The 144179-nt window shown below is 38.3% G+C and overlaps 13 protein-coding genes across 19 annotated transcripts in view; 6 read left to right on the forward strand and 7 right to left on the reverse strand.

The window, feature by feature from the left end:
- The first annotated feature begins 4327 nt into the window (after nucleotides 1–4327).
- Nucleotides 4328–9411, forward strand: LOC128781006 (olfactory receptor 5B3). Of its 4 annotated transcripts, none has more exons than XM_053925021.1 (3): nucleotides 4328–4582; nucleotides 5061–5472; nucleotides 8106–9411. In XM_053925021.1, the coding sequence occupies exons 2-3, from the start codon at nucleotides 5392–5394 to the stop codon at nucleotides 9078–9080; spliced, it is 1056 nt and encodes a 351-aa protein (XP_053780996.1). In that variant the 5' UTR covers nucleotides 4328–4582; nucleotides 5061–5391; the 3' UTR covers nucleotides 9081–9411. The 4 variants fall into 4 exon arrangements, with proteins under 4 accessions (XP_053780996.1, XP_053780997.1, XP_053780995.1 ...); XM_053925022.2 differs by lacking the exon at nucleotides 4328–4582 and having other exon boundaries at nucleotides 4914–5190; nucleotides 5290–5472; XM_053925020.2 differs by lacking the exon at nucleotides 4328–4582 and having other exon boundaries at nucleotides 4914–5472.
- A 5759-nt stretch (nucleotides 9412–15170) lies between these two features.
- Nucleotides 15171–20084, reverse strand: LOC128781009 (olfactory receptor 5B2). The gene is made up of 2 exons (XM_053925027.2): nucleotides 19551–20084; nucleotides 15171–17303 (listed from the first exon to the last, which is right to left on the reverse strand). The coding sequence occupies exon 2, from the start codon at nucleotides 17274–17276 to the stop codon at nucleotides 16326–16328; it is 951 nt and encodes a 316-aa protein (XP_053781002.1). The 5' UTR covers nucleotides 17277–17303; nucleotides 19551–20084; the 3' UTR covers nucleotides 15171–16325.
- Nucleotides 20085–29365: 9281 nt separating this feature from the next.
- On the forward strand, nucleotides 29366–34761 carry LOC128781008 (olfactory receptor 5B3-like). 2 transcript variants are annotated; one of them, XM_053925025.1, is made up of 3 exons: nucleotides 29366–29851; nucleotides 29951–30133; nucleotides 32749–34761. In XM_053925025.1, exons 2-3 carry the CDS (start codon nucleotides 30053–30055, stop codon nucleotides 33721–33723), a joined length of 1056 nt encoding a protein of 351 aa, XP_053781000.1. In that variant the 5' UTR covers nucleotides 29366–29851; nucleotides 29951–30052; the 3' UTR covers nucleotides 33724–34761. The 2 variants fall into 2 exon arrangements, with proteins under 2 accessions (XP_053781000.1, XP_053781001.1); XM_053925026.1 differs by lacking the exon at nucleotides 29951–30133.
- Nucleotides 34762–40495: 5734 nt separating this feature from the next.
- Nucleotides 40496–44483, reverse strand: LOC128781010 (olfactory receptor 5B2-like). Its single transcript, XM_053925028.1, has 2 exons — nucleotides 43896–44483; nucleotides 40496–41665 (listed from the first exon to the last, which is right to left on the reverse strand). Exon 2 carries the CDS (start codon nucleotides 41636–41638, stop codon nucleotides 40688–40690), a length of 951 nt encoding a protein of 316 aa, XP_053781003.1. The 5' UTR covers nucleotides 41639–41665; nucleotides 43896–44483; the 3' UTR covers nucleotides 40496–40687.
- Nucleotides 44484–55210: 10727 nt separating this feature from the next.
- Nucleotides 55211–65340, reverse strand: LOC128781012 (olfactory receptor 5B3). 3 transcript variants are annotated; one of them, XM_053925030.2, is made up of 3 exons: nucleotides 65286–65340; nucleotides 59890–59955; nucleotides 55211–56333 (listed from the first exon to the last, which is right to left on the reverse strand). In XM_053925030.2, exon 3 carries the CDS (start codon nucleotides 56309–56311, stop codon nucleotides 55373–55375), a length of 939 nt encoding a protein of 312 aa, XP_053781005.1. In that variant the 5' UTR covers nucleotides 56312–56333; nucleotides 59890–59955; nucleotides 65286–65340; the 3' UTR covers nucleotides 55211–55372. The 3 variants fall into 3 exon arrangements, with proteins under 3 accessions (XP_053781005.1, XP_053781006.1, XP_053781007.1); XM_053925031.1 differs by lacking the exon at nucleotides 65286–65340 and adding an exon at nucleotides 62468–62559; XM_053925032.1 differs by lacking the exon at nucleotides 59890–59955 and having other exon boundaries at nucleotides 65286–65322.
- Nucleotides 63502–65351, reverse strand: LOC128781011 (olfactory receptor 5B2-like). Its single transcript, XM_053925029.1, has 2 exons — nucleotides 65286–65351; nucleotides 63502–64565 (listed from the first exon to the last, which is right to left on the reverse strand). Exon 2 carries the CDS (start codon nucleotides 64535–64537, stop codon nucleotides 63593–63595), a length of 945 nt encoding a protein of 314 aa, XP_053781004.1. The 5' UTR covers nucleotides 64538–64565; nucleotides 65286–65351; the 3' UTR covers nucleotides 63502–63592.
- A 7958-nt stretch (nucleotides 65352–73309) lies between these two features.
- Nucleotides 73310–77909, forward strand: LOC128781007 (olfactory receptor 5B3). Its single transcript, XM_053925024.1, has 2 exons — nucleotides 73310–74061; nucleotides 76675–77909. The coding sequence occupies exons 1-2, from the start codon at nucleotides 73981–73983 to the stop codon at nucleotides 77647–77649; spliced, it is 1056 nt and encodes a 351-aa protein (XP_053780999.1). The 5' UTR covers nucleotides 73310–73980; the 3' UTR covers nucleotides 77650–77909.
- Nucleotides 77910–84151: 6242 nt separating this feature from the next.
- Nucleotides 84152–88357, reverse strand: LOC128780960 (olfactory receptor 5B2-like). The gene is made up of 2 exons (XM_053924736.2): nucleotides 87837–88357; nucleotides 84152–85611 (listed from the first exon to the last, which is right to left on the reverse strand). Exon 2 carries the CDS (start codon nucleotides 85582–85584, stop codon nucleotides 84634–84636), a length of 951 nt encoding a protein of 316 aa, XP_053780711.1. The 5' UTR covers nucleotides 85585–85611; nucleotides 87837–88357; the 3' UTR covers nucleotides 84152–84633.
- Nucleotides 88358–103129: 14772 nt separating this feature from the next.
- LOC128780987 (olfactory receptor 5B3) lies at nucleotides 103130–108044 on the reverse strand. Its single transcript, XM_053924936.1, has 2 exons — nucleotides 107701–108044; nucleotides 103130–104090 (listed from the first exon to the last, which is right to left on the reverse strand). Exon 2 carries the CDS (start codon nucleotides 104066–104068, stop codon nucleotides 103130–103132), a length of 939 nt encoding a protein of 312 aa, XP_053780911.1. The 5' UTR covers nucleotides 104069–104090; nucleotides 107701–108044.
- A 3165-nt stretch (nucleotides 108045–111209) lies between these two features.
- On the reverse strand, nucleotides 111210–112179 carry LOC128780994 (olfactory receptor 5B2-like). The gene has a single exon (XM_053924995.2). It carries the CDS (start codon nucleotides 112152–112154, stop codon nucleotides 111210–111212), a length of 945 nt encoding a protein of 314 aa, XP_053780970.1. The 5' UTR covers nucleotides 112155–112179.
- Nucleotides 112180–125045: 12866 nt separating this feature from the next.
- Nucleotides 125046–126016, forward strand: LOC128780997 (olfactory receptor 5B3). The gene has a single exon (XM_053924999.1). The coding sequence runs from the start codon at nucleotides 125049–125051 to the stop codon at nucleotides 125994–125996; it is 948 nt and encodes a 315-aa protein (XP_053780974.1). The 5' UTR covers nucleotides 125046–125048; the 3' UTR covers nucleotides 125997–126016.
- Nucleotides 126017–131249: 5233 nt separating this feature from the next.
- Nucleotides 131250–135437, forward strand: LOC112320287 (olfactory receptor 5B12). Its single transcript, XM_024577747.3, has 2 exons — nucleotides 131250–131454; nucleotides 134109–135437. The coding sequence occupies exon 2, from the start codon at nucleotides 134141–134143 to the stop codon at nucleotides 135083–135085; it is 945 nt and encodes a 314-aa protein (XP_024433515.2). The 5' UTR covers nucleotides 131250–131454; nucleotides 134109–134140; the 3' UTR covers nucleotides 135086–135437.
- Nucleotides 135438–141633: 6196 nt separating this feature from the next.
- The window catches only part of OR10W1 (olfactory receptor family 10 subfamily W member 1), a 7890-nt gene continuing 5344 nt past the window's right edge, over nucleotides 141634–144179 (forward strand). Inside the window, exon 1 of the mRNA XM_024577752.3 lies at nucleotides 141634–141716. The gene's annotated coding sequence lies outside the window, so the exon portion shown is untranslated. The remainder of the gene's footprint in view (nucleotides 141717–144179) is intronic.

Genomic DNA, 144179 nt, shown 5'->3' on the forward strand with positions numbered 1-144179 from the left:
AAGAACATAAGCACCCCTATCTTCATTGCAGCATTATTTACAGTCCCCAAGACATGGAAGCAGCCCACGTTTCCATCAATAGATGAGTGGATAAAACAACTATGGAACATTGTCACAATGGAATGCTACTTGGCTGTAAAAAAGAAGGAAATTTTACCCTTTGCAACAGCATGGATAGACCCAGAGAACATTATGCTGAGTGAAATAAGCCAGTGAGAGAAAGACAAATACCATATGATTTCACTTATATGTGGAATCTAATGAACAAACTGAACTAACAAGCAAAATAATGGCAGACTCATAGACAGAGAGCAGGATGACAGCTATTGGGCAGGGAGGTAAGGGGGTGGAGGGATAATGCAAAAAGAAAAAAGGAGTCATGGCCATGGGCTACAGTGTGTTGATTGCAGAGGAGAGGGGATGAAAGGGGGTTTAAATGGTAATGGAAAAACACAATAAAAAGAATAAAAAAGAAAAGAAGCATGAATCCAGATTTTTATACCCAGATAAACGACCATTTGAGTGTGATGGCAAAATCAAATATTATCAGACATATAAAAGCCAAAAGTGAGAGAACCAAGATGGCGGCGTAGGTAGACACACTGCGCCTCCTCGCACAACCAGAACTGACAGAGAATCGAACAGCAAGGGGGACCAACACCAAGAAAATAGAAAATAACCATTCATCCAGACTGGTAGGAGGGGCGGAGACGGGCACCGGGGTGGAGAGGACTCGCGTGGCTGTGGCAGGACTGAGACTGGCGGAGTGTGGGACAAATGGCGCAGACAGTCCGAGCACTAACAGACCCTGCGGCCCCACATCTGCGCAGATAAACCCAGAGGGCCGGACTCAGAGTGGCGGAGAGTGGGGCAGGCAGAGCAGCGGGTAGCACCCCGCGGCACCAAATTTGCCCACAGATAAACCTGACGAACGGCGGGGAGCAGACCGCGTAACCCAGGGCTCCAGCTCCAGGAAATAAAGCCTGAAACCTCTGATTGAAAGTGCCCCTGGGGGTTGGGGCGGCAGCAGGAGAGACTCCCAGCCTCACAGAAGAGGTTGTTGGAGAGACCCACAGGGGCCTAGAGTGTGCACAGGCCCACTTACTCGGGAACCAGCACCAGAGTGGCCCAGTTTGATTGTGGGTAGCAGAGTGAAGGATTGAAATCCGGAGGAGAGTGAGGCGGGCGCCATTGCTCCCACTCGGCCCCTCCCCCTCATACAGCATCACAGCTCAGCGACCAGCGTTACCCCGCCCTGGTGAACACCTAAGGCTCCGCCCCTTAAAGTAACAGACGCGCCAAGACAAAAAAAAAAAAAAAAAAATGGCCCAAATGACAGAACACTTCAAAGCTCCAGAAAAAATACAACTAAGCGACGAAGAGATAGCCAACCTATCGGATGCACAGTTCAAAGCACTGGTTATCAATATGCTCACAGACTTGGTTGAATCTATTAGAAAAACAGATGAAAAAATGAAGCCTATGCTAGGAGAAACAAAGGAAAATGCACAGGGAACCAATAGTGATGAGAAAGAAACTGGGACTCAAATCAATGGTGTGGACCAGAAGGAAGAAACAAACATCCAAACAGAAAAGAATGAAGAAACAAGAACTTGGAAAAATGAGGAGAGGCTTAGGAACCTTCCGGACGCCTTGAAACGTTCCCACATCCGAATTATAGGGGTGCCAGAAGGAGAAGAGGAAGAACAAAAAATTGAAAACTTATTTGAACAAATAATGAAGGAGAACTTCCCTAATCTGGCAAAGGAAATAGACTTCCGGGAAGTCCAGGAAGCTCAGAGAGTCCCAAAGAAGCTGGACCCAAGGAGGAACACACCAAGGCACATCATAATTACATTACCCAAGATTAAATGCAAGGACCTACATCCAAGATTACTGTATCCAGCAAAGCTATCACTTAGAATGGAAGGGAAGATAAAGTGCTTCTCAGATAAGGTCAAGTTAAAGAAGCTCATCATCACCAAGCCCTTATTATATGAAATGTTAAAGGGAGTTACCTAAGAAAAAGAAGATCAAAAATTGGAACAGTAAAAATGACAGCAAACTCACAGTTATTAACGGCCACACATAAAACAAAAACGAGAGCAAACTAGGCAAACAACTAGAACATGAGGGTTGTCATTAAGGGAGTGGGAGGGGGAGAGAGGGGGAAAGAGGGAGAGAGGTGGGAGAGGGAGAGAATAAATAGCATAGATGATAGGTGGAAAATAGACAGGGGGAGGGTAAAAATAGTGTAGGAAATGTAGAAGCCACAGAACTTATAAGTATGACCTATGGACATGAACTATAGGGGGGGAATGTGGGAGGGAGGGGGATGGGCAGGATGGAGTGGAGTGGGGGGGGAAATGGGACAACTGTAATAGCATAATCAATAAATATATTAAAAAAAAAAAAAGCCAAAAGTTATTATTCTATCCACAGGTTCAGGAGTATAATGAAAGTGTTTCTGCAATCGGGAAAAGATAGAGTTCATCAGATTGGGGAATTTGGGAGAAGATACACTGCATATTCTGGGGTTTTTTTGTCTTGCTTATCTGCAGCAGGATGCCTTCTTATCTTCCATCTGCTGTCTTTATATAGTATGTATGATGAAAGAGTATCTGTCTGTCTAAGGAGAGACCTATCTAACTTTAGGTTTGCCAATAGCAGACCCTGAGTCATGGATTTCATTTCAAGTAGTATATTTGGGAATTAATAGCAGAAAGGACTAATAGAGTAGTAAAAAAGTGAGTCAGGGATGAAAGGAAGTCAGTTCAGGGTTTCATTAGTGAGTATGTTGTATATGTAGACAACTGAGCTTAATTATACCAAGAATCACGCGAGCACTGTATAAACATACCTGAGAGTTCTACTAGCTGACAGTTGAGGAATCTGGTGTATATATTACTCTACTGCTATCTGTCATTTACCGATGATGGCCACCTGAGAAAGTGTATGGTCTGTCCATTGATTAAAAATATTCTTGCAAAAAATAAATGCTCATTCCAGGAGTTGCAACTCTTTTTTTTCATAAGTATTTGCCTACCCAGGGACAATGATTGACATAGATTTATAAACAGGGCACCAACAGCCTATGTTACAGGGCAGTAATTCATGAGAGAAAGAAGCCCACCTGTCTAATATCTGAGTCAAACTTTTTAGTTAATGTGACGGTATTAAAGATAATTTAATCTCCATCCTTCTAACTCCTATGTCATATCTGTGTATTCACTGCAAAACAGAAAGGAAAATAAAGGTATCATTTATGAATCTCCAAACGGTTCTAGTCATCTATTATTTGGCTAGACCAACTAAAAGCATAAAGAGAAAAAAGGAAATGTTTTATCTATGAAAACAAAATGAATTTTAGTGATATTTTTCATATATTAACAATTACCATAAGTTAAATGAATTAGATATGGCATTTATCTATGTTAAGAGGGGAGATCCCAAAACACCAATTATCTTCTGGAGGGTGTGAACCTTGTCATACAGGTTTCCCCCACTAGGTGAGAGTTCCAGGAACCTATCTGTATCAGTGTACCAGCTGGCACTGTTGTGAGAGGCTATGTTCAGCTTCAGTGAAATTTTTTGACTCTTTCAATGCATTTGCCTATTTTATGATGAGTGATTTATGAGTGCACCTGCCCACACCACACTGAGTATTCAGCAGTTTTTGACAAGAAACAGCATCACCCCCAGGGACCCACAATCCCTATTCACCCAATCTCACCCCAAGCAACACTTTTTTGTTTCCCTGGATGAAAAAAGTTCACAAAGGGAAATGTTTTGGTAGAGGTGAAACAAAAAATGGCAGAAGCACTGAAAGGCATCCAAGTTAATGAGTTCAAAAACTGTTTTGAGCAGTGGAAAAAATGTCTCGATGCAACACAAAAATGTGTATTGCATCAAATGATAAGTGCTTTGAAGGTCAGTGAGCTTTGAACACATAAGAATAAATAAACAATTTTTTAATAAATAAATTCCAGGTTTTTGGATCCCCTGTTGAACACCTTAAGAAAAACGGGGTGGGTGAGGGGAATGACATGAACTGCTGAAAATACATCTTTGTGCTCTTCAACATACCAAACTCAACATACCAAACTATGTCCCTGTATGCAGTTGATTGCCTCTTCCTTAGGTAAGTAAGACCTGATGGCTCTCCCAGGGGACTTGTTCCCCCAGGAGCAGCATGCCTGCACAATTTTCTGCTGGTTCCCCCTCTGAAATCTCAATATGACTCCACATGAGATTATTTAAGAGAGACTGGATTCTGAGAAGAGCCAGATTAGTCACCACGTATTCAAGAGAATGCCACTCACTGAACTTTCTTCCAACTATTTGCATTACTTCTTTAAAGACAGTAAATGAAAATGCCTTACGATAAAAATTATATTTATTCATTCTGAAAGAATAACCCCTTACTAAGATCTTTTATAGACCCATCTTCATTTGTTATTCATAGACACAATACTGGAAAATATATGGGAGAGAGAATTTTATTATGTCTATATTACACATAAGAAGACTTAGCTCAACAGAAAGTAAATAACTTGTTCAAGTATGCAGAAAAAAATCCATGGTAGATGAAAGACTTTTTTTTTTAATTTTTATTGTTATTCAATTACAGTTGTATGCCTTTTCTCCCCATCCCTCCACCCCACCCCAGCCGAACCCACCTCCCTCCCCCACCTCCACCCTCCCCCTTGGTTTTGTCCATGTGTCCTTTATAGTAGTTCCTGTAATCCCCTCTTCCCACTGTCCCCGCGCCACCCCCCCCCCCCCGTCCTGGCTATTGTTAGATTGTTCTTAACTTCAATGTCTCTGGTTATATTTTGTTTGCTTTTTTCTTCTATTGATTATGTTCCAGTTAAAGGTGAGATCATACGGTATTTGTCCCTCACCGCCTGGCTTATTTCACTTAGCATAATGCTCTCCAGTTTCATCTATGCTGTTGCAAAGGGTATAAGCTCCTTCTTTCTCTCTGGGTAGATGAAAGACTTAAAACAAGGATCCTAGCTCCATGTTCATGATCTTTTCACCATCTCTTCATGCTTCAGGGATGTTGGAAACTTAGGATTGGTACGTGAGAGACAGTTTCTCAAAGTTATTTGTACATGCTTCCAGGTTTGAATTTCTAATTTCAGACTCACATTTCAAGATTGCCTTTTTCTTCTCTCAAGGAACATGGTAAGCTGCTATATTCAATATGTAGCATTCAAATGCAAATACACTTTATTCAGTAGATATACAGTAACATCTATGAAATGTCATGTTGCTTTCCTTCAGAGGAGAGCAGAAACCTAGGATAGATAATACTCTGATTGAGTAGAGTGTCAATGCATCCAGGTCACCATATATGGGCCTGTCAGTGAAGGACAGGTAATTTGTATGATGAAACAACTTGCCCTTAAACTCCAGAAGGGTCATCATGAAAATACCAAGATCTTCTTTTTTGCATGTTTATTGAAGGTAATAATTTTATTTTTTATACATTTTTAAATTAAATGCATTGGGCTTAAACTGGTTAATAAAATGATATGGGTTTCAAGTGTACAATTATAGGATACCTGATCTGTATATTGCATTGTGTGTTCACCACCCAAAGTCCAATCTTCCATCATGATACAATGGACCCTCTTTTCCCTTCACTACCTCCCCCACCCCACTTCTCCTCTGTTTACCATCATACTGTTGTCTGTGTCTATGAGTTTCTGTTTACATTTTCTATTCATTTGTTGTTTTCAGTTTTATATCCCACATAGTCTTACTCCATTTTCAATATCATTTCCCATAGTAGGCCCTTTTCATTACTTGCACTTTAGAAACTCTAAAAGTGGGGTGGTAAGAGGCACAAGTCATGGAATCCGTTGGAGAAGGGTTTGAATCTTGAATAAGGTCCAGTAGGTGGAATTTCAGTAAGGCACATAATCTCTCAAATCCTCCATTTTCTTAACTGTAAATAAGCTTTATGCAAATGTATGTTGGTATGTACACTCTTTCTTTCTTTCTACTTTTCTATCTGTGTAATCTATTATCTGTCTCTTCATGTATCATTCATTCATCCATCCATCCTCCGTTTTTCTGTCTCTGCCCATATGAACATCTGTCCATCTTGTCTGATTTCTGCCTTTCAATCCAGGACATAAACTAGTACCTAAGCACTGTGATGCTGCTACTAACACCTGGGTATCTGATTTGGGAATAGATTGACTCCAGTTATGTGTCCTTGGACAAGTTAATACTTCTTTCTGCTCTTCTGTTGATTAATATACACAATTAGGAAGTTGACCTTGTGATCTGTGCAGATGCCTCAGCTTCCACAATCTCTAACTCTATAGATAATTTACTTATTATGTATTCTTTTTATTTCCATTGTGGCAGTCTGAATAATTGTGCTTTAGTGTGCTCACATTCTAATCCCTGGACTTGTGATTATGTTCTCTATGTGGTAAAAGGTACTGCATGAATGTAGTTAAATTGAAGATTTTGTACTAGATTATCCATGTGGGTCTGATAAGAACATACCAGTCATAATAACATCTGGCAAATGCTAAACAAAAACCTACAGCTTATACTACTATTTCAGTGATATGCTTACAAACACCAATACTGCAAATTTCAGACAAGTAAAATAATGTGTGGAGGGGCCAAGAGGAGGATGGTAGAAAACAGTAGTTTATCAGAAAATGGACATCCTTCCAAAGATTTCTATTATATTTATAAAGATTTAAAACATTGTGCTTACTCTGAATAATCTGCAGGACTAGAGTCATCCCCGCAGACAAAAATTCTCAACCCTCAGTCTTTGTGACCTCATTAAGTGTTGACAGTAACAACAGTAAAAATGAGTCTGAGATACAATAAGAGTCTTTCAACACAAGAAAACTGTGGATCAAATGGAAAAAATGAAGCAAAAAATGGTCTTGAAAATCCCCGGGTTTTCACAACAAATGCTTGACAAAGTCACTGATATGGGAGAGGTAGGATAGAGTGAGACATACTGGAAGAAACAAAAAAAACTAACTAGTTCTAGTGTGTAAAAAAAATGCAAATTAAAGACCAAAGATACCAGATTTCAAAACCCATCCACACCTTGCCCCTCCCATGTTGCTACTTAATCTTTCCTAAACCAACAGACACCATTTTTCCATTCTAAAGATGGCACAGATAAGGAATGCATCGAACACTCCCATTGTGTGAACTGTTTGCCATGATTATTTCATGTAATTCTCACAATAATTTAGACACAGGTTCTGATATCACCGTCATTTTGCTGATGCATAAAATGAGGCTCAAGAAAATTCATTTGGGACCAATGTCTCCCAGATAAATGGTAGGGCTTACAGGTGAAAGTATATGCACATCACCCCAGAGCCCAATATTTTATACCCAGTTCTATACCTTCTCTTTAGAGTTGCTTTTGTTGGTTGTATTTCTCTCTCATACTGCATTTATCTCACTGCATCTTTATATACATACATTCGTGAATTAGTCTACTGTGCAACCCCAAATACCAAACATGGTGAATGGATTCAATGATTACAAATATAAATTAAATAAACTTTAAATCAATTCAAATTTACTAATGGCATTTAGTTTGGGAACCATTCTGATTGAGTCTAAAACATGCTATGTCTGTTAACAATCACACATACCTGAATGAACTACTCAATATTTTGGTTGCCAATTACCTCATATGTAAAAGGGTATAAAAACTAATTAATTTAATTGGCATAATGAGAGTATCAAATGAATACATATGAGGACTATAGAAGTGTAAGCTATTAGTAGACTCAAAGACTCTAGTTTGGTCAATAAATCCTTTTCAGGCATGTGACCTTGAATAGTTCCTTACTTTTTCTTTTGACTGTGTTTACTCATATATAAAATTAAGAAGTTAGGAAAATGATATGTGAAGAATCTTCCTGTACAAAAGCCTATTCCTGTATAGATAAGTTATCTACTAGATTGCACTGGCCTTCTCATGCTCTACAAATGGAGGATATTGAGAAACATATTATTGTTATAATAAAATAATGCTATGAATTATTTCTATGCAACTCTTCTTTGTTCATCCCTCTGTTCTCTTCTTTTTCCTACAGATATGTTGTGATTCTCAAATCACATCCATGGAGAACAATACAGAAGTGACTGAATTCATCCTGTTAGGACTAACCAATTCCCCAGAACCACAGGTCCCTCTCTTTGTCATGTTCACCCTCATTTACCACGTCACTCTGATTGGGAACCTGGGGATGATTGTGTTGACACTGCTAGACTCTTGTCTCCACACTCCCATGTACTTTTTCCTCAGTAACCTGTCTCTGGCGGACTTGTGTTACTCCTCGGCTGTCACTCCCAAAGTCATGGCTGGGTTACTCATAGGCAATAAGGTCATCTCCTACAATGCATGCGCTGCTCAGATATTCTTTTTTGGAGCCTTTGCCACTGTGGAAAATTACCTCTTGGCCTCCATGGCCTATGACCGCTGTGCAGCAGTGTGCAAACCCCTGCATTACACCACCACCATGACGACAAGTGTGTGTGCACGTCTGGTCATAGGCTCCTATGTCTGTGGGTTCCTGAATGCATCAATCTACATTGGGAACACCTTCAGCCTCTCTTTCTGTGAGTCCAATGTGGTCCATCACTTTTTCTGTGATGTTCCCGCTGTCATGGCTCTGACTTGTTCTGATAAGCATATCAGTGAACTGATTCTTATTTTTATTTCAAGCTTTAATATCTTTCTTGCACTTTTTGTTATCTTGATTTCCTACCTGTTCATATTTATTACCATTTCCAAGATGCACTCAAGACAGGGATACCAGAAGGCTTTATCTACCTGTACTTCTCACCTTGTTACAGTTTCCATGTTTTATGGGACTATCATTATTATGTACTTACAGCCAAGCTCCAGACATTCCATGGACACAGACAAAATTGCATCCGTGTTCTATACCATGGTCATCCCCATGCTGAACCCCCTGGTCTACAGCCTGAGGAACAAAGAGGTCAAGAGTGCATTCAAGAAGGTTGTTGAGAAGGCAAAATTGTCTCTGTTTTGTTGTAATGCATAGAATATGCAAAAAATTCTTTCATTCCTCTTAGATCTGCTCCATGAAATACCTCAACTCTTAGTGAACATTGAGATATTACAAGAAAGTTTTGTCTAATGTTATTTATTTCTTTTGTCGAGGAATAGTTCCAATTATCTAAAATGGAGGGAAATATAATAATTGATTTAAATGATGTTTAATTAATGAAGCATATGTTTTTTTTGGCACATTTTATCCAGAGCTAAATAATTATAACAGCTTAATAAATTAATGTTTCATTCATTACTGAGTGATTTGGGGGAGAAAAAGCATATGCATGTGAAAGTTTCCAAAGGAGAATAGCCATGTTAGAATAAAAGACATATGCTTTGCTTCCTTTGTGCTTCTATTGATTATGTTTCAGAGACATTGAAGTTAAGAACAATCTAACAATGGTCAGGGGGGAGTGGGGAGGGGACAGTGAGGAGAGGGGATTACAGGAACTACTATAAAGGACACATGGACAAAATCAAGGGGGAGGGGGGAGGGGGGTTCAGCTGGGGTGGGGTAGAGGGATGGGGAGAAAAGGCACACAACTGTAATTGAATAACAATTAAAATTAAAATTAAAAAAAAGAATAAAAGAGATATGGTTAAGTCATTTTTACCTTAGTCTTTGAGTACCAATTGTTCACATTTTGTGTTAAAAATTGTACTGAAGAGAATAATAATTATTTTTGAAGTGGTTAATGCCACTCACTCATTTATACTTTTGTTAAGCTAGATCATATCTCATCACTTTCCTACCATTCATTCCACCTCACTCACACTGGTTTCTGGGTTTTTTTAATTGTTGTTCTATTATAGTTGTCTCATTTTCCCCCCCATTGCTCTCCCATCCCCCATCCTGGCCCTTGTCTCAGCTTCTTTGTATTTTCTGTTTCCTCTACATAAACTATTCCCACACTCATTTCCAATTTCTGCTTACATGTTACCTACTCTGGGAGGTCGTAGAGGACTGCCATGGACTACTTTATAAAGTAGTCACTCCCATCCATAGTCATCATCAACGCTAAACTTTTGAATTCATTTATTCACCTGTTCACCTATTTCCCTCACCTTAAATGGAATGTCCTTTGAGCATTAGTTTAATCTGGTTCTTTCACTAGAAATCAAGCTTTGAGGTTTGATCTAAAAACAATTTTAATGTGCATTGAACAATTCCAGGAATTACAAACTGTATGGGTAGAAGTAAGCTCCCGAAACTCTACACACTTCAAGGGGAGAATGCTGACCAAGAAAAAGACCCCAACTTTTTACAGAAATTTAGTAGTCTCAGTAAACTTTCCATCCTAACATGAAACCATTCTTCCTCTTTTGAAATTCATCAAACTCTTTGCCTGCACACTTGCAGTCACCCAGCAATCAACAAAGGTAACTAAAGACCAGTTAAAACATCTCCCCCACTTCCAAACAAAATCTTAATAAAACATTTGCTAATCATACAATGACTTAGTGTTTGTTCATGGTACTCAGTAAACTTAATCTCTTTTGAACAACTTGAACTCCACTGAAATGAAAGGTACTGAAGATGGTTGGTTTCCTTTGTTGCAAGTGTATGAGCTTTGTTAATTTTGTGTGGGACAGTTTTGTGTTGGGTATGATTCAGAAGTGATATGAAGAATAATGAATAAGAAAAAAGCATTCAAGTGGTTGGAATAAAGCCCCAAGGAAAACAGTGGAAAATTGAGTTATGTCCAGAGGAAGAAAATTATGTCTCATAAAGAAATGTCTTGAGAACTCTGGCCAAGATGGAGGCACAAGTAAACAAATACCTCTCACCTCCTTGAAATACTATAGAAAAAATTACAACTAGAATACAAAAGAAATACCACCAAAAATAGTCAGAAAAATCAAGCTGTATGGAAGTCCACCAAACCAAGGATTTATAGAAGCCACATTCACCCAGATGGGTAAGAGGGGTAGAGACTTGGAGATGTGCAGAGACGTGCAGAGATGCAGAATGGGTATAATCCCAAATCCACATGGAGTGGGTATAAATTGGGAGGGGTACCTGGGGAGTGAGAAACCCCAGCCACGACCAGACACAAAGCCCAGGGTTCCAGAGCTAGGAACATGAGTCCCCATCAGTTCTGGCTGTAAAAAGCAGTGGGAGTTAGGGCAGTGGAAGAAACTGCAGGATTCTTAGGAGACTCCTCTTAAAGAGCATGCAACAGACTTAAGACATTCACTCCCTCTGGGATTCAGCACCAGGGCAACAGCTGGAGGGGCACAAGTGGCATATGGGAAGAAATTGCAGTGCCTGTCACTCTCATTCTTTGTCATCAGCTGGACATAGAGGATTTGAACAAGAATGGCCAAAATCACTAAATAGAAAAAATTTACATTACTGAATGACTGTATTATCACCCATAAAACAACTAATTGAACAACCTGTATGACCTTGGCAGTGAAATATTAGAGTTTGCTTGCATGGCACCTAGTATTATTGACAGTAACTAACATAGAAAGTTGCCCATAAGTCAGTCTATGTGCTGTTAGGAGTAAGTCAGTAGTGAGAGGCTATATATTGAGGAAAACTGACAGACCATTCTAACACAGTTTAACATCAGAATTGTTCATTTGGGAATCCTCACCCAATCTCAAAATCATAACTGAAATGGCTAGCACAAATAAAATTAGTATAGGTTTTGCACACAAAAAACATATCGACTTGAATTCCATTCCAATCAACCTTTTACAGGGCAAGTTAATTAATTAAATGTTCTGAGCTTTCAACTGGGGAGAATAATACTTATCTCACAAAATTATGTACTTATTAAACCAAAACATAGCACAGTGTCTTAAACAGAATAGATGTTCAAAACTTTAGTTTCCTTTACTTTCCATTTCATTCTCTACCTGCCTTTTATTTGTGCCTCTATGTTGTCACTTTTTTCTATATGACTCTTGAAAACTTATTAATTATATTGGTTTATATTTATAGTTACTCTACTACTGAATATAGTACTTTGAGATGAGTGATGTCATCTCATTTAGATGTGTATTCTCAGAATTTAGTCAAATGTTGATTCATAGAAAAACTCGAAATTTTTAGATATGACACTAAAAGCAATCAAAGAAAGAATAAAGAAATAGTATGGGTGTAGAATCAAGGGTGGGAAGTGAGGATGGCTGGGGTGGGGGGGTGTGGGTAGAAAATGGAGACAACTGTAGCTGAACAACAATAAAAAACAATACATTTTATTAAATTGAAAAAAATGTATTTTACCAAAATATAAAATCTTATCCATCAAAGGACATTATTAAGAATGTGAAAAGACCACCCACAGAATAAGAAAAACGTTCATTGTTCACATATCTGGTAAGACACTAGTATCCAGAATCTATAAAGAATCTATGACTTGATATTAAAAAGATAAATAGCCCATCTTAAATATGGTAGGTAAGAATTAAAACGGGTGCCGCCACAATAGAAAACTGGCTGTTCTCAAAAAGTTAAACACAGAATCATCATGCGACCCAGCAATTTCACTTCTAGGTATATGCCCAAAAGAATTGAAAACATATGTTTATCCAAAAAGTTGTGTATGAATATTCATAGCGGCATTATTGGAAATTACCAAAAAGTTAAAATACCCCATTATTCATAAACTGTTGAATCAAAGATGGTATATCCATACAATAGAATATTAGTCAGCCATAAAAAGGAGCAAAGCACTGAAACATGTTGTGACATTGAACCCCTAGACCTGTGATTCCTCTGTGCCTGTTACGGTGTTCCACGCAGACATCTATGGTTAAGATTCTTGACACTTTATTTCACAGTCTTGGTTTGGGTTCTCCTGATATAAACAAACAATTTTTCCTTACAGAGAGATTTTAGTTTTTATTTTTATTTTGTATGAAACGTACTGGGGTGACATTGGATAATATATCATATAGGTTTCAAGGGTACATTTCTATGGTACATAATCTGTATATTGTATCGTGTGCCCACCACTCAAAGTGAAATCATCTTCCATCACCACAGATTTGGATCCCCCTCCCTTTTACTACTCCCCATACCCCTTCCCTCTGGTAACCATAATACTGCTGGTGGTGTCAGAGTTTCAGTTTTATGTCCCATATATGAGTGAAATCCCACAGTTCCTAGCTTTTTCTGACTGATTTATCTCACTTAGCACAGTACTCTCAAGGACCATCCACAATGCTGGAAAAGGCACTATTTCGTCTTTTCTGTGGGTGAGCTGTATTCCATGGTGTACACGTACCACATCTTCCCTACCCACTCACCTATGGAAGGGCTGTCGGTTGTTTGTATGTCTTGGTCACCATAATAGTACTGCGATGAGCATACAGGTGCCCATATCTTTGCAAAAAAATGTTTTCAATTTGGGGGGGTAAATACTCAGATGAGGGTTTGCTGGGTCCTGCAGTAACTCTATTGTTAAATATTTGAGGACCCTCCATACTGTTCTCCATAGTGGCTGTACCAGTTTGTGTCCCCACCAGCAGTGAATGAGGGTTCCCTCTTCTTCATAACTTCTCTAACACTAGTTATTACTTGTCTTGTCGATAACAGCTATTCCAAAAGGTTGAGGTGGTATCTCATTGTGGTTTTGGTTTACATTTCCCTAACAGCAAAATATTTTGATAGTTTATTTTTTATTGTATTTTTCATGATCACTTATTCCCCTTCTACCCTCTTCTACCTCCACCAACCCCCTCCCCAACCCTGCAGTCACCACACTGTTCTCTGAGTCCATGCTAATGGTGAAGTTTTGATTAACCTACATAGATCTGCCATGGGAGGTGGTACGTAGTCTCTTCCACATTGAGAGTGCACTGGATTTTGGCGACTTGCATCTAAAGTGCAGAGTGTGTAGGGAAAAAAGGTAGCATTACATTGAAGAACCTGGGAAAAGTTTAAGTGATCATCTTATTTAACCAATCAAAGTAAAATTCCCAGTGACCAGTCATGTTGGTGACATGTATCCCCTGATAGGACATGATGAGAAGGTCACTTATTATTCTTTCTCAAAACCTAGAACCTCTGCATAATGATGACAAAGAAAATCAGACAAATACAAATTGAACAGCCTTCTTCAAAATACCTTTGAAGGTAATGAAAACCACGGAAAGACTAAGAAACCATCACAGATTAGAGAAGACTAAGGAGACATGACAAATATGTACAGTCTTGCATCCTGGATTGGATTGTGGAGGAGCAAAATGATCTTAATTGGAAAATAATAATCTGAATAAGTTCTTGAAGTTTTACATAATAATAATGTGTCAGTGTTGGTTTCTTGGTTTTGACAAATGTCATATGATAAAGTGAGATATTAGCCAAAGAGGAAACTGGGTGAGAGATACATGGGACTTGTCTGTTTAGAATCATTGGCATTACGTGAATAATCACTATTCATGAAGGTATTTTGCAAAGTGAACCAGGTGGGAAACTTACCATAGTCTCATTTTTAAAAATTGAATTGTATGCCCGAAACCTGTAGAATTTTATTAACCAGTGTCATAGTTTCATTTTGGTTTTTTTAAAATGCTTTATTAAATAAAATGTATTTTATGGGTTGTTTTCCCTGTAATGAGGAATACTAGTGAAAAAGAATTATGACAGTTTGATATAATCCATTTGATTGTGTGGTTTCCAAAAAACTAATGTGTCTAAAAGTGGGAAATACAAATAGTGAGGAAGAATATAGGAAAACAAACACCTTAACATGTCTCATAAAATGCTCTAAAATTCTTTTTTAAAGAATTCTGTAATGGATAGTGAACTACTGTAACTATAGGTGGTTACAATATGTTAACTGCTGACTCAAATTGCAATTCATCCATTCATTCATTTAACAAATATGTATTCTGAAATTAGCATAAACCAGGCCATAATTTATGTATTGGAAATGAAATTGTTAGTTAAGATGACAAAGTGACTCCTCTTGTGTAGTGTATGCTACCACTAGGGAGATAAATTAATAATGATAATAGTTTAATAGTTGAGTACTGATTAAAATTATGAAGACTAAAGCCAGGAGTGCAAGGAAGGAACAATGCCCATTGTGGGGTGGGTTCAGTATGATGTGGTAGCATTTAAGCCAAGACCCGCAGAAAGTGAGGGAGACTCTGAGCATGGGTAGCAGCAAGTACAAAGACCCTGGGGCAGGAGAATGCTCACACTTGTCCAAGAAAAGCAAAGAACTCAGTGTGAATGAAGTGGAGTGACTGAGTAGGAGAGGGGTTGGACATGGCAGAGCTCATCTAATACTGAAGCATCCATGAATGAGTAGCTTAGCCTTTTCACAATATTTGCAATGAGAAAAATGGAGAGCATTATTATGAATCAGTATTTTATTATTACTAAATGCTTGTGTAAAGCATTTCAGTAGTAGTTCAAAAGCATTTTGTATAGTAGTTCATTATCCAGTATAGTAAATTGATTTGTGTAAAAAAGTAATGTCTTGAGCAACATGACATATCTGTAATTATTATTACGTGTTTAGAAAATGTAAGATGAGGTAGTCATATGCAGAAAAATTGAAAAATTGCCTTCCTATGGTTCAGTCACATTTTTGTACTCTGGCCTTTCTGCTTTCGAAATTAATCCTGTGAGCAAACTGTTTCTACCAGTAGATTTACTGAAGACAGAAATATTAATTTTTCCTAATATTACACATATATAGCTTTGAATAAAATGTGCCAACAACAAGCATTCATCTTTATTTAAATATCCATGTCACATTTTTCTTCATTTTAAATTCCTCAAATAGTTTTGAACCACAGAAATATATAATGTTGGACATAAATGTATATTCTGATCCATAAAGTATTTTAACTTTCAAATTCAAAACTTGCCATGTTCCATCCCACTGCTTGAACACATATCCTGCTTTGGCATGTTTGTGCACATGTGGGATTCTGGCATGTGCTTCTCTTCATGGGTTTGTCTATACCATGTTGTCCATATATGTACTTGCCTTGTCACATGGTACAGAAAATATGAAATGAGAATAAATCAAATATGAATAATAACATTTATTACAAGCAACAAGCCCCAAATTCCTAAAGTGTGCTTCGGTCATCCTAATTCAGATATTACATATTTGGACATGATACATATTTTTCTGGATGATAAGCTTTTGAAGAAAAAATGGTATTATCTCAGTAATTTAGGGGCATTATGGGCCTTACAATGAGAATCATTGCATGGTGAACACCTGACAGAAATGAAACTGTGTTACTGTGTATCTTACACATTTACAAGGTGAAGCCAAGGTGAGGTTGCCTTCTCAGCAACTTTCTTAAAGGCATTTTTGACCTCCTTGTTTCTCAGGCTGTAGACCAGGGGGTTCAGCATGGGAATGACCATCGTATAGAACACGGACGCAATTTTGTCTGTGTCCATGGAATGGCTGGAGCTGGGCTGTAAGTACATGAAGATGATAGTTCCATAGAAGATGGAGACTGCAGTGAGGTGAGAAGCACAGGTGGACAGAGCCTTCTGATATCCCTCAGCTGAGTGCATCTTCAGGATGGTGACAAATATGAACAGGTAGGAAATCAAGATAACCAGGAGAGCAAAAACAATGTTGAAGCTTGCCACAATGACAAGAATCAGCTCACTAATCTGTCTGTCTGAGCAAGAGAGAGTCATGACTGCTAGAACATCACAGAAAAAGTGATGGACCACATTGGACTTACAGAAAGAGAGGCTGAATGTTTCCCTAATGTGGAGAGAGGCAATCAGAAAGCCATAGACGTAGGAGCCTATGACCAGACGTGCACACACACCTGTTGTCATGGTGGTGGTGTAATGCAGGGGTTTGCACACTGCTGCATAGCGGTCATAGGCCATGGAGGCCAAGAGGTAATTTTCCACAGTGGCCAAGGATGCAAAAAAGAACATCTGAGCAGCACAGGCATTGTAGGAGATGACCTTGTCTCCTAGAAGCAACCCAGCCATAACCTTGGGAGTGACAGCTGAAGAGTAACAAAAGTCAACCAAAGACAGGTTACTGAGGAAAAAGTACATGGGAGTGTGGAGACGAGAGTCCATGAGAATCAAGATGACCATCCCCAGATTCCCAACAACACTGATGAGGTAGATGAGGGTAAAGATCATGAAGAGAGGGACCTGCAGCTCTGGGGCACTGCTTAGTCCTAGCAGGATGAACTCAGCCACTTCTGTGTTGTTCTCCATGGATGGTGTTTGGGATCACAAGATACCCTATAGCAATGTGCAACAAAGGAACACGCTGATTAACAAAACAGAAATTGAATAGAAATTGGAAGTGAGAGATAAAAAGGTAATAGACAGATGTACATTTTTATTATGGTGATAATTTTTACTTCACTATTATTCAGATCAAAAGTATGGGTTTGAAAACAAAATTTAATGCATACATTACCTATACAGTTACTTTTTGTAGAAGCTCTAGGATTTTTATGAATCATCTCCTATCTTCTAAACTTTGTAAGCTTGTAAACTGATTTGTGTAGAAAAGTAATGTCATGAGCAGGATGACACGTCTGGAATGAATACATCTGTCATTTCGATCCTGAGCCTTAGTCAGTGCTTCTTCTACTCCTGTGTTGCTTCAGTGCCAGGGAATGCTCTAGACATTTTATGTCTGTACTCATTTATTTTTCTCAATAACTCTCTAAGATCGACTAGTTGTTACCTTATTTTATTTTATTTTATTTTATTTGAAGAGACACAGATTGAATCATATCTAAGTTTAAAAATTATTACTGCCAAAGCCAAGTACTGTACATAGGCAGAGAGGTCCTTTAGTCCACTGGTCTTAATATAAATCAATTGAATTGAATACAACTTGCAATTACTCTTTGTCTCCATGGGTCCAAACTCAGAGTTTGGGCTTACACAGTTAAATAACTGAGAGCGATGTGCCAGTTGGTGTGCTGGGTAACTGGAGATTTGGGATGTGTACAACCAGCAGAAGTAATTCTGAGGAAAAGACACATAGCATTGGGTGTAGAGCTTGGGCTCTGGGAAGAGGTGCATGTCAGCCCTACCATTTGTCACCCAATAGATTTTGGCTCCAACCTAAGTACCAAACATGATTTTCTCCCTATACAACATGATGGTTGTAATGAGATGAATCTTACAAAATTATTGTGAGAATTAAATAAAATAATGGGCTAAATGCAATGGGCAAACTGTTGGGTGTGTAGCATCCTGATAAGTATTGTCAGGATGGGATTAAAGCCTCTGTGTTTGAGAAGGATGGGCGATACAATTCAGGGATTTAGGTATGGATGAGATTTGAAATTCTGTAGCCTCTTTCTCTGATTTCCGCTCCCCACACTTGGTTCACTGAGATATTTTGTGTCCTCCAGTATTTCTCTGTCTGTCCATCCTCTGCACCATTCCAGATGAGCCACTCCTCTGCTTCATTTCTTTCCATTGCTTTCATCTCACAGTTGAATTGCAGAGATGGAGGGTTGAAAGTTCCTATTTGTTGGCGGCCTTTTGCCTCCAGGTTTGCTTTGGTTGTGAGATTCATGCTTAAATTTTTTATGTAAATATGTTCTTGAGTGAAAACAGTGTTCTCAATCTTTTTCATCTGAATTTGAGGTCTTCAGAAGGACACCCATCGTGCACTAGTCATTATTCTCCACCATTGTCCTAACTTTCAGATCTTCACTGTCCAAGCCCAGCCCCTAAAGTCATGAGGTTTGTAAACCTCTGACAGCCACAACCTCTTCTAGAATATATTTTGTTCTGCAGACAATAATAAAAACTGTGGGTATATATAATTATATTTAGGTATGTGTACATACATGTGTTTAAATAAATATAACTTTTCATTTAATCCTCACAATCATGTTGTAAGTTAGGTGATATTATAATTCTCTCTTGACCACTAAGACGACTGAGGACTTGAAAAGCTATGTAAAGCTCTATAATTGCACAGCTAATATGAAGAAAGATCAAGATTCATGATTTAAATTCATCTGCGACCAAATCAAAAGCCTATACTCTTAGCCACCTCACAGTTTGCTCACGGGATTATTTTCAAACACATTTGTACATGTGTTTGTAATATTGTAACAAGGATGAGATTATGGGGAGATTACAATGGATCTTGCTGATTCAATTACAAAACTTCCGTGGTTCAAAGGAAGGGTTTCCACTCTCTTGTGCTCTTATTAAACCTCCAGTGAAAATACAACAGATAGTAAATAAGGTGAATTAAGACTCAATAAGAGTGTTACTTTTTTTGGTTAATCTTTTTTTAGGAAAGCAACATCATGATGTTCCATAAGTATCACTACACTTCTTACTGAAGTTTTGACATTTAAACCCCTGTCTCAACTCAGCATTTTAGAAGAAAAACATTCAAAACATCTGGTTATGTGCTGAAATAACTCATAGTAGGTACAGCTGCCCCGTGGGTGTTGCATAAGTTACAGTTCTCACTAAAAATGTGTATGAAATGTAGACGCTTACCTTGCTCCTGCAATGGAAGGGACAGTCCATCCTGAATAGTGTTTCTGAAACCTGAAATCTCAACATGGAACTATATATATAAATATATATATAATTTATATATATACACATACACACACACACACACACACACACACACACGGTGATGTTCTCTATCAGGCACTGGTGGAAAGATTCCAAGATCTCTACAACATGTAAAGATGGAAGAAAACCCTAACATGAAGTCAGAAAACTGAGTACAAGTCTTTAATCCACCATTAATTCTTACTTTGGAAGAGTCTCTTCTCTTCTCCTTAATTCTAAAATAGAGAATAACATTACCCCTCTCATATAGTTTACAGAATTGTTGGTGAATAGCAAATTAAGAAAGCTCTTTAAAACAAAGGGGGGCTATCATTTTAAAAATCAATCAATACAATATTCATCTTGAGGTGTTTCCCTGGCTACCATTGCAAGGTTATAGCAAATGCTCAGATCAGGGGTAGAGGAGAGGCCTGCATGCACTAATAATGATTTGCATTCAGATAAGTAAAGAATGGCCATGGTGCCTTAGCACACAGTCTGGTCCCTTTAAAATGATTTCATGATGAGTCATATTGGAATTTCAGAGGCTAACTCATGGGAATCAGAAGGAGCCATAGAGACCTGTGGTTCTTTGGGGATTTCTCCCATGAAGACTTCTATAAAACTCTCATCCCAAATTTTAAAAAGGAAGCAATTAAATTTCCTGTAGGAACTGAGCTGGGTATGATGAGAGTGCACATGTTTTCATAGACTTGTCACTGATCATCGTTTTCTATTTTCTGGTTAGAGTATAATTTACAAACCACAATAATATCTATAGCTTTTAGTGTATATTACACTTCAAGTTTGGTCAAATGTATATGGTCATGTACTCATTAACAAAATCATCATATAGAAGAGTTCCATTATCAAACAAACACTCTGAGCTTCCCTTGGTGATCAACTCCTTCCCCCACACACAGCTCTGGTGACTAACTTTTGTGCCCAAATGATTTTGCCTGTGCAAGAATGTCCTATAAATAACACCCTAGTCTGCATAGCTCTTCTGCCTGGTCTCTTTCACTTAGCATGGTGTTTGAGTGTTGAGCAGGGAATCCCTTGTTCAATTATATCTGTTCAAATTCTCGAAACTTCAAAGAGAGAGGCCAAGGAGACCTCTCACACCACCATTCCTCTCATGTGACCTCCCAGATTTTTCCTTTTTAAAAGGATACAAGCCACCATTCCAAGATTAGCCTGCTCCATTATGACTTACTCTTACCTAATTAAATCAGCAAAAAGCTTATTTCCAAAGAAGGTTACATTCTGCAGTACTGAGAGTCGGGACTCCAACAGATGAATTTTTTAGGAACATAATCCAACCTGTAATATATAAGTAGTTAAATCCCTTTTATTATTGCTGAATAGTATTCCATTATATAAACATCACAGATTTTTTCTACACTTCTCAGTTGTAGGGCATTTGGGTTGATTCCAATATCTGGATATTTTGAATAAACTTTCTAAAAATCAGTGCAATGTTGTTTTTGCATTTCACTTAGATAATTTCTATAAGTTGGATTGCTTGATCAGATGGTAAGTATATGTTTAATTGAATGGAATTCAGTGTTTCTTATCAATCTTCCATCTGGTTTTTCATGATTAAATGTGGGATATTGAAATCTTCCACTATTATTGTGTTACCACTTCTCACTTCAATTGTATTAACTGTTAACTTCATATGTTGGGAATATTTGAGGCATCTGTATTTATACTCATTATATCGTGGTAGAGAATTTACCCTTTTATCATTGTATAAGTGTTTCTTTGTCTCTTCTTATGGTTTTTGAGTGAAAGTCTATTTTGCCTTCTGTAAATATGACCACTCTTGTCCTTTCCAGTGTGGAATTGCTGGACAGGAAGGTGAGGCAGTGGCCACTGGGTCCCAAAGTTCTCAGCTTGCTGGACCTTGGGCAAAGATCTAACAGTATGAATGGGAACTGGATGGGGATTGGCGGCCCCTATCCACTCAGTTTTGCCTAATGGGAATAGAGTTTGTATAACGTGACCCTGAGTAAGATGAGATGTCAGTGTCCTGCCCCTCGTAGGGTGGAACTGTAGCTCTACACTGATACCCAGATTAGAGAGTAGCCCTGCTTCTTGGATGCACTTCTCTGAAGTAGAACTTCTACCACACAGCTGGGGTAGAGGAGGAAAGGGGCAGGTCACAGCTTGAAATCCACTGACTCATTCTTAGCAAGTTGCATAGCTTTCCTGGGAGATTTCTTCTCCATTTGCTATTTGTTCTTGGGGCCATTTCAAGGAACTTTAAATTCTTGGGTTATAAATATATATATTTTTTACCAATGTTGTTGTTTCACTGGAAAGGAGGCCCATTGAGCTCTTTATAGTGGTATGTAGAAGGCCTACCACTAAAATTATCTTTAATAAATTAGCTCAAGTTTTTATTGTTGACACATTTACAGATGTCCCCATTTCTCTCCTTTGCCCATCTCCACCCAGCCTCCAACCCCTCTTTCTTCTACTGATCACCACACCATTGTCTGTCTTGTAGGTTACACATATGAGGCCTGTCTGGAACACGTCCAGCCATTGTTAGTATAGTGAGAATGGTTTGCACAACATCGATGTAACTGGCAGCCAAGGAGAGTGGGCTAGAATGTGCATGCATGAACAATGATGACTTTGCTGTGCTAGTCAGTGGAGGCAGTAGATGCCTTTGAGTAAGGATGTGTACTCTGTGGCCATCACGTTCAAAATGACTGAGCCAGCAGAGCAACAAACCTGCATCAAATGTTGCATTAAGTGTGAACATTCCTTTGTGACAACTATTCAGATGACTCAGAAGGCTGTTGCTATGAGCAACTGGTGACTGGCAGCTTCATCATGACAATGTACCTGCTCATGCATCACATCTCATGCACTTTTTTGGTGAAACATGAAATCACCCAGGTAACTCAGCCCCTCTACAGCCCAGATTGTCAACCTGTGACTCCTGGCTGTTCCCAAAACTGTAATCACCTTTGAAAGGGAAGAGATATTAGATTGTTGGTGAGATGCAGGATAATAAGATGGGGCAGCTGCTGGCAATTTGGAGAAATTGTGAGGTTCCATGGTGTCTACTTTGAAGCAGACTGAGGAATATTGTCCTATGTACAATATTTCTTGCATTTTATATCTTTTCCAATAATGTCTCATTTTTCACATAAGATGATGGGCTACTTTCTGGAAGACCTCATCATATATGTTCTTTGGCTCATCCCTTCACCTTCTTTCATCCAGTTCACTGTGCCCCTCTCCTCTCTTCTGACAGTTGTTAGTCTATTCCATGTATCCATGCCCCTGTTTCTACTTTGTAAATCAGTTTATTGGATTCCACATGTAAGTGAGATCATATGGTATCCATCTTTCTCTGACTGGCTTATTTCAATTAGCATAATACTCTCCAGGTCCACTCATGCTGCCACAAAAGGTACGATTTCCTTCTTTTTACATCTCTGATTTTCTGAATTCACACGATAAAACGCCCTCACCATCTACCCCATAGATTTCTATTCTATCCTAATCTGATAATGAATATTAAGCTTCTTTGAAAAGCAAAAAATACTAATATTTTAAAATCAGGAATTCTGAGCTCCCGATGTCTACCTCATCTCTTCTTGGTTTTGCTGCAGAATTTCTATCTGGTTACTTCTCATCATTTTTGTCTCTATTAATATTCTCTATTTTTTGATACCAAATTTTCCTGATCTCCTTTACTTCTTTGTCCAAGATTTTGTTTAGTTCTTGGAGTATATTTAAGACACTTGTCTTAAAAGTGATGAAAATTGTAGCTTACTGAAGAATGAAATTTTAGATAAATGAGTGTAAAGATATACCATATTCAGGGATTGGAGACTTAACGTTGGCTACTCAATAGACTCCATGTGATCACAACTGAAACCCATGTAGGGCTTTTTTGAGTATAAATATTGACATGCTGATTATAAATGTATATGTAATTCCAAAATTAATAAGCAAAATAGTTATGAAGAATAAAGTCAAAGTATGAGTATTAAAGTAATTTCATCTCACAACTTTCTATAACATATGGTAATGAAGACAGTGTAGCATTATGGAAAAGAGTGACCCACAAATAAATGGAACAGGCTACAGCTTCCAGAAATGCTTCACAGATATATAATCAACTAATTTTTATAAAAGATCCAAAGGCAAGTATATGAAGAAAATTTTTTTTCAAAACATTGTGCTCCAACAGCTGTTAGTTCAACACAAAAGGAGAATTGAATGTTAAATGTAAAGTGAAACCATATGTTCCACCAGAAACCTCTACACAAATGTTTTGAAAAGTGTTATTGAGATTAAGAATGGACAAACAGAAGCAACTGGTTGCACTTGCAAACTGTAGAATGATGTTAAATTGGAACTGTTCAGTCATAAAATAGAAGAATATTGATTCGTGCATGAATATGGACGAACCTAAATTGGAGCTTAACATGTAAGAAGCAAGCCCTAGAGGCTCCTTGTTGTGTGATTCCGTTTATATAACGGGGATGGAAAAAAGCTCAATGATTTCTAAAGGTTGGGAGAGTGGAGAATGGTTGTCTATAAGACGGATAAAAAGGACATTTTAGAATAATTAAATTAATCTCCATGTAATGGCCAGTGAACACATGACTCTGCATTTGTTAAAACCCATACAACTATACACAGCAAAGCATGAAATTTAATATATACAAATTAGAAGGAATCAGCCAGGAGTAGAGGAGAATGCCAGGAGTGAACACAGAGGAATTTAAAAATCTGATAGTGCTACCAAGGTATGAGTGCACCTCCCTGAAGGGAAAGAGGGGAAAAAATGAACTGACCTAACTAATGTTGGAAAACAATAGGTTTACCAAGTTAAAAGTAAAAAAAGCCATAAAAAATACTATGCTGTAGTAAAAGTTGATTCTCATGGGGGAATAGATTAAGAACAAACTGAACTAAGAAGCAAAAAAGAGACAGGCTCATCGATGGAAAGCAGAGGAGAGAAGTTGGGGGGATGTTAGGGGGTGGAGGGATAGAGGAAAATTTAGGAAAAAGGACTCATGGACAGGGACAGCAGTGTGGTGATTGCTGGGGCAGGGGCAGGGGTATAAGGGGACTACATGGTAATGGAAAAAATGTAATCAAGTTTAAATAAAAAACAATTATGGAACTGATTTACCCGCAAACCAGTCACACCAATAAATTAATGAAGGGGATTCATTGAGAACCTAGTCTCTCACTGTCAGAGAAGGAAGTTACAGATAAGAAAAGGGACAAGTTGGGGTAAATAGAGTAAAGCAGCAATTGTCAACCTTTTCTATCTCATGTCACACATAACTAATTGCTAAGATTTTGTGGCATACCAAAAAATATATTTTTTGCTAATGTGATTGAAAAACAGGTATAATTTTGATGCATTCATACCAGATAGCTATTGCGTTGGCTGCTGTCATTTTTTTATTTGACAATCTAAGGGACAGAGGTTTGTGCCTCGGACTAAATGGTCAGGTATTACTTGTTTGAAAAATTCTGTAGCACACTGTTTGAAAATTGTGGATGAGAGTCTGAAACATCAATATACAGCGGTGTTTAGCTTAGTATAGTTAGGATGGATAGGTAGAGTTAACTCCACATTATGAATGTATGCAAAGTACATACACATATAACACCCACTTCTGTGCACAAGAGCACCCAGAAGTAAAACTCCAGTATCAACAAGCTTGATTGGGATTCAAATATTGGCTTTTAAACGCCACTCTTCAACAAGAGAAAGGAGATTCTTCACAGAAATGTTACAGTAGAAAGAGCCTCCAGAGAGGAAACAAAAGCAGGGAGGAGGAGGGATCCCTGTCCCACCCACTGACTCAGCAGTCCTTGAAATTCTATGTATCTTTTCCATTGTCTGGAAAAGAAAGTCTTAGAGACTGTGCTTTCATCCCTAGGCCTGTTTGGCCCAAAAGGGCAAATAGTGCCTAAAGGAAGAAGCCCATTCACTCTTTGGGATAATCAAGCTCCAGTCTGGGAAAGCTACCACCACCTTTACCTGTCAATCAATATGTCATCCCCCGCACCACTCTGCCTGCCAACTATATAAATCTCCAGAACAAAGGACATGGGACCTTGCCACCCCAGCCTCATCTTTGGCCGCCCCTACCTTTGCTGCATTTACCTGGTTTTACCCCGAACCTATGCCTTTCAGTCCCTCAGCCCCCACTTTAGCTAAGCCCATTCTCTTCCCTGAGAATGGATCACCAATAAATCCTGCTTGCACGCTAATAGACTCACTGATGTTTAATTCTTATTACATTGGCAGGAAGAACCAAGTGTCTGAGAGCTTCTCCCGTAACAAAAATAGTCAATTTTGTGATATGGGTAGGGAAAATACAAGGCAAGCCTGTATGCAGCACTGTGCAGTAACAGAAAGTGAGGGAGCGCTAAAAAAACAAGGAAGGAATGAAGTTCTGTGAATGGGGCACAAACAGAAAGAGCTACAAGTGGTGAAAGCAGAACAATCTGAGCCAAAACGAAACCTAGTGTTGGTTAGTTTCCATATTAAAAAATGAATACAAGAGAACACTAGGAAATGACTCAGCAAATACATAATTGAGGAAAAGAGATAAATTTTGCTGATGGGATGGGATGAAACAACATTTCCCTGTAGTCCCTGAAAACTGTAATCCCGGTCACATCATGAGGCTATGTGAGAAAATCACAACTGAAGAGCATTCTGTGAAATACCCGACTAGTACTCCCAACACCGCCATGGTCAACAAAAATAGGGAAAGATGGAGAGCTTGTCACAGGCCAGGAGACATTAAGAAAACACAGTAACTAAATGCAAGCAGAGGAGAGGATATGAGTGGGAAACTAATGAAATCTGAATAAAATCTGAGGTTTAGAAAATCATACTGTGTCAATCTTGGTTTCTTGGCTGTACAATATATCTGTGGGGAATATTAAGCAAGAATTGTATTCATTTTTATGGATGCTATAACAAATTACTGCAAACTTTACTTATTCACAGTCTGGAATCCATAAATTCAAAATTGTTTTCCCGGGACAAATATCAATTTGTTGCAAGAGCCATGCGTCTTCCGGTGGCTGCTGGCATTCCAGTGTTGGTGGTCACACCACCACCTTTGTCTCTACTTGAAGGTCACACAGCACACTCCTCTGTTAGCGTTAGCTGTGGTCACATCTCCCTGACTTCCTCTTAGGTTTAGTGGCAGTGCCTTTAAGGTCCACACAGATAATCCCAGATGAAATCCTTACTTTAACCACATCTACCCAGTCCTTCAGGTCCTAGAAGGTAACTGTGGAAGGTTCCAGGAGTGAGGATGACCCTTTTGCAGGCTGTTATTCAGACTGCCACAGGGTTGCACTGAATCTGCACTGTTTTTAAGATTTTTCTGTAATGCTAAAATATCCTACAATTAAACGATCATTTAAAATCATAATTAAAAATGGTTCTAAGAGGGGAAATATCACCATAAAGATAGAAGTGAATATTTGTGTTATGCTCCTCAGCCCCCAAAACACCAGCATGAGAATATTAGCTTATCCAAGCAAAATCTTGCAAATAGTGAGCTATTGAAGCCTCTTATTCTATTGAGACAACAAATTCGACAAAGGCACATGTTTGTGTGCATAGGTTTTCTACAGTACAGAGCTCCCTGAAAATCCGCATTAAAAGCATAAAGTTTAATCCCTGTGGTAGCATATTGAATGTGCTGTATTTTTATTATTAATAGCTACTGTCATGTTTTTATTCTATATAGATATTAAGAATCATTTTAGTTAATTACATTTCATATGTACAAAGTGTTTTCAAATATAATCAGACACTGAACCTTTAAATAATCTCATATTCGATGTCTTTTTTGGATTTTCTTGATGTTTTAGTGGCCACTTAATGAGAGATCAATTCTAAATAAACTGTACAATTGTTACAGATGATTCATTTGGAATTTGGGGGAAGAAACACTGCATATTTTTTCTTTTTTTTTGTCTTGCTTATCTGCAGCAGGACGCCTTCTTTTCTTCCATCTGCTGTCTTTATATAGTATGTATGATGAGAGAGCATCTGTCTGTCTAAGGAGAGACCTATCTAACTTTAGGTTTCCCAATAGCAGACCCTGAGTCATGGATTTCATTTCAAGTAGTTTATTTGGGAATTAATAGCAGAAAGCACGAACAGAGTAGTAAACAAGTGAGTCAGGGATGACAGGAAGTCAGTTCAGGGTTTCATTAGTGAGTATGTTGTATATGTAGACAACTGAGCTTAATTATACCAAGAATCACGCGAGCACTGTATAAACATACCTGAGACTTCTACTAGCTGACAGTTGAGGAATCTGGTGTATATATTACTCTACTGCTATCTGTCATTTACTGATGACTGCCACCTGAGAAAGTGTATGGTCTGTCCATTGATTAAAAATATTCTTGCAAAAAATAAATGCTCATTCCAAGAGTTGCAACTCTATTTTTTCATAAGTATTTGCCTACCCAGAGACAATGATTGACACAGGTTTATAAATAGGGCACCAACAGCCTATGTTACAGGGCAGTAATTCATGAGAGAAAAAAGCCCATCTGTCTAATATCTGAGTCAAACTTTTTAGTTAACTTGTCAGTATTTAAGCTAATTTAATCTCCACCCTTCTAACTCCTATGTCATATCTGTGTATTCACTGCAAATGCAGAAAGGAAAATAAAGATATCATTTCTAAATATCCAAACAGTTCTAGTCATCTAGTATTTGGCTAGACCAACTAAAAGCATAAAGAGAAAAAAGGAAATGTTTTGTCTATGAAAACAAAATAAATTTTAGTAATATTTTTCATATATTAATAATTACCATAAGTTAAATAAATTAGATATGCCATTCATCTATGTTAAGAGGGGAGACCCCAAACACCAGAATTATCTTCTGGAGGGTGGGAACGTTGTAGTACAGGTTTCCCCCACTAGGTGAGAGTTCCAAGAACCTATCTGTATCAGTGTACCAGCTGGCATTGTTGTGAGAGGCTATGTTCAGCTTCAGTGAAATTTTTTGACTCTTTCAATGCATTTGCCCATTTTATGATGAGTGACTTAGAGCACACCTGCCCCCACCACGGTGAGTATTCAGCAGTTTTTGACGCAAAACAGCATCACCCCCAGGGCCCCGCCATCCCTATTCACCCAATCTCACCCCAATCAACACTTTTTTGTTTCCCTGGATGAAAAAACTTTGCAAAGGGAAATGTTTTGGAAGAGGTGAAACAAAAAATGGCAGAAGCATGAAAAGGCATCCAAATTAATGAGTTCAAAAACTGTTTTGAGCAGTTGAAAAAATGTCTCAATGTAACACAAAAAATGTGTATTGCATTAAATGGTGAGTACTTTGAAGGTCGCTGAAGTTTGAACATGTAAGATAAATACACAATTTTTTAAATAAATAAATTCCAGGTTTTTGGGTCCCCTGTTGATCACCTTAGTAAAAATGGGGTGGGTGAGGGGAATGACATGAATTGCTGAAAATACATCTTTGTGCTCTTCAGCATACCAAACTCAACATACCAAACTATGTCCCTGTGTGCAGTTTGATTGCCTCTTCCTTAAATAAGACCTGATGGCTCTCCCAGGGGACTTGTTCCCCCAGGAGCAGCATGCCTGCACAACTTTCTGCTGGTTCCCCCTCTGAAATCTCAATATGACTCCACATGAGATTATTTAAGGGAGACTGGACTCTGAGCAGAGCCAGATTAGTCACCACGTATTCAAGAGAATGCCACTCCCTGGACTTTCTTCCAACTATTTGCATTACTTCTTTAAAGACAGTAAATGAAAATGCCTTATGATAAAAATTATTATTTATTCATTCTGAAAGAATATTCCCTTACTAAGATCTTTTATAGACCCATCTTCATTTGCTATTCACAGATGCAATACTGGAAATTATATGGGAGAGAGAATTTTATTATGTCTATATTACACATAAGAAGACTTAGCTCAGCGGAAAGTAAATAACTTGTTCAAGTATGCAGAAAAAATCCATGGTAGATGAAAGGCTTAAAACAAGGCTTCCTAGCTCCATGTTCATGATCTTTTCACCATCTCTTCATGCTTCAGGGAGGTTGGAAACTTTGGATTGGTACATGAGAGACAGTTTCTCCAAAGTTATTTGTACATGCTTCCAAGGATGAATTTCTAAATTTAGACTCACATTTCAAGATTGCCTTTTTCTTCTCTCAAGGAACATGGTAAGCTGCTATATTCAATATGTAGCATTCAAATGCAAATACACTTTATTCAGTGGATATACAGTAATATTTATGAAATGTCATGTTGCTTTCCTTCAGAGGAGAGCAGAAACCTAGGATAGGTAATACTCTGATTGAGTAGAGTGTCAATGCATCCAGGTCACCATATATGGGCCTGTCAGTGAAGGACAGGTAATTTGTATGATGAAACAACTTGCCTTTAAACTCCAGAAGGGTCATCTTGAAAATACCAAGATCTTCTTTTTTGCATTTTTATTGAAGGTAATAATTTTATTTTTTATACATTTTTAAATTAAATGCATTGGGCTTAAACTGGTTAATAAAATGATATGGGTTTCAAGTGTACAATTATATGATACCTCATCTGTATATTGCATTGTGTGTTCACCACCCAAAGTTCAATCTTCCATCGTGATACAATGGACCCTCTTTTCCCTTCACTACCTCCCCCACCCCACTTCTCCTCTGTTTACCATCATACTGTTGTCTGTGTCTGAGTTTCTGTTTACATGTTCTATTCATTTGCTGTTTTCGGTTTTATATCCCACATAGTCTTACTCCATTTTCACAATAATTTCCCCATAGTAGGCCCTTTTCATTACTTGCACTTTAGAAAATCTAAAAGTGGGGTGGTAAGAGGCACAAGTCATGGAATCCGTTGGAGAAGGGTTTGAATCTTGAGTAAGGACGCAGTAGGTGGAATTTCAGTAAGGCACATAATCTCTCAAATCCTCCATTTTCTCAACTGTAAATAAGCTTTATACAAACGTATGTGGATATGTACACTCTTTCTTTCTTTCTACTTTTCTATCTGTCTAATCTATTATCTGTCTCTTCATGTATCATTCATCCATCCATCCATTCTCCGTTTTTCTGTCTCTCTGCCCATATGAACATCTGTCCATCTTGTCTGATTTCTGCCTTTCAATCCAGGACATAAACTAGTACCTAAGCACTGTGATGCTGCTACTAACACCTGGGTATCTGATTTGGGAATAGATTGACTCCAGTTATGTGTCCTTGGACAAGTTAATACTTCTTTCTGCTCTTCTGTTGATTAATATACACAATTAGGAAGTTGACCTTGTGATCTGTGCAGATGCCTCAGCTTCCACAATCTCTAACTCTATAGATAATTTACTTATTATGTATTCTTTTTATTTCCATTGTGGCAGTCTGAATAATTGTGCTTTAGTGTGCTCACATTCTAATCCCTGGACTTGTGATTATGTTCTCTATGTGGTAAAAGGTACTGCATGAATGTAGTTAAATTGAAGATTTTGTACTAGATTATCCATGTGGGTCTGATAAGAACATACCAGTCATAATAACATCTGGCAAATGCTAAACAAAAACCTACAGCTTATACTACTATTTCAGTGATATGCTTACAAACACCAATACTGCAAATTTCAGACAAGTAAAATAATGTGTGGAGGGGCCAAGAGGAGGATGGTAGAAAACAGTAGTTTATCAGAAAATGGACATCCTTCCAAAGATTTCTATTATATTTATAAAGATTTAAAACATTGTGCTTACTCTGAATAATCTGCAGGTCTGGAGTCATCCCCGCAGACAAAAATTCTCAACCCTCAGTCTTTGTGACCTCATTAAGTGTTGACAGTAAAAACAGTAAAAATGAGTCTGAGATACAATAAGAGTCTTTCAACACAACCTAAACTGTGGACCAAATGGAAAAAATGAAGCAAAATATGGTCTTGAAGTTCCCTGTGTTCTCACAACAAGTGCTTGACAAAGTCACTGATATGGGAGAGGTAGGATGGAGTGACACATACTGGAAGCAACAAAAAAAACTGAGTGGCTCTAGTGTGTAAAAAAATGCAAATCAAGAACTAAATCCATCAGACTTCAAAACTCATGTTGCTACTTAATCTTTCCTAAACCAATAGACACCATTTTTCCATTCTAAAGATGGCAGAGATAAGGAATGCATTGAACACTCCCATTGTGTGAACTGTATGCCATGATTATTTCATTTAATTCTCACAATAATTTTGACACAGGTTCTGATACCACCATCATTTTGCTGATGCATAAAATGAGGCTCAAGAAACTTCATTTGGAACCAATGTCTCTCCCAGATAAATGGTAGGGCTTACAGGTGAAAGTATATGCACATCACCCCAGAGCCCAATATTTTATACCCATTTCTATACCTGATCTTTAGAGTTGTTTTTGTTCGTTGTATTTCTCTCTCATACTGCATTTATCTCACTGCATCATTATATGCATACATTTGTGAATTAGTCTACTGTGCAACCCAAAATACCAAACATGGTGAATGGATTCAATGATTACAAATATAAATTAAATAAACTCTAAATCAATTCAAATTTAACAATGGCATTTACTTTGGGAACCATTCTGATTGGGTCTAAAGCATGCTCTGTCTGTTAATAATCATGTATATGTGAATAAACTACTCAATATTTTGGTTGCCAATTACCTCATATATAAATGGGCATAGAAACTAATTAATTTAATGGGATAATGAGAGTATCAAATGATTATAAATGAGGACTATAGAAGTGTAAGCTATTAGTAGACTAAAGACTCTAGTTTGGTCAATAAATCCTTTCTAGGCATGTGACCTTGAATAGTTCCTTACTTTTTCTTTTGACTGTGTTTACTCATATATAAAATTAAGAAGTTAGGAAAATGATATGTGAAGAATCTTCCTGTACAAAAGCCTATTCCTGTATAGATAAGTTACCCACTAGATTGCATTGGCCTTCTCATGCTCTAGAAAGGGAGGATATTGAGACACATATTATTGCTATAATACAATAACTCTATGCATTATTTCTATGCAACTCTTCTTTGTTCATCCCTCTGTTCTCTTCTTTTTCCTACAGATATGTTGTGATTCTCAAATCACATCCATGGAGAACAATACAGAAGTGACTGAATTCATCCTGTTAGGACTAACCAATTCCCCAGAACCACAGGTCCCTCTCTTTGTCATGTTCACCCTCATTTACCACGTCACTCTGATTGGGAACCTGGGGATGATCGTGTTGACACTGCTAGACTCACGTCTCCACTCTCCCATGTACTTTTTCCTCAGTAACCTGTCTCTGGTGGACTTGTGTTACTCCTCGGCTGTCACTCCCAAAGTCATGGCTGGGTTACTCATAGGCAATAAGGTTATTTCCTACAATGCGTGTGCTGCTCAGATGTTCTTTTTTGGAGCCTTTGTCACGGTAGAAAATTACCTCTTGGCCTCCATGGCCTATGACCGCTGTGCAGCAGTGTGCAAACCCCTGCATTACACCACCACCATGACGACAAGTGTGTGTGCACGTCTGGTCATAGGCTCCTATGTCTGTGGGTTCCTGAATGCATCCATCTATATTGGGAACACCTTCAGCCTCTCTTTCTGTAAGTCCAATGTGGTCCATCACTTTTTCTGCGATGTTCCCGCTGTCATGGCTCTGACTTGTTCTGATAAGCATATCAGTGAACTGATTCTTATTTTTATTTCAAGCTTTAATATCTTTCTTGCACTTTTTGTTATCTTGATTTCCTACCTGTTCATATTTATTACCATTTCCAAGATGCACTCAAGACAGGGAAACCAGAAGGCTTTATCTACCTGTACTTCTCACCTTGTTACAGTTTCCATGTTTTATGGGGCTGTCATTATTATGTACTTACAGCCAAGCTCCAGTCATTCCATGGACACAGACAAAATCGCATCCGTGTTCTATACCATGGTCATCCCCATGCTGAACCCCCTGGTCTACAGCCTGAGGAACAAAGAGGTCAAGAGTGCATTCAAGAAGGTTGTTGAGAAGGCAAAATTGTCTCTGTTTTGTTGTAATGCATAGAATATGCAAAAAATTCTTTCATTCCTCTTAGATCTGCTCCATGAAATACCTCAACTCTTAGTGAACATTTGAGATATTACAACAAAAGTTTTGTTAGTGTTATTTCTTTTGTTGAGGAATAGTTCCAATAATCTAAAATGAAGGAAAATATAATAATTGCTTTAAATGCGGTTTAATTAATGAAGCATATGTTTTTGTTGGCACATTTTATCCAGAGCTAAATAGTTGTAATAGCTTAATAAATTAATGTTTCACTCATTACTGAGTGATTTGTGGAGTAAAGGCATATGCATGTGAAAGTTTCCAAAGGTGAATAGCCATGTTAGAATAAAAGAGATATGGTTAAGTCATTTTTACCTTAGTCTTTGAGTACCCATTCTTCATATTTTGTGTTAAAAATTGCACTGAAGTTAATAACAATTATTTTTGAAGTGGTTAATGCCACTCACTCATTTCTACTTTTGTTAAGCTAGGTCATATTTGATCACTTTCCTACCATTCATTGCACCTCACTCACACTGGTTTCTGTTTCTTTTTAATTGTTGTTCTATTGTAGTTGTCTCATTTTCCCCCCATTGCTCTCCCTTCCCCAGTCCTTGCCCTTGTCTCAGCTTCCTAGTATTTTATGTTTCCTCCACATAGACTATTCCCACACTCATTTCCAATTTCTGCTTACATGTTACCTACTCTGGGCGGTCGTAGAGGCCTGCCATGGACTACTTTTTAAAGTAGTCACTCCCATCCATAGTCATCATTCAACGCTAAAATTTTGAATTCATTTATTCACCTGTTCACCTATTTCCCTCACCTTGAATGGAATGTCCTTGAGCATTAGTTTAATCTGGTTCTTTTACTAGAAATCAAGCTTTGAGGTTTGATCTAAAAACAATTTTAATGTGCATTGAACAATTCCAGAAATTCCAAACTGTATGGGTAGAAGTAAGCTCCTGAAACTCTACACACTTCAAGGGAAGAATGCTGACCAAGAAAAAGACCCCAACTTTTTACAGAAATTTAGTAGTCTCAGTAAACTTTCCATCCTAACATGAAACCATTCTTCCTATTTTGAAATTCATCAAACTCTGCCTGCGCACTTATGGTCACCCAGCAACCAACAAAGGAAACTAAAGACCAGTTAAAACATCTCCCCCACTTCCAAACAAAATCTTAATAAAACATTTGCTAATCATACAATGACTTAGTGTTTGTTCATGGTACTCAGTAAACTTAATCTCTTTTGAACAACTTGAACTCCACTGAAATGAAAGGTACTGAAGATGGTTTCCTTTGTTGCAAGTGTATGAGCTTTGTTAATTTTGTGTGGGACAGTTTTGTGTTGGGTATGATTCAGAAGTGATATGAAGAATAATAAGAAAAAAGCATTCAAGTGGTTGGAATAAAGCCCAAAGGAAAACTGGAAAATTGAGTAATGTCCAGAAGAAAATCATATCTCATAGAGAAATATCTTGAGAATTCTGGCCAAGATGGAGGCACAAGTAAACAAACACCTCTCACCTCCTTGAATAACTATAGAAAAAATTACAACTAGAATACAAATGAAATATTACCAAAAATAGTCAGAAAAATCAAGCTGTATGGAAGTCCAACAACCAAGGATTTATAGAAGCCACATTCACCCAGATGAGTAAGAGGGGTAGTGATGTAGATATGCCCAGACAGGTGCAGAGATGCAGAATGGGCATAATCCCAAATCCACATGGAGTGGGTATAAATTGGGAGGGATACCTCAGGAGTGAGAAATCCCAGCCACTGACCAGACACCAAGCCCAGGGTTCCAGAGCTAGAAAGATAATTCCCCATAAGTTCTGGCTATAAAAAGCAGTGGGAGTTAGGGCAGTGGAAGAAACTGCAGGATTCTTAGGGGACTCCTCTTAAAGAGCATGCAACAGACTTAAGACGTTGACTCCGTCTGGGATCAGCACCAGGGCAACAGCTGGAGGGGCACAAATGGCATATGGGAAGAAATTGCAGTGTCTGTCACTCTCATTCTTTGTCATCAGCTGGACACAGAGGACTTAAACAAGAATGGCCAAAATCACTAAAGAGAAAAAATTTAGGTTACTGAATGACTGTATTATCACCCATAAAACAACTAATTGAACAACGTGTATTACCTTGGCAGTGAAATATTAGAGTTTGCTTGCATGGCATCTAGTATTATTTACAGTAACTAATATAGAAAGTTGCCCATAAGTCAGTCTATATGCTGTTAGGAGTAAGTCAGTAGTGAGAGGCTATATATTGAGGAAAACTGACAGACCATTCTAACACAGTTTAACATCAGAATTGTTTATTTGGGAATCCTCACCCTATCTCGAAATCATAAGTGAAATGGCTAGCACAAATAAAATTAGTATATGTTTTGCAGACAGAAAACATATCAACTTGAATTCCATTCCAACCACTTTTTGATACAGGGCAAGTTAATTAATTAAATGTTCTGAGCTTTCAACTGGGGAGAATAATACTTATCTCACAAAATTATGCACTTATTAAACCAAAACATAGCACAGTGTCTTAAACAGAATAGATGTTCAAAACTTTAGTTTCCTTTACTTTCCATTTCATTCTCTACCTGCCTTTTATTTGTGCCTCTATGTTGTCACTTTTTTCTATATGACTCTTGAAAACTTATTAATTATATTGGTTTATATTTATAGTTACTCTACTACTGAATATAGTACTTTGAGATGAGTGATGTCATCTCATTTAGATGTGTATTCTCAGAATTTAGTCAAATGTTGATTCATAGAAAAACTCTAAATTTTTAGATATGACACTAAAAGCAATCAAAGAAAGAATAAAGAAATAGTAGGGGCTTAGAATCAAGGGTGGGAAGTGAGGATGGCTGGAGAGGGGGGTTGGTGAGGGGGGGAAATGGAGACAACTGTAGCTGAACAACAATAAAAAGCAATAAATTTGTATTAAATTGAAAAAAAAGGATTTTACCAAAATATAAAATCTTATCCATCAAAGGACATTATTAAGAATATGAAAAGACCACCCACATGATAAGAAAAATGTTCATTGTTCACATATCTGATGAGGAACTAGTATCCAGAATCTATAAAGAACATTTATGACTTGATATTAAAAAGATAAATAGCCCATCTATATATGGTAGGTAAGAATTAAAACTGGTGCCGCCACAATAGAAAACTGTTTGGCTGCTCTCAAAAAGTTAAACACAGAATCATCATGTGACCCAGCAATTTCACTTCTAGGTATATGCCCAAAAGAATTGAAAACATATGTTCACGCAAAAAGTTGTGTATTAGTATTCATAGCAAAATTAATGGAAGTGGCCAAAAAGTTAAAATACCCAATTATTTGTAAACTGTTGAATCAAAGATGGTATATACATACAATAGAATATTAGTCAGCCATAAAAAGGAACAAAGTGCTGAAACATGTTATGACCTTGAACCCCTTGACCTGTGATTCCTCTGTGCCTGTTACTGCTCCACGCAGACATCTATGGTTAAGATTCTTGACACTTTATTTCACAGTCTTGGTTTGGGTTCTCCTGATATAAACAAACAATTTTTCCTTACAGAGAGATTTTAGTTTTTATTTTTATTTTGTATGAAACGTACTGGGGTGACATTGGATAATATATCATATAGGTTTCAAGGGTACATTTCTATGGTACATAATCTGTATATTGTATTGTGTGCCCACCACCCAAAGTCAAATCATCTTCCATCACCACAGATTTGGATCCCCCTCCCTTTTACTACTCCCCATACCCCTTCCCTCTGGTAACCATAATACTGCTGGTGGTGTCAGAGTTTCGGTTTTATGTCCCATATATGAGTGAAATCCCACAGTTCCTAGCTTTTTCTGACTGATTTATCTCACTTAGCACGGTACTCTCAAGGACCATCCACAATGCTGGAAAAGGCACTATTTCGTCTTTTCTGTGGGTGAGCTGTATTCCATGGTGTACACGTACCACATCTTCCCTACCCACTCACCTATGGAAGGGCTGTCGGTTGTTTGTATGTCTTGGTCACCATAATAGTACTGCGATGAGCATACAGGTGCCCATATCTTTGCAAAAAAATGTTTTCAATTTGGGGGGGTAAATACTCAGAAAAGGGTTTGCTGGGTCCTGCGGTAACTCTATTCTTAAATATTTGAGGACCCTCCATACTGTTCTCCATAGTGGCTGTACCACTTTCTGTCCCTACCAGCAGTGAATGAGGGTTCCCTCTTCCTCATAACTTCTGCAACACTTGTTATTACTTGTCTTGTCAATAACAGCTATTCCAAAAGGTTGAGGTGGTATCTCATTGTGGTTTTGGTTTACATTTCCCTAACAGCAAAATATTTTGATAGTTTATTTTTTATTGTATTTTTCATGATCACTTATTCCCCTTCTACCCTCTTCTACCTCCACCAACCCTCTCCCCAACCCTGCAGTCACCACACTGTTCTCTGAGTCCATCCTAATGGTGAAATTTTGAATAACCTACATACATCTGCCATGGGAGGTGGTACGTAGTCTCTTCCACCTTGAGAGTGCACTGGATTTTGGCGACTTGCTTCTAAAGTGCAGAGTGTGTAGGGAAAAAAGGTAGCATTACATTGAAGAACCTGGGAAAAGTTTAAGTGATCATCTTATTTAACCAATCAAAGTAAAATTCCCAGTGACCAGTCATGTTGGTGACTTGTATCCCCTGATAGGACATGATGAGAAGGTCACTTATTATTCTTTCTCAAAACCTAGAACCTCTGCATAATGATGACAAAGAAAATCAGACAAATACAAATTGAACAGCCTTCTTCAAAATACCTTTGAAGGTAATGAAAACCACGGAAAGACTAAGAAACCATCACAGATTAGAGAAGACTAAGGAGACATGACAAATATGTACAGTCTTGCATCCTGGATTGGATTGTGGAGGAGCAAAATGACCTGAATTGGAAAATAATAATCTGAATAAGTTCTTGAAGTTTTACAGAATAGTAATGTGTCAGTGTTGGTTTCTTGGTTTTGACAAATGTCATATGATAAAGTGAGATATTAGCCAAAGAGGAAACTGGGTGAGAGATACACAGGACTTGTCTGTTTAGAATCATTGGCATTACATGAATAATCACTATTCATGAAGGTATTTTGCAAAGTGAACCAGGTGGGAAACTTACCATAGTCTCATTTTTAAAAATTGAATTGTGTGCCCGAAACCTGTAGAATTTTATTAACCAGTGTCATAGTTTCATTTTGGTTTTTTTAAAATGATTTATTAAATAAAATGTATTTTATGGGTTGTTTTCCCTGTAATGAGGAATACTAGTGAAAAAGAATTATGACAGTTTGATGTAACCCATTTGAATGTGTGGTTTCCAAAAAGGAATTTGTCTAAAAGTGGGAAATACAAATAGTGAGGAAGAATATAGGAAAAAAACACCCTAACATGTCTCATAAAATGCTCTAAAATTCTTTTTTAAAGAATTCTGTAATGGATAGTGAACTACTGTAACTATAGGTGGTTATAATATGTTAACTGCTGACTCAAATTTCAATTCATCCATTCATTCATTTAACAAATATGTATTCTGAAATTAGCATAAACCAGGCCATACGTTATGTACTGAAATGAAATTGTTAGTTAAGATGACCAAGTGACTCCTCTTGTGTAGTGTATGCTACCACTAGGGAGATAAATTAATAATGATAATAGTTTAATAGTTGAGTACTGATTAGAGTTATGAAGACTAAAGCAAGGAGTGCAAGGAAGGAACAATGCCCATTGTGGGGTGGATTCAGTATGGTGTGGTAGCATTTAAGCAAAGTTCTGCAGAAAGCGAGGGAGATTTCTGAGCATGGGTAGCAGCAAGTACAAAGATCCTGGGGCAGGAGAATGCTTGCACTTGTCCAAGAAAAGCAAAGAACTCAGTGTGAATGAAGTGGAGTGACTGAGTAGGAGAGGGGTTGGACATGGCAGAGCTCATCTAATACTGAAGCATCCATGAATGAGTGGCATTAGCCTTTTCACAATATTTGCAATGAGAAAAATGGAGAGCATTATTATGCATCAGTATTTTATTATTACTAAATGCTTGTGTAAAGCATTTCAGTAGTAGTTCAAAAGCATTTTGTATAGTAGTTCATTATCCAGTATAGAATTCTAAAGTTTGTAAACTTGTAAATTGATTTGTGTAAAAAAGTAATGTCTTGAGCAAGATGACATATCTGGAATTATTATTACATGTTTACAAAATGTAAGATAAGGTAGCCATATGCAGAAAAATTGAAAAATTGCCTTATTATGGTTCAGTCATGTTTTTTGTACTCTGGCCTTTCTGCTTTCGAAATTAATCCTGTGAGCAAACTGTTTCTACCAGTAGATTTACTGAAGACAGAAATATTAATTTTTCCTAATATTACACATAATAGCATTGAATAAAATGTGCCAACAAGCATTCATTTTATTTAAATATCCATGTCACATTTTTCTTCATTTTAAATTCCTCCAATAGTTTTCAACCACAGAAATAAATAATGTTGGACATAAATGTATATTCTGATCCATAAAGCATTTTAACTTTCAAATTCAAAACTAGCCATGTTCCATCCAACTGCTTGAATACATATTCTGCTTTTGCATGTTTGTGCACATGTGGGATTCTGGCATGTGCTTCTCTGCATGGGTCTGTCTGCACCATGTTGTCCATGGTAGAGAAAATATGATCATGACAATAAATCCAATATGAGGCATAACATTTATTACAAGCAAGACCCGCCAAATTCCTAAGGTGTGCTTTGGCCATTTTAATTCAGATATTGCATTTTGGACATGATACATATTTTTCTGGATGATAAGCTTTTGAAGAAAAAATGGTATTATCTCAATAATTTAGGGGCATTATGGGCCTTACAATGAGAATCATTGCATGGTGAACACCTGACAGTAATGAAACTGTGTTACTGTGTATCTTACACATTTACAAGGTGAAGCCAAGGTGAGGTTGCCTTCTCAGCAACTTTCTTAAAGGCATTTTTGACCTCCTTGTTTCTCAGGCTGTAGACCAGGGGGTTCAGCATGGGAATGACCATCGTATAGAACACGGACGCAATTTTGTCTGTGTCCATGGAATGGCTGGAGCTGGGCTGTAAGTACATGAAGATGATAGTTCCATAGAAGATGGAGACTGCAGTGAGGTGAGAAGCACAGGTGGACAGAGCCTTCTGATATCCCTCAGCTGAGTGCATCTTCAGGATGGTGACAAATATGAACAGGTAGGAAATCAAGATAACCAGGAGAGCAAAAACAATGTTGAAGCTTGCCACAATGACAAGAATCAGCTCACTAATCTGTCTGTCTGAGCAAGAGAGAGCCATGACTGCTGGAACATCACAGAAAAAGTGATGGACCACATTGGACTTACAGAAAGAGAGGCTGAATGTGTCCCTAATGTGGAGAGAGGCATTCAGAAAGCCATAGACGTAGGAGCCTATGACCAGACATGCACACACACCTGTTGTCATGGTGGTGGTGTAATGCAGGGGTTTGCACACTGCTGCATAGCAGTCATAGGCCATGGAGGCCAAGAGGTAATTTTCCACAGAGCCCAAGGATGCAAAAAAGAACACCTGAGCAGCACATGCATTGTAGGAGATGACCTTGTCTCCTAGAAGCAACCCAGCCATAACTTTGGGAGTGACAGCTGAAGAGTAACAAAAGTCAACCAAAGACAGGTTACTGAGGAAAAAGTACATGGGAATGTGGAGACGAGAGTCCATGAGAATCAAGATGACCATCCCCAGATTCCCAACAACACTGATGAGGTAGATGAGGGTAAAGATCATGAAGAGGGGGACCTGCAGCTCTGGGGCACTGCTTAGTCCTAGCAGGATGAACTCAGCCACTTCTGTGTTGTTCTCCATGGATGGTGTTTGGGATCACAAGATACCCTATAGCAATGTGCAACAAAGGAACACGCTGATTAACAAAACAGAAATTGAATAGAAATTGGAAGTGAGAGATAAAAAGGTAATAAACAGATGTACATTTTTATTATGGTGATAATTTTTACTTCACTATTATTCAGATCAAAAGTATGGGTTTGAAAACAAAATTTAATGCATACATTACCTATACAGTTACTTTTTGTAGAAGCTCTAGGATTTTTATGAATCATCTCCTATCTTCTAAACTTTGTAAGCTTGTAAACTGATTTGTGTAGAAAAGTAATGTCATGAGCAGGATGACACGTCTGGAATGAATACATCTGTCATTTCGATCCTGAGCCTTAGTCAGTGCTTCTACTCCTATGTTGCTTCAGTGCCAGGGAATGCTCTAGACACGTCATGTCTGTACTCATTTATTTTTCTCAATAACTCTCTAAGATCGACTAGTTGTTACCCTATTTTACTTAAAGAGACACAGATTGAATCATATCTAAGTTTAAAAATTATTACTGCCAAAGCCAAGTACTGTACATAGGCAGAGAGGTCCTTTAGTCCACTGGTCTTAATATAAATCAATTGAATGGAATACAACTTGCAATTACTCTTTGTCTCCATGGGTCCAAACTCAGAGTTTGGGCTTACACAGTTAAATAACTGAGAGCGATGTGCCAGTCGGTGTGCTGGGTAACTGTGGATTAGGGTTTGTGTACAACCAGCAGAGGTATTTCTGAGGAAAAGACACATAGCATTGGGTGTAGAGCTTGGGCTCTGGGAAGAGGTGCATGTCAGCCCTACCATTTGCCACCCAATAGATTTTGGCTCCAACCTAAGTACCAAACCTGATTTTCTCCATATACAACATGATGGTTGTAATGAGACAAATCTTACAGTATTATTGTGAGAATTAAATAAAATAATGGATTAAATACAATGTGCAAACTGCTGGGTGTGTAGCATCCTGATAAGTATTGTCAGGATGGGATTAAAGCCTCTGTGTTTGAGAAGGATGGGCGATACAATTCATGGATTCAGGTGTGGATGTGTTTTGAAATTCTGTAGCCTCTTTCTCTGGTTTCCGCCCCCCACACTTGGTTCACTGAGATATTTTGTGTCCTCCAGTATTTCTCTGTCTGTCCATCCTCTGCACAATTCCCGATGAGCCACTCCTCTGCTTCATTTCTTTCCATTGCTTTCATCTCACAGTTGAATTGCAGAGATGGAGGGCTGAAAGTTCCTATTTGTTGGCTGCCTTTTGCCTCCAGGTTTGCTCTGGTTGTGAGATTCATGCTTAAGATTTTTATGTAAATATGTTCTTGAGTGAAAACAGTGTTCTCATTCTTTTTCATCTGAATTTGAGGTCTTCAGAAGGACACCCATCATGCACTAGTCATTATTCTCCACCATTGTCCTAACTTTCAGATCTTCACTGTCCAAGCCCAGCCCCTAAAGTCATGAGGTTTGTAAACCTCTGACAGCCACAACCTCTTCTAGAATAATTTTGTTCTGCAGACAATAATAAAGACTGTGGATGTATATAATTATATTTAGGTATGTGTACATACATGTGTTTAAATAAATATAACTTTTCATTTAATCCTCACAATCATGTTGTAAGTTAGGTGATATTATAATTCTCTCTTGACCACTAAGACGACTGAGGACTTGAGAAGCTATGTAAAGCTCTATAATTGCACAGCTAATGTGAAGAAAGATCAAGATTCATGATTTAAATTCATCTGCGATCAAATCAAAAGCATATACTCTTAGCCACCTCACAGTTTGCTCACGGGATTATTTTCAAACACATTTGTACATGCGTTTGTAATATTGTAACAAGGATGAGATTATGGGGAAAAGATTACAATGGATCTTGCTGATTCAATTACAAAACTTCTGTGGTTCAAAGGAAGGGTTTCCACTCTCTTGTGCTCTTATTAAACCTCCAGTGAAAGTACAACAGATAGTAAATAGGTGAATTAAGACTCAATAAGAGCGTTGTTTTTTTGGTTAATCTTTTTTTAGGAAAGCAACATAATGATGTTCCATAAGTATCACTACGCTTCTTATTGAAGTTATGACATTTAAACCCCTGTCTCGACTCAGCATTTTAGAAAAAAAGCATTCAAAACATCTGGTTATGTGCTGAAATAACTCATAGTAGGTACAGCTGCCCCATGTGTTTTGCATAAGTTACAGATATCACTAAAAATGTGTATGAAATGTAGATGCTTACCTTCCTCCTGCAATGGAAGGGACAGTCCATCCTGAATAGTGTTTCTGAAACCTGAAATCTCAACATGGAACTATATATATAAATATATATATAATTTATATATATACACATACACACACACACACACACACGGTGATGTTCTCTATCAGGTACTGGTGAAAAGATTCCAAGATCTCTAAAACATGTAAAGATGTAAGAAAACCCTAACATGAAGTCAGAAAACTGAGCATAAACCTTGAATCCACCATTAATTCTTACTTTGGAAGAGTCTCTTCTCTTCTCCTTAATTCTAAAATAGAGAATAACAATACCCCTCTCATATAGTTTACAGAATTGTTGGTGAAGAGCAAATTAAGAAAGCTCTTTAAAACAAAGGGGGGCTATCATTTTAAAAATCAATCAATACAATATTCATCTTGAGGTGTTTCCCTGGCTACCATTGCAGGCTTATAGCAAATTCTCAAATCAGGGGTAGAGGAGAGGCCTGCATGCACTAATAACGATTTACGCTCAGATAAGTAAAGAATGGCCATGGTGCCTTAGCACACAGTCTGGTCCCTTTAAAATGATTTCATGATGAGTCATATTGGAATTTCAGAGGCTAACTCATGGGAATCAGAAGGAGCCATAGAGACCTGTGGTTCTTTGGGGATGTCTCCCATGAAGACTTCTATAAAACTTTCATCCCAAATTTTTAAAAAAGAAGCAATTAAATTTCCTGTAGGAACTGAGCTGGGTATGATGAGAGTGCACATGTTTTCATAGACTTGTCACTGATCATCGTTTTCTATTTTCTGGTTACAGTATAATTTACAAACCACAATAATATCTATAGCTTTTAGTGTATATTACACTTCAAGTTTGGTCAAATGTATATGGTCATGTACTCATTAACAAAATCATCATATAGAAGAGTTCCATTATCAAACAAACACTCTGAGCTTCCCTTGGTGATCAACTCCTTCCCCCACACACAGCTCTGGTGACTAACTTTTGTGTCCAAATAATTTTCCCTTTGCAAGAATGTCCTATAAATAACACCCTAGTCTGCATAGCTCTTCTGCCTGGTCTCTTTCACTTAGCATGGTGTTTGAGTGTTGAGCAGGGAATCCCTTGTTCAATTATATCTGTTCAAATTCTCGAAACTTCAAAGAGAGAGGCCAAGGAGACCTCTCACACCACCATTCCTCTCATGTGACCTCCCAGATTTTTCCTTTTTAAAAGGATACAAGCCACCATTCCAAGATTAGCCTGCTCCATTATGACTTACTCTTACCTAATTAAATCAGCAAAAAGCTTATTTCCAAAGAAGGTTACATTCTGCAGTACTGAGGGTCGGGACTCCAACAAATGAATTTTTTAGGAACATAATCCAACCTGTAATATAGAAGTAGTAAAATCTCTTTTATTATTGCTGAATAGTATTCCATTATATAAACATCACAGATTGTTTCTACACTTCTCAGTTGTAGGGCATTTGGGTTGATTCCAATATCTGGATATTTTGAATAAACTTTCTAAAAATCAGTGCAATGTTGTTTTTGCATTTCACTTAGATAATTTCTATAAGTTGGATTGCTTGATCAGATGGTAAGTATATGTTTAATTGAATGGAATTCAGTGTTTCTTATCAATCTTCCATCTGGTTTGTCATGATTAAATGTGGGATATTGAAATCTTCCACTATTATTGTGTTACCACTTCTCACTTCAATTGTATTAACTGTTAACTTCATATGTTGGGAATATTTGAGGCATCTGTATTTATACTCATTATATCGTGGTAGAGAATTTACCCTTTTATCATTGTATAAGTGTTTCTTTGTCTCTTCTTATGGTTTTTGAGTGAAAGTCTATTTTGCCTTCTGTAAATATGACCACTCTTGTCCTTTCCAGTGTGGAATTGCTGGACAGGAAGGTGAGGCAGTGGCCACTGGGTCCCAAAGTTCTCAGCTTGCTGGACCTTGGGCAAAGATCTAACAGTATGAATGGGAACTGGATGGGGATTGGCGGCCCCTATCCACTCAGTTTTGCCTAATGGGAATAGAGTTTGTATAACGTGACCCTGAGTAAGATGAGATGTCAGTGTCCTGCCCCTCGTAGGGTGGAACTGTAGCTCTACACTGATACCCAGATTAGAGAGTAGCCCTGCTTCTTGGATGCACTTCTCTGAAGTAGAACTTCTACCACACAGCTGGGGTAGAGGAGGAAAGGGGCAGGTCACAGCTTGAAATCCACTGACTCATTCTTAGCAAGTTGCATAGCTTTCCTGGGAGATTTCTTCTCCATTTGCTATTTGTCCTTGGGGCCATTTCAAGGAACTTTAAATTCTTGGGTTATAAATATATATATTTTTTACCAATGTTGTTGTTTCACTGGGAGGAAGGCCCATTGAGCTCTTTATAGTGGTATGTAGAAGGCCTACCACTAAAATTATCTTTAATAAATTAGCTCAAGTTTTTATTGTTGACACTATTACAGATGTCCCCATTTCTCTCCTTTGCCCATCCCCACCCAGCCTCCAACCCCTCTTCCTTCTACTGATCACCACACCATTGTCTGTCTCTGTAGGTTACACATATGAGGCCTGTCTGGAACAAGTCCAGCCATTGTTAGTATAGTGAGAATGGTTTGCACAACATCGATGTAACTGGCAGCCAAGGAGAGTGAGCTAGAATGTGCATGCATGAACAATGATGACTTTGCTGTGCTAGTCAGTGGAGGCAGTAGATGCCTTTGAGTAAGGATGTGTACTCTGTGGCCATCACGTTCAAAATGACTGAGCCAGCAGAGCAACAAACCTGCATCAAATGTTGCATTAAGTGTGAACATTCCTTTGTGAAAACTATTCAGATGACTCAGAAGGCTGTTGCTATGAGCAACTGGTGACTGGCAGCTTCATCATGACAATGTACCTGTTCATGCATCACATCTCATGCAGTTTTTTGGTGAAACATGAAATCACCCAGGTAACTCAGCCCCTCTACAGCCCAGATTGTCAACCTGTGACTCCTGGCTGTTCCCAAAACTGTAATCACCTTTGAAAGGGAAGAGATATTAGATTGTTGGTGAGATGCAGGATAATAAGATGGGGCAGCTGCTGGCAATTAGGAGAACTTGTGAGGTTCCATGGTGTCTACTTTGAAGCAGACTGAGGAATATTGTCCTATGTACAATATTTCTTGCATTTTATATCTTTTCCAATAATGTCTCATTTTTCACATAAGATGATGGGCTACTTTCTGGAAGACCTCATCATATATGTTCTTTGGCTCATCCCTTCACCTTCTTTCAACCAGTTCACTGTGCCCCTCTCCTCTCTTCTGACAGTTGTTAGTCTATTCCATGTATCCATGCCCCTGTTTCTACTTTGTAAATCAGTTTATTGGATTCCACATGTAAGTGAGATCATATGGTATTCATCTTTCTCTGACTGGCTTATTTCAATTAGCATAATACTCTCCAGGTCCACTCATGTTGTCACAAAAGGTACGATTTCCTTCTTTTTACAGCTCCGATTTTCTGAATTCACATGATAAAACGCCCTCACCATCTACCCCATAGATTTTTATTCTATCCTAATCTGATAATGAATATTAAGCTTCTTTGAGAAGTACAAAAGAGAAAAATTGGAAAAGGAGCTCCTCTGAGATCAGGCTGGGCGAGCACAGAAAAGGTCTCTGGTGTTGTCACCACAACAGACTAGATTATTATTATTTTTATATTATGCCGTGTTTTCCTCTAGAATGTTTTAAGCCCAAACTGAGATGGCCTTTTTTTTGTTGTTGCCACTTACTTAAATTATATGGAAAAGTGAAAATACTTGAAAATCCTACCCAAACAGGAGTTACTGCATCTGGAAGTTCTCGGAGTGGTGTTGGTTTGTGACTTGTTATTATTGAGTAACTGGGACCACAGCTTTGTCTGCCTTCGCCCTTATTTTCCAGTGTGTTGGTGAGCTGGCCGTGTGACATGCATGGCCGGGACACTAACTTCTGGAAAGTGCAGCCTCTGACAGATCATGGACATCTCCTGGCAAAAGTAAGCATTAGGAGAACCAAGATGGAGGCGTAGGTAGACACACTGCGCCTCCTCGCACAACCAGAACTGACAGAGAATCGAACAGCAAGGGGGGGACCAACACCAAGGAAATAGAAAATAAACATTCATCCAGACTGGTAGGAGGGGCAGAGACGGGCACCGGGGTGGAGAGGACATGCGTGGCTGCGGCGGGACTGAAACTGGCGGAGTGTGGGACAAATGGCGCAGGCAGTCCGAGCACTAGCAGACCCTGCGGCCCCACATTTGCACAGATAAACCCAGAGGGCTGGACTCAGAGTGGCGGAGAGCGGGGCAGGCAGAGCAGCGGGTAGCACCCCGCGGCACCACTTTCCCCCACAGATAAACCGGACAAAAGGTGGGGAGCGAAGCAGACCGCGCAACCCAGGGCTCCAGCTCGGGGAAATAAAGCCTCAAACCTCTGATTGAAAACGCCCGTGGGGGTTGGGGCGGCAGCAGGAGAGACTCCCAGCCTCACAGGAGAGGTTGTTGGAGAGACCCACAGGGGCCTAGAGTGTGCACAGGCCCTCTTACTTGGGAACCAGCACCAGAGTGGCCCAGTTTGATTGTAGGTAGCGGAGTGAAAGATTGAAGGCCGGAGGAGAGTGAGGTGGGCACCATTGCTCCCACTCGGCCCCTCCCCCACGTACAGGGTCACAGCATAGCGACCAGCGCCCTGGTGAACACCTAAGGCTCCGCCCCTTAAAGTAACAGAAGCGCCAAGACAAAAAAAAAAAAAAAAAAAAAAAGGCCCAAATGACAGAACACTTCAAAGCTCCAGAAAAAATACAACTAAGCGATGAAGAGATAGCCAACCTATCGGATGCACAGTTCAAAGCACTGGTTATCAATATGCTCACAGACTTGGTTGAATCTATTTGAAAAACAGATGAAAAAATGAAGCCTATGCTAAGAGAAACAAAGGAAAATGTACAGGGAACCAATAGTGATGAGAAGGAAACTGGGACTCAAATCAATGGTATGGACCAGAAGGAAGAAACAAACATCCAACCAGAAAAGAATGAAGAAACAAGAACTTGGAAAAATGAGGAGAGGCTTAGGAACCTCCAGGACGCCTTGAAACGTTCCAACATCCGAATTATAGGGGTGCCAGAAGGAGAAGAGGAAGAACAAAAAATTGAAAACTTATTTGAACAAATAATGAAGGAGAACTTCCCTAATCTGGCAAAGGAAATAGACTTCTGGGAAGTCCAGGAAGCTCAGAGAGTCCCAAAGAAGCTGGACCCAAGGAGGAACACGCCAAGGCACATCATAATTACATCACCCAAGATTAAACGCAAGGACCTACATCCAAGATTACTGTATCCAGCAAAGCTATCACTTAGAATGGAAGGGAGGATAAAGTGCTTCTCAGATAAGGTCAAGTTAAAGAAGCTCATCATCACCAAGCCCTTATTATATGAAATGTTAAAGGGAGTTACCTAAGAAAAAGAAGATCAAAAATAGGAACAGTAAAAATGACAGCAAACTCACAGTTATTAACGACCACACATAAAACAAAAACGAGAGCAAACTAGGCAGACAACTAGAACATGAGGATTGTCATTAAGGGAGGGGGAGGGGGAGGGGGGGAAAGGTATAGAGAATAAGTAGCATAGATGATAGGTGGAAAATAGACAGGGGGAGGGTAAAAATAGTGTAGGAAATGTAGAAGCCGAAGAACTTATAAGTATGACCTATGGACATGAACTATAGGGGGGGAATGTGGGAGGGAGGGGGGTGGGCAGGATGGAGTGGAGTGGGGGGGAATGGGACAACTGTAATAGCATAATCAATAAATATATTAAAAAAAAAGAAAAGTACAAAAAATACTAATATTTTAAAATCAGGAAATCTGAGCTTCCCGATGTCTACCTCATCTCTTCTTGGTTTTGCTGCAGAATTTCTATCTGGTTACTTCTTATCATTTTGTCTCTATTAATATTCTCTATTTTTTGATACCAAATTTTCCTGATCTCCTTTACTTCTTTGTCCAAGATTTTGTTTAGTTCTTGGAGTATATTTAAGACACTTGTCTTAAAAGTGAGGGAAAAGTACAGCCTACTGAAGAATGAAATTTTAGATAAACGAGTGTAAAGATATACCATATTCAGGGATCAGGAGACTTAAAGTTGGCTACTCAATAGACTCCATGTGATCACAATTGAAACCCATGTAGGGCTTTTTTGAGTATAAATATTGACATGCTGATTATAAATGTATATGTAATTCCAAAATTAATAAGCAAATTAGTTATGAAGAATAAAAACAAAGTATGAGTATTAAAGTTATTTCATTTCACAACTTTCTATAACATATGGTAATGAAGACAGTGTAGCATTATGGAAAAGAGTGACCCACAAATAAATGGAACAGGCTACAGCTTCCAGAAATGCTTCACAGATATATAATCAACTAATTTTTATAAAAGATCCAAAGGCAAGTACATGATAAAAAATTGTTTTCAAAAACATTGTGCTCCAACAGCTGTTAGTTCAACACAAAAGGAGAATTGAATGTTAAATGTAAAGTGAAACCATATGTTCCACCAGAAACCTCTACACAAATGTTTTGAAAAGTGTTATTGAGATTAAGAATGGACAAACAGAAGCAACCGGTTGCACTTGCAAACTGTAGAACGATGTTAAATTGGAACACTGTTCAGTCATAAAATAGAAGAATATTGATTCATGCATGAATAAGGACGAACCTAAATTGGAGCTTAACATGTAAGAAGCAAGCCCTAGAGGCTCCTTGTTGTGTGATTCCGTTTACATAACGGGGATGGAAAAAAGCTCAATGATTTCTAAAGGTTGGGAGAGTGGAGAATGGTTGTCTATAAGACGGATAAAAAGGACATTTTAGAATAATTAAATTAATCTCCATGTAATGGCCAGTGAGCACATGACTCTGCATTTGTTAAAACCCATACAACTATACACAGCAAAGCATGAAATTTAATATATACAAATTAGAAGGAATCAGCCAGGAGTAGAGGAGAATGCCAGGAGTGAACACAGAGTATTTTAAAAATCTGATAGTGCTATGAAGGCATGAGTTCACCTCCCTGAAGGGAAAGAGGGGAAAAAATGAACTGACCTAACTAATGTTGGAAAACAATAGGTTTAGCAAAGTTAAAAGTCAAAAAGCCATAAAAAATACTATGCTGTAGTAAAAGTTGATTCTCATGGGGGAATAGATTAAGAACAAACTGAACTAAGAAGCAAAAAAGAGACAGGCACATCGATGGAAAGCAGATGACAGCTAGCTGGGGGGAGGTTAGGGGGTGGAGGGATAGAGGAAAATTTAGGAAAAAGGACTCATGGACAGGGACAGCAGTGTGGTGATTGCTGGGGCAGGGGCAGGGGTATAAGGGGACTACATGGTAATGGAAAAAATGTAATCAAGTTTAAATAAAAAACAATTATGGAACTGATTTACCCGCAAACCAGTCACACCAATAAATTAATGAATGGGATTCATTGAGAACCTAGTCTCTCACTGTCAGAGAAGGAAGTTACAGATAAGAAAAGGGACAAGTTGGGGTAAATAGAGTAAAGCAGCAATTGTCAACCTTTTCTATCTCATGTCACACATAACTAATTGCTAAGATTTTGTGGCATACTAAAAAATATATTTTTTGCTAATGTGATTGAAAAACAGGTATAATTTTGATGCATTCACACCAGATAGCTATTGTGTTGGCTGCTGTCATTTTTTTATTTGACAATCTAAGGGAAAGAGGTTTGTGCCTCAGACTAAATGGTCCGGTATTACTTGTTTGAAAAATTCTGTAGCATGCTGTTTGAAAATTGTGGATGAGAGTCAGAAACATCAGTATACAGCGGTGTTTAGCTTAGTATAGTTATGATGGATAGGTAGAGAATAACTCCACATTATGAATGTATGCAAAGTGCATACACATATACCTCCCACTTCTGTGCACAAGAGCACCCAGAAGTAAAACTCCAGTATCAACAAGCTTGAATTGTTACAGTAGAAAGAGCAGCCAGAGAGGAAACAAAAGCAGGGAGGAGGAGGGATCCCTGTCCCACCCACTGACTCCGCAGTCCTTGAAATTCTATGTATCTTTTCCATTGTGTGGAAAAGAAAGTCTTTGAAACTGTGCTTTCATCCCTAGGCCTGTTTGGCCCAAAAGGGCAAATAGTGCCTAAAGGAAGAAGCCCATTCACTCTTTGGGATAATCAAGCTCCAGTCTGGGAAAGCTACCACCACCTTTACCTGTCAATCAATATGTCATCCCCCGCACCACTCTGCCTGCCAACTATATAAATCTCCAGAACAAAGGACATGGGACCTTGCCACCCCAGCCTCATCTTTGGCCCCCACTACCTTTGCTGCATTTACCTGGTTTTACCCTGAACCTATGCCTTTCAGTCCCTCAGCCCCCACTTTAGCTAAGCCCATTCTCTTCCCTGAGAACGGATCACCAATAAATCCTGCTGGCACGCTAATAGACTCACTGATGTTTAATTCTTACTACATTGGCAGGAAGAACCAAGTGTCTGAGAGCTTCTCCCGTAACAGAAATAGTCGATTTTGTGATAGGGGTAGGGAAAATACAAGGCAAGCCTGTATGCAGCACTGTGCAGTAACAGAAAGTGAGGGAGCGCTAAAAAAACAAGGAAGGAATGAAGTTCTGAAATGGGCCACAAACAGAAAGAGCTACAAGTGGTGAAAGCAGAACAATCTGAGCCAAAACGAAACCTAGTGTTGGTTAGTTTCCATAATAAAAACTAAGTACATGGGAACACTAGGAAATGACTCAGCAAATACATAATTGAGGAAAAGAGACAAATTTTGCTGATATGATGGGATGAAACAACATTTCCCTGTAGTCCCTGAAAACTGTAATCCCGGTCACATCATGAGGCTATGTGAGAAAATCACAACTGAAGAGCATTCTGTGAAATACCCGACTAGTACTCTCAACACCGCCATGGTCAACAAAAATAGGGAAAGATGGAGAGCTTGTCACAGGCCAGGAGACATTAAGAAAACACAGTAACTAAATGCAAGCAGAGGAGAGGATATGAGTGGGAAACTAATGAAATCTGAATAAAATCTGAAGTTTAGAAAATCATACTGTGTCAATCTTGGTTTCTTGGCTGTACAATATATCTGTGGGGAATATTAAGCAAGAATTGTATTCATTTTTATGGCTGCTATAACAAATTACTGCAAACTTTACTTATTCACAGTCTGGAATCCATAAGTTCAAAATTGTTTTCCCTGGACAAATATCATTTTGTTGCAAGAGCCATGCGTCTTCCGGTGGCTGCTGGCATTCCAGTGTTGGTGGTCACACCACCTTTGTCTCTACTTGAAGGTCACACAGCACACTCCTCTGTTAGCGTTAGCTGTGGTCACAACTCCCTGACTTCCTCTTAGGTTTAGTGGCAGTGCCTTTAAGGTCCACACAGATAATCCCAGATGAAATCTTACTTTAACCACATCTACCCAGTCCTTCAGGTCCTAGAAGGTAACTGTGGAAGGTTCCAGGAGTGAGGATGACCCTTTTGCAGGCTGTTATTCAGACTGCCACAGGGTTGCACTGAATCTGCACTGTTTTAAGTTTTTCTGTAACGCTAAAATATCCTACAATTAAACGATCATTTAAAATCATAATTCAAAATGGTTCTAAGAGGGGAAATATCACCATAAAGATAGAAGTGAATATTTGTGTTATGCTCCTCAGCCCCCAAAACACCAGCATGAGAATATTAGCTTATCCAAGCAAACTCTTGCAAATAGTGAGCTATTGAAGCCTCTTATTCTATTGAGACAACAAATTCGACAAAGGCACATGTTTGTGTGCATAGGTTTTCTACAGTACAGAGCTCCCTGAAAATCCGCATTAAAAGCATAAAGTTTAATCCCTGTGGTAGCATATTGAATGTGCTATATTTTTATTATTAATAGCTACTGCCATGTTTATATTCTATATAGATATTTAGAATCATTTTAGTTAGTTACATTTCATATGTACAAAGTGTTTTCAAATATAATCAGACACTGAACCTTTAAATAATCTCATATTCGATGTCTTTTTTGGATTTTCTTGATGTTTTAGTGGCCACTTAATGAGACATCACTTCTAAGTAAAACTGTAAAATCGTTACAGATGATTCATTTGCTTTTGGGACCTAAGAAATCTTTGTGTCCAAACATTGGAGGGCACACAATGAGAGAGAATGCACAGAAAAGTAGAAAAAGAGCTGTGCTCCTTAAAATGCACTATACATCTATGTAGAAAGTATATGTTATGGATGATACACTACAATCACCAATAGTTTAAAAATTCAACATACCAATAGAGCTGGACTCAAAGCTTAATACGTTTATTCATTTACCAAATAGTTATTGAAAATTGAGTATGAAATATATGCTCATTGAGTTACTGTGGATCATGTTGTAAACATAACAGATAAAGCCACCACTTTCATAGAGTCTGAATTCTAGTTGGGGAACAGAGACAATAAAGTGAACAAGCACACATTCAATAGGTGATGATTCAGGGGGACCATGAAGAACGACCCAGAGTGCCATGGTGGGTGGCTCAGTAGGTCGGAGTGTCATCCTTTATACCAAAACATTGCAGGTTTGCTTTCCTGTCAAGGCACATACTTAGGTTGCGGGTTCAATCCCTGGTCAGGGTGTTTCTCTCTATTCCTTTCTTTTCCCTCTAACATAAATAACAAGAAATCCTTGGGTGAGAATTTTTTTAATAGAATAACTTAGAGTGAAAGGGTATTGTGCATGGAAATAAACAATGACTATTTTACAAAGGTGGTCAAGAAAGAAATCTGTAATAGAGTTACATTTAAGCACCAGTCTTAATGGAGTAGGGGAGCATTCCACACAAACAGTAAGTACAAATGCCCCAAGGCAGCAACATGTTTGGTGTTGTCAGATTGAAAAATGGGAAGATAATTGGGAAGTGTGAATGAAGGAGGGGAAAAGAATGGGGAAGTCATAAAAGATCATTTAAATCAACACAAGTAGAGATGAAATATCAGCACTAACCATTTCAAAGCATTTCCAGACGCAAAATGTACAACATTATTGGTTTCCATTCAAAGATGTAGGTATCCTCCTGGGGCGCACGTGTGCACTTTGCTCACGGTCTTCTTTGTGGCCCTATTTTATGTGTGTTTACATTGATGTGTGAGAAAAAAGTGCATGTAGAATAAGTGAATAAAAAATATCCTTAATAAGATTTTTGAATAATGTACCCAAAGTCATCTTAGACTTTCTTGCTCAGGTACATTTCTGGAAATAAAGTTTTTTTATTTTTAGGACAGGAGACTTTGGAATGGGCAAGGATATTACTTTGGAACCTTAATTTTACTGCGGCCTTAATGAAACTGGGTTACTGTGCATTGCACAATGTTCAAATCACAATCCTAAACACAGTTTTGCCTCTAAAACAACCTTCATGAGTGCACTCTTGACCTCCTTGTTCCTCAGGCTGTAGACCAGGGGGTTCAGCATGGGGATGACCATCGTATAGAACACGGATGCGATTTTGTCTGTGTCCATGGAATGGCTGGAGCTGGGCTGTAAGTACATGAAGATCATAGTTCCATAGAAGATGGAGACTGCAGTGAAGTGGGAGGCACAGGTGGACAGAGCCTTCTGATACCCTGAAGATGAGTGCATCTTTAGGATGGTTATAAATATGAATGTGTAGGAAATCAAGATAACAAAAAGTGCAAAAGAGATGATGAAGCTCATTACATAAACAAGAACCATCTCACTAACATGTCTATCAGAGCAAGAGAGAACCATGACTGCTGTAACATCACAGAAAAAGTGATGGACCACATTGGACTCACAGAAAGAGAGGCTGAAGGTGTCCGCCATGTGGATGGAGGCATTCAGGAACCCACAGACATAGGAGCCTATGGCCAGACTCGCACACAGACCTGTTGTCATGGTGGTGGTATAATGCAGGGGTTTGCACACTGCTACATAGCGGTCATAGGCCATGGAGGCCAAGAGGTAATTTTCCATAGTGGCAAAGGCTCCAAAAAAGAACATCTGAGCAGCACATGCATTGTAGGAGATGACCTTGTCTCCAGGAAGAAATCCAGCCATGACTGTAGGAGTGACAGCTGAAGAGTAACACAAGTCCACCAGGGACAGGTTACTGAGGAAAAAGTACATGGGAGTGTGGAGACGAGAGTCCAAGGGAATCAACACCATAATTCCCAAATTCCCAGTCAAGGTGATGAGGTAGATGACAGTGAACATGATCAAGAGGGGGACCTGCAGCTCTGGGTCATTGGTTAGTCCCAGGAGGATGAACTCAGTCACTTCCGTAGTGTTCTCCATCAGTGTGGAGAATGCTTGGTGGCTAGGAGAACAATGAAACAGTGATAAATAAACTTAAGTTGAGAAGTGTACATACAACCTGCACTATTTCATTATAGCAATAACTTGTATTTCAAGATTCTCCAGGTAAAATGTGGGCTTCATAACAAAACTTAGTGCATTAGTTATACATAAGTTTACATGTTGTCGAATCTGAAGGATCTTTATGGAATAATTCCCTAATTTTCAAGTTCATAAGTTTTCAAATTGAGATACAGAAAGCTAAATAACTCAATCAATGGCTAATGCGGTGTGAATGTACCTGTCAATCAACTTTTCCAAAGCCTGGAGCAGGCAAATATTTGCATGTTGCTCACCTATCAGAAACAACTCAAGACACTTTAAAAGTATATACATTATATCAAAGAACAAAGCAGGAGGGATCACAACACCTGATATCAAACTGTATTACAAGGCCACTGTAATCAAAACAGCCTGGTACTGGCATAAAAACAGGCACATAGACCAATGGAACGGAACAGAGAGCCCAGAAATAAACCCAAGTCTCTACGGTCAATTAACATTTGACAAAGGAGGCAGGAACATAAAATGGAGCAAAAATAGCCTCTTCAACAAATGGTTTTGGGAGATCTGGACAGCTACATGCAAAAAAATGAAACTCGATCACCAACATACACCATACACAAAAATTAATTCAAGGTGGATAATAGACAAATATAAGTCATAACACCATAAAAGTACTAGAGGAAAACATTGGCAGGAAAATCTGACATTCCACACAGCAACATGCTCACAGACATGTCCCCTAAAACAATGGACATAAAGGAAAGAATAAATAAATGGGACCTCATCAAAATAAAAACTTCTGCATGACTAAAGAAAACAGCAGTAAAATAAAAAGAGAACCAACAGTATGGGAAAACATATTTGCCAATGATACCTCAGACAAGGGTCTGATCTCCAAAAAATATAAAGAACTCACACGACTCCACTCCAGGAAGACAAACAACCCAATTAAAAAATGGGAAAGGACTTGAACAGACACTTCTCCAAGGAAGACATACAGAGGGCCCAGAGACACATGAAAAGATGCTCAGCATCACTAGCCATCAGAGAGATGCAAATTAAAACCACAGTGAAGTACCACTTCAAACCGGTCAGAGTGGCCAACATAAACAAATCAAAAAACAAGTGTTTAGTGGATGCAGAAAAAAGGGAACCCTAGTGCACTGTTGGTGGGAATGCAGACTGGTGTGGCCACTGTGGAAAACAGTATGGAATTTCCTCAGAAAACTAAACATGGAACTGCCCTTTGACCCAGCAATTCTGTTGCTGGGATTATACCCTAAGAGCCCTGAAACACCAATCCAAAAGAACCCATGCATCCCAATGTTCATAGCAGCACAATTTACAATAGCCAAGTACTGGAAGCAACCTCAGTGCCCATCAGCAAATGAGTGGATCAAATACTATGGTACATTTACACAATGGAATTCTATGCAGCAGAGAGAAAGAAGGAGCTCATACCCTTTGCAACAGCATGGATGGAAAAGGAGAGAATTATGCTAAGTGAAATAAGCCAGACGGTGAGGGACAAATAGCATAGGATCTCACCTTTAACTGGAACATAATCAAGAGAAGAAAAAAGCAAACAAAATGTAACCAGAGACATTGAAGTTAAGAATGATCTAACAATAGCCAGAGAGGAGGGGGGAAGGGATATTGCGGAGAGGGGTTCTCAGGAACTACTACTATAAGGACACATGGACAAAATCAAGGGGGAGGGTGGAAGCAGGGGAGGGAGGTGGGTTTCATTGGGATAGGGTGGGGGATGGGAGAAAATGCAGACAACTGTGATTGAACAACAATAAAATAATTTAAAAGTTAAAAAATAAAAATAAAAAAGTATATACATTATATCCTCTTACAAATATTATGTTTATTTTGTTATTATATCCATTTAAATTAGGACACACAAGAGGCTGAGTAATTTTTTTATATCAAAACACATATTAATTAACAAGCCATGCTTTGGATCCAGGCTGACCCTTGAATCCACACTGAGTGGGTCCTAAGTCTGATGGTCCGATTATTGTATTTAATTAATACAAAGTTTAAAGTCTTAAAGCCTTCCCCTTCACTTTGCCTTTTCTCACACCTTGGCGCCACTGAGATTTTCTGTGTCTCCAGTTCCTTGCTTCACCCATAGCATTATCTGCTCCAGCAATTCCATGTGAGCCATTATTTTGCTTAACGTTTCCTTCAAATCCATGTTTTAGCTTGAAATAATCCCTTTTCTTAAACTCATTCTTTCTCCCATTTCTCTCATCTCAAAGCAGAATCACAGCGATCAGGGTTGAAAATTCTTGGTTTATGGGCTGTCTTTAGCCTATAGATCTATTTTGGTGGCAAACACTGGGTTATGGAATATTTTATTTGAGTCTGTTCTGTGTAGGAACAGTATTTTAAATCTTTTTTATTTCAATGGGAAAGGTATCCATCTTCTGTGAACTACCATCATCTTTGTCCTAAAAATTTTTTAAGTCTTTTCAAAAAATTCATTAAATTTATTAGGTGACACTAGTTAATGAAATTATATAGGTTTCAAGTGTACAATTCTATAATGAATCATCTGTATATTGCATTGTGCATTTACCACCCAAAGTCAAGACTCCTTCTATCATCTATCTATCTCTCTATCTATCATCATCTATCATCTATGATCATCTATCTGTCTCTAGCCTCCTTTACTATTTTCTATCCCCTCCTAAAACTTTTGCAACTTCACTTCCAAGCCTATCCTGTGATGACACTACGTTTACCAACCTTAACACACATGACCACTTTTATCATGTAGTATGTTCTATGACGAGTAAGGCTTTGTAAGTACGTGTGTATATGTAAGGTAGGCAGAATTATTATTCCTACTTTACAAATACGGAAATCAAGGGTTTGGGAAGTCGTAGAATTCTCTAAAATGACACAGCTTATACAAAAAAGAGGCAAGATTCAAGAGTTAAATCCAAGTTTTATCTAATCAAAAGGCTATGTTTGTAGCCATTCACTGTCTACTTATGTAGATAAGCTAGTAATAAGAAGCAAGCAATTACAGGGGAAAGTTTCTATGTACTGTGGGTCTTGTTAATTCCTACGAGGCACTTTTGTAGTTTAAAAATCATTTCACTCTTTTGCTTTGTTTATTAGTTTTTTCTTATTTTATTTTATATTTTCAATTTTATTTTTCAATTACAGTTTACATTGTAAAGTACATCATTCTTCTTGGAACTCCAATGGGAGGGTCAACATTTGGTGAACAAGATCAAATTATCACTTGATCAATCACAGAATCATCTGTTTTGTTCTTGATTCATACCTTTAGGAAAGCAGAGAGATGTTTCACAAGTCTCAGTAAACTCCCTACTGACAGAAAGTTTGACACTTATACTCCAGTCTCACCTTAGTACTTTAGAAAAACTTGAAAATCCCTCTTTTTCCTTTCAAATAACTCAAAGTATAGCTCTCCCACTTGCATGAATAACACTTCTTGCTAAAAATGTTCATGGTTTATAGATGCTTACCTGTCTGCTGTGTGTCAGAGAAAAAACAGTCCATTCTGAATAGTGAGACTGAAGTCAGGATATCAGCTGTAGAATATGCATGAATACGATAGAGTTACTGTCTCTCAGGTTGCGGTCATAAGGTTCCAAATCGCTAAAGCAGCAAAGCTACCACGCATTCTCCCTCTGTCCTTAGCAGAGTCACTTGCCTCCTTACTTATTGTAAAATAAACACAGTAATATTTCCTCTGACTCCAAATTCACAGAACTGTGTCTGTAAATAGCAAATAAGAGAAAACTTGTAAAACATCTTAATAAGAGATTCTTATTTTAAAGTCCACCCATGCAATTTTTATCTTCTGGTGCTTTTCCTGACTATGGTCACAGGCTCATACCCAATCCTAGGTTAAGGCCTCTGCATACTAACAAGTGTCAATATTCAGATTAATAAATGATCACCCAATGGGTTCAGTGTGTGTGGATGGTGCATCTAAAATGATGTCACACTGAGTCATGCTGGGATTTCCAAAGCCAATGCACGGGGATGTGGAATTAGAGAGACATGGAGCACTCTGGGAGTTTCTCCTGTGAGAGCATCTATAGCCCGTCTTCCCACTTTCCTAGGAGAGAAGCAATTAAACTCCCCATGGGGACATGCTGGTTATTTGCATTGTTTTCCACACGTGTGTTTTTCTATTATCTTTTCTTGTGGGCTTTTTGGTCAATTTATAATTAATGTAGAATTTAGATACTGTAATATCCAGGAACTACTATAAAGGACACATGGATAAAATCAAGGGGGAGGGTGGAGGTGGGGGAGGGAGGTGGGTTTACCTGGGGTGGGGTGGAGGGATGGAAAGAAAAGGCATACAACTGTAATTGAATAACAATAAAAATTTAAAAAAATAGACACTGTAATGTCCACAATTTCACGTATAGTTCTAAGAATTTTGTCCAATTGCTATTCAAGAAACCACTACTAATTACTTAAACAAATTCCTATGATCTTCTTTGCTAAACCTTTTCTCCCATCCACTGCCACTTGCAACCAATGACCAGTTTTGTCCAACTAATTTTGCCTTTGTAAGAATGTCCTTAAGTGTAATCCTAGACTAAATACTCTTTGAGTCTGTCTTTCACTTAGCATTGAGGTCCATCCACATTATTAGCTGCGTCATAGTGAAATATTTTTATTGCAGAGCAGTATTCTATTATATAGATATGACAGATCATTTATTCTATTCCTCAGCTCCAACCATCTCTCCCACCTAAAGCAGGAGGAGAAAAATGGAGAAACACTTGCTAAATTCCCCATACAGAAGCACAGGCTCACTACAACACCGAGACCTGATCACAAGATTATATACTGTTTCCTCTCCCCCGCACCACACACCACATTACTTGAGGACTATTTATAGGAGTTTCTTTTACCTGGTACATCATATCTACCCATTAAGAAAAGAAATTACAGTGTATACCAAAAAGAAGAAACACAATTTGAATACACACCTGATGTGGACATGATAAAGCCATTGGAATTATTCAGATCAGGAATTTAAAATAACTATGATTAATATGCTAAGGGCTCTAATAGGTGAAGTAGAGAGCATACAAGGACAGATGGGCAATGTAAGCAAAGAGATAGAAATCACAATAAAGAAATGCTAGACTGATGTTACTAAACTTCAACACTGACTATAAAGCTACATAATCAAGACAATGTGGTATTGGTGAAAGAATACACACATAGATCAATGGAACACAACAGAGAGCTTAGAAATAGACCTAGGGTCAACTGAAGTTTGACAAAGGAGCAAAAGCAATAAATTAGCACCACTTCTTTTCAACAAATGATGCCGGAACAAGTGGATGTCCACAAGCAAAAAAAAAATGTATCTAGACACAAACTTCACATCCTTGATAAAAGCTAACTTTAAATGTATCATAGACCTAAATGTAAACTATAAAACGATGAAACTCAGAAAAAAAGAAAAAACCAAGATGATCTTTGATATGGTGATGACTTTGTAGATACAACAACGAAGGCATGATGCATGAAAAAAATAATTAATAAGTTAGACTTCATTAATATTCAAAAATTCTTGTGGAAAAACACTTTCAAGTGAATGGGCAGTCGAGCCATGGATATGGAGAAAATATTCGCAAATGACATATCTGATAATGGACTGTCATCTTAAATACACAAAGAACTCTTAAAACTTAACAATAAAAAACAAACAAACAACTTGATACAAAACAGGCCCAAGACTTTAGCAGACACCTCACCAAAAAGATATACAGAAGACAAATAAGAATTTAAAAAGCTGACCCACATCATATACCAGGGAATGCAAATTAAAGCAACAATGAGATATCACTATATACCTATTAAATGTCCAAAATTCAGAACACTGACAATACCATATGCTGCTGAAGGGGTATAGCAAAAGGAACTTTCATTCATTATCAGTGGGAATACAAAATGGAACCACCACACTGGGAGACAGTTTGCAGGTTTCTTTAAAAACTAGCCATACTCTTATCATACAATCCAGCAATTGTCCCCCTTGGTATTTACCCAAATGAGTTCAAAACTTACATTCATACAAACCCCTGCACATGAATGTTTACAGCACCTTTCTTCATAATCTCCCAAACTGGAGGCAACCAAGATGTTCTTCATTGGGTCAATGGATAAATAAACTGTGGTGCAATCATTTAGTATTAAAAAGAAATGATCTATCAAGCTATAAAAAGACACAGAGGGACTTTAAATGCATATTACTACACAAGAGAAACCAATCTTAAAAGCCTACATACTGTATGATGCCAAATATATGACATTCTGGTGAAGGTAAAACTACAAACATGGCAAAAAGGTCACTAATTGCCAGGGAATTGGGGAGCAAGGGCTGACTAGACAGAGCACAGAGAATTTCAGAGCAGTGAAAATACTCTGTACGATATTATAATGATGGATTCAATCATTACACATTTATCCAGACCCATAGCATGTACAAAACCAAGAAAGAACCCTGAGGTAAATTAAGAAATTTGGGTGGTTGTTTTATCCTTTTGTAAACTGTAATGTGAACATGATTCTACAAAATGACTCAGTCAAGACAGTAACGTTAATTCATTTAGGATGTGATATTTATGTTTCTCAATAAAATATGCCAAAAGAGTACATACTGTTATTTAAAAGTACATGATTCTTTTCTCCTCTTCAAAATTTTAGAACAGTTATTCAAGGAAAGAAATAATTATGATTTGTTAAAAATTTATGTTTAATATTTTAATTCACTTCTAAATTATTTTAATTAAAAACTAGCAACACTCTGTTTTCCTCTGACAAATTTCCTACTCCAGTATGAATTCCCACATGGGGCACAAATATGTGCCTTTGGTCATCAGCTCATTAGTGCCCCTGTTTAACACATAAGTGTGCATTGGCATGTGGTAGAGAAAATGTAAGTGGAACAAGTAAACAAATCAAATATCATTAGTAACTTTTGACAAGGAGGTCCCAAAATTTCTAATGCTTTCCCTTAACCATACCCATTCACGTTTTGTATTTCTGAATATGTTTCCTTTTTACTACATAAAAACTTTTGAAAAGATAAGGATGCCATCTCAGGAGTTAAAGGTAATGGGGCTTAAAAAGTAAGTTAGTGATGGGAAAGTCTGAGAGACATTAAACAATGGTATTGTGCATACTACAAGGTCAGAATCCCAACCCTGTAGAAAACTGTGCCTTCTCAACCACCTTCTTGAATGTACTCTTGACCTCCTTGTTCCTCAGGCTGTAGACCACTGGGTTCAGCATGGGGATGACCATAGAATAGAAGACAGAAGCTGTCTTGTCTGTGTCCATGGAATGATTAGAGCTGGGCCGTAAGTACATGAAGATGACTGTTCCATAGAATATGGAAACTGTAGTGAGGTGAGATGCACAAGTGGACAAAACCTTCTGGTGCCCCTGAGCTGAGTGCATCTTCAAGACAGTGACCAATATGAATAGGTAGGAGACCAATATAACCAGGAGAGCAAAGAAGACATTAAAGCTTGACAGAAAAACAAGAAACACCTCACTCGTGTGTGTATCTGAGCAAGAGAGAGCCATGACAGCAGGAACATCACAGAAAAAGTGATGGACCAGATTAGACTTACAAAAGAAAAGGCTGAATATGTCCCCAACATGGAAAGAGGCATTCAGGAACCCACAGACATAGGAGCCTATGACCAGATGAGCACACACACTTGTCGTCATGGTGGTGGTGTAATGCAGGGGTTTGCACACTGCTGCACAGCGGTCATAGGCCATGGAGGCCAAGAGGTAATTTTCCACAGTGACAAAGGCTACAAAAACGAACATCTGAGCAGCACATGCATTGTAGGAGATGACCTTATTGCCTATGAGTAACCCAGCCATGACTTTGGGAGTGATAGCCGAGGAGTAAGCAAAGTCCACCAGAGACAGGTTACTGAGGAAAAAGTACATGGGAGTGTGGAGACGAGAGTCCAAGAGAATCAACACAATCATCCCCAGGTTCCCAACCACGCCGATGAGATAGATGAGAGTGAACATGATCAAGAGGGGGACCTGCAGCTCTGGGGCATTGGTTAGTCCAAGGAGGAGGAAGTGTGTCACTTCCGTCCTGTTCTCCATCAGTGCTGTTTGGGAATCATGAGATGTCCTGTAGCAGTGAGAGATAAAGGAAAACCATGACCAGCACAAAGAAAATTGCAGGGAAGGTAAAATGTATAAATACCATGTGCATTGTTTCATCTATAATATGTACTTCAAAATTATCTTGATCTAACATTCAGAGCTTTACACATAAATGTGTGTATACAACAGGTAGTATTATTATTTTTGTTTTACCATTAAAATTAAGAATCTGAGAGATTAAGTGATATCCTACAATTATACAACTGGCATGAAGAAGAATCAAGAGTCAAGGCTGAAAACCAGTTTCAACCCAATCAAATTGTTTGTGCAATTAGCTGCCCTGCTCTCAGTATATTTAAAGGTTCCAGTAATAATAAAAATGAAGGTGTGGGGAAAAGGTTGAACTACAGTGGAATCTTGCTAATTCATTTAGTTTCCTTTGTAGTTTATCAAATGGTCACTTCACACTTATGCTTTTGTTTAACCTCCAGTAGGAGAAAAATTAATAGTGCACAAGATGAACATACAACCCTATCTAATCATTTATTTTGTTTTTAATTCATCTTCTTCAGGGAAGCAGCAGGATATTTCTTAAGTATCATTACACTCCTCACTAACGGAAGTTTTGACATTTATACTCCAGCCTCAACCCACTATGTTTTTAAAAGTTCAAACCATTTGTTTTTGTGCTCAAACAACTCGTAGTATATAGCTTCATTACTAGTGTACTTGGAAGTTAGCTTACCTGGCTTCTTGAAGAGGCAGGACAGTCAATCCCGGAATACTGAGTGTGAATTCAGAAAGTCAGCTTTAAAATAATACAAAATAAGGATAAGCAAGCTATATTTTAGGAGTGAACAAAAGATCCCAATTCTCTGAGACAGAGAAAGATAGAGGAGAAAAACACTAACAAGGACCCACAACCCCAGGCTCAAGTCCTGAATCCACCATGAATTCCTACTGTGACCTGGGAAGAATCCATTACCTTCTCCCTATCTGTAAAATAAACATAATATAGTACTCCTCCTACATAATCTATGGAATTGAGTCTATAAAGAGCAATTAAGGGAAAGTGTAGAAAACAACTGAAGAAATGTGTACAATTTTAAAGTCACTCAATATAAAATTTTTACCTTCAGGTGTTTTTTTGGCCATAGTTGCAGTTTTCCTTTCAGTAGATGGAAAGCCCATGTTTAATGACAACTATTATCATTCAGAGTAATGTATGGTGATCAAAGAATCCAGCATGCAGTCTCATCCCTCTTAATGAAATGTGGAGCATTGTAGGTGTTTGAGAGAACAATGAAGGGAGCCAGGAGTAAATTATAGAGATATGGAGCTCTCTGGGAATGTGTCCCACGACAACACCCACAGTTCCTCATCCCACCTTCTTAGGGAAGAAGCAATTAAACTGCCTATGGGGACCTGACTGCACAGCAAGTGTGCATCATGTTTTGGTATTACTTCTTATTTTTCTTTTTTAAATTTTCTAAATGCCTAACTTACAAACAGTAAGATCCACACATTTGTGTGTGTGTGTGTGTGTGTGTGTAGTTCTAAGAATTTGGTCAAATGTGTATGGTTATGTAACTATTACCAGAATCAAGGTAATAGAATATTTCCATCATGTATGCAAAAGCATAAGGTTCTTTGTGGTCAGCTCCTTCTCCTATCCAGTGCCCCTGGATACCATTTGACTGTTTTGTATGTGTAACTGCTTTTGCAAGAATGCCCTGTAATTCTAGCATGTGAATGACCTATACTCAGAAAATTATAAGGCACAGATGAAAGAAATTGAAGAAGATACAAATAAATGGAAGCACATACAGTGTTCATTGATAGGAAGAATTAACATCATTAAAATGTCCATGTCACCCATACCTCAACATAATAAAGGCCATATATGAGAAACCTACAGCCAACATCATACTCAGTGGGCATAACCTAAGGTTTCCCCCTAAGATCAGAAAGAATCCAAGGAGGTCCGCCTTTACTACTTCCACTCTACATAAAATTGGAAGTTCTAGCCACTGTGATCAGACAAGAAAAAAAATAAAAGTCATCCAAATTGGAAAGGAGGAAGTAAAACTGTCATTATTCACAGATGACATGAGAATATACATAGCAAACCCTATAGACTCCACCAAAAATGTACTCATAATAAGTGAGTTTAAAAAAACAGTAGGATACAAAGTCAATATTAAGAAATCAGAGGCATTTTTGGTACACCAACAATGAAATATCAGAAATAGAAATTAGGAAAAAAAAATTTACTATAGCAACAAGAAAAATAAAGTACATAGGAATACACTTAAGCAAGGAGGTAAAAGACCTATACTCAGAAAACTACACAACACTGAAGAAAGAAATTAAGGAAGGCACAAATAAATGGAAGCATATACCATGTTCATGAGTTGGAAGAATTAACATGATTAAAATGTCCATACTACTTAACACATACCACAATCCCTATTAAAACACCAATGACATATTTCATAGATATAGAACAACTTTCTCAAAAATTTATATGGAAACATATAAAATAGCTGCATCAATTTTGAGAATGAACAAATTAAGAGGAATCCCAATACCTGAAATCAAAGTATGTTACAAGACCACTGTAATCAGAACAGTCTGGTAGTGGCATAAGTACAGACACAGATCAAAGGAACAGAATAGAGAGCCCAGAAATACACCCATGTCTCTCTGGTCAATTAATATTTGACAAAGGGAGCCAATGCATAAAGTGAAGTAAAAATATCCTCTTCAACAAATGGTGTTGGGAGATCAGGACAAATACATGCAAAAAAAAAAAAGAGAGAAAGGAAAAGAAACTAGACAACTAATTTCTACCATACACCAAAATAAAATCAAGGTCAATAAAAGGCTTAAACATAAGTTGTGACACTATAAAAGTCCTAGAGAAAAATATAGGCAGGAAAATTTCACATATCCCATACAGCAATATTTTCACTGATGTGTCCCCTAGGCAAAGAATATAAAGGAAAGAATAAACAAATGGGACTTCATCAAAATAAAAAGCTTCTTCATAGCTAATGAACACATCAGCAAAATGAAAGGGAACTAACATTATGGGAAAACGTATTTCCCAATGCTACCCCGGGCAAGGCCTTGATCTCCAAAGTATACAAAGCACTCACATGACTCCACATCAAGAAGATAAACAATCCAATTAAAAAATGGGCAAAGGACCTGAACAGACACTTCTCTAAGGAGAACATACAGAGGGCCCAAAGTCACAGGAAAAAATGCTCAACATCACTAGCCATTAGAGAGATGCAAATTAAAGCCACAATGAGATACCATTTCACACCAGTCACAGTGGCTATAAAAACAAATCAACAAAAAACAAGTGCTGGCAAGGTTGTGAAGAAAAAGGAACCCTACTGCACTGTTGGTGGGAATGCAGACTGGTGTAGCCACTGTGGAAAACAGTATGGAATATCCTCAAAAACTTAAAAAGGATTTGCCTTTTGATCCAGTGATTCCACAGCTGGGATTATACCCTCTGAATCCTGAAACACCAACGTAAAAGGATCTATGCACCTCAATGTTTATAGCAGCATTATTTACAATAACCAAGTGCTGGAAACAGCCTAAGTGCCCATCAGTAAAAACTGCAGTACAATTACACATTGGAATGCTATGCAACAGAAGGAAAGAAGGAGTTCCCTAACATTCATGACAAAATGGATGGAACCAGAGAGTATTATGCTAAGTGAAATAAGCCAGTCAGTGAAAGACAAATACCATATGATCTCACCTGTAAGTGTAACCTAATCAACAAAACAACAAACAAAACAAAACAGCAAAATAGAACCAGAGACATGGAAAGAAAGAACAAACTCACAGTAACCAGAGGGGAGGGGGAGGAAGGTAATCAGGGAAAGAAAGGGTAAGGGCCAAGTCAAGGAACATGTATAGCTTCTGGCCAAGATGGAGGTGTAGGTAGACACGCAGTGCCTCCTCGCACAACCAGAAGAAGGACAACAACAATTTAAAAACAAAAACAACCAGAACTGATAGAAAATCAAACTGTATGGAAGTCCGACAACCAAGGATATAAAGAAGGAACATTCTCCAGACCGGTAGGAGGGACAGAGAGGACTCGCAGCAAGGTGGTGGCTGGCGGACCCAGCAAGGTGGCAGATTGTGGAATGGGGCAGGCAATACAGCAGCTAGCAGACCCCACTGCCCCATATTCGCACATAGATAAACCAGGAGGAATGGTGGGGGAGCAAAACAGACCATACAGCCCAGGTCTCCATTGCGGGGAAATAAAGCCTCAGACCACTGACTGAAAACACCTGTGGGGGTTGAGGCAGCACTGGGAGAAACTCCCAGACTCACAGGAGAGGTCGTTGGAGAGACCCACAGGGGCCTAGAGCATGCACAAGCCCAACCACTCGGAAATCAGCCCCAGAGGGGCCCAGTTTGATTGTGGGTAGTGGAGGGAGTGACTGAAATCCGGCAGAGACTGGAGCAAGTGCAATTGCTCCCTATCGGCCACCAGCCCCATGTGCAGTGTCACAGCGCAGTGACCAGCATTACCCAGCCCTGGTGAACACCTAGGGCTCCGCCCCTTTATGTAAAAGGCATGCCAAGACAAAAAAAAAAAAGGCCCAAATGAAAGAACACGTCAAAGTTCCAGAAAAAATACAACTAAGCAACGAAGAGATAGCCAACCTATCAGATGCACAGTTCAAAACACTGGTAATCAGGGTGCTCACAGAATTGGTTGAATTTGGTCACAAATTAGATGAAAAAATGAAGGCTATGCTAGGAGAAACAAAGGAAAATGTACATGGAACCAATAGTGATGGGAAGGAAACTGGAACTCAAATCAACAGTGTGGACCAGGAGGAAGAAGAAACATCCAACCAGAAAAGAATGAAGAAACTAGAATTCAGAAAAATGAGGAGAGGCTTAGGAACCCAGAGGACATCTTTAAACGTTCCAACATTAGAATTATAAGGGTGCCAGAAGGAGAAGAGAAAGAACAAAAAATTGAAAACTTATTTGAACAAGTAATTAAGGAGAACTTCCCTAATCTGGCAAAGGAAATACCCTTCCAGGAAGTCCAGGAAGCTCAGAGAATCCCAAAGAAGCTGGAGCCAAGAAGGAACAAAGCAAGTCACATCATAATTACATTACCTAAGATTAAACAGCAGGTCAGAATCTTAGAAGCTGCAAGAGAAAAGGACACAGTTACCTACAAAGGAGTTCCCATAAGACAGTCAGCTGATTTCTCAAAAGAGACCTTACGGGCAAAAAGGGGCTGGAAAGAAGTATTCCAAGTCATGAAAGACAAGGACCTACATGCAAGATTACTGTATCCAGCAAAGCTCTCATTTAGAATGGAAGGGAAGATAAAGTGCTTCTCAAATAAGGTCAAGGTAAAGGAGTTCATCATCACCAAGCCATTATTATATGAAATGTTAAAGGGATTTATTTAAGAAAAAGAAGATTAAAAATATGAATAGTAAAAATGACAGCAACCTCACAATTATTAACAACCACACCTAAAACAAAAACAAAAACAAACTAAGCAAACAACTAGAACAGGAAGAGAACCACAGAAATGGAGATCACATGGAGGGTTATCAACAGGGGAGTGGGAGGGAGAGAGAGGAGCTAAAGGTACAGAGAATAAGTAGCATAAATGATAGGTAGAAAATAGACAGGGGGAGGGTAAGAATAGTATACGAAATGCAGAAGCCAAAGAACTTATATGTACGGCCCATGGACATGAACTATAGGGGAGGAATGTGGGAGAGAGGGGGTGTGCAGGATGGAGTGGAGTAAAGGGGGGGAATTGGAAACTGTAATAGCATCATTAATAAAATATATAAAAAAATAAAAATATATATATCCAAAATTTAAAATGAATTACAAAACTTACAGCAACAAACAAACAATCCAATTAAAAAAGGAACAAAGGACCTTAATAGACACTTCTCCAAAGACGACATACAGATGGCCAATAGACATAAAACACTCAACATCACTAATCATGACAAAATGAAAATTAAAACCATAATGAGATATCACCTAACACCAGTCAGAATGGCTATCATCAATAAATCTACAAACAAGTGCTGGCAAGGATGTGGAGAAAAGGGAACCCTTTTGCACTGTTGGAGGGAATGCAGACTGGTGCAACCACTGTGGAAAGCACTATAGAGATACCTCACAAAATAAAAATGGATATGCCTTTGACCCAGCATTCCCACTTCTGTGAATATAGCCAAAGGAACCTAAAACACTAATTCAGAAGAACATAAGCACCCCTGTCTTCATTGCAGCATTATTTACAGTCCCCAAGACATGGAAGCAGCCCTAGTTTCCATCAATAGATGAGTGGATAAAACAACTATGGAACATTGTCACAATGGAATGCTACTTGGCTGTAAAAAAGAAGGAAATTTTACCCTTTGCAACAGCATGGATAGACCCAGAGAACATTATGCTGAGTGAAATAAGCCAGTGAGAGAAAGACAAATACCATATGATTTCACTTATATGTGGAATCTAATGAACAAACTGAACTAACAAGCAAAATAATGGCAGACTCATAGATAGAGAGCAGGATGACAGCTATTGGGCAGGGAGGTAAGGGGGTGGAGGGATAATGCAGAAAGAAAAAAGGAGTCATGGCCATGGGCTACAGTGTGTTGATTGCAGAGGAGAGGGGATGAAAGGGGGTTTAAATGGTAATGGAAAAACACAATAAAAAGAATAAAAAAGAAAAGAAGCATGAATCCAGATTTTTATACCCAGATAAACTACCATTTGAGTGTGATGGCAAAATCAAATATTATCAGACATATAAAAGCTAAAAGTTATTATTCTATCCACAGGTTCAGGAGTACAATAAAAGTGTTTCTGCAATCGGGAAAAGATGGAGTTCATCAGATTGGGGAATTTGGGAGAAGATACACTGCATATTTTGTTGGGGGTTTTTTTGTCTTGCTTATCTGTAGCAGGACGCTTTCTTATCTTCCATCTGCTGTCTTTATATAGTATGTATGATGAGAGAGCATCTGCCTGTCTAAGGAGAGACCTGTATAACTTTAGGTTTGCCAATAGCAGACCCTGAGTCATGGATTTCATTTCAAGTAGTGTATTTGGGAATTAATAGCAGAAAGGACTAATAGAGTAGTAAAAAAGTGAGTCAGGGATGAAAGGAAGTCAGTTCAGGGTTTCATTAGTGAGAATGTTATATAAGTAGACAACTTAGCTTAATTATACCAAGAATCACGCGAGCACTGTATAAACATACCTGAGACTTCTACTAGCTGACAGTTGAGGAATCTGGTGTATATATTACTCTACTGCTATCTGTCATTTACTGACGACTGCCACCTGAGAAAGTGCATGGTCTGTCCATTGATTAAAAATATTCTCACAAAAAAATAAATGCTCATTCCAAGAGCTGCAACTCTTTTTTTCATAAATATTTGCCTACCCAGAGACAATGATTGACACAGGTTTTTAAATAGGGCACCAACAGCCTATGTTACAGGGCAGTAATTCATGAGAGAAAAAAGCCCATCTGTCTAATATCTGAGTCAAACTTTTTAGTTAACTTGTCAGTATTAAAGCTAATTTAATCTCCACCCTTCTAACTCCTATGTCATATCTGTGTATTCACTGCAAATGCAGAAAGGAAAATAAAGATATTATTTATAAATCTCCAAACAGTTCTAGTCATCTAGTATTTGGCTAGACCAACTAAAAGCATAAAGAGAAAAAAGGAAATGTTTTGTCTATGAAAACAAAATAAATTTTAGTAATATTTTTCATATATTAATAATTATCATAAGTTAAATAAATTAGATATGCCATTCATCTATGTTAAGAGGGGGTCGCCAAAACACCAGAATTATCTTCTGGAGGGGAGGCACCTTGTCATACAGGTTTTCTCCACCAGGTGAGAGTTCCAGGAACCTATCTGTATCAGTGTACCAGCTGGCACTGTTGTGAGAGACTATGTTCAGCTTCAGTGAAATTTTTTGACTCTTTCAATGCATTTGCCCATCTTATGATGAGTGACTTAGAGCACACCTGCCCCCACCACTGTGAGTATTCAGCAGTTTTTGACGCAAAACAGCATCACCCCCAGGGCCCCGCCATCCCTATTCACCCAATCTCACCCCAATCAACACTTTTTTGTTTCCCTGGATGAGAAAAGTTTGCAAAGGGAAATGTTTTGGAAGAGGTGAAACAAAAAATGGCAGACGCACTAAAAGGCATCCAAATTAATGAGTTCAAAAACTGTTTTGAGCAGTGGAAAAAATGTCTCAATATAATACAAAAATGTGTATTGCATTAAATGGTGAGTACTTTGAAGGTCGCTGAAGTTTGAACATGTAAGATAAATACACAATTTTTTAAATAAATAAATTCCAGGTTTTTGGGTCCCCTGTTGATCACCTTAGTAAAAATGGGGTGGGTGAGGGGAAAGACATGAATGGCTGAAAATACATCTTTGTGCTCTTCAGCATACCGAACTCAACATACCCAAGTATGTCCCTGTGTGCAGTTTGATTGCCTCTTCCTTAAGTAAGAACTGATGGCTCTCACAGGGGACTTGTTCCCCCAGGAGCAGCAAAACTGCACAATTTTCTGCTGGTTCCCCTCTGAAATCTCAATATGACTCCACATGAGATTATTTAAGAGAGACTGGATTCTGAGCAAAGCCAGACTGGTGACCATGTATTCAAATGAAGTTTAATCTTTTTTTAGTCCACTGACTGGCCTGTCTTCCAACTATTTGCATTACTTCTTAAAAGACAGTAAATGAAAATGGCTTATGATAAAAATTATATTTATTCATTCTGAAAGAATAACCCATTACTAAGATCTTTTATAGACCCATCTTCATTTGCTATTCATAGATACAATACTGGAAATTATATGGGAGAGAGTATTTTATTATGTCTCTATTACAAATAAAAAGACTTAGCTCAGCAGAAGGTAAATAACCTGTCCAAGTACGCAGAAAAAATCCATGGTAGATGAAAGGCTTAAAACAAGGCTTCCTAGCTCCATGTTCATGATCTTTTCACCATCTCTTCATGCTTCAGGGAGGTTGGAAACTTTGGATTGGTATGTGAGAGACAGTTTCTCCAAAGTTATTTGTACATTCTTCCAGGGATGAATTTCTACTTTCAAACTCACATTCAAGATTGCCTTTTCTTCTCTCAAGGAACATAGTAAGCTTCTGTATTCAATATGTAGCATTCAAATGTGCATATATTTTATTTGTTAGATATACAATAACGTTTATGAAATGTCATGTTGCTTTCCTTCAGAGGAGAGCAGAAACCTAGGATAGGTAATACTCTGATTGAGTAGAGTGTCAATGCATCCAGGTCACCATATATGGGCCTGTCAGTGAAGGACAGGTAATTTGTATGATGAAACAACTTGCCTTTAAACTCCAGAAGGGTCATCTTGAAAATACCAAGATCTTCTTTTTTGCATGTTTATTGAAGGTAATAATTTTATTTTTTATACATTTTTAAATTAAATGCATTGGGCTTAAACTGGTTAATAAAATGATATGGGTTTCAAGTGTACAATTATACGATACCTCATCTGTATATTGCATTGTGTGTTCACCACCCAAAGTTCAATCTTCCATCATGATACAATGGACCCTCTTTTCCCTTCACTACCTCCCCCACCCCACTTCTTCTCTGTTTACCATCATACTCTTATCTGTGTCTATGAATTTCTGTTTACATTTTCTATTCATTTGTTGTTTTTGGTTTTATATCCCACATAGTCTACTCCATTTTCACTATAATTTCCCCATAATAGGCCCTTTTCATTACTTGCACTTTAGAAACTCTAAAAGTGGGGTGGTAAGAGGCACAAGTCATGGAATCCGTTGGAGAAGGGTTTGAATCTTGAATAAGGTCCAGTAGGTGGAATTTCAGTAAGGCACATAATCTCTCAAATCCTCCATTTTCTTAACTGTAAATAAGCTTTATGCAAATGTATGTGGATATGTACACTCCTTCTTTCTTTCTACTTTTCTATCTGTCTAATCTATTACCTGTCTCTTCATCTATCATTCATTCATCCATCCATCCTGTTTTTCTGTCTCTCTATCTGTATGAAATCTGTCTGTCCTGTCTGATTTCTGCCTATCAATCCAGGACATAAACTAGTACCTGAGCACTGTGATGCTGCTACTAACACCTGGGTATCTGATTTGGGAATAGATTGACTCCAGTTATGTGTCCTTGGACAAGTTAATACTTCTTTCTGCTCTTCTGTTGATTAATATACACAATTAGGAAGTTGACCTTGTGATCTGTGCAGATGCCTCAGCTTCCACAATCTCTAACTCTATAGATAATTTACTTATTATGTATTCTTTTTATTTCCATTGTGGCAGTCTGAATAATTGTGCTTTAATGTGCTCACATTCTAATCCCTGGACTTGTGATTATGTTCTCTAAGTGGTAAAAGGTACTGCATGAATGTAGTTAAATTGAAGATTTTATACTAGATTATCCATGTGGGTCTGATAACAACATACCAGTCATAATAAAATCTGGCAAATGCTAAACAAAAACCTACAGTTTATACTATTATTTGAGTGATATGCTTAAAAACACCAATACTGCAAATTTCAGACAAGTAAAATAATGTGTGGAGGGGCCAAGAGGAAGATGGTAGAAAACAGTTGTTTATCAGAAAATGGACATCCTTCCAAAGATTTCAATTATATTTATAAAGATTTAAAACATGTGCTTACTCATGAATAATCTTCAGGACTAGTGCCGACCCCGCAGACAAAAATTCTCAAGTGTCAGTCTTTGTGATCCCATTAAGTGTTGACAGTAACAACAGTAAAAGTGAGTCTGAGATACAATAAGAGTCTTTCAACACAACCTAAACTGTGGATCAAATGGAAAAAATGAAGCAAAAAATGGTCTTCAAGTTCCCTGTGTTCTCACAACAAGTGCTTGACAAAGTCACTGATATGGGAGAGGTAGGATGGAGTGACACATACTGGAAGCAACAAAAAAAAAACTGAGTGGCTCTAGTGTGTAAAAAAATGCAAATCAAGAACTAAATCCATCAGACTTCAAAACTCATGTTGCTACTTAATCTTTCCTAAACCAACAGACACCATTTTTCCATTCTAAAGATGGCACAGATAAGGAATGCATTGAACACTCCCATTGTGTGAACTGTATGCCATGATTATTTCATTTAATTCTCACAATAATTTTGACACAGGTTCTGATATCACTGTCATTTTACTGATGCATAAAATGAGGCTCTAGAAACTTCATTTGAGACCAATGTCTCCAAGATAAATGGTAGGGCTTACAGGTGAAAGTATATGCACATCACCCCAGAGCCCAATATTTTATACCCAGTTCTATACCTTCTCTTTAGAGTTGTTTTTTTGGTTCTACTTATCTCTCATACTGCATTTATCTCACTGCATCATTATATGCATACATTCGTGAATTAGTCTACTGTGCCAACCAAAACACCAAACTTAGTGAATGGATTCAATGATTATAAATATAAATTAAATAAACTTTAAATCAATTCAAATTTACCAATGGCTTTAGTTTGGGAACCGTTCTGATTGGGTCTAAAGTATGCTCTGTCTGTTAATAATCATGTATACATGAATAAATTACTCAATATTTTGGTTGCCAAGTTACCTCATATATAAATGGGCATAAAAACTAATTAATTTAATTGGGATAATGAGAGTATCAAATGAATACAAATGAGGACTATAGAAGTGTAAGCTATTAGTACACTCAAAGACTCTAGTTTGGGCAATAAATCCTTTTCAGGGATGTGACCTTGAATAATTCCTTACTTTTTCTTTTGACTGTGTTTACTCATATATAAAATTAAGAAGTTAGGAAAATGATATGTGAAGAATCTTCCTGTACAAAAGCCTATTCCTGTATAGATAAGTTATCCACTAGATTGAATTGGCCTTCTCATGTTCTAGAAAGGGAGGATATTGAGACACATATTATTGCTATAATACAATAATCCTATGCATTATTTCTATGCAACTCTTCTTTGTTCATCCCTCTGTTCTCTTCTTTTTCCTACAGATACCTTGTGATTCTCAAATCACATCCATGGAGAACAATACAGAAGTGACTGAATTCATCCTGTTAGGACTAACCAATTCCCCAGAACCACAGGTCCCTCTCTTTGTCATGTTCACCCTCATTTACCACATCTCTCTGATTGGGAACCTGGGGATGATTGTGTTGACACTGCTAGACTCACGTCTCCACACTCCCATGTACTTTTTCCTCAGTAACCTGTCTCTGGCGGACTTGTGTTACTCCTCGGCTGTCACTCCCAAAGTCATGGCTGGGTTACTCATAGGCAATAAGGTCATCTCCTACAATGCATGTGCTGCTCAGATGTTCGTTTTTGTAGCCTTTGCCACTGTGGAAAATTACCTCTTGGCCTCCATGGCCTATGACCGCTGTGCAGCAGTGTGCAAACCCCTGCATTACACCACCACCATGACAACAGGTGTGTGTGCGCATCTGGTCATAGGCTCCTATGTCTGTGGGTTCCTGAATGCCTCCATCCACATTGGGGTCAGCTTCAGCCTCTCTTTCTGTGAGTCCAATGTGGTCCATCACTTTTTCTGTGATGTTCCCGCTGTCATGGCTCTGACTTGTTCTGATAAGCATATCAGTGAACTGATTCTTATTTTTATTTCAAGCTTTAATATCTTTCTTGCACTTTTTGTTATCTTGATTTCCTACCTGTTCATATTTATTACCATTTCCAAGATGCACTCAAGACAGGGAAACCAGAAGGCTTTATCTACCTGTACTTCTCACCTTGTTACAGTTTCCATGTTTTATGGGACTATCATTATTATGTACTTACAGCCAAGCTCCAGTCATTCCATGGACACAGACAAAATCGCATCTGTGTTCTATACCATGGTCATCCCCATGCTGAACCCCCTGGTCTACAGCCTGAGGAACAAAGAGGTTAAGAGTGCATTCAAGAAGGTTGTTGAGAAGGCAAAATTGTCTCTGTTTTGTTGTAATGCATAGAATATGCAAAAAATTCTTTCATTCCTCTTAGATCTGCTCCATGAAATACCTCAACTCTTAGTGAACATTGAGATATTACAACACAGTTTTGTCTAATGTTATTTATTTCTTTTGTTGAGGAATAGTTCCAATAATCTAAAATGAAGGAAAATATAACAATTGTTTTAAATGAAGTTTAATTAATGAAGCATATGTTTTTGTTGGCACATTTTATCCAGAGCTAAATAATTATAACAGCTTAATAAATTAATGTTTCACTCATTACTGAGTGATTTGTGGAGTAAAAGCATATGCATGTGAAAGTTTCCAAAGGTGAATAGCCATGTTAGAATAAAAGAGATATGGTTAAGTCATTTTTACCTTAGTCTTTGAGTACCAATTCCTCACATTTTGTGTTAAAAATTGCACTGAAGTTAATAACAATTATTTTTGAAGTGGTTAATGCCACTCACTCATTTATACTTTTGTTAAGCTAGATCATATATCATCACTTTCCTACCATTCATTCCACCTCACTCACACTGGTTTCTGTTTTTTTTTTTAATTGTTGTTCTATTGTAGTTGTCTCATTTTCCCCCCATTGCTCTCCCTTCCCCGGTCCTTGCCCTTGTCTCAGCTTCTTTGTATTTTATGTTTCTTCCACATAGACTATTCCCACACTCATTTCCAATTTCTGCTTACATGTTACCTACTCTGGGCGGTCGTAGAGGACTGCCATGGACTACTTTATAAAGTAGTCACTCCCATCCATAGTCATCATTCAACGCTAAACTTTTGAATTCATTTATTCACCTGTTCACCTATTTCCCTCACCCTGAATGGAATGTCCTTTGAGCATCAGTTTAATCTGGTTCTTTTACTAGAAATCAAGCTTTGAGGTTTGATCTAAAAACAATTTTAATGTGCATTGAACAATTCCAGAAATTCCAAACTGTATGGGTAGAAGTAAGCTCCCGAAACTCTACACACTTCAAGGGGAGAATGCTGACCAATAAAAAGACCCCAACTTTTTACAGAAATTTAGTAGCCTCAGTAAACTTTCCATCCTAACATTCAACCATTCTTCCTCTTTTGAAATTCATCAAACTCTGCCTGCGCACTTGTGGTCACCCAGCAACCAACAAAGGAAACTAAAGACCAGTTAAAACATCTCCCCCACTTCCAAACAAAATCTTAATAAAACATTTGCTAATCATACAATGACTTAGTGTTTGTTCATGGTACTCAGTAAACTTAATCTCTTTTGAACAACTTGAACTCCACTGAAATGAAAGGTACTGAACATGGTTGGTTTCCTTTGTTGCAAGTGTATGAGCTTTGTTAATTTTGTGTGGGACAGTTTTGTGTTGGGTATGATTCAGAAGTGATATGAAGAATAATGAATAAGAAAAAAGCATTCAAGTGGTTGGAATAAAGCCCCAAGGAAAACAGTGGAAAATTGAATTATGTCCAGAGGAAGAAAATTATGTCTCATAAAGAAATGTCTTGAGAACTCTGGCCAAGATGGAGGCACAAGTAAACAAATACCTCTCACCTCCGTGAAATAATATAGAAAAAATTACAACTAGAATAGAAACGAAATACCACCAAAAATAGTCAGAAAAATCAAGCTGTATGGAAGTCCACCAAACCAAGGATTTATAGAAGCCACATTCACCCAGATGGGTAAGAGGGGTAGAGACGTGGAGACGCGCAGACACCTGCAGAGATGCAGAATGGCTTTAATCCCAAATCCACATGGAGTGCGTATAAATTGGGAGGGATACCTTGGGAGTAGGAAATCCCAGCCACCAACCAGACACCAAGCCCAGGGTTCCAGAGCTAGGAACATGAGTCCCCATCAGTTCTGGCTGTAAAAACCAGTGGGAGTTAGGGCAGTGGAAGAAACTGCAGGATTCTTAGGAGACTCCTCTTAAAGAGCATGCAACAGACTTAAGACGTTCACTCCCTCTGGGATTCAGCACCAGGGCAACAGCTGGAGGGGCACAAGTGGCATATGGGAAGAAATTGCAGTGCCTGTCACTCTCATTCTTTGTCATCAGCTGGACACAGAGGATTTAAACCACAAGAATGGCCAAAATCACTAAATAGAAAAAATTTACATTACTGAATGACTGTATTATCACCCATAAAACAACTAATTGAACAACCTGTATGACCTTGGCAGTGAAATATTAGAGTTTGCTTGCATGACATCTAGTATTATTTACAGTAACTAATATAGAAAGTTGCCCATAAGTCAGTCTATGTGCTGTTAGGAGTAAGTCAGTAGTGAGAGGCTATATATTGAGGAAAACTGACAGACCATTCTCACACAGTTTAACATCAGAATTGTTTATTTGGGAATCCTCACCCTATCTCGAAATCATAAGTGAAATGGCTAGCACAAATAAAATTAGTATAGGTTTTGCACACAAAAAACATATCGACTTGAATTCCATTCCAATCAACCTTTTACAGGGCAAGTTAATTAACTAAATGTTCTGAGCTTTCAACTGGGGAGAATAATACTTATCTCACAAAATTATGCACTTATTAAACCAAAACATAGCACAGTGCCTTAAACAGAATAGATGTTCAAAACTTTAGTTTCCTTTACTTTCCATTTCATTCTCTACCTGCCTTTTATTTGTGCCTCTATGTTGTCACTTTTTTTCTATATGACTTTTGAAAACTTATTAATTATATTGGTTTGTATTTATAGTTACTCTACTACTGAATATAGTACTTTGAGATGAGTGATGTCATCTCATTTAGATGTGTATTCTCAGAATTTAGTCAAATGTTGATTCATAGAAAAACTCGAAATTTTTAGATATGACACTAAAAGCAATCAAAGAAAGAATAAAGAAATAGTAGGGGCTTAGAATCAAGGGTGGGAAGTGAGGATGGCTGGGGTGGGGGGGGGGGAGAAAATGGAGACAACTGTAGCTGAACAACAATAAAAAGCAATAAATATGTATTAAATTGAAAAAAAAAGGATTTTACCAAAATATAAAATCTTATCCATCAAAAAACATTATTAAGAATGTGAAAAGACCACCCACAGAATAAAAAAAACGTTCATTGTTCACATATCTGGTAAGACACTAGTATCCAGAATCTATAAAGAACATCTATGAATTGATATTAAAAAGATAAATAGCCCATCTTGAATATGGTAGGTAAGAATTAAAACTGGTGCCGTCGCAATAGAAAACTGTTTGGCTGCTCTCAAAAAGTTAAACACAGAATCATCATGTGACCCAGCAATTTCACTTCTAGGTATATGCCCAAAAGAATTGAAAACATATGTTTATCCAAAAAGTTGTGTATGAATATTCATAGCGGCATTATTGGAAATTACCAAAAAGTTAAAATACCCCATTATTTGTAAACTGTTGAATCAAAGATGGTATATACATACAATAGAAAGGAACTAATCCATAAAAAGGAGCAAAGTGCTGAAAAATGTTGTGACCTTGACCCCTTGACCTGTGATTCCTCTGTGCCTGTTACTGTGCTCCACGCAGACATCTATGGTTAAGATTCTTGACACTTTATTTCACAGTCTTGGTTTGGGTTCTCCTGATATAAACAAACAATTTTTCCTTACAGAGAGATTTTAGTTTTTATTTTTATTTTGTATGAAACGTACTGGGGTGACATTGGATAATATATCATATAGGTTTCAAGGGTACATTTCTATGGTACATAATCTGTATATTGTATTGTGTGCCCACCACCCAAAGTCAAATCATCTTCCATCACCACAGATTTGGATCCCCCTCCCTTTTACTACTCCCCATACCCCTTCCCTCTGGTAACCATAATACTGCTGGTGGTGTCAGAGTTTCGGTTTTATGTCCCATATATGAGTGAAATCCCACAGTTCCTAGCTTTTTCTGACTGATTTATCTCACTTAGCACGGTACTCTCAAGGACCATCCACAATGCTGGAAAAGGCACTATTTCGTCTTTTCTGTGGGTGAGCTGTATTCCATGGTGTACACGTACCACATCTTCCCTACCCACTCACCTATGGAAGGGCTGTCGGTTGTTTGTATGTCTTGGTCACCATAATAGTACTGCGATGAGCATACAGGTGCCCATATCTTTGCAAAAAAATGTTTTCAATTTGGGGGGGTAAATACTCAGAAAAGGGTTTGCTGGGTCCTGCGGTAACTCTATTCTTAAATATTTGAGGACCCTCCATACTGTTCTCCATAGTGGCTGTACCACTTTCTGTCCCTACCAGCAGTGAATGAGGGTTCCCTCTTCCTCATAACTTCTGCAACACTTGTTATTACTTGTCTTGTCAATAACAGCTATTCCAAAAGGTTGAGGTGGTATCTCATTGTGGTTTTGGTTTACATTTCCCTAACAGCAAAATATTTTGATAGTTTATTTTTTATTGTATTTTTCATGATCACTTATTCCCCTTCTACCCTCTTCTACCTCCACCAACCCTCTCCCCAACCCTGCAGTCACCACACTGTTCTCTGAGTCCATCCTAATGGTGAAATTTTGAATAACCTACATACATCTGCCATGGGAGGTGGTACGTAGTCTCTTCCACCTTGAGAGTGCACTGGATTTTGGCGACTTGCTTCTAAAGTGCAGAGTGTGTAGGGAAAAAAGGTAGCATTACATTGAAGAACCTGGGAAAAGTTTAAGTGATCATCTTATTTAACCAATCAAAGTAAAATTCCCAGTGACCAGTCATGTTGGTGACTTGTATCCCCTGATAGGACATGATGAGAAGGTCACTTATTATTCTTTCTCAAAACCTAGAACCTCTGCATAATGATGACAAAGAAAATCAGACAAATACAAATTGAACAGCCTTCTTCAAAATACCTTTGAAGGTAATGAAAACCACGGAAAGACTAAGAAACCATCACAGATTAGAGAAGACTAAGGAGACATGACAAATATGTACAGTCTTGCATCCTGGATTGGATTGTGGAGGAGCAAAATGACCTGAATTGGAAAATAATAATCTGAATAAGTTCTTGAAGTTTTACAGAATAGTAATGTGTCAGTGTTGGTTTCTTGGTTTTGACAAATGTCATATGATAAAGTGAGATATTAGCCAAAGAGGAAACTGGGTGAGAGATACACAGGACTTGTCTGTTTAGAATCATTGGCATTACATGAATAATCACTATTCATGAAGGTATTTTGCAAAGTGAACCAGGTGGGAAACTTACCATAGTCTCATTTTTAAAAATTGAATTGTGTGCCCGAAACCTGTAGAATTTTATTAACCAGTGTCATAGTTTCATTTTGGTTTTTTTAAAATGATTTATTAAATAAAATGTATTTTATGGGTTGTTTTCCCTGTAATGAGGAATACTAGTGAAAAAGAATTATGACAGTTTGATGTAACCCATTTGAATGTGTGGTTTCCAAAAAGGAATTTGTCTAAAAGTGGGAAATACAAATAGTGAGGAAGAATATAGGAAAAAAACACCCTAACATGTCTCATAAAATGCTCTAAAATTCTTTTTTAAAGAATTCTGTAATGGATAGTGAACTACTGTAACTATAGGTGGTTATAATATGTTAACTGCTGACTCAAATTTCAATTCATCCATTCATTCATTTAACAAATATGTATTCTGAAATTAGCATAAACCAGGCCATACGTTATGTACTGAAATGAAATTGTTAGTTAAGATGACCAAGTGACTCCTCTTGTGTAGTGTATGCTACCACTAGGGAGATAAATTAATAATGATAATAGTTTAATAGTTGAGTACTGATTAGAGTTATGAAGACTAAAGCAAGGAGTGCAAGGAAGGAACAATGCCCATTGTGGGGTGGATTCAGTATGGTGTGGTAGCATTTAAGCAAAGTTCTGCAGAAAGCGAGGGAGATTTCTGAGCATGGGTAGCAGCAAGTACAAAGATCCTGGGGCAGGAGAATGCTTGCACTTGTCCAAGAAAAGCAAAGAACTCAGTGTGAATGAAGTGGAGTGACTGAGTAGGAGAGGGGTTGGACATGGCAGAGCTCATCTAATACTGAAGCATCCATGAATGAGTGGCATTAGCCTTTTCACAATATTTGCAATGAGAAAAATGGAGAGCATTATTATGCATCAGTATTTTATTATTACTAAATGCTTGTGTAAAGCATTTCAGTAGTAGTTCAAAAGCATTTTGTATAGTAGTTCATTATCCAGTATAGAATTCTAAAGTTTGTAAACTTGTAAATTGATTTGTGTAAAAAAGTAATGTCTTGAGCAAGATGACATATCTGGAATTATTATTACATGTTTACAAAATGTAAGATAAGGTAGCCATATGCATAAAAATTGAAAAATTGCCTTATTATGGTTCAGTCATGTTTTTTGTACTCTGGCCTTTCTGCTTTCGAAATTAATCCTGTGAGCAAACTGTTTCTACCAGTAGATTTACTGAAGACAGAAATATTAATTTTTCCTAATATTACACATAATAGCTTTGAATAAAATGTGCCAACAAGCATTCATTTTATTTAAATATCCATGTCACGTTTTTCTTCATTTTAAATTCCTCCAATAGTTTTCAACCACAGAAATAAATAATGTTGGACATAAATGTATATTCTGATCCATAAAGCATTTTAACTTTCAAATTCAAAACTCGCCCTGTCCCATCCCACTGCTTGAATACATATTCTGCTTTTGCATGTTTGTGCACATGTGGGATTCTGGCATGTGCTTCTCTGCATGGGTCTGTCTGCACCATGTTGTCCATGGTAGAGAAAATATGAACATGACAATAAATCCAATATGAGTCATAACATTTATTACAAGCAAGACCCGCCAAATTCCTAAGGTGTGCTTTGGCCATTTTAATTCAGATATTGCATTTTGGACATGATACATATTTTTCTGGATGATAAGCTTTTGAAGAAAAAATGGTATTATCTCAATAATTTAGGGGCATTATGGGCCTTACAATGAGAATCATTGCATGGTGAACACCTGACAGTAATGAAACTGTGTTACTGTGTATCTTACACATTTACAAGGTGAAGCCAAGGTGAGGTTGCCTTCTCAGCAACTTTCTTAAAGGCATTTTTGACCTCCTTGTTTCTCAGGCTGTAGACCAGGGGGTTCAGCATGGGAATGACCATCGTATAGAACACGGACGCAATTTTGTCTGTGTCCATGGAATGGCTGGAGCTGGGCTGTAAGTACATGAAGATGATAGTTCCATAGAAGATGGAGACTGCAGTGAGGTGAGAAGCACAGGTGGACAGAGCCTTCTGATATCCCTCAGCTGAGTGCATCTTCAGGATGGTGACAAATATGAACAGGTAGGAAATCAAGATAACCAGGAGAGCAAAAACAATGTTGAAGCTTGCCACAATGACAAGAATCAGCTCACTAATCTGTCTGTCTGAGCAAGAGAGAGCCATGACTGCTGGAACATCACAGAAAAAGTGATGGACCACATTGGACTTACAGAAAGAGAGGCTGAATGTGTCCCTAATGTGGACAGAGGCATTCAGAAAGCCATAGACGTAGGAACCTATGACCAGACGTGCACATACACCTGTTGTCATGGTGGTGGTGTAATGCAGGGGTTTGCACACTGCTGCATAGCGGTCATAGGCCATGGAGGCCAAGAGGTAATTTTCCACAGAGCCCAAGGATGCAAAAAAGAACATCTGAGCAGCACATGCATTGTAGGAGATGACCTTGTCTCCTAGAAGCAACCCAGCCATAACTTTGGGAGTGACAGCTGAAGAGTAACAAAAGTCAACCAAAGACAGGTTACTGAGGAAAAAGTACATGGGAATGTGGAGACGAGAGTCCATGAGAATCAAGATGACCATCCCCAGATTCCCAACAACACTGATGAGGTAGATGAGGGTAAAGATCATGAAGAGGGGGACCTGCAGCTCTGGGGCACTGCTTAGTCCTAGCAGGATGAACTCGGTCACTTCAGTGTTGTTCTCCATGGATGGTGTTTGGGATCACAAGATACCCTATAGCAATGTGCAACAAAGGAACACGCTGATTAACAAAACAGAAATTGAATAGAAATTGGAAGTGAGAGATAAAAAGGTAATAGACAGATGTACATTTTTATTATGGTGATAATTTTTACTTCACTATTATTCAGATCAAAAGTATGGGTTTGAAAACAAAATTTAATGCATACATTACCTATACAGTTACTTTTTGTAGAAGCTCTAGGATTTTTATGAATCATCTCCTATCTTCTAAACTTTGTAAGCTTGTAAACTGATTTGTGTAGAAAAGTAATGTCATGAGCAGGATGACACGTCTGGAATGAATACATCTGTCATTTCGATCCTGAGCCTTAGTGAGTGCTTCTACTCCTATGTTGCTTCAGTGCCAGGGAATGCTCTAGACACGTCATGTCTGTACTCATTTATTTTTCTCAATAACTCTCTAAGATCAACTAGTTGTTACCCTATTTTACTTAAAGAGACACAGATTGAATCATATCTAAGTTTAAAAATTATTACTGCCAAAGCCAAGTACTGTACATAGGCAGAGAGGTCCTGTAGTCCACAGGTCTTAATATAAATCAATTGAATTGAATACAACTTGCAATTACTCTTTGTCTCCATGGGTCCAAACTCAGAGTTTGGGCTTACACAGTTAAATAACTGAGAGCGATGTGCCAGTTGGTGTGCTGGGTAACTGGAGATTAGGGTTTGTGTACAACCAGCAGAGGTATTTCTGAGGAAAAGACACATAGCATTGGGTGTAGAGCTTGGGCTCTGGGAAGAGGTGCATGTCAGCCCATTTGCCACCCAATAGATTTTGGCTCCAACCTAAGTACCAAACCTGATTTTCTCCATATACAACATGATGGTTGTAATGAGACAAATCTTACAGTATTATTGTGAGAATTAAATAAAATAATGGATTAAATACAATGTGCAAACTGCTGGGTGTGTAGCATCCTGATAAGTATTGTCAGGATGGGATTAAAGCCTCTGTGTTTGAGAAGGATGGGCGATACAATTCAGGGATTCAGGTGTGGATGAGTTTTGAAATTCTGTAGCCTCTTTCTCTGATTTCCGCCCCCCACACTTGGTTCACTGAGATATTTTGTGTCCTCCAGTATTTCTCTGTCTGTCCATCCTCTGCACAATTCCCGATGAGCCACTCCTCTGCTTCATTTCTTTCCATTGCTTTCATCTCACAGTTGAATTGCAGAGATGGAGGGTTGAAAGTTCCTATTTGTTGGCTGCCTTTTGCCTCCAGGTTTGCTCTGGTTGTGAGATTCATGCTTAAGATTTTTATGTAAATATGTTCTTGAGTGAAAACAGTGTTCTCATTCTTTTTCATCTGAATTTGAGGTCTTCAGAAGGACACCCATCATGCACTAGTCATTATTCTCCACCATTGTCCTAACTTTCAGATCTTCACTGTCCAAGCCCAGCCCCTAAAGTCATGAGGTTTGTAAACCTCTGACAGCCACAACCTCTTCTAGAATAATTTTGTTCTGCAGACAATAATAAAGACTGTGGATGTATATAATTATATTTAGGTATGTGTACATACATGTGTTTAAATAAATATAACTTTTCATTTAATCCTCACAATCATGTTGTAAGTTAGGTGATATTATAATTCTCTCTTGACCACTAAGACGACTGAGGACTTGAGAAGCTATGTAAAGCTCTATAATTGCACAGCTAATGTGAAGAAAGATCAAGATTCATGATTTAAATTCATCTGCGATCAAATCAAAAGCCTATACTCTTAGCCACCTCACAGTTTGCTCACGGGATTATTTTCAAACACATTTGTACATGCGTTTGTAATATTGTAACAAGGATGAGATTATGGGGAAAAGATTACAATGGGTCTTGCTGATTCAATTACAAAACTTCCGTGGTTCAAAGGAAGGGTTTCCACTCTCTTGTGCTCTTATTAAAACTCCAGTGAAAGTACAACAGATAGTAAATAGGTGAATTAAGACTCAATAAGAGCGTTGTTTTTTTGGTTAATCTTTTTTTAGGAAAGCAACATAATGATGTTCCATAAGTATCACTACGCTTCTTATTGAAGTTTTGACATTTAAACCCCTGTCTCGACTCAGCATTTTAGAAAAAAAGCATTCAAAACATCTGGTTATGTGCTGAAATAACTCATAGTAGGTACAGCTGCCCATGTGTTTTGCATAAGTTACAGATATCACTAAAAATGTGTATGAAATGTAGATGCTTACCTTCCTCCTGCAATGGAAGGGACAGTCCATCCTGAATAGTGTTTCTGAAACCTGAAATCTCAACATGGAACTATATATATAAATATATATATAATTTATATATATACACATACACACACACACACACACACGGTGATGTTCTCTATCAGGTACTGGTGAAAAGATTCCAAGATCTCTAAAACATGTAAAGATGTAAGAAAACCCTAACATGAAGTCAGAAAACTGAGCATAAACCTTGAATCCACCATTAATTCTTACTTTGGAAGAGTCTCTTCTCTTCTCCTTAATTCTAAAATAGAGAATAACAATACCCCTCTCATATAGTTTACAGAATTGTTGGTGAAGAGCAAATTAAGAAAGCTCTTTAAAACAAAGGGGGGCTATCATTTTAAAAATCAATCAATACAATATTCATCTTGAGGTGTTTCCCTGGCTACCATTGCAGGCTTATAGCAAATTCTCAAATCAGGGGTAGAGGAGAGGCCTGCATGCACTAATAACGATTTACGCTCAGATAAGTAAAGAATGGCCATGGTGCCTTAGCACACAGTCTGGTCCCTTTAAAATGATTTCATGATGAGTCACATTGGAATTTCAGAGGCTAACTCATGGGAATCAGAAGGAGCCATAGAGACCTGTGGTTCTTTGGGGATGTCTCCCATGAAGACTTCTATAAAACTTTCATCCCAAATTTTTAAAAAAGAAGCAATTAAATTTCCTGTAGGAACTGAGCTGGGTATGATGAGAGTGCACATGTTTTCATAGACTTGTCACTGATCATCCTTTTCTATTTTCTGGTTAGAGTATAATTTACAAACCACAATAATATCTATAGCTTTTAGTGTATATTACACTTCAAGTTTGGTCAAATGTATGGTCATGTACTCATTAACAAAATCATCATATAGAAGAGTTCCATTATCAAACAAACACTCTGAGCTTCCCTTGGTGATCAACTCCTTCCCCCACACACAGCTCTGGTGACTAACTTTTGTGTCCAAATAATTTTCCCTTTGCAAGAATGTCCTATAAATAACACCCTAGTCTGCATAGCTCTTCTGCCTGGTCTCTTTCACTTAGCATGGTGTTTTAGCGTTGAGCAGGGAATCCCTTGTTCAATTATATCTGTTCAAATTCTCGAAACTTCAAAGAGAGAGGCCAAGGAGACCTCTCACACCACCATTCCTCTCATGTGACCTCCCAGATTTTTCCTTTTTAAAAGGATACAAGCCACCATTCCAAGATTAGCCTGCTCCATTATGACTTACTCTTACCTAATTAAATCAGCAAAAAGCTTATTTCCAAAGAAGGTTACATTCTGCAGTACTGAGGGTCGGGACTCCAACAAATGAATTTTTTAGGAACATAATCCAACCTGTAATATAGAAGTAGTAAAATCTCTTTTATTATTGCTGAATAGTATTCCATTATATAAACATCACAGATTGTTTCTACACTTCTCAGTTGTAGGGCATTTGGGTTGATTCCAATATCTGGATATTTTGAATAAACTTTCTAAAAATCAGTGCAATGTTGTTTTTGCATTTCACTTAGATAATTTCTATAAGTTGGATTGCTTGATCAAATGGTAAGTATATGTTTAATTGAATGGAATTCAGTGTTTCTTATCAATCTTCCATCTGGTTTGTCATGATTAAATGTGGGATATTGAAATCTTCCACTATTATTGTGTTACCACTTCTCACTTCAATTGTGTTAACTGTTAACTTCATATGTTGGGAATATTTGATGCATATGTATTTATAATCATTATATCGTGGTAGAGAATTTACCCTTTTATCATTGTATAAGTGTTTCTTTGTCTCTTCTTATGGTTTTTGAGTGAAAGTCTATTTTGCCTTCTGTAAATATGACCACTCTTGTCCTTTCCAGTGTGGAATTGCTGGACAGGAAGGTGAGGCAGTGGCCACTGGGTCCCAAAGTTCTCAGCTTGCTGGACCTTGGGCAAAGATCTAACAGTATGAATGGGAACTGGATGGGAATTGGCAGCCCCTATCCACTCAGTTTTGCCTAATGGGAATAGAGTTTGTATAACATGAAGCTGAGTAAGATGAGATGTCAGTGTCCTGCCCCTCGTAGGGTGGAACTGTAGCTCTACACTGATACCTGGAGTGAGAGAGTAGCCCTGCTTCTTGGATGCACTTTTCTGAAGTAGAACTTCTACCACACAGCTGGGGTAGAGGAGGAAAGGGGCAGGTCACAGCTTGAAATCCACTGACTCGTTCTTAGCAAGTTGCATAGCTTTCCTGGGAGATTTCTTCTCCATTTGCTATTTGTCCTTGGGGCCATTTCAAGGAACTTTAAATTCTTGGGTTATGAATATATATATTTTTTACCAATGTTGTTGTTTCACTGGAAAGAAGGCCCATTGATCTCTTTATAGTGGTATGTAGAAGGCCTACCATTAAAATTATCTTTAATAAATTAGCTCAAGTTTTTATTGTTGACACTATTACGGATGTCCCCATTTCTCTCCTTTGCCCATCTCCACCCAGCCTCCAACCCCTCTTCCTTCTACTGATCACCACACCATTGTCTGTCTTGTAGGTTACACATATGAGGCCTGTCTGGAACACGTCCAGCCATTGTTAGTATAGTGAGAATGGTTTGCACAACATCGATGTAACTGGCAGCCAAGGAGAGTGGGCTAGAATGTGCATGCATGAACAATGATGACTTTGCTGTGCTAGTCAGTGGAGGCAGTAGATGCCTTTGAGTAAGGATGTGTACTCTGTGGCCATCATGTTCAAAATGACTGAGCCAGCAGAGCAACAAACCTGCATCAAATGTTGCATTAAGTATGAACATTCCTTTGTGAAAACTATTCAGATGACTCAGAAGGCTGTTGCTATGAGCAACTGGTGACTGGCAGCTTCATCATGACAATGCACCTGCTCATGCATCACATCTCATGCAGTTTTTTGGTGAACCATGAAATCACCCAGGTAACTCAGCCCCTCTACAGCCCAGATTGTCAACCTGTGACTCCTGGCTGTTCCCAAAACTGAAATCACCTTTGAAAGGGAAGAGATATTAGATTGTTGGTGAGATGCAGGATAATAAGATGGGGCAGCTGCTGGCAATTAGGAGAACTGTGTGAGGTTCCATAGTGTCTACTTTGAAGCAGACTGAGGAATATTGTCCTATCTACAATATTTCTTGCATTTTATATCTTTTCCAATAAATTTCTCATTTTTCACACAACATGACGGGCTACTTTCTGGAAGACCTCATTATATATGTTCTTTGGCTCATCCCTTCACCTTCTTTCATCCAGTTCCCTGTCCCCCTCGCCTCTCTTTTCTGACAGTTGTTAGTCTGCTCCATGTATCCAAGCCCCTGTTTCTACTTTGTAAATCAGTTTATTTTGTTCATTGGATTCCACACATAAGTGAGATCATATGGTATTCACCTTTCTCTGAACTGCCTCATTTCAATTAGCATAATACTCTCCAGGTCCACTCATGTTGTCACAAAAGGTAAGATTTCCTTCTTTTTACAGCCCTGATTTTCTGAATTCACAAGATAAGAAGCCCTCACCATCTACCCCATAGATTTCTATTCTATCCTAATCTGATAAAGAATATTAAGCTTCTTTGAAAAGCAAAAGATACTAATATTTTAAAATCAGGAAATCTGAGCTTCCCAATGTCTACCTCATCTCTTCTTGGTTTTCTGCAGAATTTCAATCTGGTTACTTCTTATCATTTTTGTCTCTATTAATATTCTCTATTTTTTGATACCAAATTTTCCTGATCTCCTTTACTTCTTTGTCCAAGATTTTGTTTAGTTCTTTGAGTATATTTAAGACACTTGTCTTAAAAGTGAGGGAAAAGTACAGCCTACTGAAGAATGAAATTTTAGATAAACGAGTGTAAAGATATACCAATTCAGGGATCAGGAGACTTAAAGTTGGCTACTCAATAGACTCCATGTGATCACAATTGAAACCCATGTAGGGCTTTTTTGAGTATAAATATTGACATGCTGATTATAAATGTATATGTAATTCCAAAATTAATAAGCAAATTAGTTATGAAGAATAAAAACAAAGTATGAGTATTAAAGTTATTTCATTTCACAACTTTCTATAACATATGGTAATGAAGACAGTGTAGCATTATGGAAAAGAGTGACCCACAAATAAATGGAACAGGCTACAGCTTCCAGAAATGCTTCACAGATATATAATCAACTAATTTTTATAAAAGATCCAAAGGCAAGTACATGATAAAAAATTGTTTTCAAAAACATTGTGCTCCAACAGCTGTTAGTTCAACACAAAAGGAGAATTGAATGTTAAATGTAAAGTGAAACCATATGTTCCACCAGAAACCTCTACACAAATGTTTTGAAAAGTGTTATTGAGATTAAGAATGGACAAACAGAAGCAACCGGTTGCACTTGCAAACTGTAGAACGATGTTAAATTGGAACACTGTTCAGTCATAAAATAGAAGAATATTGATTCATGCATGAATAAGGACGAACCTAAATTGGAGCTTAACATGTAAGAAGCAAGCCCTAGAGGCTCCTTGTTGTGTGATTCCGTTTACATAACGGGGATGGAAAAAAGCTCAATGATTTCTAAAGGTTGGGAGAGTGGAGAATGGTTGTCTATAAGACGGATAGAAAGGACATTTTAGAATAATTAAATTAATCTCCATGTAATGGCCAGTGAGCACATGACTCTGCATTTGTTAAAACCCATACAACTATACACAGCAAAGCATGAAATTTAATATATACAAATTAGAAGGAATCAGCCAGGAGTAGAGGAGAATGCCAGGAGTGAACACAGAGGAATTTAAAAATCTGATAGTGCTATGAAGGCATGAGTTCACCTCCCTGAAGGGAAAGAGGGGAAAAAATGAACTGACCTAACTAATGTTGGAAAACAATAGGTTTACCAAGATAAAAGTAAAAAAAGCCATAAAAAATACTATGCTGTAGTAAAAGTTGATTCTCATGGGGGAATAGATTAAGAACAAACTGAACTAAGAAGCAAAAAAGAGACAGGCTCATCGATGGAAAGCAGAGGAGAGAAGTTGGGGGGATGTTAGGGGGTGGAGGGATAGAGGAAAATTTAGGAAAAAGGACTCATGGACAGGGACAGCAGTGTGGTGATTGCTGGGGCAGGGGCAGGGGTATAAGGGGACTACATGGTAATGGAAAAAATGTAATCAAGTTTAAATAAAAAACAATTATGGAACTGATTTACCCGCAAACCAGTCACACCAATAAATTAATGAATGGGATTCATTGAGAACCTAGTCTCTCACTGTCAGAGAAGGAAGTTACAGATAAGAAAAGGGACAAGTTGGGGTAAATAGAGTAAAGCAGCAATTGTCAACCTTTTCTATCTCATGTCACACATAACTAATTGCTAAAATTTTGTGGCATACCAAAAAATATATTTTTTGCTAATGTGATTGAAAAACAGGTATAATTTTGATGCATTCACACCAGATAGCTATTGTGTTGGCTGCTGTCATTTTTTTATTTGACAATCTAAGGGAAAGAGGTTTGTGCCTCAGACTAAATGGTCCGGTATTACTTGTTTGAAAAATTCTGTAGCATGCTGTTTGAAAATTGTGGATGAGAGTCAGAAACATCAGTATACAGCGGTGTTTAGCTTAGTATAGTTATGATGGATAGGTAGAGAATAACTCCACATTATGAATGTACGCAAAGTACATACACATATACCTCCCACCTCTGTGCACAAGAGCACCCAGAAGTAAAATTCCAGTATCAACAAGCTTGAAATGTTACAGTAGAAAGAGCAGCCAGAGAGGAAACAAAAGCAGGGAGGAGGAGGGATCCCTGTCCCACCCACTGACTCCGCAGTCCTTGAAATTCTATGTATCTTTTCCATTGTGTGGAAAAGAAAGTCTTTGAAACTGTGCTTTCATCCCTAGGCCTGTTTGGCCCAAAAGGGCAAATAGTGCCTAAAGGAAGAAGCCCATTCACTCTTTGGGATAATCAAGCTCCAGTCTGGGAAAGCTACCACCACCTTTACCTGTCAATCAATATGTCATCCCCCGCACCACTCTGCCTGCCAACTATATAAATCTCCAGAACAAAGGACATGGGACCTTGCCACCCCAGCCTCATCTTTGGCCCCCACTACCTTTGCTGCATTTACCTGGTTTTACCCTGAACCTATGCCTTTCAGTCCCTCAGCCCCCACTTTAGCTAAGCCCATTCTCTTCCCTGAGAAAGGATCACCAATAAATCCTGCTGGCACGCTAATAGACTCACTGATGTTTAATTCTTACTACATTGGCAGGAAGAACCAAGTGTCTGAGAGCTTCTCCCGTAACAGAAATAGTCGATTTTGTGATAGGGGTAGGGAAAATACAAGGCAAGCCTGTATGCAGCACTGTGCAGTAACAGAAAGTGAGGGAGTGGTAAAAAAACAAGGAAGGAATGAAGTTCTGAAATGGGCCACAAACAGAAAGAGCTACAAGTGGTGAAAGCAGAACAATCTGAGCCAAAACGAAACCTACTGTTGGTTAGTTTCCATAATAAAAAATGAATACATGAGAACACTAGGAAATGACTCAGCAAATACATAATTGAGGAAAAGAGACAAATTTTGCTGATATGATGGGATGAAACAACATTTCCCTGTAGTCCCTGAAAACTGTAATCCCGGTCACATCATGAGGCTATGTGAGAAAATCACAACTGAAGAGCATTCTGTGAAATACCCGACTAGTACTCTCAACACCGCCATGGTCAACAAAAATAGGGAAAGATGGAGAGCTTGTCACAGGCCAGGAGACATTAAGAAAACACAGTAACTAAATGCAAGCAGAGGAGAGGATATGAGTGGGAAACTAATGAAATCTGAATAAAATCTGAAGTTTAGAAAATCATACTGTGTCAATCTTGGTTTCTTGGCTGTACAATATATCTGTGGGGAATATTAAGCAAGAATTGTATTCATTTTTATGGCTGCTATAACAAATTACTGCAAACTTTACTTATTCACAGTCTGGAATCCATAAGTTCAAAATTGTTTTCCCTGGACAAATATCATTTTGTTGCAAGAGCCATGCGTCTTCCGGTGGCTGCTGGCATTCCAGTGTTGGTGGTCACACCACCTTTGTCTCTACTTGAAGGTCACACAGCACACTCCTCTGTTAGCGTTAGCTGTGGTCACAACTCCCTGACTTCCTCTTAGGTTTAGTGGCAGTGCCTTTAAGGTCCACACAGATAATCCCAGATGAAATCTTACTTTAACCACATCTACCCAGTCCTTCAGGTCCTAGAAGGTAACTGTGGAAGGTTCCAGGAGTGAGGATGACCCTTTTGCAGGCTGTTATTCAGACTGCCACAGGGTTGCACTGAATCTGCACTGTTTTAAGTTTTTCTGTAACGCTAAAATATCCTACAATTAAACGATCATTTAAAATCATAATTCAAAATGGTTCTAAGAGGGGAAATATCACCATAAAGATAGAAGTGAATATTTGTGTTATGCTCCTCAGCCCCCAAAACACCAGCATGAGAATATTAGCTTATCCAAGCAAACTCTTGCAAATAGTGAGCTATTGAAGCCTCTTATTCTATTGAGACAACAAATTCGACAAAGGCACATGTTTGTGTGCATAGGTTTTCTACAGTACAGAGCTCCCTGAAAATCCGCATTAAAAGCATAAAGTTTAATCCCTGTGGTAGCATATTGAATGTGCTATATTTTTATTATTAATAGCTACTGCCATGTTTATATTCTATATAGATATTTAGAATCATTTTAGTTAGTTACATTTCATATGTACAAAGTGTTTTCAAATATAATCAGACACTGAACCTTTAAATAATCTCATATTCGATGTCTTTTTTGGATTTTCTTGATGTTTTAGTGGCCACTTAATGAGACATCACTTCTAAGTAAAACTGTAAAATCGTTACAGATGATTCATTTGCTTTTGGGACCTAAGAAATCTTTGTGTCCAAACATTGGAGGGCACACAATGAGAGAGAATGCACAGAAAAGTAGAAAAAGAGCTGTGCTCCTTAAAATGCACTATACATCTATGTAGAAAGTATATGTTATGGATGATACACTACAATCACCAATAGTTTAAAAATTCAACATACCAATAGAGCTGGACTCAAAGCTTAATACGTTTATTCATTTAACAAAAAGTTATTGAAAATTGAGTATGAAATAGATGCTTGTTGAGTTACTGTGGATCATGTTGTAAACAAAACAGATAAAGCCACCACTTTCATAGAGTCTGAATTCTAGTTGGGGAAGAGAGACGATAAAGTGAAGAAGCACACATTCAATAGGTGATGATTCAGGAGGACCATGACGAACGACCCAGAGTGCCATGGTGGGTGCCTCAGTAGGTTGGAGTGTCATCCTTTATACCAAAACATTGCAGGTTTGTGTTCCTTCAAGGCACTTACTTAGGTTGCGGGTTCAATCCCCAGGCAGGGTGTTTCTCTCTATTCCCTTCTTCTCCCTCTAATATCAATAACAACAAATCCTTGGGTGAGAATTTTTCTTAAAAGAATAACTAAGAGTGAAAGGGTACTGTGCATGTAAATAAACAATGACTATTTTAAACAGATGGTCAAGAAAGAAATCTGTAATACAGTCACATTTAAGCACCAACCTTAATGGAGTAGAGGAGCATTCCACACAAACAGTAAGTACAAATGTCCCAAGGCAGTAACATGTTTGGTGTTGTCAGACTGAAAAATGTGAAGAAAATTGGGAAGTGTGAATGAATGAGGAGAAAAGAATGGGGAAGCCGAAAAGCGGCAGATTAGATGGCCGCACAACACAGGCCCAAAGCTGCAGATCAGCTGATCAATGGCCTGGCTGCCTGCGAGGGACCACACCTAAAAGCACTGGTTCTGAACAAGTCCTACCTAGCCCCTGCACACAGAGCCCTGCAGGGCATACTGGCTCTCTGGGAGGAAGGCAGAACTTCCAGCAGAGGGGAGCTGCAGGGCTAGGGGAGACTGCATTCCCCGGAAAGACTCGACCCAGTAGGGGGCTGAACTACCCTGTAGCAGCACCGAGAGCCCCTAGCATCTAAGACAGCAAAGAGCAAGAAGGGGGAGTGTGAGTTGCTCCTAATTGGTGCAACTCAAGGACAGCACAACTGGTGAACTAAAGGCCTAGTGGGGAGCAGAAGGACCCTGAGGAACTGGACTGAAGGCTGAACAACAGCGAAGAGTGTGGCTCAGGAAGGGAGAAAAGTGAAACCAATCCTTCCAACCACCCCCTCCCGTTCCACAGACAGGAAGACCATCAGAACTAACGTGACCAGTTTAAAGCCAGCAGAAGACCTTTTTTTTTTCTTCCTCCTTTCCCCCTGAATTCCTTCTTCCTTTCTGTCCTTCTTTCTTTTTTTATTATTTTTTCCTTCCATCCTTTACCTTTTTTATGCCTTCTTCCTGCCTTCTTCTATTTATTCCTTTGTTTTAATTTTTGTTAAAATTCCTTCTTATCTTGCCTCCGATCTTTCTTTATTCCTTCTTCCTTCCTTTCTTTCCTTTTCTATTCCCTTTTTCCCTCTTTCCTTTCTCCTTCCCCCCCCCTTTCTCTTTATCCCACAGGTGAGACAATAAAACCTGGAGTGCTGAAAAGACCAGAGTTAGACCGTGTTAGACCCATAAATGTCAGCTCAAGATCAGTGAGCACAGGAGATTAAGGAGACAGCACCACTGAATCCCATTGGCATTCTACCATAGAAGTGCATACCATAAACCCAGGGAGTCAGAATAGATCAATTTAAGAAGCAGAGGCTAACAAGAAGAGTCTCACAAACAATGGGAAGACAAAGAAACAATTCCCAAGTGAAAGGAAAGGAGGAAGCCCCAGAAAGAATGCTAACTGAAAAAGAGGCAAGTCAACTATCAGATACTGAGTTCAAAGCAATGGTTATCAGGAAGCTCACTGAGTTCACAGAGAACTACCAGAAACTACAGGGAAACTACAATGAACTCACTGCAAACTATATCAACATGAAAAAGGAAATAGAAACTATCAGCAAGGGCCAAGAGGAAATGAAGAATACAATTTCTGAATTGAAGAACACAGTAGAAGGAATCAAAAGCAGACTTGATGAAGCAGAGGATTGCATCAGCAAGCTGGAGGACAAAGTAGAAAAAAACACCCAGAAAGAGCAAGAAAAGGAAAAGAGGCTCAGAAAGAATAAAGAGGGATTAAGGGAAATGCAGGACAACATGAAATGTAACAATATCCGTATAATAGGAATACCAGAAGGAGAAGAAGAGCAAGGGATAGAAAACCTGTTTGAAAAAGTAATGATGGAAAATTTTCCTAATCTGATGAGAGAAAAAGTCACCCAAATCCAGGAAACACAGAGAGTCCCAAACAAGAGGAACCCAAAGAGGCCCACTGCAAGACACATCATAATTAAAATGGCAAAATTCCAAGACAAAAAGAGGATCTTAAAGGCAGCAAGGGTGAAACGGGAAGTAACATACAAGGGAGCCCCAATAAGGTTAGCAACTGACTTCTCAATGGAAATGCTCCAAGCCAGAAGATAATGGCAAAAAATATTCCAAGTAATGAGAACCAGAGGCCTGCAACCAAGACTACTTTACCCAGCAAGGCTCTCAGTCAAGATAGAAGGCCAAATAAAGAGTTTCACAGACAAAAGAAGTCTAAAAGAATACACTTCCACCAAACCAGCTCTGCAAGAGATGCTAAAGGGACTGCTTTAAGGAAAGGAAGGAAAAGAGAAAGAGAGAGGAACACAGGTAGGAAAAAATGGCAATGAATAACTACCTATCGATAATAACCTTAAACATAAATAGATTAAATGCTCCAATCAAAAGACATACAATAGCTGAATGGATAAGAAAACATGACCCACACATATGCTGCCTACCAGAGACCCATCTCAGGACAAAAGACCTACACAGACTGAAAGTGAAGGGCTGGAAACAAATTTTCCAAGCAAACAGACAGGAAAAAAAAGCAGGGGTAGCAATACTCATATCAGACAAAATAGACTTCCAAAGAAGGGCCATAAAGAGAGACCCAGAAGGTGACTTCATAATACTCAAAGGAAGAATCCACCAAGAAGACATAAACATTGTAAATATATATGCACCCAACATAGGAGCACCCAAATACATAAAGAAAATCTTGGAGGACTTCAAGAAAGATATTGACAGCAACACAATTATAGTAGGGGACTTTAACACCCCATTATCAAAAATGGACAGGTCTTCCAAACAAAAGATCAACAAAGATATTGTGTCACTTAACAATACCCTAGAGGAAATGGACTTAACTGATATATAGAGAGCTTTTCATCCCAAAGAAGCAAAATACACACTGTTTTCAAATGTACATGGAACATTTTCAAAGATAGACCACATGATAGGACACAAAGCAAGCCTCAACAAATTCAAGAAAATTGAAATCATATCAAGCATTTTCTCTGACCACAAGGGACTGAAACTAGAAACCAACCCCAAAGGAAAAAACCCAAAACACTCAAAATCATGGAGACTGAATAGCATGCTATTAAACAATGAATGGGTCAAGAACGAGATTAGGGAAGAAATCAAAAACTTCCTGGAAACAAATGAAAACGAACTCACAACAACCCAAAACCTATGGGACACAGCAAAGGCAGTCCTGAGAGGGAAGTTCATAGCAATACAGGCCTACCTTAAGAAGTTAGAAACAGTTCAAACAAACAACCTAACCCTACGCCTACAAGAACTGGAGGAACAACAACAAAGACAGCCCAGAGCAAGCAGAAGGAAGGAAATAACCAAGATCAGAGCAGAGTTAAATGACATAGAGACTAAAAGCACAATTGTAAGGATCAATGAATCCAGGAGCTGGTTCTTTGAAAAGATAAACAAAATCAACAAGCCTTTAAGTGGGCTCATCAAGAAAAAAGAGAGAGGATCCAAATAAACACAATTAGAAATGAAAGAGGAGAGATTATGACTGATACCACAGAAACACAAAGGATTGTAAGAAATTATTATGAAGAACTGTATGCCAAGAAATTTGAAAACCTAGGTGAAATGGCGACATTTCTAGAAAAATATAATCTTCCAAAACTGAATGAAGAAGAAGCAGGAAACCTTAACAGACCAATAACAGCAGAGGAAATTGAAGCAGTCATCAAAAAACTCCCAACACACAAAAGCCCTGGACCACATGGTTTCACAGGAGAATTCTACAAAGCATTTAAGGAAGAGCTAACCCCTATCCTTCACAGACTATTCAAAAAAATCCAAACTGATGGAAGACTCCCAAGCTCTTTTTATGAAGCCAGCATCATCCTAATCCCAAAACCAGATAAAGACACAACGAAGAAAGAAAACTTCAGGCCAATATCGCTGATGAACATAGACGCTAAAATTCTCAAGAAAATATTGGCAAACCGCATCCAGCAATATATTAAAAAGATCATATACCATGACCAAGTGGAATTCATCTCAGGGATGCAAGGATGGTACAATATTCACAAATCAATAAACATAATACATCACATAAACAACAGCTAAGACAAAAATCACATGATCATATCAATAGATGCGGAGAAAGCATTTGATAAGATACAGCACCCATTTCTGATAAAAACACTCAGCAAAGTGGGAATAGAGGGAGCATTTCTCAACATAATAAAGGCCATATATGAGAGACCTACAGCCAACATCACACTCAATGGACAAAAAATTAGAGCTTTTCCACTAAGATCAGGAACAAGACAAGGATGCCCTCTCTCACCACTCCTATTCAACATAGTATTGGAAGTCCTAGCCACAGCAATCAGACAACAAGAAGAAATAAAAGGCATCCAAATTGGAAAGGAGGAAATGAAACTGTCACTGTTTGCAGGTGACATGATAGTGTACATGGAAAATCCTATAGACTCCACCAAAAAACTACTCGACCTAATAAATGAATTTGGCAAAACAGCTGGATACAAAGTCAATACTCAGAAATCAAAGGCATTCCTGTATACCAACAACGAAACAGCAGAAACAGAAATCAGGAAAAAAATCCCATTTGATACAGCCACAAGAAAAATAAAGTACCTAGGAATAAACCTAACCAAGGAGGTAAAAGACCTATACTCAGAAAACTACACAACACTGAAGAAAGAAATTAAGGAAGACACAAACAAATGGAAGCATGTACCATGCTCATGGATTGGAAGAATTAACATCATCAAAATGGCCATACTACACAAAGCAATTTATAGATGCAATGCAATCCCTATTAGAGTACCAATGACATATTTCACAGATATAGAACAAACATTTCAGAAATTTATATGGAACCATAAACAACCCTGAATAGCTGCAGCAATTTTGAGGAAGAAGGACAAAGCAGGAGGGATCACAACACCTGATATCAAACTGTATTACAAGGCCACTGTAATCAAAACAGCCTGGTACTGGCATAAAAACAGGCACATAGACCAATGGAACAGAACAGAGAGCCCAGAAATAAACCCAAGTCTTTACGGTCAATTAATATTTGACAAAGGAGGCAGGAGCATAAAATGGAGCAAAAACAGCCTCTTCAACACATAGTGTTAGGAGATCTGGAGAGCTACGTGCAAAAAAATGAAACTCGATCACCAACTTATGCCATACACAAAAATAAACTCAAGATGGATAAAAGACTTACACATAAATCATAACACCATAAAAGTACTAGAGGAAAACATTGACAGGAAAATCTCAGACATGCCACACAGCAACATCCTCACAGACATGTCCCTTAAAGCAAGGGACATAAAGGAAAGAATAAAAATGGGACCTCATCAAAATAAAAAGCTTCTGCATGGTGAAAGAAAACAGCACCAAGTTACAAAGAGAACCAACAGTATGGGAAAACATATTTGCTAACGATACCTCAGACGAGGGCCTGATCTCCAAAATATATAAAGAACTCACACGACTCCACTCCAGGAAGACAAACAACCCAATTAAAAAATGGGAAAAGGACTTGAACAGACACTTCTCCAAGGAAGACATACAGAGGGCCCAGAGACACATGAAAAGATGCTCAGCATCACTAGCCATCAGAGATGCAAATTAAAACCACAGTGAGGTACCAGTTCAAACCGGTCAGAGTGGCCAACATAAACAAATCAAAAAACAAATGTTGAAGAGGATGCGGAGAAAAGGGAACCCTAGTGCACTGTTGGTGAGAATGCAGACTGGTGTGGCCACTGTGGAAAACAGTATGGAATTTCCTCAGAAAACTAAACATGGAACTGCCCTTTGACCCAGCAATTCCGCTGCTGGGATTACACCCTAAGAGCCCTGAAACACCAATCCAAAAGAACCTGTGCACCCCAATGTTCAGAGCAGCACAATTTACAATAGCCAAGTACTGGAAGCAACCTAAGTGCCCATCAGCAAACGAGTGGATCCAAAAACTATGGTACATTTAAACAATGGAATTCTATGCAGAAGACAGAAAGAAGGAGCTTAACCCTTTGCAACAGCATGGATGGAACTGGAGAGCATTATGCTAAGTGAAATAAGCCAGGCAGTGAGGGACAAATACCATATGGTCTCACCTTTAACTGGAACATAATAAATAGAAGAAAAAAGGAAACAAAATACAACCAGAGACATTGAAGTTAAGAACAATCTAACAATGGTCAGGGGGGAGTGGGGAGGGGACAGTGAGGAGAGGGGATTACAGGAACTACTATAAAGGACACATGGACAAAATCAAGGGGGACGGTAGAGGCAGGGGAGGGAGGGGGTTTCAGCTGGGGTGGGGTGGAGGGATGGGGAGAAAAGGCACACAACTGTGACTGAATAAAAATAAAAACTAAAAAAAAATAGGGAAGTCATAAAAGGTCATTTAAATCAACACAAGTAGAGATGAAATATCAGCACTAACCATTTCAAAGCATTTCCAGACGCAAAATGTACAACATTATTGGTTTCTATTCAAAGATGTAGGTATCCTCCTGGGGCGCACGTGTGCACTTTGCTCATGGTCTTCTTTGTGGCCCTATTTTATGTGTGTTTGCTTTTAGTGGTAGGAAAAAAGCGCATGTAGAATAAGTGAATAAAAAATATCCTTAATAAGATTTTTGACATGTGAACCCCAAGTCATCTTAGACTTTCTTGCTCAGGTACATTTCTGGAAATAAAGTTTTTTTTTATTTTTAGGACAGGAGACTTTGGAATGGGCAAGGATATTACTTTGAGACCTTAATTTTACTGTGGCCTTAAGGAAACTAGGTTACTGTGCATTGCACAATGTTCAAATCACAATCCTAAACACAGTTTTGTCTCTAAAACAACCTTCATGAGTGCACTCTTGACCTCCTTGTTCCTCAGGCTGTAGACCAGGGGGTTCAGCATGGGAATGACCATCGTATAGAACACAGATGCGATTTTGTCTGTGTCCATAGAATGGCTGGAGCTGGGCTGTAAGTACATGAAGATGATAGTTCCATAGAAAATGGAGACTGCAGTGAAGTGGGAGGCACAGGTGGACAGAGCCTTCTGATACCCTGAAGATGAGTGCATCTTTAGGATGGTAACAAATATGAATGTATAGGAAATCAAGATAACAAAAAGTGCAAGAGAGATGATGAAGCTCACTACATAAACAAGAACCATCTCACTAACATGTCTATCAGAGCAAGAGAGAACCATGACTGCTGTAACATCACAGAAAAAGTGATGGACCACATTGGACTCACAGAAAGAGAGGCTGAAGGTGTCCACCGTGTGGATGGAGGCATTCAGGAATCCACAGACATAGGAGCCTATGGCCAGACTCGCACACAGACCTGTTGTCATGGTGGTGGTATAATGCAGGGGTTTGCACACTGCTACATAGCGGTCATAGGCCATGGAGGCCAAGAGGTAATTTTCCACAGTGGCAAAGGCTCCAAAAAAGAACATCTGAGCAGCACATGCATTGTAGGAGATGACCTTGTCTCCAGGAAGAAATCCAGCCATGACTGTAGGAGTTACAGCTGAGGAGTAACACAAATCCACCAGAGACAGGTTACTGAGGAAAAAGTACATGGGAGTGTGGAGACGAGAGTCCAAGGGAATCAACACCATAATTCCCAAATTCCCAGTCAAGGTGATGAGGTAGATGACAGTGAACATGATCAAGAGGGGGACCTGCAGCTCTGGGTCATTGGTTAGTCCCAGGAGGATGAACTCTGTCACTTCCGTAGTGTTCTCCATCAGTGTGGAGAATGCTTGGTGGCTAGGAGAACAATGAAACAGTGATAAATAAACTTAAGCTGAGAAGTGTACATACAACATGTAGCATTCCATTATAGCAATGACTTGTATTTCAAGATTCTCCAAGTAAAATGTGGGCTTCATAACAAAACTTAGTGCATTGGTTATACATAAGGTTACATGTTGTCCAATCTGAAGGATCTTTATGGAAAAATTGCCTAATTTTCAAGTTCATAAGTTTGCAAATTGAGATACAGAAAGCTAAATAACTCATTCAATGGCTTGTGCAGTGTGAATGTACCTGTCAATCAACTTTTCCAAAGCCTGGAGAAGGCAAATATTTGCATGTTGCTCACCTATCAGAAACAACTCAAGACACTTTAAAAGTATACACATTATGTTGAAGAACAAAGCAGGAGGGATCACAATACCTGATATCAAACTGTATTACAAGGCCACTGTAATCAAAACAGCCTGGTACTGGCATAAAAACAGGCACATAGACCAATGGAACAGAACAGAGAGCCCAGAAATAAACTCAAGTCTTTACGGTCAATTAATATTTGACAAAGGAGGCAGGAGCATAAAATGGAGCAAAAATAGCCTCTTCAACAAATGGTTTTGGGAGATCTGGACAGCTACATGCAAAAAAATGAAACTCGATCACCAACATACACCATACACAAAAATTAATTCAAGGTGGATAATAGACAAATATAAGTCATAACACCATAAAAGTACTAGAGGAAAACATTGGCAGGAAAATCTGACATTCCACACAGCAACATCCTCACAGACATGTCCCCTCAAACAAAGGACATGAAGGACAGAATAAATAAATGGGACCTCATCAAAATAAAAACTTCTGCATGACTAAAGAAAACAGCAGTAAAATAAAAAGAGAACCAACAGTATGGGAAAACATATTTGCCAATGATACCTCAGACAAGGGTCTGATCTCCAAAAAATATAAAGAACTCACACGACTCCACTCCAGGAAGACAAACAACCCAATTAAAAAATGGGAAAGGACTTGAACAAACACTTCTCCAAGGAAGACATACAGAGGGCCCAGAGACACATGAAAAGATGCTCAGCATCACTAGCCATCAGAGATGCAAATTAAAACCACAGTGAGGTACCAGTTCAAACCGGTCAGAGTGGCCAACATAAACAAATCAAAAAACAAGTGTTGGAGAGGATGCGGAGAAAAGGGAACCCTAGTGCACTGTTGGTGGGAATGCAGACTGGTGTGGCCACTGTGGAAAACAGTATGGAATTTCCTCAGAAAACTAAACATGGAACTGCCCTTTGACCCAGCAATTCCGCTGCTGGGATTATACCCTAAGAGCCCTGAAACACCAATCCAAAAGAACCTATGCATCCCAATGTTCATAGCAGCACAATTTACAATAGCCAAGTACTGGAAGCAACCTCAGTGCCCATCAGCAAATGAGTGGATCAAAATACTATGGTATATTTACACAATGGAATTCTATGCAGCAGAGAGAAAGAAGGAGCTCATACTCTTTGCAACAGCATGGATGGAAAAGGAGAGAATTATGCTAAGTGAAATAAGCCAGGCAGTGAGGGACAAATAGCATAGGATCTCACCTTTAACTGGAACATAATCAAGAGAAGAAAAAAGCAAACAAAATATAACCAGAGACATTGAAGTTAAGAATGATCTAACAATAGCCAGAGAGGAGGGGGGAAGGGATAGTGCGGAGAGGGGTTCTCAGGAACTACTACTATAAGGACACATGGACAAAATCAAGGGGGAGGGTGGGAGCAGGGGAGGGAGGTGGGTTTCATTGGGATAGGGTGGGGGGGTGAGGAGAAAATGCAGACAACTGTGATTGAACAACAATAAAATAATTTAAAAGTTAAAAAATAAAAATAAAATGTATATACATTATATCCTCTTACAAACATTATGTTTATTTTGTTATTATATCCATTTAAATTAGGACACACAAGAGGCTGAGTAATTTTTTATATCAAAACACATATTAATTGACAAGCCATGCTTTGGATCCAGGCAGACCCTTGAATCCACACTGAGTGATTCGTAACTCCGATGGTCCAATTATTGTATTTAATTAATACAAAGTTTAAAGTCTTAAAGCCTTCCCCTTCACTTTGCCTTTTCTCACACCTTGGCTCCACTGAGATTTTCTGTGTCTCCAGTTCCTTGTTTCACCCATAGTATTGTCTGCTCCAGCAATTCCATGTGAGCCATTATTTTGTTTAAAGTTTCCTTGAAATCCATGTTTTAGCTTGAATAATCCCTTTTCTTAAACTCATTCTTTCTCCCATTTCTCTCATCTCAAAGCAGAATCACAGAGATCAGGGTTGAAAGTTCCTGGTTTATGGGCTGTCTTTAGCCTATAGATCTATTTTGGTGGCAAACACTGGGTTATAGAATATTTTATTTGAGTCTGTTCTGTGTAGGAACAGTATTTTAAATCCTTTTTTATTTCAATTTGAAAGGTATCCATCTTCTGCTAACTACTAACATCTTTGTCCTAAAATTTTTTAAAAATCTCCTTTTCAAAAATTTGATTAAATGTATTGGGTGACACTAGTTAATGAAATTATATAGGTTTCAAGTGTACAATTCTATAATGCATCATCAGTATATTGCATTGTGCATATACCACCTGAAGTCAAGACTCCTTCTATCATCTATCTATCTATCTATCTATCTATCTATCTATCTATCATCTATGTATCATCTATCATCTATCTATCATCTATCTATCTATCACCTATCTGTCTCTAGCCTCCTTTATTATTTTCTACCCCCTCCTAAAACTTTTGCAACTTCACTTCCAAGCCTATCCTGTGATGACACTACGTTTGCCAACCTTAACACACATGACCACTTTTAGCACGTAATATGTTCTATGACGAGTAAGGCTTTGTAAGTACGTGTGTATATGTAAGGTAGGCAGAATTATTATTCCTACTTTACAAATAAGGAAATCCAGGGTTTGGGAAGTCATAGAATGCTCTAAAATGACACAGCTTGTAGAAGAAAGAGGCAAGATTCAAGAGTTAAATCCAATTTTTATCTAATCAAAAGGCTATGTTTGTAGCCATTCACTGTCTACTTATGTAGATGAGCTAGTAATAAGAAGCAAGCAATTACAGGGGAAAGTTTCTATGTAGTGTGGGTCTTGTCAGTTCATACTAGGCACTTTTCTAGTTTAAAAATCATTTCACTCTTTTGCTTTGCTTATTTATTAGTTTTTTCTTATTTTATTTTATATTTTAAATTTTATTTTTCAATTACAGTTTACATTGTAAAGTACATCATTCTTTCTTCTTGGAACTCCAACGAGAGGGTCAACATTTGGTGAGCAAGATCAAATTATCACTTGATCAATCACAGAATCATCTATGTGATTTTCTTGGTTCATTCCTTTAGGAAAGCAGAGAGATGTTTCACAAGTCTCAGTAAACTCTCTACTGACACAAAGTTTGACACATATACTCCAGTCTCACCTTAGTACTTTAGAAAAACTTGAAAATACCTCTTTTTCCTTTCAAATAACTCAAAGTATAGCTCTCCCACTTGCATGAATAACACTTCTTGCTAAAAATGTTCATGGTTTATAGATGCTTACCTGTCTGCTGTGTGTCAGAGAAAAAACAGTCAATTCTGAATAGTGAGACTGAAGTCAGGATATCAGCTGTAGAATATGCATGAATACGATAGAGTTACTGTCTCTCAGGTTGCGGTCATAAGGTTCCAAATCGCTAAAGCAGCAAAGCTACCACGCATTCTCCCTCTGTCCTTAGCAGAGTCACTTGCCTCCTTACTTATTGTAAAATAAACACAGTAATATTTCCTCTGACTCCAAATTCACAGAACTGTGTCTGTAAATAGCAAATAAGAGAAAACTTGTAAAACATCTTAATAAGAGATTCTTATTTTAAAGTCCACCCATGCAATTTTTATCTTCTGGTGCTTTTCCTGACTATGGTCACAGGCTCATACCCAATCCTAGGTTAAGGCCTCTGCATACTAACAAGTGTCAATATTCAGATTAATAAATGATCACCCAATGGGTTCAGCGTGTGTGGATGGTGCATCTAAAATGATGTCACCTTCAGTCATGTTGGGATTTCCAAAGCCAATGCACAGGGATATGGAATTAGAGAGACATGGAGCACTCTGGGAGTTTCTCCTGTGAGAGCATCCATAGCCCCTCTTCCCACTTTCCTAGGAGAGAAGCAATTAAACCGCCCATGGGGACGTGCTGGTTATTTTCATTGTTTTCTACATGTGTGTTTTTCTATTATCTTTTCTTGTGGGTTTTTTTTGGCCAATTTATAATTAATGTAGAATTTCCATACTGTAATGCCCACAATTTCACGTATAGTTCTAAGAATTTTGTCCAATTGGTATTCAAGGAACCACTACTACTTACTTAAACAAATTCCTATGATCTTCTTTGCTAAACCTTTTCTCCCATCCACTGCCACTTGCAACCAATGACCAGTTTTACCCAACTAATTTTGCCTTTGTAAGAAAGTCCTTAACACTAATCCTAGACTAAATACTCTTTGAGTCTGTCTTTCACTTAGCATTGAGGTCCATCCACATTATTAGCTGTGTCATAGTGAAATATTTTTTATTGCAGAGCAGTATTCTATTATATAGATATGACAGATCATTTATTCTACTCCTCACTCCAACCATCTCTCCCACCTAAAGCAGGAGGAGAAAAATGGAGAAACACTTGCTAAATTCCCCGTACAGAAGCACAGGCTCACTACAACACCGAGACCTGATCACAAGATTATATACTGTTTCCTCTCCCCCGCACCACACACCACATTACTTGAGGACTATTTATAGGAGTTTCTTTTACCTGGTACATCATATCTACCCATTAAGAAAAGAAATTACAGTGTATACCAAAAAGAAGAAACACAATTTGAAGAGACACCTGAAGTGGACATGATAAGGCCATTGGAATTACTCAGATCAGGAATTTAAAATAACTATGATTAATATGCTAAGGGCTCTAATAGGTGAAGTAGAGAGCATGCAAGGACAGATGGGCAATGTAAGCAAAAGAGATAGAAATCACAATAAAGAAATGCTAGACTGACATTACTAAACTTCAACACTGACTATAAAGCTACATAATCAAGACAATGTGGTATTGGTGAAAGAATACACACATAGATCAATGGAACACAACAGAGAGCTCAGAAATAGACCTAGGGTCAACTGAAGTTTGACAAAGGAGCAAAAGCAATACATTAGCACCACTTCTTTTCAACAAATGATGCCGGAACAAGTGGATGTCCACAAGCAAAAAAAATGTATCTAGACACAAACTTCACATCCTTGATAAAAGCTAACTTTAAATGTATCATAGACCTAAATGTAAACTATAAAATGATGAAACTCAGAAAAAAAGAAAAAACCAAGATGATCTTTGATATGGTGATGACTTTGTAGATACAACAACGAAGGCATAATGCATGAAAGAAATAATTAAAGTTAGACTTCATTAATATTAAAAAGTTCTCTGTGGAAAACACTGTCAAATAAATGGGCAGACGAGCCACAAATGTGCAGAAAATATTTGCAAACGACATATCTGATAATGGACTGTCATCTTAAATACACAAAGAACTCTTAAAACTTAACAATAAAAAACAAACAAACAACTTGATATAAAAGAGGCCCAAGACTTTAACAGACACCTCACCAAAGAAAATATACAGAAGACAAATAAGAATTTAAAAAACTGACCCTCATCATATACCAGCTGACTCTCTATATACCTATTAAATGTGCAATTTTCAGAACATTGACAACACCATATGCTGCTGAAGGTGTATAGCAAAAGGAACTTATATTCATTATCGGTTGGAATGGAACAGTGGAAGACAGTTTGCAGGTTTCTTTTAAAAATAGCCATACGCTTATCATACAATCCAGCAATTGTCCCCCTTGGTATTTACCCAAATGAGTTGAAAACTTACATTCATACAAACCCCTGAACATGAATGTTTACAGCACCTTTCTTCATAATCTCCCAAACTGGAGGCGACCAAGATGTTCTTCATTGGGTCAATGGATAAATAAACTGTGGTACAATCATTTAGTACTAAAAACAAAATGATCTATCAAGCCATGAAAAGACATGGAGGGACTTTAAATGCATATTACTACACAAGAGAAACCAATCTTAAAAGCCTACATACTGTATGATGCCAACTATATGACATTCTGGTAAAGGTAAAACTACAGACATGACAAAAAGTTCAGTAATTGCTGTGGGTTTTGGGAGCAAGGGCTGACTAGACAGAGCACAGAGAATTTCAGAGCAGTGAAAATACTCTGTACGATATTATAATGATGGATTCAATTCACTACACATTTATCCAAACCCATAGTATGTACAAAACCAAGAAAGAACCCTGAGGTAAACTAAGAAATTTGGGTGGTTGTTTTATCCTTTTGTAAACTGTAATGTGAACATGATTCTACAAAATGACTCAGTCAAGACAGTAACGTTAATTCATTTAGGATGTGATATTTATGTGTTTCTCAATAAAATATGCCAAAAGAGTACATACTGTTATTTAAAAGTACATGATTCATTTCTCCTCTTCAAAATCTTAGAACAATTATTCAATAAAAGAAATAATTATGATTGGACAAAGGTTTATCTTTAATATTTTAATTCACTTCTAAATTATTTTAATTAAAAACTAGCAACACTCTGTTTTCCTCTGACAAATTTCCTACTCCAATGTGAATTCACACATGGGGCACAAATATGTGCCTTTGGTCATCAGCTCATTTGTGCCCCTGTTTAACATATATGTTTGCACTGGCATGTGGTAGAGAAAATGTAAGTGGAAGAAGTAAACAAATCAAATATCATTAGTAACTTTTGACAAGGAGGTCCCAAAATTTCTAATGCTTTCCCTTAACCATCCCCATTCACGTTTTGTATTTCTGAATATGTTTCCTTTTTACTACATAAAAACTTTTGAAAAGATAAGGATGCCATCTCAGGAGTTAAAGGCAATGGGGCTTAAAAAGTAAGTTAATGATGGGAAAGTCTGAGAGACATTAAATAATGGTATTGTGCACACTACAAGGTCAGAATCCCAACCCTGCAGAAAACTGTGCCTTCTCAACCACCTTCTTGAATGAACTCTTGACCTCCTTGTTCCTCAGGCTGTAGACCACTGGGTTCAGCATGGGGATGACCATAGAATAGAAGACAGAAGCCATCTTGTCTGTGTCCATGGAATGATTGGAGCTGGGCCGTAAGTACATGAAGATGACTGTTCCATAGAATATGGAAACTGTAGTGAGGTGAGATGCACAAGTGGACAAAGCCTTCTGGTGCCCCTGAGCTGAGTGCATCTTCAAGACAGTGACCAATATGAATAGATAGGAGACCAATATAACCAGGAGAGCAAAGAAGACATTAAAGCTTGACAGAAAAACAAGAAACACCTCACTCGTGTGTGTATCTGAGCAAGAGAGAGCCATGACAGCAGGAACATCACAGAAAAAGTGATGGACCAGATTAGACTTACAAAAGAAAAGGCTGAATATGTCCCCAACATGGAAAGAGGCATTCAGGAACCCACAGACATAGGAGCCTATGACCAGATGAGCACACACACTTGTCGTCATGGTGGTGGTGTAATGCAGGGGTTTGCACACTGCTGCACAGCGGTCATAGGCCATGGAGGCCAAGAGGTAATTTTCCACAGTGGCAAAGACTACAAAAAAGAACATCTGAGCAGCACACGCATTGTAGGAGATGACCTTATTGCCTATGAGTAACCCAGCCATGACTTTGGGAGTGACAGCCGAGGAGTAAGCAAAGTCCACCAGAGACAGGTTACTGAGGAAAAAGTACATGGGAGAGTGGAGACGAGAGTCCAAGAGAATCAACACAATCATCCCCAGGTTCCCAACCACGCTGATGAGATAGATGACAGTGAACATGATCAAGAGGGGGACCTGCAGCTCTGGGGCATTGGTTAGTCCAAGGAGGAGGAAGTGTGTCACTTCTGTCCTGTTCTCCATCAGTGCTGTTTGGGAGTCATGAGATGTCCTGTAGCAGGGAGAGATAAAGGAAAACCATGACCAGCACAAAGAAAATTGCAGTGAAGGTAAAATGTATAAATACCATGTGCATTGTTTCATCAATAATATGTACTTTAAAATTATCTTGATCTAACATTCAGAGCTTTACACATAAAAGTGTGTATACAACAGGTAATATTATTATTTTTGTTTTACCATTAAAATTAAGAATCTGAGAGGTTAAGTGATATCCTACAGTTATACAACTGGCATAAAGAAGATTCAAGACTCAAGGCTGAAAACCAGTTTCATCCCAATCAAATTCTGTGTGCAATTGGCTGCTCTGCTCTCAGAATATTTAAAGGTGCCAGTAATAATAAAAATGATGGTGTGGGGAAAAGGTTGAACTACAGGTGAATTGTACTAATTCATCTACTTTCCTTTGTAGTTTAACAAATGATCACTTCACACTTATGCTTTTGTTTAACCTCCAGTAGGAAACAAATTACTAGTACACAAGATGAACTTACAACCCTATCCAATCATTTATTTTTGTTTTTAATTCATCTTCTTCAGGGAAGCGCAGGAAATTTCATAAATACCATTAAACTCCTCACTAATGGAAGTTTTGATATTTATACTCCAGCCTCAACCCACTATTTTTTTAAAAGTTCAAAACATTTGTTTTTGTGCTGAAACAACTCATGGTATATAGCTTCACTAATAGTGTACATGGAAGTTAGCTTACCTGGCTCCTTGAAGAGGAGGGACAGCCAATTCCTGAATAGTGAGTGTGAATTCAGAAACTCAGCCTTAAAATAATGCATAAATAGGGATAAGCAAGCTATATTTTAGGAGTGATCGAAAGGTCCCAATTCTCTGAGACAGAGAAAGATAGAGGGGAAAAAACACTAACAAGGACCCACAACCCCAGGCTCAAGTCCTGAATACACCATGAATTCTTATTGTGACCTCGGAGGAATCCATTACCTTCTCCTTATATGTAAAATAAACATAATAAAGTTACTCCTCCTACATAATCTATGGGATTTTGTCTATAAAGAGCAATTAAGGGAAATTGTAGAAAACAACTGAGGAAATGTGTACAATTTTAAAGTCACTCAATATATAATTTTTATCTTCAGGTGGTTTTCTTGGCCATGGTTGCAGGTTTCCTTTCAGGAGATGGAAAGCCCATGTTTAATGACAACTATTATCATTCAGAGTAATGTATGGTGGTCAAAGAATCCAGCATGCAGTCTCGTCCCTCTAAAATGAAATGTGGAGCATTGTAGGTGTTTGAGAGAACAATGAAGGGAGCCAGGAGTAAATTATAGAGATATGGAGCTCTCTGGGAATGTGTCCCATGACAACACCCATAGTTCCTCATCCCACCTTCTTAGGGAAGAAGCAATTAAACTGCCTATGGGGACCTGACTGCACAGCGAGTGTGCATCATGTTTTGACATTACTCATTGTTTTTCTTTTTTTAATTTTCTAAATGGATAACTTACAAACGGTAAGATCCACACATTTGTGTGTGTGTGTGTGTGTAGTTCTAATAATTTGGTCAAATGTGTATGGTTATGTAACTACTACCTGAATCAAGATAATAGAACATTTCCATCATGTATGCAAAAGCATAAGTTTCTTTGTGGTCAGCTCCTTCTCCTATCCGATGCCCCTGCGTACCATTTGACTGTTTTGTATGTGTAACTGCTTTTGCAAGAATGCCCTGTAATTCTAGCATGTGAATGACCTGTACTCAGAAAATTATAAGGCACAGATGAAAGAAATTGAAGAAGATACAAATAAGTGGAAGCACATACAGTGTTCATTGATAGGAAGAATTAACATCATTAAAATGTCCATGTCACCCATACCTCAACATAGTAAACACCATATATGAGAAACCTACAGCCAATATCATACTCAATGGGCAAAAACTAAGGTTTCCTCCTAAGATCAGAAATAAGACGAGGAGATCCACTTTTACCACTTCTATTCAACATAACATTGGAAGTTCTAGCCACTGTGATCAGACAAGGAAAAAAATAAAAGGCATCCTATTTGGAAAGGAGGAAGTAAAACTGTCATTATTCACAGATGACATGATAGTATACAGAGAAAACCCTATTCCATCCACCAAAAAAACTACTCCTAATGAGTGAGTTTGAAAAAACAGTAGGATACAAAGTCAATATTCAGAAATCAAAGACATTTTTGTACACTAACAATGAAATATCAGGCACAGAAATTAGGAAAAAAAAACATTTACTATAGCAACAAGAAAAATAAAGTACCTAGGAGTACACTTAACCAAGGAGGTAAAAGACCTGTACTCAGAAATACATAACACTGAAGAAAGAAATTAAGGAAGGCACAAATAAATGAAAGCATATACCATGTTCATGTTTTGGAAGAATTAACATCTTAAAAATGTCCATACTACTCAACTCATAACACAATCTTTATTAAAATACAAATGACATATTTAATAGATGTAGAACATATATCTCAAAAGTTTATATGGAACCATAAATGACCCCAAATAGCTGCATCAATTTTGACACAGAACAAAGTAGGAGGAATCACAATAACTGAAATCAAACTATATTATAAGAGCACTGTAATCAGAACAGTCTGGTACTAGCATCAGTACAGACACAGATCAAAGGAACAGAATAGAGAGCCCAAAAATAAACCCATGTCTCTCTGGTCAATTAATATTTGACAAAGGGAGCCGATGCATAAAATGAAGAAAAAATATCCTCTTCAACAAATGGTGTTGGGAAATCAGGACCAATACATTCAAAACAAACAAAAAAAAACAAACAAAAAAAGAAACTAGACCACTAACTTACAACATACAGCAAAGTAAAGTCAAGGCTGATAAAAGGCTTCAACATAAGTCATCACACTATAAAAGTGCTAGAGAAAAACATAGGCAGGAAAATTTCACATATCTGATACAGCAATATTTTCACTGATGTGTCCCCTAGGGCAAAGGATATCAAGGAAAGAATAAACAAATGGGACTTCATCAAAATAAAAAGCTTCTTTACAGCTAAAGAAAGCATCAGCAAAATGAAAGGGAACTAACATTATGGGAAAACGTATTTCCCAATGCTACCCCGGGCAAGGCCTTGATCTCCAAAGTATACAAAGCACTCACATGACTCCACATCAAGAAGATAAACAATCCAATTAAAAAATGGGCAAAGGACCTGAACAGACACTTCTCTAAGGAGAACATACAGAGGGCCCAAAGTCACAGGAAAAAATGCTCAACATCACTAGCCATTAGAGAGATGCAAATTAAAGCCACAATGAGATACCACTTCACACCAGTCACAGTGGCTATAAAAACAAATCAACAAAAAACAAGTGCTGGCAAGGTTGTGAAGAAAAAGGAATCCTACTGCACTGTTAGTGGGAATGCAGACTGGTGCAGCCACTGTGGAAAACAGTATGGAATTTCCTCAAAAACTTAAAAAGGATTTGCCTTTTGATCCAGTGATTCCACAGCTGAGATTGTACTCTCAGAATCCTGAAACACCAAGTTAAAAGAATCTATGCACCTCAATGTTTATGGCAGCATTATTTACAATAGCCAAGTGCCGGAAACAGCCTAAGTGCCCATCAGTAAAAACTGCGGTACGATTACACAATGGAATGCTATGCAACAGAAGGAAAGAAGGAGTTCCTACCATTCATGAGAACATGGATGGAACCAGAGAGTATTATGCTAAGTGAAATAAGCCAGTCAGTGAAAGACAAATACCATATGGTCTCACCTGTAAATGTAACCTAATCAAGAAAACAAAACAAAACAGAAAAATAGAACCAGAGACATGGAGATAAAAACTAACAATAACCAGAGGGGAGAAGGAGGGAGGTAATGGGGGAGAGAAAGGGTAAGGGCCAAGTCAAGGAACATGTATAGCTTCTGGCCAAGATGGAGGTGTAGGTAGACATGCTGTGCCTCCTCTCACAACCAAAAGAAGGACAACAACAATTTAAAAACAAAAAACAACCAGAACTGACAGAAAATTGAACTCTATGGAAGTCCGACAACCAAGGATATAAAGAAGGAACATGTCCAGACTGGTAGGAGGGGCGGAGAGGACTCCCAGCAAGGCGGTGGCTGGCGAACCCAGCAAGATGGCAGATTGTGGCATGGGGCAGGCAGTGTGGCAGCTACCAGACTCTGTGGCACCACATTCGCGCATAGATAAACTGGGAGGAATAGCAGGGGAGCGAAAAAAGACCTTGCAGCCCAGGGCTCAGTATGGGGAAATAAAGCCTCAGACGACTGACTGAAAACACTTGTGGGGGCTGAGGCGGCAATGGGAGAAACTCCCAGACTCACAGGAGAGTTCATTGGAGAGACCCACAGGGGCCTAGAGAGTGCACAAGCCCACGCAGTCAGGAATCAGCACCAGAGGGGTCCAGTTTGATTGTGGGTAGCAGAGAGAGTGACCAAAAATCTGGCAGAGAGCGGAGCAAGCACCATTGCTCCTTCTCGGCTCCGCCCCCACGTACAGCATCACAGCGCACAGACCAGCGTTACCCTGCCCTGGTGAACACCTAAGGCTCTGCCTCTTTATTTAACAGGCACACCTAGACCAAAAAAAAAAGGGCCCAAATGAAAGAACAGGTCAAAGCTCCAGAAAAAATATAACTAAGCAACGAAGTGATAGTCAACCTATCAGATGCACAGTTCAAAATACTGGTAATCAGGATGCTCACAGAATTGGTTGAATTTGGTCACAAATTAGATGAAAAAATGAAGTCTATGCTAAGAGAAACAAAGGAAAATGTACAGGGAACCAACAGTGATGGGAAGGAAACCAGAACTCAAATCAATGGTGTGGACCAGAAGGAAGAAAGAAACACCCAACCAGAAAAGAATGAAGAAACAAGAATTCGGAAAAATGAGGAGAGGCTTAGGAACCTCCAGGACATCTTTAAACATTCCAACATCCGAATTATAGGACTGCCAGGAGGAGAAGAGGAAGAATAAAAAATTGAAAACTTATTTCAACAAATAATGAAAGAGAGCTTCCCAATCTGGCAAGGAAAATAGACTTCCAGGAAGTCCAGAAAGCTCAGAGGTAACCAAAGAAACTGGACCCAAGGGGGAACACACCAAGGCACATCATAATTACATTACCCAAGATTAAATATAAGGAGAGAATCTTAGAAGCAGCAAGAGAAAAGGACATAGTTACCTGCAAAAGAGTTCCCATAAGACTGTCAGTTGATTTCTCCAAAGAGACCTTACAGGCAAGAAGGGGCTGGCAAGAAGTATTCCAAGTCATGAAAGGCAAGGACCTACATCCAAGATTACTCTATGCAGCAAAGCTATCATTTAGAATGGAAGGGCAGATAAGGTCAAGTTAAAGGAGTGCATCATCATCAAGCCATTATTATATGAAATGTTCAAGGGATCTATCTAAGAAAAAGAAGGTAAAAAATATGAACAGTAAAAGGACAGCAAACTCACATTTATTAACAACCACACATTAAACAAAAACAAAAACAAACTAAGCAAACAACTAGAACAGGAAGAGAACCACAGAAATGGAGATCACATGGTGAGTTATCAACAGGGGAGTGGGAGGGGGACAAAGGGGGGAAAGGTACAGAGAATAAGTAGCATAAATAATAGGTAGAAAATAGACAGGGGGATGGTAAGAATAATATAGGAAATGTAGAAGCCAAAGAACTTATAAGTATGACCCATGGACATGAACTATAGGGGGGGAGGGATGTGGGACAGAAGAGGTGGCCAGGACGGAGTGGAGTGAAGGTGGGGGGTGGAAATGGGACCACTGTAAGAGCATCATTAATAAAATGTGTTAAAAAAATATATATCCAAAATTTATAATGAATTATAAAACTTAACAGCAAAAAACAGACAATCCAACTAAAAAAGAACAAAGGTCCTGAATAGACACTTCTCCAAAGACGACATACAGATGGCCAATAGACATAAAACACTCAACATCACTAATCATGACAGAAATGAAAATTAAAACCATAATGAGATATCACCTAACACCAGTCAGAATGGCTATCATCAATAAATCTACAAACAAGTGCTGGCAAGGATGTGGAGAAAAGGGAACCCTTTTGCACTGTTGGAGGGAATGCAGACTGGTGCAACCACTGTGGAAAGCAGTATAGAGATCCCTCACAAAATAAAAATGGATATGCCTTTGACCCAGCATTCCCACTTCTGTGAATATAGCCAACGGAACCTAAAACACTAATTCAAAAGAACATAAGCACCCCTATCTTCATTGCAGCATTATTTACAGTCCCCAAGACATGGAAGCAGCCCACGTTTCCATCAATAGATGAGTGGATAAAACAACTATGGAACATTGTCACAATGGAATGCTACTTGGCTGTAAAAAAGAAGGAAATTTTACCCTTTGCAACAGCATGGATAGACCCGGAGAACATTATGCTGAGTGAAATAAGCCAGTCAGAGAAAGACAAATACCATATGATTTCACTTATATGTGGAATCTAATGAACAAACTGAACTAACAAGCAATATAATGGCAGACTCATAGATAGAGAGCAGGATGACAGCTATTGGGCAGGGAGGTAAGGGGGTGGAGGGATAATGCAAAAAGAAAAAAGGAGTCATGGCCATGGGCTACAGTGTGCTGATTGCAGAGGAGAGGGGGTGAAATGGGGTTTAAATGGTAATGGAAAAATACACTAAAAAGAATAAAAAAGAAAAGAAGCATGAATCCAGATTTTTATACCCAGATAAACCACCATTTAAGTGTGATGGCAAAATCAAATATTATGAGACATATAAAAGCCAAAAGTTATTATTCTATCCACAGGTTCAGGAGTATAATGAAAGTGTTTCTGCAATCGGGAAAAGATAGAGTTCATCAGATTGGGGAATTTGGGAGAAGATACACTGCATATTTTGGGGGGTTTTTGTCTTGCTTATCTGCAGCAGGATGCCTTCTTATCTTCCATCTGCTGTCTTTATATAGTATGTATGATGAGAGAGCATCTGCCTGTCTAAGGAGAGACCTGTATAACTTTAGGTTTGCCAATAGCAGACCCTGAGTCATGGATTTCATTTCAAGTAGTGTATTTGGGAATTAATAGCAGAAAGGACTAATAGAGTAGTAAAAAAGTGAGTCAGGGATGAAAGGAAGTCAGTTCAGGGTTTCATTAGTGAGAATGTTATATAAGTAGACAACTTAGCTTAATTATACCAAGAATCACGCGAGCACTGTATAAACATACCTGAGACTTCTACTAGCTGACAGTTGAGGAATCTGCTGTATATATTACTCTACTGCTATCTGTCATTTACCGATGACTGCCACCTGAGAAAGTGCATGGTCTGTCCATTGATTAAAAATATTCTTGCAAAAAATAAATGCTCATTCCAAGAGTTGCAACTCTTTTTTTCATAAGTATTTGCCTACCCAGGGACAATGATTGACATAGGTTTACAAACAGGGCACCAACAGCCTATGTTACAGGGCAGTAAGTAATTCATGAGAGAAAGAAGCCCATCTGTCTAATATCTGAGTCAAACTTTTTAGTTAACTTGTCAGTATTAAAGCTAATTTAATCTCCATCCTTCTAACTTCTATCTCATATCTGTGTATTCACTGCAAAAGCAGAAAGGAAAATAAAGATATTATTTATAAATCTCCAAACAGTTCTAGTCATCTAGTATTTGGCTAGACCAACTAAAAGCATAAAGAGATAAAAGGAAATGTTTTGTCTATGAAGACAAAAGAAATTTTAGTGATATTTTTCATATATTAATAATTACCATAAGTTAAATAAATTAGATATGACGTTCATCTACGTTATGAGGGGAGACCCCAATACACCAGAACTATCTTCTGCAGGGTGGGCACCTTGTAGTACAGGTTTCCCCCACTAGGTGAGAGTTCCAGGAACCTATCTGTATCAGTGTACCAGCTGGTATTGTTGTGAGAGGCTATGTTCAGCTTCAGTGAAATTTTTTGACTCTTTCAATGCATTTGCCCATTTTATGATGAGTGATTTATGAGTGCACCTGCCCACACCATGCTGAGTATTCAGCAGTTTTTGACGCAAAACTGCAACATCCCTAGGGACCCCCCCAACCCTATTCACCCAATCTCATCCCAAGAAACACTTTTTTGTTTCCCTGGATGAAAAAAGTTCAGAAAGGGAAATGTTTTGGAAGAAGAGAAACAAAAAATGGCAGAAGCACTAAAAGGCATCCAAGTTAATGGTTCAAAAACTGTTTTGATCCACAAACAAATGTGGGAGAGGATGCAGAGAAAAAGGGAACCCTAGTGCACTGTTGGTGGGAATGCAGACTGGTGAGGCCACTGTGGAAAACAGTATGGAATTTCCTCAGAAAACTAAAAATGGAACTGCCCTTTGACCCAGCAATTCCGCTGCTGGGATTATACCCTAAGAACCCTGAAACACCAATCCAAAAGAACCTGTGCACCCCAATGTTCATAGCAGCACAATTTACAATAGCCAAGTACTGGAAGCAACCTAAGTGCCCATCCGCAAACGAGTGGATCCCAAAACTATGGTATATTTACACAATGGAATTCTACGCAGCAGAGAGGAAGAAGGAGCTTATACCCTTTGCAACAGCATGGATGGAACTGGAGAGCATTATGCTAAGTGAAATAAGCCAGGAGGTGAGGGACAGATACCATATGATCTCACCTTTAACTGGAACATAATCAACAAAGGAAAAGAGCAAGCAAAATACAACCAGAGACATTGAGGGGGGGAACAGTCTAGCAGTGGCCAGGGGGGAGTGGGGTGGGGACAGTGGGAAGAGGAGATTGTAGGAGCTATTATAAAGGACACATGGACAAAATCGGGGGGGATGGTGGGGGTGGGGGAGGGAGGTGGGTTCAGCTGGGGTGGGGGGGAGGTAAGGGGAGAAAAGGCATACAACTGTAATTGAATAACAATAAAAAATAAATTAAAAAAAAAGAAAAAAAAACTGTTTTGAGCCTTGGAAAAAATGTCTTGATGCAACACAAAAATGTGTATTGCATCAAATGGTAAGTGCGTTGAAGGTCACTGAGCTTTGAACACGTAAGAATAAATACACAATTTTTTTCATAAATAAATTCCAGGTTTTTGGGCCCCCTGTTGAACACCTTAATAAAAACGGGGTGGGTGAGGGGAATGGCATGAACGGCTGAAAATACATCTTTGTGCTCTTCAACATACCAAACTCAAAATGCCAAACTATGTCCCTGTGTGCAGTTTAATTGCCTCTTCCTTAGGTAAGACCTGATGGCTCTCCCAGGGGACTTGTTCCCCCAGGAGCAGCATGCCTGCACAACTTTCTGCTGGTTCCCCTCTGAAATCTCAATATGACTCCACGTGAGATTATTTAAGAGACTGGATTCTGAGCAAAGCCAGATTGGTCACCACGTATTCAAATGAATGCTAATCCTTTTTTAGTCCACTCACTGGTCTTTCTTCCAACTATTTGCATTACTTCTTAAAAGACAGTAAATGAAAATGCCTTATAATAAAAATTATATTTATTCATTCTGAAAGAATAACCCCTTACTAAGATCTTTTATAGACCCATCTTCATTTGCTATTCATAGACACAATACTGGAAATTATATGGAAGAGAGAATTTTATTATGTCTATATTACACATAAGACTTAGCTCGACAGAAAGTAAATAACTTCTTCAAGTACGAAGAAAAAAACCCATGGTAGACGAAAGACTTAAAACAAAGCTTCCTAGCTCCATGTTCATGATCTTTTCACCATCTCTTCACACTTCAGGGATGTTGGAAACTTTGGATTGATACGTGAGAGATAGTTTCTCAAAGTTATTTGTACATGCTTCCAGGGATGAATTTCTACTTTCAAACTCACATTTCAAGATTGCCTTTTTCTTTTCCCAAGGAACTTGGTAAGCTTCTGTATTCAATATGTAGCATTCAAATGTACATACATTTTATTCGTTAGATATACAGTAACGTTTATGAAATGTCATGTTGCTTTCCTTCAGAGGAGAGCAGAAACCTAGGATAGGTAATACTCTGATTGAGTAGAGTGTCAATGCATCCAGGTCACCATATTTGGGCCTGTTAGTGAAGGACAGGTAATTTCTGTGATGAAAAAACTTGCCTTTAAACTCCAGAGGGTCATCATGAAAATACCAACATCTTCTTCTTTGCATTTTTATTGAAGGTAATAATTTATTTTTTATACATTGTAAAATTAAATGCACTGGGCTTAAACTGGTTAATAAAATGATATGGGTTTCAAGTGTACAATTATATGATACCTCATCTGTATATTGCATTGTGTGTTCACCACCCAAAGTCCAATCTTCCATCATGATACAATGGACCCTCTTTTCCCTTCACTACCTCCCCCACCCCACTTCTTCTCTGTTTACCATCATACTCTTGTCTGAGTCTATGAGTTTCTGTTTACATTTTCTATTCATTTGTTGTTTTCGGTTTTATATCCCACATAGTCTTACTTCATTTTCACTATAATTTCCACATAATAGGCCCTTTTCATTACTTGCACTTTAGAAACTCTAAAAGTGGGGTGGTAAGAGGCACAAGTCATGGAATCCGTTGGAGAAGGGTTTGAATCTTGAATAAGGTCCAGTAGGTGGAATTTCAGTAAGGCACATAATCTCTCAAATCCTCCATTTTCTTAACTGTAAATAAGCTTTATGCAAATGTATGTGGATATGTACACTCCTTCTTTCTTTCTACTTTTCTATCTGTCTAATCTATTACCTGTCTCTTCATCTATCATTCATTCATCCATCCATCCTGTTTTTCTGTCTCTCTGTCTGTATGAAATCTGTCTGTCCTGTCTGATTTCTGCCTATCAATCCAGGACATAAACTAGTACCTGAGCACTGTGATGCTGCTACTAACACCTGGGTATCTGATTTGGGAATAGATTGACTCCAGTTATGTGTCCTTGGACAAGTTAATACTTCTTTCTGCTCTTCTGTTGATTAATATACACAATTAGGAAGTTGACCTTGTGATCTGTGCAGATGCCTCAGCTTCCACAATCTCTAACTCTATAGATAATTTACTTATTATGTATTCTTTTTATTTCCATTGTGGCAGTCTGAATAATTGTGCTTTAATGTGCTCACATTCTAATCCCTGGACTTGTGATTATGTTCTCTAAGTGGTAAAAGGTACTGCATGAATGTAGTTAAATTGAAGATTTTATACTAGATTATCCATGTGGGTCTGATAACAACATACCAGTCATAATAAAATCTGGCAAATGCTAAACAAAAACCTACAGTTTATACTATTATTTGAGTGATATGCTTACAAACACCAATACTTCAAATTTCAGACAAGTAAAATAATGTGTGGAGGGGCCAAGAGGAGGATGGTAGAAAACAGTTGTTTATCAGAAAATGGACATCCTTCCAAAGATTTCAATTATATTTATAAAGATTTAAAACATTGTGCTTACCCTGAATAATCTGCAGAACTAGTGTCGACCCTGCAGACATAAATTCTCAACCCTCAGTCTTTGTGACCTCATTAAGGGTTGACAGTAACAACAGTAAAAGTGAGTCTGAGATACAATAAGAGTCTTTCAACACAACCTGCACCGTGGATCAAATGGAAAAAATGAAGCAAAAAATGGTCTTGAAGTTCCCTGTGTTCTCACAACAAGTGCTTGACAAAGTCACTGATATGGGAGAGGTAGGATGGAATGAGACATACTGGAAGAAACAAACAAAAAAAAAAAACGGAGTGGCTCTAGTGTGTAAAAAAATGCACATCAAGAATTAAATCCACCAGACTGAAAAACCCATCCACTCCCAGGTTGCTACTTAATCTTTCCTAAACCAACAGACACCATTTTTCCATTCTAAAGATGGCACCGATAAGGAATGCATTGAACACTCCCATTGTGTGAACTGTTTGCCATGATTATTTCATTTAATTCTCACAATAATTTTGACACAGGTTCTGATATCACCGTCATTTTACTGATGCATAAAATGAGGCTCTAGAAACTTCATTTGGGACCAATGTCTCCCAGATAAATGGTAGGGCTTACAGGTGAAAGTACATGCACATCACCCCAGAGCCCAATATTTTATACCCAGTTCTATACCTTCTCTTTAGAGTTGTTCTTTTGGTTCTACTTATCTCTCATACTGCATTTATCTCACTGCATCATTATATGCATACATTCGTGAATTAGTCTACTGTGCAACCCAAAACACTAAACTTGGTGAATGGATTCAATGATTACAAATATAAATTAAATAAACTCTAAATCAATTCAAATTTACCAATGGCATTTAGTTTGGGAACCATTCTGATTGGGTCTAAAGCATGCTCTGTCTGTTATAATCACGCATACCTGAATAAATTACTCAATATTTTGGTTGCCAATTACCTCATATGTAAAAGGGTATAAAAACTAATTAATTTAATTGGCATAATGAGAGTATCAAATGAATACATATGAGGACTATAGAAGTGTAAGCTATTAGTAGACTCAAAGACTCTAGTTTGGGCAATAAATCCTTTTCAGGCATGTGACCTTGAATAATTCCTTACTTTTTCTTTTGACTGTGTTTACTCATATATAAAATTAAGAAGTTAGGAAAATGATATGTGAAGAATCTTCCTGTACAAAAGCCTATTCCTGTATAGATAAGTTATCCACTAGATTGCATTGGCCTTCTCATGCTCTAGAAATGGAGGATATTGAGAAATATATTATTGCTATAATAAAATAATGCTATGAATTATTTCTATGCAACTCTTCTTTGTTCATCCCTTTGCTCTCTTCTTTTTCGTACAGATACCTTGTGATTCTCAAATCACATCCATGGAGAACAATACAGAAGTGACTGAATTCATCCTGTTAGGACTAACCAATTCCTCAGAACTACAGGTCCTTCTCTTTATCATGTTCACCCTCATTTACCACATCGCTCTGATTGGGAACCTGGGGATGATTGTGTTGATACTGCTAGACTCACGTCTCCACACTCCCATGTACTTTTTTCTCAGTAATCTGTCTCTGGTGGATTTGTGTTACTCCTCAGCTGTCACTCCTGCTGTCATGGCTGGATTTCTTCTAGAATACAAGGTTATCTCCTACAATGCATGTGCTGCTCAGATGTTCTTTTTTGGAGCCTTTGCCACTGTGGAAAATTACCTCTTGGCCTCCATGGCCTATGACCGCTATGTAGCAGTGTGCAAACCCCTGCATTACACCACCACCATGACAACAGGTCTGTGTGCAAGTCTGGCCATAGGCTCCTATGTCTGTGGGTTCCTGAATGCCTCCATCCACATTGGGGACACCTTCAGCCTCTCTTTCTGTGAGTCCAATGTGGTCCATCACTTTTTCTGTGATGTTCCCGCTGTCATGGCTCTGACTTGTTCTGATAAGCATATCAGTGAACTGATTCTTATTTCTATTTCAAGCTTTAATATCTTTCTTGCACTTTTTGTTATCTTGATTTCCTACCTGTTCATATTTATTACCATTTCCAAGATGCACTCAAGACAGGGAAACCAGAAGGCTTTATCTACCTGTACTTCTCACCTTGTTACAGTTTCCATGTTTTATGGGACTGTCATTATTATGTACTTACAGCCAAGCTCCAGTCATTCCATGGACACAGACAAAATCGCATCTGTGTTCTATACCATGGTCATCCCCATGCTGAACCCCCTGGTCTACAGCCTGAGGAACAAAGAGGTCAAGAGTGCATTCAAGAAGGTTGTTGAGAAGGCAAAATTGTCTCTGTTTTGTTGTAATGCATAGAATCTGCAAAAAGTTATTTCATTCCTAGATCTGCTGCATGAAATAACTCAACTGTTAGTGAACATTTGAGATATTACAACAAAAGTTTTGTCCAATGTTATTTATTTCTTTTGTTGAGGAATAGTTCCAATAATCTAAAATGGAGGAAAATATAATGATTGTTTTAAATGAAGTTTAATTAAAGAAGCACATGTTTTTGTTGGCACATTTTATCCAGAGCTAAATAGTTATAATAGCTTAATAAATTAATGTTTCATTCATTACTGAGCGATTGGGGGAGAAAAAGCATATCCATGTGAAAGTTTCCAAAGGTGAATAGCCATGTTAGAATAAAAGAGATATGGTTAAGTCATTTTTACCTTAGTCTTTGACACAAAATTCTTCATATTTTGTGTTAAAAATTGCACTGAAGTTAATAACAATTATTTTTGAAGTGGTTAATGCCACTCACTCATTTCTACTTTTGTTAAGCTAGGTCATATTTGATCACTTTCCTACCATTCATTGCACCTCACTCACACTGGTTTCTGTTTCTTTTTAATTGTTGTTCTATTGTAGTTGTCTCATTTTCCCCCCATTGCTCTCCCTTCCCCCATCCTTGCCCTTGTCTCAGCTTCCTAGTATTTTATGTTTCCTCCACATAGACTATTCCCACATTCATTTCCAATTTCTGCTTACATGTTACCTACTCTGGGAGGTCGTAGAGGACTGCCATGGACTACTTTATAAAGTAGTCACTCCCATCCACAGTCATCATCAACGCTAAACTTTTGAATTCATTTATTCACCTGTTCATCTATTTCCCTCACCTTGAATGGAATGTCCTTTGAGCATTAGTTTAATCAGGTTCTTTCAGTAGAAATCAAGCTTTGAGGTTTGATTTCAAAATAACTTCAATATGCATTGGAGCAATCCAGAAATTCCAAACTCTATGGGTAGAAGTAAGCTCCCGAAACTCTACACACTTCAAGGGGAGAATGCTGACCAATAAAAAGACCCCAACTTTTTATAGAAATTTAGTAGTCTCAGTAAACTTTCCATCCTAACATTAAACCATTCTTCCTCTTTTGAAATTCATCAAACTCTGCCTGCGCACTTATGGTCACCCAGCAACCAACAAAGGAAACTAAAGACCAGTTAAAACATCTCCCCCACTTCCGAACAAAATCTTAATAAAACATTTGCTAATCATACAATGACTTAGTGTTTGTTCATGGTACTCAGTAAACTAATCTCTTTTGAACAACTTGAACTCCACTGAAATGAAAGGTACTGAAGAGGGTTTCCTTTGTTGCAAGTGTATGAGCTTTGTTAATTTTGTGTGGGATCGTTTTGTGTTGGATATGATTTAGAAATGATAATGAAGAATATCAAAGAAGAAAAAAAGCATTCATGTGGTTGGAACAAAACCCCAAGGAAAACAGTGAAAAATTGAGTAATGTCCAGAGGAAGAAAATCATGTCTCATTAAGAAATATCTTGAGAATTCTGGCCAAGATGGAGGCACAAGTAAACAAACACCTCTCACCTCCTCAAACAACTACAGAAAAAATTTCAACTAGACTATAAACCAAATATCCCCAAGAATAGTCAGAAAATCAAGCTGTATGCAAGTCCAACAAACCAAGGATTTATAGAAGCCACATTCACCCAGGTGGGTAAGAGGGGTAGAGACGTGGAGATGTGCAGACACGTGCAGAGATGCAGAATGGGCATAATCCCAAATCCACATGGAGGGGGTATAAATTGGGAGGGATACCTCGGGAGTGAGAAATCCCAGCCACTGACCAGACACTAAGCCCAGGGTTCCAGAGCTAGGAAGATAAGTCCCCATAAGTTCTGGCTGTAAAAACCAGTGGGAGTTAGGGCAGTGGAAGAAACTGCAGGATTCTTAGGGGACTCCTCTTAAAGAGCATGCAACAGACTTAAGACGTTGACTCCCTCTGGGATCAGCACCAGGGCAACAGCTGGAGGGGCACAAGTGGCATATGGGAAGAAATTGCAGTGCCTGTCACTCTCATTCTTTGTCATCAGCTGGACACAGAGGATTTAAACCACAAGAATGGCAAAAATCACTAAATGGAAAAAATTTACATTACTGAATGACTGTATTATCACCCATAAAACAACTAATTGAACAACCTGTATGACCTTGGCAGTGAAATATTAGAGTTTGCTTGCATGGCACCTAGTATTATTGACAGTAACTAATATAGAAAGTTTCCCATAAGTCAGTCTATGTGCTGTTAGGAGTAAGTCAGTAGTGAGAAGCTATATATTGAGGAAAACTGACAGACCATTCTAACACAGTTTAACATCAGAATTGTTTATTTGGGAATCCTCACCCAATCTCGAAATCATAACTGAAATGGCTAGCACAAATAAAATTAGTATAGGTTTTGCAGACAGAAAATATAGCGACTTGAATTCCATTCCAATCAACCTTTTGCAGGGCAAGTTAATTAACTAAATGTTCTGAGCTTTCAACTGGGGAGAATAATACTTATCTCACAAAATTATGTACTTGTTAAACCAAAACATAGCACAGTGCCTTAAACAGAATAGATGTTCAAAAATTTAGTTTCCTTTACTTTCCCTTTCATTTTCTACCTGCCTTTTATTTGTTCTTCTATGTTGTCACTTTTTTCTATGACTCTTGAAAACTTATTAATTATATTGGTTTGTATTTATAGTTACTGTACTACTGAATATAGTACTTTGAGATGAATGATGTCATCTCATTTAGATGTGTATTCTCAGAATTTGGTCAAATGTTGATTCATAGAAAAACTCAGAAATTTTTAGATATGACACTAAAAGCAATCAAAGAAAGAATAAAGAAATAGTTGGGGCATAGAAACAAGGGTGGGAAGTGAGGATGGCTGGGATGGGGGAGTTTGGTGGGGGAAAATGGAGACAACTGTAGCTGAGCAATAATAAAAACCAATAAATTTTTATTAAATAGAAAAAAAGAAATTGTATTTTACCAAAATATAAAATCTTATCCATCAAAGGACATTATTAAGAATGTGAAAAGACCACCCACATAATGAGAAAAAACCATCATTGTTCACATATCTGAGAAGGAACTAGTATCCAGAATATATAAAAGGCATTTATGACTTGATATTAAAAAGATAAATAGCCCATCTATATATGGTAGGTAGGAATTAAAACTGGTTTCGCCGCAATAGGAAACTGTTTGGCTGCTCTCAAAAAGTTAAACACAGAATCATCATGTGACCCAGCAATTTCACTTCTACGTATATGCCCAAAACAATTGAAAACATGTGTTTAGGCAAAAAGTTGTGTATTAATATTCATAGCGGCATTATTGGAAATTGCCAAAAAGTTAAAAGACCCCATTATTCATCAACTGTTGAATCAAAGATGGTATATCCATACAATGGAATATTAGCCATAAAACAGTAACAAAGTACTGAAACATGTTATGACATTGAAGCACCTCAAAAACATGTTAAATAATAGAAGCTGGATATTAAAGGACAAATATTGTATGATGTCACTTTCATGAAATATCTAGAATAAATAAACCAATAAAATGTGATTACTTATTGATAGCAGATTGGGGAAAGGAGAAATGGGAGTAGAACTAACATATATGGGGTTTGTTTTTGTGGTGATGGAAATGTTCTGGAATAAGATATTTGTGATGGTTGAAAACATCGGGAATGTGAAAAAAACAGTGATTGGACACTTAAAATGGTGGATTTTATGTTATGTTCATTATACCTCAGTAAAAATATTGCAAAGAAAATGAATGAAATTGAACCCCTTTTTCACATCACATACAAAAATTCATTCAGAATGTAAACCCAAATGTAAAAGCTGCATGTCTAAGACTCTTAGGATGAAATGTAGGTGTAAAGCTTTGTAAACTTTGGTTGGCACAGCCTTTACATACACCACCACAAGTGCAAACAGTAAGAGAAAAGTAGGTATATCAAACTCCATCACAATTAAAATATTAGTACATCAAAGAGCACGTTCTAGAAAATGAGTTAATCCCCACAGACAACAAAAACATGCATAGATTATTATATATATTTTTGTATTAGACAGGATGGACTACAGCCATGTTACAGGGGCAAATAAATCCCAAAGTGCTATGATTTAACACAGCAAACATTTATCCCACATCTGCCACTGCATGTGCATCCCAGGTCTTCCAGGAAAGCAGCGGTCTCTACAAACACCAGGGGGATAGAGGCTTTGCCACTTGTAGCTTCACCCTCTGGAACATGCAGCCCCTTTAGTTACCATGGCAGAGGGAGAGGCAATAGATGGTTGTGCACTGGCTTTTCAATACTTCAACCCAGCAATGACAAACATCATTCCTTCTCCAGCCCATTATACAGAACTAGTTTATGGCTACACCTGCCCACCAGCAGGTAAGGAAATGGGTAGAGCAGCACCTGTAGAGTTTGAGCACCATTACTTTTGTTCCAAATGACATCATTTTTTATTAATGATAAAATAGTAGTACTTATTTATCTCTTGACATGGGCTAGACATCATGTTCAGCTTTGTGTATATGTTATCTCATTTAACCTTTAGGACTCTCCTATGAAAGATATACAATATTATTATGCTTCTTTTCCTAGGTGATACATTCAAGTTTGGAGAGATTAAAGACCTTGAGCAAGTTCACCTTGTGACAAATGACAGAACCAGAGTTTGAAGGCAGGCCATGTGACTGTGCAGTTCAAACTTGTAACAACTGCACTGGACTGTGTTGATAAAAGATAATTCTGCTGGGTGCTCTGGGTCAGAGGGGCCTACACAGAGGAAAGAATGGATCCACCCCCTTAGTTCTAAAAATAAGAAAAAAAAATGCCCCCAAATACACCTAGGCCAGGTCTGTAAGAAAAATGGGTATATTTTGTTTTTAAAAAATATGGAGATACCTAGGCTTTTAAGAAATATTTAGGTATGAGAAAGCTTGCATGAGGTCCTACATCATCTGAACCAGAAATTTTAGTGAGTTCCCATTTTTGTCACCAACTTGGCTGTAGCACTGCTGATTTGCTGAGTGGAGGCTCTTTCCTTTAAGCTGCCATCTGCCCCCTCCCATGCTCCCCCGTCATGTCTTTATAAGCACTCTCAGCTGAAATACATACAAACATTATCTCTGATATATCTAGTCAGGTTCAAAATTAGGAGGGTCAATCTGGGATCAGGAGCCTCCTGAGATATCCACTCATGTGATACTAAGTGCTTCCCCCAAGAATTGCTGTGTGAAAAGGTACTTGTCTCTGCCTTGATATTTGCAAGAGCACAAGCCCAAGTTATGTTCCACGACAGAGAGCTCTACAGGTGGGGAAGGAGTTTCTTCACCATGACACTTTCCTGGATGTGGACTTCTCTCTACAACCTATGGATGAAAGTTTTCCTTACTCCTTCCTTTGTGGCCTCATTTATCTGTTCCTAGGACAAAGGTAAATATCAAGAAATATACAATCATAGCCAAGTAGAATGGGAGCGGGTGCTAGAAGAGCCAACAGTTTTTATTTTGCAGATGAGGAAGATAAAGCCTAGAGAGCTTAAATGGCTAGATCATAGACATCCTGTTAGCTAGCTGTCTGCTCACTCCCGGCCCACCGCTCTTTCCTCTCTACTATCCTGCTCCACAGCGTCCAGATTTCTGTGCTCACTGCAGTCCGAGGTCTTATATAAGTGGTCGGGGTGATGGTTAGATTCCACAGGGAGATTGCACCTCCTAATTTTTTTTTATTTAGAATGAACTATCGCTGGAGTAGTGCAAATACCATCTCTCTTTCTGAATTTCAGAGGTCCTAGGACTTTCAACATCTATTTGGGGATCTCAAATGTAAAGCTATTTTCTTTAGAAATAATCAAAGTTTGAACAGTCATTATTGTTAGCTAAATATCTTTTGGTAACCAAGAAGAGATGAACTGGTCTGTGAAAGTAATGGCCTAGATTACCTGATTTTAGTTAGGTACTTTCATACACTTACTCAGAAGGCACTGGTATAGACCCAAAGTATTTATGAGGTTTTTCTGTCAAGTAGCTAACAGTTCACTAGAATGAATCTTTCATGAATCAATCCTAGTGGATACTCCAAGACAGAAAGAGCTACAAATGATTCTTAAAGTTTTTCAATAATCATATTATAAATGATAATGTTGGCAACATTTATCTCATTTACTTCTATATTCCTGGCACCCAGAACCATGCCCAACACACAGTAAAAAATAATAATAATAAAATAAAATACATAAAATGTTGGTATCCTTTATGCTTGTCTCAGAGAACTTTCATATTCATTGTTACATCAGAGCAAGATTGCAGTCCATGAGGGAGCTAGAGGATTTGGGGGAAAGAAGGGGAAGGGTTAAGTCAAGGAACCCATATAAAGGAACAATGGACAAAGAAAATGGGGGGCGGGATTTGATGTGGGACAGGTCAGGGGAGAGCAATGGGGGGAAATGGGGACAAGTATAATTGAGCAATAAAAAATAAAAATAAATAAAATAAAAATAAAATAAATTAAATTTAAAAAGACCTGACCAACTGGCTGACCTACACCCAGGTGATTATACACAGAACTAGGATTAAAATTGGCCTTGTGTTTATAGTACATTCCTACCCACACCACCCTCTGAATTGCTAGATCAAAGGAGCAGTTTTGTGTGCTTCTGTACCTACAAATAGTGTAGATAAGAAATTTAGTCAATACATTGGCCATTCTCAGGCATCAATACAATACAGAAATTAACGTTTTCCAAAAGAAATTTAATCAGATTCACGTTTATGAATTTGGATCAACTGTGGCAAGCAGAGACATGTGTGAATTGATAAACCAGTCTCAGGAAGAAGTAACTTCATTGTCAGTAGGGTGTTCTGGTATATTCTGGGTACTTTTATGGTCATTTTGTAACTCTATACACTTTTATTGTAGCACTAAGCACTTTGGGGGGTTAATTTGTATACCTTCTTGTCTCTACCCCCTTATAAAGTCAGGAATCACGTAATATCAGCTCCTGGCACATAGCTGGTTTATGTACAAAACTAGCTGGAGGAGAATGAGAAGAGTGAGCTAACATTCCATGTGCCAGGCATTGTGTTAGTCGGCTCCACCTGTCATTTAATTTCATCTTTTCACCTCTGTATAATAACATATTGGGTAGTACATGACCTGAGTATTTCATACACAATGACAGAGATTCACAGAATCTAAGTAATTTCCGAAGGCTGCATTCTATCTAAATTGCCAATCAGTGAATGGCACAACTGTACAACTGAAAAAAAGTATATTCTTGTTAGTAATAGTCACCTTGGGCTCTTCTGCTAAATGATTGTAGTATATCTATAACCTGACACATTTTTTCTCTTTTTCAGGGTTCAATTCTCTCTCTCTTGTTTCTACCAATTACTTTTTCACATTACACCCTAACTGAGATTTTGATTGTGGAATGTGTTTTACCAGCTAGTAATACCTAACTGCTTACAATTGCCTGTTCACACAATTGTGTTTACCACTTCATGCTTTTATCCATGATGTTTCTCCTGCCTGGTATAATAGTAGCTGTGGTAATAGTAGCCTTGGTGAATGAGAAGGAATAGTGTGGGTGTCCCTAAAGCAGGGCTCCAAATCACTGTGTATCTTCAGCTATAGTTAACAAGCTGGTGAGGTGTCACTGAGAAATGGGAAATGCATTTGACAGGACTTGTCAGCATCATATACCAATGACCAACTAAATGTTTCTTATATTCTACTTTCTGTTGATTAAGCTTTTTATGCATATCTTAGACAAAGGTGCTTGCAAGACATGACAAGTAGAAAAAAAGTTCTCTGTGGTTTAATGTAATAAAATATACCATAGAGCAAGCAAGCTGAAATGTGTCCCGGAGCTATAATATGGGACACATTCCAGTGTCCTTCCATACCTCTTCTAGATGAGCCTCATTCAATCCGCTCCAAACCACCACTGAGTCCCACTTCTTGCACACCGGCTCCTAACCTTGACAGGAGGCTGCCACATGTGAGCAAGAGACACCGTTGACACTTCAATTCTCATGATAATCATCAACTAGCATTATTGTGTGTGGGCTCATTTTTTTTTGTAGGTGTCTCTCGTGGTGATTCCCAAACGACTTTCATGGAGAACATTTCAGAGGTGACTGAGTTCATTCTTGTGGGGTTAACAGATGCCCTAGAGATGCAGATCCCCCTCTTCATAATCTTCTCCCTCATCTATCTCATCACTCTGGTTGGAAACCTGGGGATGATCATGTTGATTCTGTTGGACTCTCGACTCCACACTCCCATGTACTTTTTTCTCAGTAACCTCTCCCTGGTGGACTGTGTTTATGCCTCAGCTGTCACCCCCAAAGTAATAGTGGGGTTTCTCAGAGGAGATAAGATGATATCCTACAATGCATGTGCTGCCCAGATGTTTTTCTTTGCAGCTTTTGCCACTATTGAAAGTTTCCTCCTGGCCTCAATGGCCTTTGACCGCCACGTGGCAGTGTGTAATTCCCTGTATTATGCCACCACCATGACAAGCACTGTGTGTGCCTTACTGGTCACTGGACCCTACATCTGTGGACTCTTGGAATCTTCCATCCATGTTGCCCTCACTTTCCACCTCTCCTTCTGTCATTCCAATGTTGTTAATCACTTTTTCTGTGACATTCCCCCACTGCTGGCTCTCTCTTGCTCTGACATCAACACAAATGAGATTGTGCTCTTCACACTGGCAGCGTTCAATGTCTTTGTCACTCTCTTGGTTATCTTGAGCTCTTACCTTTTCATTTTCATTGCTATTCTGAGGATGCACTCAACTGATGGACAGAAGAAAGCCTTCTCCACCTGTGCGTCCCACTTAGCCACTGTTTCCATTTTCTATGGGACAATCATCTTCATGTACTTACAGCCAAGTTCTAGTCATTCCATGGACACAGACAAAATGGCATCTGTGTTTTACACCATGGTCATCCCCATGCTGAACCCAGTGGTCTACAGCCTACGAAACAAAGAGGTCAAGAGTGCATTCAGGAAGGTGGTTGGAAAAGCAAAGTCTTTACTGGATTCAGCCTACTAATTGGAAATAGCACACAAAGCATTAAAACTTCTAATAGGCTTTTAGTATCTATAAATATTTTTTGGATTTTAATTATTTCTTGTCTTTTTAAAAAGAGAAGTAAGGCTTTATTTCCTTATTTCATAAATAAAGTTGGCTGAGCTGGTAATTATTACTTGTCTTTAATTTTTCTGAGCAGTTCTTTCCAAATGAGACTGGATCTATTCATGCTTTGGGACTATGATTAGGTAGGAGAAATTTTGGATGTCTTTTTCCAGAAATGCAATGTTACTTCTATCTTAAGATCAAGATTATAGTCCTAGATACTATAGAATCCCGCACTATACCACTTTATTAGTCTAAAGTCTAAAGTGCTTTGCAGGTAAGCCTCATAAGTGTATGACAGCACAGTTACATTTTTAGTTACTAAAATTCAAAATAATCCCATGATTCTTTTTTAAAATTAATTAATTAATTTTTAGAGAGAGGGGAAGGGAAGAAGGAAGAGAGGAAGAGAAATATCAATGTGTGGCTGCCTCTCACATGCCCCCTATTGGGGACCTGGCCCGCAACCCAGGCATATGTTTTGACTGGGAATTGAACTGGCAACCCTTTCATTCCCGTGCCAGTGCTCAATCCACTGAGCCACACCAGCCAGAGCCATGATTCTTGTATATAGCATAGAAGCTTGGTTCTCCAATATTCATGCTCCTAAGAATGATCTTGAGACTGTTGACATGTAGAATCCGAAGACCTAATTCCAAATAATCTAACTTAGTATACCTCTGGTGGAGCCTGGAAATTTGTATTATGTTCACTCATTAGTCACGTATACCTGAATCCTGAGCTGAGATAGCAAGAATACCAATGGTGAATTTGAATGATGAAGGATACCATGTAAGAAAAATTTATTTGGTTCCTCAATTTCAGAGAGAAAAACACAGTTCAGAGGGCAAAAATATATCCACATTTATTTCTTACCTGAGTTCTAATAGATAAAGTTCGTATAAGAGAGGCTGGGTGGGGAGGGCTGCCTGTTTGCTTAAACTCCCCCTGTATTTCAGATGTGGTTATTGTGCAGATAACACTTTGAGAACTGTTACCTTAGAACAGCAGTTCAAAAGCATCATCACAAGACCAACAACATCAGCATCACCTGGAATTTTTCATAAATGTCAATTATAGGAACCCTGCCTCCCAGACCTACAGAATCGGAAACTAGGAGTACAGCCCAACTATTTGTGCTTTAACCAGACCTCCTGGTGATTTTAAAGCACTGTGAACCACTGGATTCATGCAACCTAGAATCACTAGCCTAAAGCAATGCATCCTTCCCAGTTCGGTTCAGCTAGCAATTGTTTGACCCTATACCATGCTGTCGTGGGCATAAAGATATTAAAATTTTTTTAAATCTCTTTTATCAAGGACCAGTAGTCTTCTAGCATAACACAGTTATCTTTGTTATGAAAGCATTAGAAAGACTGAAGGAGACATGAAAAAGCTGAAATAATAGTGACCTAGCATTTTCCTTAAAACTGTTTAAATCTCCTCTAATGGTGATATTCTGAGGACTCCCCATCACTCACCACAATTTTAAGTAGGAGCACATTAAGCCACATAGGCTCTTGAGACCACCACAGGTATATAAAGGGGTCGGAACCATTGTGTGCTCTCTCTGTGTTCCCGCTATTTACAACAAAGCCCATGTTATTTGGGAAGACTTGTCATCCCTGTTTTCTAGAAGTTTGTACTATATAATAAAGAGCTTCACTTAGATAAAGAAACTAAGCTGGAAAATTAACACACTCCACTGAACACCCACTTTTAGGAGGGTTGAAGACCATACAGCTCACTTTCTAAAGGATTTCATCTAGTTTTACAGTTCAAAATTTATCTAGAGGGCTAATAACCAATATTTGGTTTACCACAAATAGTACACATTCTGGGCTATTTTCATACAGATTACTAACCACAGGTTGGTTTTACACTACCAGGCAAGACAATTTGGTCCTCATAATTCCTGGTGAACATAATTAATGATGTCATATTTAAAGCATTATGAATATTGTAAAGTATCTGGTATTTGAAGAAACTGTAGTGCTAAAAATGGTAAGAACAGATCATGTGTTCTTAACTTCTGTATGCACTTGCTTCATGTATGAGTCACCTATATTTTTCCTAAGTCAAAGGAAGGCTCTTTCAATTGACCACAGTAATAAAAGATAGTCAAGTCCATGTGTGACTTTTGTTGTTGTTTTATATGTAGCCTCTGAAAATTCTGACTTAAATGAAAGATTTTCAAGAAATTACAGGATTAAATGAAGAGGTTGAAAATGGAAAATTTGTTAGCAGAATCAGGGGTAAAACAGTACATGAAGTTGAAGGGAGGTAACTATAGAGGAGCAAATAAAACAACCTGGTGGGGTGAGAGTTAAAATTATAGTTATCATCACAGAAATTAGTAGGACTAGGGCAGGTTCAACAGAGAAAAATATAAATATGATTGACAGAGGAAATAAGAAAATTAGAAGTGATAAATAGGGCATAAATCTATTGCAAGAGAAAGAAATAGAAATTATAGAGTTTTGAGGTTAGAAGGAACCATGAACATCATCTAATCCAACCACGTATAAAAATTCATGAATATTTCCTACTGATTAGATTTGCTGGAACACAACATCCAGAGGTCCCTATCAGGTATAGTTAGGAATGAAGACACCAGCCCATGGTCCCCAGACAGCAGTTACCTGTGAGCATCATGTGGGAAGTTACCCATTAGCTTTATCACAGTTGGTCAAACCAGGAAATTTTTTCCAAATATGATTTTATGTGGATTTGTTTTAAGAAAGACCACTGGGGAAATTTCTCCTCTTTGGGACTCATTATTTTAAGACATGCTACAGGGCACTAGATTGTCTGGTTAAATCAGGCAAGAATGGCCTCAGAGTAAAGAGGAGAATGCAAAAGTGGAGCCTGGTCCCTCCATTCACGACTCTGGCTTAGGATGACCTCATAGTACCCTTACTTTCCTGCTAGCTCTCTTTACCTTGCCCTAGTCCAAGGATGGCATTCTAAAATCTGAGTCATTTCCTGAACCCCAGCACACTCTTTGCCACCTGCATCTAGATATTACAAGGGTATAACCTACTGGTCACTTCATTTCTAAGGGATTGCATACATCTGAAGCCCATGTATTCTTATTTCACTTCATCCTTAAAGAACAGAATCCATAGGGTCAGAAAGCATTCTAGCCCAATTAAAAAATGGGCGAAGGACTTGAACAGACACTTCTCCAAGGAAGACATACAGAGGGCCCAGAGACATATGAAAAGATGTTCAGCATCACTAGTCACCAGAGAGATGCAAATTAAAACCACAATGAGGTACCATCTCACACCAGTTAGAGTGGCCAACATAAACAAATCAACAGACAAATGTTGGAGAGGATGTGGAGAAAAGGGAACCCTAGTGCACTCACTGTTGGTGGGAATGCAGACTGGTGAGGCCACTGTGGAAAACAGTATGGAATTTCCTCAGAAAACTAAAAATGGAACTGCCCTTTGGCCCAGCAATTCCGCTGCTGGGATTATACCCTAAGAACCCTGAAACACCAATCCAAAAGAACCTGTGCACCCCAATGTTCATAGCAGCACAATTTACAATAGCCAAGTACTGGAAGCAACCTAAGTGCCCATCAGCAAATGAGTGGATCCAAAAAGTATGGTATATTTACACAATGGAATTCTATGCAGCAGAGAGAAAGAAGGAGCTTATACCCTTTGCAACAGCATGGATGGAACTGGAGAGCATTATGCTAAGTGAAATAAGCCAGATGGTGAGGGACAAATAGCATAGGATCTCACCTTTAACTGGAACATAATCAATAGAAGAAAAAAGCAAACAAAATATAACCAGAGACATTGAAGTTAAGAACAATCTAACAATAGCCAGAGGGGAGTGGGGAGGGGACAGTGAGGCTAGGGCATTACAGGAACTACTATAAAGGACACATGGACAAAATCAAGGGGAAGGGTGGAGGTGGGGGAGGGAAGTGGGTTCAGCTGGGGTGGGGTAGAGGGGTGGGGAGAAAAGGCATACAACTGTAATTGAATAACAATAAAAATTTAAAAAAAAAAAGCATTCTAGGAGAAGTCCCTCAATCATCTATGGCAGAAACTTAACATTTCAAAAAAAATGTCTTTTGCCTATAAGAATTTTCTTTGATGGCTGATGGAATAAAGTGAATTGCAAAGAAGTAAGGAAACATCTTCAGAGATCTTTCAAAAATCAATGTGCATTAATTAATTAGATTTCTAACATAAGACACCCAAGTCATCAGATGATCAGCGTGGCTCGTCAAGTGTCAGGGTCAAACTTTCTAAAGGTCATCCTCTGCATTAGGGTTCTGAAGAAACAGAGCAAACAGGATGTACATATATAAAGGGGGAGATTTATTTTAAGGAATTGGCTCATGTGATTATGGAGTCTGGCAAGTCCAAAAATGTCCAACCCAGGTTAACAAGCTGGAAATTTCTGCAGGCATCAATGCTGTGGTCTTGAGTTCAAAGGCATTCTGGAAGTGAAATTTCTTCCTTTTCTGGGTATCTCAGTCTATTCTCTTCAGACTTTTCCGTGGTTGGGTAAGATTCTCCAACACTGTAATGGGTAAACTGCTTTACACAAAGTCTACTGATTTACATGTTAATCGTATCTAAAAAACACCTTGACAGCAACCTCTTGACTGATGTTTGACTGAGCAACTGGGTACTATATATAGACTAACAAGTTGACACATAAAATTAGAAATCATAATCCACCCTTTGTTAGCTTGGCATCCATACTCATCTCCTTAAAGCATATTTGGTCTTTAATAAAGATAATAACAAAGTCATACTTCTGCCTAATCTGACATGATTAACCTGCATATCACTGAAAACACACTAACCCTATGCCCAGAAGAGGATGCAAAGTCTTTGGGTGAAGTTCGCCCTTCTACTATTGTAGAGTTAACAGTACCTAAATGTTATAATGCAAAGTCAACATATCTTATGTCATACAGTAAGGGGACAGAGAGGGAAGAAACACATACATACATACACACCTATTCATAAAACTGAAAATATATGTAACATTTGCAGTCCTCATTTCCACAGCTGGTCATGTGGTCAAAACTGGTATTTATAATTCCTTTTTCCAATACCCAGTCCATATTCTTTTTGTTGTCAGAAAGTTCCACAGCATATCATGGTTTTTTGCCAAGTGGGGTGACCCAAACCTTCATTCTTAAAGGGTCTGGGACTTTAGCTGTCTTCAAAGGGCCTTTCATGACTCCATCAAGCCAGGTGGTGGAGAACACGGTAAGATCAGTGAATTCCATGAGTACAGACTCATTTATGAACTTCACTTGCTATAAAAAGTGAGTTCCTTGGGCAAAAGCAATGTTGTATAGAGTACCATGACTATAACAAAACATTCTGTAAATCTGTAGTTTTGGCAGAAGCTTTGTGTGCAGGGCAGGCAAATCTATATCCAGAGTAAGTGCACTCAAACATTCCATGAAATGAACCTGAGCTAAAAACTCCATTGACTTCCTGGCCTCCATAAGCACCTACTCTGACTGGGGAACTACAGTGACTTTTGGGTCTCTGGAGCTAATGCCAATTCAGAATCAGTCAAACCTCTGTCTAGATCTTATAACTCAACCCTATCTGGCAATTGGGATCTGACCAGCCTGCACGCACACGCACACACACGTCAAAGAGCTATATTAATTACTTTAGACCCACACAGAGGACTTCCTCTGAATAAATGGGGCATTCAGGAGCATACATTCACACGCAGACTTATAAAAATCTATATATGCATGACCAACATTTTTTTCAAGGAATAACTGAATTTGCTAAGACCTATAAGAATGTCTCTGCTCACAGAGATTTAAGAAAGGAAAATGATATAAAAAAGATTAAACATTTGTTAAATATTCACTGAGGTACTATTAAGTATACAGCACTCTTCTAGGTTCCATGGAAGCCAGATAAAATATAAAATACGATCTCAGTTTTCCAGGATGAAAATAATTTGGGATAAACCCAGTTATGACAATCTGGTGGGAGTAAATGCCTTGCGACAGAAGACTCAGATGACCCTGATTAGGGAACTTCATAGTTTTCAGAAAATCACTTGGGGGTACTGAGAATGTTGCAAAAAAGTTTAATACTGGTGTCTACTTTGACAATTACATCCTAAACCTTCCGCTGACAGGGGATCCCAAGTGTAGGGACAGTTTTAGTTTGGAGCAATTATCTGCTAACAGGGGAGGAGATCAGCAATCACCAAAACTACCTTCTGGGAAATGAAACCTATGAGGCAAAACCCTAGATGGCAAAGAAGTTTACTTCTTCCATAGCATTTGTTCAGAAAGGTTAGTTAAAGTCTCAGTCCCACTGGGTAGTCTCTCTAGGCACATAGTCCTCCCTTCTCTATCCACAAGAGCAGTCAGACTTTCCCTGCTAAGCCCTGATCTTTTTTAATATAACTGAGAAGACTGGCTCAATTTACTCCCTCCCCTTCTCATATTGGAGCCAAGAGAAAGTCTTGTTCAACCTCCTTGATTTATAAAGTTCCAGGCACCAAGTGACACTGACTTAGAAAAGTGAGTAATGGTTTTACAGGTCGAGACTCCAGTATTTCAGAACTAGTTCAGACCAGGACTTACAGTATGTTCTCTGAATCCACTTGGAAGCCCATTTTTTTTTGAGTAGAATGGTAATAACTAATCTCAAAGAAATATTGAGAGAATAAATAACATAAATTTTGGTATGGCTTGAGTTCATAAAACCCTCTTATTTAGTCCTGACATACAATACGGTAGATATTATTAATATTATCCCTTTTAGAGAGTCAAAGAAATAAGGGAAGAATTAGCATTTGTTATGCAAATTATAGATTTTATACATTAAGCCACATGCTCTAAACATTTTATCTTGTTTAATCTAATCATAACCCTATTAGATAAATATTATTATTTACATCTTTTAAATATGGGGAAACTAAAAGTAATATGAGGTGATCTGCCCAGAATATAATATGATCAACAGTAGACAGATTCTAGCACAGGTCTGCTCCATGCCAAATCTACTAACCCACCTCTAAAATAATGCTAATTGGACAGTTGGAGAGCTGTTTTAGCCTAGACTTCCAGAATGCAAATGGATCACTTTTCTCATAAAACCCTTTTCAACTGGGCTTGAGTGGCTGGAGAGGCAAAAAAAAAAAAAAGATGAGGGTGTGATGTGGGATATGACTTGGAGCCACTGAGATAATAAGCATGGGTTCATGAACAGGTGCCAGCCTGGGCAGATTTCTGGGGATGATGCTGCAGTGCTCCTATCTTGGCTCTGTCCTATGCAACAGAACAGAATATTCTAGTAGCCTAGAGGTTGGCTGCTAGGAAACTTGGAATGGCAAGTTAATATGTTTATACAGTAAGTTTCACTCTCTTGGAACCATAAAACCCACTATTTTATGTATGCAGAATATGGGCCCTATTACTGTTTTCTACTTAATTTTCATTCTTTAGATCTAAGTTTAAGTATTCTTCTCCTAGGAAGCCTTTTTGGAATCACCTAATCACAAACTATGCCAGATCCTATGTTGTGAAGTCTTATAACACACTGTTTTTCTTCATAGCACTTAAACAGATCTATTGATTATCTATCTATCTTTCATCTATCTATCTACCTATACATATATCAGATTATTTAATTAAGTGTCTGCCTTTCCTATTACAATGTAATAACCACTGAGCACAGACTGTGACATTTTGATCACCATTGTATGTGACACTTGGCACTTAATACATAAAAATTTAATGTAAATGACTTCAGAAAGGACAAATTAAAGATTTTCTAAAAATCTCAATATCAGCAGACTAGAACAGGCCAATGTTTTTTTTAAATGGTGGATGATGTTTTGCTACTATGAAAACAGAAAAAAAGATTAGAAATTTTAGCATCTAAGAAGCTAAATAACAGTCAAAGGATGAGGAGAATACCAAACAATTGAACACACACCTGTGAATTAATCTTATTTTTATCAGATGAAAGAAAGAGACTGCCTGTGACCATATGGGTGATGTCCAGATCTTTTTAATCCTGTTTCTGAGATCTGGTCCATGCAGGACCCTTTTTAGGAAGATACTTAACATGCGAGGATTTCCAGAGCTGAAATCGTGAGAAATATCAAATCCACGTCATATGAGGAATAGCTAAATAAATCAGGATGAGAACATAGAACTGCATAATAATGGCTCTTCAGTATCTGAATTGTTCCATGTGGAAACTGCCCCATAGTTTAAAATGAATACATAGAAGTTGCACAGAGGTAGGGTCCAGCTGACAAGAAAGAACTTTTAGAGCACTTGTTCCAACAATGGAGCAAGAGAGCCAGGAGGCAATGAGATTTCCTGGGCACTGAAGGTGACCTGATGTTCAGATACTTTATTGATGATTCAAATTCTAATAGGGGACTGAACTAAGCAATTTCTGAGGCTCTTTCCAACGCCAAGAATTTATGACTTATGATAGCTCTGATGTAAGTATTTTATTATAGATCCTGGAGAGCACCATTAAGAAGAGTGTGATTGACTATAATAAAATTCTCAGAAGTCATCATTATCACACAGATTTCAAAGCCCTCCATCATCATATAGACGGACTAGTGTCAGACATCTGCTGTAGCCTTATATATGCTATGTCCATGGGTGATGGGCCGATGAGAATTTTTCCACAGTGTAGCCCAAATGCTTTCTATAATTAGGTCTATTAAAGTTGTTTCCATAAGGGTTTTTAAACAAGTGATTTGACTATGAAATAATCTTAAAAATTAAAAGAGACAATGGGGGGAAGTATAAATGACCTGTTATTCACAGTTTATTTACCCATTCAACACATTATTATTGAGTGCTCACAATTTGCACATGGTTAGTTTGGAGATACAAGGAGATAAACTATAGATAAGGGAGGATGGTTGCCCTTGAACTTGTAAATAATTATGATCGTTTTCTGATATTAGGCAGTTAGGATGCTATTACTATGAACTAGGCACTGTGGTAGGT

This window comes from Desmodus rotundus, chromosome 5 (genome assembly GCF_022682495.2).
Source record: "Desmodus rotundus isolate HL8 chromosome 5, HLdesRot8A.1, whole genome shotgun sequence".
In the NCBI taxonomy this organism is placed as follows: Eukaryota; Metazoa; Chordata; class Mammalia; order Chiroptera; family Phyllostomidae; genus Desmodus; species Desmodus rotundus.

Bases quoted from the DNA above. Each gene is read 5' to 3' on its own strand.
- LOC128781011 (XM_053925029.1), bottom strand. From the start codon at position 64,537: ATGGAGAACAGGACGGAAGTGACACACTTCCTCCTCCTTGGACTAACC.
- LOC128780960 (XM_053924736.2), bottom strand. From the start codon at position 85,584: ATGGAGAACAACACTGAAGTGACCGAGTTCATCCTGCTAGGACTAAGC.
- LOC128780994 (XM_053924995.2), bottom strand. From the start codon at position 112,154: ATGGAGAACAGGACAGAAGTGACACACTTCCTCCTCCTTGGACTAACC.
- LOC128780997 (XM_053924999.1), top strand. From the start codon at position 125,049: ATGGAGAACAATACAGAAGTGACTGAATTCATCCTGTTAGGACTAACC.
- LOC128781010 (XM_053925028.1), bottom strand. From the start codon at position 41,638: ATGGAGAACAACACAGAAGTGGCTGAGTTCATCCTGCTAGGACTAAGC.
- LOC128781007 (XM_053925024.1), top strand. From the start codon at position 73,981: ATGATGAAACAACTTGCCTTTAAACTCCAGAAGGGTCATCTTGAAAAT. The intron at 74,062-76,674 runs GTAATAATTTTA...TTTTTCCTACAG, and splicing joins TTTTTGCATGTTTATTGAAG to ATACCTTGTGATTCTCAAAT.
- LOC128781012 (XM_053925030.2), bottom strand. From the start codon at position 56,311: ATGGAGAACACTACGGAAGTGACTGAGTTCATCCTCCTGGGACTAACC.
- LOC128781008 (XM_053925025.1), top strand. From the start codon at position 30,053: ATGATGAAACAACTTGCCTTTAAACTCCAGAAGGGTCATCTTGAAAAT. The intron at 30,134-32,748 runs GTAATAATTTTA...TTTTTCCTACAG, and splicing joins TTTTTGCATTTTTATTGAAG to ATATGTTGTGATTCTCAAAT.
- LOC128781009 (XM_053925027.2), bottom strand. From the start codon at position 17,276: ATGGAGAACAACACAGAAGTGGCTGAGTTCATCCTGCTAGGACTAAGC.
- LOC128780987 (XM_053924936.1), bottom strand. From the start codon at position 104,068: ATGGAGAACACTACGGAAGTGACAGAGTTCATCCTCCTGGGACTAACC.
- LOC112320287 (XM_024577747.3), top strand. From the start codon at position 134,141: ATGGAGAACATTTCAGAGGTGACTGAGTTCATTCTTGTGGGGTTAACA.
- LOC128781006 (XM_053925021.1), top strand. From the start codon at position 5,392: ATGATGAAACAACTTGCCCTTAAACTCCAGAAGGGTCATCATGAAAAT. The intron at 5,473-8,105 runs GTAATAATTTTA...TTTTTCCTACAG, and splicing joins TTTTTGCATGTTTATTGAAG to ATATGTTGTGATTCTCAAAT.